The sequence below is a fragment of the Ambystoma mexicanum genome, chromosome 10, assembly GCF_040938575.1.
Source record: "Ambystoma mexicanum isolate Mex_15411 chromosome 10, UKY_AmexF1_1, whole genome shotgun sequence".
NCBI lineage: Eukaryota > Metazoa > Chordata > Amphibia > Caudata > Ambystomatidae > Ambystoma > Ambystoma mexicanum.
The window spans coordinates 1043317667-1043461845 of NC_090932.1; positions in this window are offsets into that span (position 1 = coordinate 1043317667).

Genomic DNA, 144179 nt, shown 5'->3' on the forward strand with positions numbered 1-144179 from the left:
AAGTCGCAATGAAAACAAAGTCTATGGCCACCTATATGGGCCCTGCAGATCTCGGCCCGTGATGGACATGATGGATGCACCAGCTCCTTCTTGTCAGAGCATGGAAAACAAATACAGATGCCCCCCACCCCTATGACTCCAGGGACAGCTGGCAATGTGGGAGTGTAAACGGAAAATTACTGGGAGTGCCAGCAATGAATAATGCAGCTCCAGAATGCAGCTCATGCCTGGGCGAGAGCTGCGCCCACAGTGTCTTGCTAATGTCTCCAGCCTGAAGGAAGAAGTGGACTGGCTGTGTCCCAACAAGTGACACCCTACCACTGGAGTCACCCTGCCTGCCATAACATCCTTGTTCTACCCTGGCACCCTGGGCCATAGACAGTGATCCCTGACACCCGCCATCAAGAAGCGGAGCAACAGGCAAGGTAAGGGTTTCAACTCTGTGCAAGTGTGTGTTCACCCTCCTGTGCCCCAGTAGCAAAGGGACCCTCCTGATTGGGGGAGCATGGCCAAGGAAAAGAGGGTTGAGTGATATGCTGTCACCCCATGCCCTGTCAACATCATGTAGCACAGCCTAGACGCCTGCTACCTGTGTCACACTGCCTGCCCCGACATCAAGGAACGAAGCAGATTTGGCCCCTGGTGCCCGCCAGGTGTGGCACTGCCCGCCTTTGAACTGTACCATGAATAGACCTCGACTTGTGGAAGTGACTATCCCGAATGGACACTGATGGAAAGTAAATTGGTCTCCTGAAGTCCTGCAATTGCTTAAAGAGGACTCAGTAAACACTGTTACGTGAAGTTATGATCCTGCAGTTTGTAGGTGTGCTCTATATGGTGCCAGCAGTACCACACCCCAGGTTAATACAGGGTTTTGTAACATGTGGTCGGACTGCAAACTTTCCACCAGCGGTTCTCCAACCGTGACTGTCACCTGTGGGTTAAGTGTTAATATGTGTTGTATGTCCATAACTATTTGAGCCCCATGTGTGAAGCAGTGGCAAATCCTGTCTGTTGTGGGTCCTACAACTTTGAAGTAGACCAAGTAATGTTGTTCAGTAATGGGGGGAGAGAATTATTTGTGATATAGTAACATTTTTTGTTTGTTATGAAAAAGGAGGAGTGTTGTGCTGTGGCCCTCCCCCATGTATTGCCCCTTTAAGGGAATGTGTCCCTCCCACGTGTTTTGCCCTTTTAAGATGGGCCATGACTGTGTCATGGCCCAAGCTAATAAAAGGAGCCCCTGCAGGCACGTATAGTAGACCAGCTGCAGACTCCAAAATGGAATGACTGGAGTCTGTGTCTCACTTCAGGCCTGCAGGTCATGTTGCCATGGGGCCCGGTTGCCAGCAAGGTGGCCAGGGACTGCATGTGCTGGGCAAGGACCGCCCTGCCCCATCCAAGACTGGTTGTCCCCCGGCAACACCCTGATGCGCTGGGCCTCTGTAGTGCTGGTGTGCTATAGCACCCACAGGGGGCCGGCTTGATGTCCATGGCTGACCCCTATAACACCTATGAAAGGTTATTATCTTTTGCAGTTCTTTACTTGGGCAACTATTTAGTGACTGTTTATAGTATTGGCGCTGGATATCCAATCTATGGGTCTAGAATCTGGAAGCTACAAACCCTATAGTCATGCCAAGTAAAAAGGGAAGAACTTGCAAAATATTTGCTTAAATGCCAAACCACAATTTCTGATACCATATTACTTTGTGGGAAGTTGATGCTCGACAATGTCTGCACAGCTATCACCCATGCAGCAGACATATCCGAACTCATCACCACATACAACCTTGATGCCAACATCATCACACAGACCTGGCTGACACCCACCTCCACCCACATCCTATATGTCCTTGTCCCCGATAGCTACAGCATCCCAAACAGATACAGGCTGAACAAGCCAGATGTGGCCTCACAGTCATCCACAAGAACTTGTGGCCCAGCACCAGAGTTGACAATGACAACATTGGCTCTTTCAAAGTCCTCTCCTGCCACTTCCCGCTCTCCCCAATGGACACAGTAACCTTCCATCTCATCTACAGATCACCCAAACCCAACATTGCCTTCATCTGAGACTTCACTGACCTGGTCACCACCATGTCCCTCACACACACCAACAATATCTTCCAAGGTGACTTCAACCTCCCAGGCCACAAGACCACCAAACCAATGAAGGAAGCTCTCATTGCCATTCTGGAAACCCTTAGACTCACACAGCAAACAAAAGAATCAATGCACAAGAAAGGTAACATCCTCATTCTAATCATCACCACACCCTGTTCCCTACACTACAGCTCTCCTCTCCTTTTTGACTGGTCTGACCACCTGGACATGTCATTCAACATCCACCACATCACCCCAGTCAAGCAGTTCCTGCTGAATCCCATCTGACAAACCTTCAGGGCCTTCAAGAACTTTCAGTAGAATCCCTCATGGAAGACCTTGCCAACCTCCATCTCACATGGACCAAACTCCTGCCAACCAAACTGTGACTCCCTACTGGAAGCACTCAACACCACTCTGACAGCCTCCATCGACCGGCATGCGCCTATGAAATAACAAACATGCATACCGAAACTGTCATCACCCTGGTATATGCAAGAACCCATCCTCAACAAAAGAGTCATCAGGAAACAAGAGAAAACCTGGAGCCGATCCGTACCACATCTGACCTGGTCCTCAACGAACTTCAAGCAGCCCATGGAAAACTGATCAACACAGCCAAGACGCCTACTATCCGAACATCATAGCAGAAGCTGACAACAAAAGCAGAGACCTCTTCAAAGCAGTTAAGCACTGCATCAACCCGGCTATCAGACCCTTTCATACCAAACTCCATCGAAAAATCAATCCAGATCAACATTGTCTTCATCGACATAATCAGCAAGATTTGCCAGCACATCAACACCATCTCTGCATCCACAGACCCACCGCACATACCTCCTCATGAAATCTCCTCACCCTGGAAAACATTCAAGTCACTCTATCTACAGAGAACCAGGTAGAAACCCTTGCTGCCCTCAAAGCCACATTGTTTGCAGATGACATCCTCCCACCATCCATCCTCAAGACTTTCCCTGCAGAAGCTCTCCTTCCCTACCTGGAGATCATCAGCAGCTCCCTAATTCAAGGCACCTTCCCATCGACCCTGAAGACAGAACAAGTCCTCTGTCTACTAAAGAAACCCTCTCTGAATCCTGACAACCTAGGTAACTTTCGCCACATCACCCATCTTCCCTTTCTAGGTAAGAGCATTGAGAAAGCGGTAGCCTCGCAACTGCTGCAAGACATCGACACCAACAAACTAAACCAAACCTACAAATCCAGGTTCAGACCCAGATGCAGCACGGAGATGGCAACTATACATACATCTTTATACAGAAATCATGGCCAAGTCCAAAGTTCCCCTGGCCATGAAACAGAGGGTCCAAGACAACCAATTGAGGGCCTCCTGTGCCATTAAAGTTCCCTTACCCCTGAGAAATAAAGGTTGACCTTACAGTGGCGGCAACACATTTAATTTGCAACTACTAGCCATGCATAATTTTTCTCCATTGCAATGATCTGCATACAGAACACCATTTCATACCAAGGAAAAATTATTACTAGGAAATGACTTGTAGCAACTGCACATTATGAGTACTGCTGTACAGTAATAACAGACCAGACTTGTTATCCACAGATCAGCCTCCTTCTTAGGAATTCCATCTGGTCGAAGTGGATTTGTGGTTGTATAGCCAAAACCGACATATCTACTAGTACTCAAGCATTTATTGATGGTATTTATTTAGTGCCTTTATCCAAGGTGCTGTGCAAAATATTAACACCTTACACAAAAAATTCAATATGACTATTTAAGGCATAAAAGGGTAGTTACAACACAGGATGCAACCAAGATGATGAAAAAAACTTGATGAGGAAAGGCAGACTGTAAAAGATGAGTCTTAATACGTCTTTTTAAATAGAACAAGATTAGAGCAAGAACGACTAACAAGCGGAAGAGATTTTGCTCCTGTGCTCTTCCTTCGATTATTCCGTGGGTATTGATTGAGTGATGAGAATGTGATTATCTGGCTCTTTCTATCCAGAAATCAAGGCAATATGCCTCTTGAAGGTATACAATGGCCAGTGGTTATCATTCTGATGTGGGTACCTGGCTAAAGGCTGACTCACTTTTTCCTTTAAGCTTTTGCAATTTTAGAATTTTTCCAGGAATGGTTGAAGGTTGGGTCGTCTTTGGGCGCTCAGTTGGCAGCCTCTAAATTATCTAGAGACCCTGGGGGGCAATCAAACGTTTTCATATTACATGTAATCCTTCAAATATGGAACTTCTGTTTCTACCACTCCCCCTGTAAACCTATTGTCTATAATTGGGATCTTCCTTTGTTTTTGACAGCTTTGCAGCCTCCCATTTTAGCCCATGTGGGGGTAGATCCAAAATGTTGTATTTTAAAATGTTACTGGTCTCAGTCAGATCGGCATGGCACCTGGGGAGATGAGGGTGCTTTTCTGTACTGGACCATGAGCACGGTGTGGTGTATTTCTCTCCTTCCTTCGTTGTTCTTAAGACCAAAGGAATGGTTGTTTATTTCCACTGTGGATCCTTTGCGATCCCCTGGGTTTGCTGACCTTTTATTGAATATTTGTTGAGATGTCATTATAGATGGTCAGGACAAGCTTTGTTCACAGCTTGTGAGATTATTTGTGTTGCCTTTGGCCCACTGCATAATGCCATGCAGCAGTCTATGGCTATTCTGAGTAGAAGGATGAGGCATAGCATTCTGATTGCATATGAGGAATAGATTGCCATTCTAAATGTGATTTGAAGTCGAACAACTAGGGTTGTTGCTTCCTCCTAAGATAGCATTCAGCACTAAAGGCTTCATGGGGGAGCTTACAGTTTGACACATGTTGGCATGGCTGTGTTGGAATCAGACTCGCATATAATTGTATTACTTAATAGCAGGACTGCCTTGTAGATTTAGCACAGGAGGCTGTGTTTCTCTGTCAGATATTTGGTTGCAAAAGGCTGGAAATGGCTGCTTCCATAAATCGTTTACAAAAAAATATTCTAAATCATTTGCAAACAACTGAGTTCATACTGAGCAAAGAAAGCTAAAATGTATCAATAATTCCCAGGAGAGCCCAGCCGCATCGTGAGATTTGCAGCAAAGAGGAGAATTTAAGATTAGGAAAAAAACACAAATGCCTCCTGCTTGCAGAAACATATTGGGCTGCTGTTCTGGCAGTACAATTTGTGAATGACTGTTGCCAGGATAAACATTTTCTGATGAATTCTTGGCAGCAGAAGCGGTTATATTTCCTTCCAGGGCAAAATGTCTATCATTCCACGCAGGACAATGGGATGCTATCTCTTGCCATGACAGCTGTTTTGAGGTCGCATCCCAGGCCTAAATTAAACTGTGCTGCTTTATTTTTGGCTTGCAAAGAAGCCAGGGTTAAATATGTTGTATTAATACACGACATTGGAGCTAGATACAAAACGTGATTGAATCGTTGTGTTATACTTGCAGTTTTCGATGCAGCTTTTGAATGCCTGAGAAGGCATTCGAAAACTGAAACTGGAATTCAAGTCACCTCTGATGATGCGCTGCAATCTTGGGGGCATTCATGCAACTTTCTGTGGCTTGGTTGAAAAAGATTGTAAAAATTAGTTTTGGATGATGGTACTTCAAACGTGTACCACAATGTTACTCACATATAATGTCAAGTACATCAAACAGTACCCAATTCGAAAGGAACAAACTCACTGCGAGATCAACAGTAATGCAATGTTGTTCAAAAGCAGGGACGAGCTGGGAGGAATCCTCTAACTGGCACACTTTTTACACCCCATACCTCTATACAAACTCGACCTATCAGCCATAGGAAAGGTGCTTCAGATCAGTTCCAAAGCATATGAGGCCAGGCTTTCCAATGTCCTGTACCCAGGTGCATAACATTGTAATGAGTGAGTCGTTTAGCAATATTTCAGGCTAGGAGCACCAGAATCATGGGCCAAATAGAACCCCATGTGCAGTAATGAGTGGACCTGAGGTGTAACATGGTCCTCACACTCAAAATAACATGTGAACCCAGGAGCAGTTGCAGTGGTGTGGTATTCATAACTCCAGGTTGATCTGAACAACTGAAGCTGCCAGGGAGATTCTCTGGAGGCCCTATTGTCCTATAAATGGTCGATCTTACTTTCACTTTCCTATCAGGGGTTTTGAGAAGCTGTGAGAGTGGGATTGTACAAGACAGGGTCACAGCTCGCATTTTAGGGGTGTTGTGATATACATTGGAGGACTTTTGTGGACTTTGTTTGGCAGTGTATTGTTTTTTTGTTTTTCCTGCTCCCTATACACTCCATTTTGTCTATGTGTTTTGTTATTGTGCCCCCCTTGCCGCCTTCTCCTTTGTAACCTTACTTTCGACATCAGAACTGTGCCAGCACACCTCAGAAATAGTTCTTGTTAATTATCAGTTGGTGATAATGCAATTTTCAAACAAACCTGGCAGAAGTCAAAAGATGAAAAGAAAGTTATTCTAACAAAGACACAAATTGAGAAGAGATTAACAATGGACCTAATAACGAGTTGTCCGAGTGGGAAAAAAAAGTGGCGGTAATAACATTATATCAACATTTTTGGGCAGCAACAGAATTACTGCCATTTTTACGGCACTGACAAATCTTAAATTTGGAGGAAAAGTTGAGAATTAACCTTCAGCAAAAAGCTGGAGTTAAATCCTACACTTCACTTCTAAAAATCAGAAGATTAACCATGGCAGAATTACCTCTTACTGTAATCCTGCCAAAATCAACATCCAGTCCTATGTAATCTGGGAATGTGTAGACGGCTCTATTGCTACTCGTAAACCCATTGTAAACCCACAGGATCGAGTGGCAGTAACAGTAGACACATTTTGATGCTATATTGTACATTTACCGCTGAACAACCACCAAACCCATAATGAGGCAGAATATTCTTAGACAAACAGAGGAATAACAAATGATGTTACTGGTTACCTACAAGAGTTATATTCAACAGCATTGAACTGCAGAGCAGCATGACATACATTGAACAAAAAAGAAATTATGTCAGCATTTCACTTCTTTGTCTTGATCTAGGCAGTTCTCCAAGAGAGGAGAGCAAACATTGGTATTAAAAGCTGGAACAAATATTTACGATTAAGCACATCTTTGCAGATCCTTTGTCAACAGCGTGGCTTTCCGTCATTGTGAAATAAGCATAAACAATGTGTCAGCCTGACGATTGTCAAAAAAAAGACAAACAAATCCAGCCTTTTTCGTAGAAGCCGGTCTATAAAATATACTTTGCAAATCGCTTGCATCCATTGTGTGTTGAATAAGCCTTTTTACATTACACATTTCTTTCACAACACTGCTTCATCTTTTCCCCTTGTTTCTAATTTGTGTCACCCTAGAAAGTTTAAAAAAGCAAACAAATCAGCTGTCCATTTTATGTTCTTTATCTCATCTGGATGCCTAGTCCTTAAGGGACTTCTTCAATTTGTTTCTCTTACCATATATTTTACCCGAACAATAATACAAAAATTATTCCCTTTTGGGTCCCCGCTTATTTGTGGGAGACTAAAACCTTCCATTTGGTTGTGACCCAGACAATATTTTACAGTGTTTCAGCCAACTTCCTTTATGTATATGAACCCTTTCAATGGACTTTCTTAGTCTCACGTAAACCCATTAGTTTGCAGTAGTCAGTTTGTTCTTTCTGTCTAGTGTGAGTCCATCCTTAGAAGAAAAATAAAATGATGAAGAAGGTCTTGGTGTCCTGTTTTGAGGATGATATGAAGAGAAAGGAGGCTCTCTTGTAGTGGGATGCGTGTCGAATCATGGGAATTCATCCCTTATCCCCAAGGGTACCCTATATAAAAGTAGAGGCAAGTGGGACCTCACTGGCAGAGACTCCCCTTTGGGAACAAAGACACCCGCTCCCAGGAAGAACTACATAGAGGACCTTCCAAAATAACATATTTTAATCCTTCTGAGGAAGATACATCTGTTAAGAGAAACATATGTGTTATTGCCAACACAAAATAGAAAACCTCCTTCTAAGCTCCCATTCCATTGGGATGATGAAGAGGACATATGGAAGAGAAGAGAACCTATGAGAGAAATAGAACAAGGTCCAAAGATTTATGCAGGAGAAGCCCCATGGATCCATCAGTCCATGAAGGGGAGAAGCCTGGGGAAGTGAAGGAAGAGCCTGTGAATTTCAAAAGGCCACAGACCTTAGAGAGAAGCCGAGGTGAGAAGCACAGCGTCCTGTAGTCGTTAGAAACCAGGAAGTGACCGGCATGCTACAGTATGTAGCTAGGAAGCCGGGGGAAATGAACCATGATGTGGGGTGCCACAAAGCTGAGAAAGAGAAGGTCATGGCCACGGGAGGTTTGTGGTGGGTCAAGGGTCCTCACAACAACGCCAAAATCATTCTGCCATGGCAAACTCAGGAAATGCCGTTACACAAGCTACCTGATAGCCATCCAAGGTGAACCGAGGGAGAGAAGCTGTTGAAGCTGGTGAAAATAAATGAGACACCAGAGTAGAAGGTGAGGCAGCCAATCCTCAATTAATGAAAAACCAGTTGATGTAAACCCAAAGAACGGGTGGTAATAGGGATAACGGGAGACCCCGGGGAGTGAATGAGAACCAATATTGGAATGCTCATACTTGTCACAGTCAAGAGAAACATAACATAAGGAGAGCAAATGAGAATCATTATTGGAATGCTCATACTGATCTCAGTGAAGAGGGAAATATTGTAAAGTCGGTACGAAGAGAGGTGAATGAGAAATATTCTGGGAGTAACCCCATTCATAGCAACTCATACCAAGAAGGTCTAAGTCAAATAGGAGGTCAAATTATAAAACATCGAAATCTGAGAACAAGCTGGACATTTTAGGTATATATCCAGATACAGAACAAAGGGAAATCAAATACTATTAACTATTCATGAAACTAAGAAATAGTCCAGAAGGAAAAGATACTTGTTGGATGTGTTTGCCAGAGTAGGAGAAAAGGATAATTCCTTATAGAGTAAAGAAAGAGAAGAAAAAATAGTCCAAGACAATAATGAATGAACTCTATAAACTGAAAAAAGTGGTCATTAGAGGCTATCTAAAGATCATCTATTCAAAAGTGGTTGGAGACAAGTCAACAAACCTCAGAACAAGAGAGACATTCTCCTGATTTGGAGTTGTTATAATAGTAGTAGGGTCAGATGGGTTAGAGTCAGATGGTTGATGGTTTCATTTATAGAAATTCACTAATGACTGATGAGCACCTTAGCTAGTTTTGTTAGGTAGGATGCCTTAACGAATAGAGAAATATAGGCTTTACTCATATTCCTTAATACAAATCCCAGTAAAATGTCTGACCAGAGTCTATGTCCTTCTTATGACCTACCACCGATTAGGATGTTCATTTACATGGGTGTGAGTGTAGATGAAGTGTGTGATTATTGTGGTTGTGAGGGAATCTGTTAGATATCTATCACCACAGAAGGTGCTGCCTATGGAAACATAAGGAAGAGGAATATTTACAGGGCAGACAAAGGAGGTTTTACCACTGACACAGGAGAATGAAAAGGCAAAGAATGTGGTGGAGGAGGCAGGGTCATCGGAATGGGCCATGTAAGAACATGTTATGCCAGTGGTGGTGGAAGAGGCTTCCAAGATGTCTGTAAATAACGTGGACACACTAGCTACCTTATTTAAGTGGTCATTGTAGCTCTAGGTGTACTTCAGTACATTTTGGACAATTCTTTATTCAGCTTTGGAATTGGAAAGAAGGTAGTAGTGACTAAGCAAGGATAGGCTGTGGCAATGGTTTGTGAAGAGTATGGTTCCCAAGAGAAGGATGAGGCAAAGGTAAAAATGGGTAGTTAAGAATGTGTAAGAGAAAAAGATAGATGAGACAGAGGTGGAGCCCGACAGATGGCCCAGGTTACAAAAGGGATGTATGCCTCTGCGCCTGTGCCCACTTTTGCAGAGGAGATCAAGAAGGAACTGGCATATCTTGAAAAGTTTCAGGCAGGGCAGGGAACTTCCTGGCCCATGACAATGCCCATTTTATCATGGGTCTGGGACTATTTCAGCATGCCACAGAGGATGATTGTGAATGTTAATGAAAGCAATTTACCAGTCAATCAAAATATCCAAAGGGAGAGTGTTTCCTTAGGGATCACAGCAATGCACACACGTTGATAAGATGCATGGTCCGGCTAGTTCTAGAGCACACATTTCAGATTCCAGGGACCCCTTCTTCCCCAACACCATTCAGTGGTGGAGATGTCCTGGGGAGGTGTCTGAAGGGTGCTCTCAAGAAGACACAAATGCACATGGCCTGACACATCAGCACACACAGTCATAACTGCCCCACACTCTGTGCCTGGCAAATTACCTCTGCCCTCACTGCATACTGAATTTGTGGCACTATCCAACAAGAGGGCCTTGCTGTCAGCAGCTTCACCATAGCTTGTATTTGGTGGTGGTTGGAGCTGTGTGTGTGCAGCACTATTTGAGTAGGAACATAGTGAGCACTCAGTAAAGTGTATAAGGGTAATGGAATGGGTAATCCAAGGAATACTATTAACTCTGAGGAAGCCATAGGCCATCCTTTTTAGCTAGACTCCCTCCTTATGTGATCAGAACACACAGACCCCCTTATGAAGGTACCCTTTGGGAATCTACACTATTTGACCAACTTAAAGCATAAACTTCTGAAATTGTGGCTTTGAACCTTTTGGTGAATACCCTACTAATGAAAGCAGAAGTGACTAGGTGCGACCTAAGGACTGCTGCCACAAATACATCTTTGTGCAAATCTGATTATACTTCAATACAGTAACCATTTATATGTCAAATGACTTGTCAGACGGATTACAGTAATGACAGAACTGAAGACAAGATCACACCTGGGAATTGCCTTGTTAAGATTATTCCTGGGTTGGCAGATAATACTTCAAGTTTGTAAAATCCTAATTTTACTACCTTTGCTAAGCTTAGTAGTGAAAGCACCACTTGGACGTGTAGTGATGCTGATAATCAACATATGAATGTGGATTATCGTAGGAATAATAATAATAATAATAATTCTGGGGAAGAGACAATGATTTCTATGACTAATTCCCATCCCAAAACTGCCCAGTGCAGCACAAGAACAAGATGATGCACTTTTACATTGAATTAGAAACATAAAAGGCTGCCACACAATCCTAAGAGATGTCATCCTATTTGCATCCTGGCACGCCAATCCCTGTGGCGAAAAGGTGGACGATTTAAATCTAGAGTTGACTGATTGGTCATTCTAGAAGAATTACTTTCAATTGAGTATAAAACTTTCCACCCCCAAGGTTCTTCTACTCAGCCAAAAGCCATCCTCCCAATGTTACAGAGGCCATCTACTTGACTATCATCAATATCATCTTTAAGCTATAGTAGAGCCTAGAAACCCCAGGAACTGGGTCTTCATAGGGACACATTACTTATTCCCCTACTAGGAGGTCATCATGAAAATGGTAATATAAAAAACAATTTCAGGCTTTAAAGATAGTGTCAGCGACTGATGATAATGTCAACAATCAGACTAACATACAAGACTCTAGCTGGGCAATCCACAACTGTCCATCACACTCCATAATCATTCTCCATCGAAAATAAATTCAAACATTCTGGAACATTACTGGGTTAGAAAACACATTGAATGTATAATCTAGCTACAATGAATTACATAATTTGATATCATATGCTTCCAAAAATAATGGGCTGTAAAACCAGTGATGATCCAGGGCTATATAAACTTTTATTGTCCAACTATTAAATGCCCAGAGGGATACTTGTAGTGTGGATTCACAAGCTAAACCCCTGGTGTTTTAAAGCGAGTACTCTGGTATTTTACTTATGGTTCTGACAGTCTCTACAAAATTCAAATGTATGTTCATTTTTATAATAGATTATGGAGTTACAATGGGACAAACATTTTGTAATTGTTGGAAAGACTTATAGAAACCTGGATATCGATATATAAGGGGAAATAAGATATCAGATTCATGATGCTAGGAGACTGTAATATACAATTCTAACCACTTGATTGCATGGACAATATTCATGCTGTGGTGGACCTAGCCATCAACACCCCAGATATGAAAGCCTCATGTAGGAATATCTGTGTGCTGTGTGCTACAGGGGTCTATTAGTTTGGTATGAAAATGTAGTGTCAGTGGGCTGATGTAGAGACAGGGCAACAGAAATGCAGCAAGCAATGGCAAATGCAGCCGGTGCGCACACCAGATTGAAATGCACACATTTTCGCAGAGAGCACATGTTAAAAATCTTCTATTTCAGGATAATATTTCATTTGACTGGCTTGCACTGCATCTATATACTAATATAAACTAGCAGGCCAACCCCTTCCCAGTAACCTGTAACATGTCATTAACAAATTAGTGCAAATTGGTTCCGATGACATAACTTGAAAACGATTTTGGAAAAATGCTCTTCTGCAACAGGGTTTAATTGTGCAGTTATGAACTGTGTGGTTCCATTTAAACATGCAGCATAGCATGAGCTGTGAAGATAGAATGTGCCCTGCTGAAAAACATGATTGTAAAGTCAGGAAGCCAAAGGAAGAGAAATGTATCTTATTGCTGTCCAACAGTAATACCATGTGGGGTTCGGTGGCATGATCTGGTCAGGGGAAGGATTTCTGTTGACTGACATGGGGAGATTATAAAAGGGATTGTCAGTGGGTGTGCTAGGGAGATGTTCAGGAAATTCCTGCGAGATGGGCAGACATCCACCGGCATCCAGTGAGTGTCAGTACGGAGGTATCCTTGAGAGAGGCAGTCTGAGACACTCTGCTGAGGCAATGCTGGCAGGTTTCCTGGGGTCCTGATAATCCTTATCAGTGGGCGAACCAAGGGAGAGGGATTCCCACGTTCAGCGGTGCAAGGAATCTCGCCAATTTCTATGTAAATATAGGTCGAAGTGATGGTGTGCTGGATTTGCCTGTCTGATAGACAGTCAGGAATAGGTCATTTGATGTTTAATATTTCAATGAAATAAGTGCATGCCGTTCCAAATGTACAAGATTGCTTTACAGTGCGATTTTCATAAAGCTTAATTGTTGCCAAGTAGATAGATTGATGGAGTGGATGGAGTGGATAGATTGATGGAGTGGATGGTGTGGATAGAGCAGACAGAGCAGGCAGAGTGGACAGAATGGACAGAATGGACAGACTGGACAGATTGGATGAAACGGACGAAGCGGATGGAACGGACGTAGCGGATGGAAAGGACGAAGCAGATGGAACGGACGAAGCAGATGCAACGGATGAAGCGGATGAAACGGATGGAATGGATGAAGCGGATGGAACAGATGAAGTGGATGGAACAGATGAAACAGATGGAAGGAAAGAAGCGGATGGAACAGATGAATAGAACACACTGGAGTGTATGGAATGGATGGAAAATATAGAGTGGATGAATGATAGAGTGGATGGAGTGGATGGACTAGATGGAAAAAGGGAAAAGAAGGGACAGGATGGAAAGGATGGTATAGCTATAACAGATGGAGTGAATGGACAGGATGAAACGGATGGAAAAGATAAGGGGAATGAAGTGGACGAAATAGATGGAGTCGATGGAGTGGATAGAGTGGATTCGATAGAATGGACAGAAAAAGTAAATGGAGTGGAAGGAAAGTATATGGTGAACCAAGAAGATGGAAAGGATAGAATGAAATGGAGTGGATCAAAGGCCAGACAGGATCAAGTGGATATACCTCAATATATCCCTGTATCTCATATTTATTCTATATATATGCTACGGACCATATACCCCCATGTTATCCTACCACATGTTTACACTATCCATCCCTTTGTATATGTATACCGCTATGTATGCCCCATGTTCCGCTCTTGTGCCTGATTGCAGACACTTTACTGACAACCACCATAGCACACTACTACGCTTACTCTCTCCTATACACCACCACTCAACTAGAACACAGCTATACTATCACACATTTGGTAAAGCTGTTCTCATACTAACATGACCCCACGAATCGCCTATCACCCTAATATAACACAGCTAGATGAGCACATACTGCTAGTTTAAGCGTATCCTCAGGCCTAACGCAGCCAGAACACCGTCTGGGTGTCCACCCCCCAGACTGAACTCATCCAACTGATTTCCTCAGCACCATACCTACCGTTAAGAAGCAGCTATCATGCAACAACCACACCAGCTGCACACACATCCGGTGCACCCACGCACTATACGTCTCTCCCTCTACTGACTTGAACTACGGTTCCCGAGGGCGTTCAACCTACCAGCACTTTGAAGTCATACAAATGATACATAAGGCACTATATAAATGCCAAGTAACATAACATAACATAACATAACATAACTTCCAAGGTCGGTTTGCCAGGGATGGTTACAACTCATTCTATTTTTTTTTAATGTGCCTTTTGCCTCTTTTTTAACATTGCAATAGCAAATCCGTTCTATGAACAGCTGTTGTCATGTGTAATTGCTGAGTTCATCTGTCACGATAAAGACACATCGTAAAAATTACTTTGTGTTCTGATGCATTTTGTGGTAATTAGTCATTCTGTTTGATTTGCACACACAAACAAGTGTGCGATAATACATGTTTCCTTGTGAATAATCTGATGTGAACTCTATAGTTAGAATGTGAACGAGTGTGCAGTATTTAATTTTGCTTGTTTACGGCTGTGCAGATCAGCGACCAGGACATACATCATCATTGTAGATAAGTTGCTGAAGGGTAGATATACTGCTCCACATTAAGTGCAATAAGTCCAGTATCTAGCAGTGTGAAAAACCCTGGGATAAAAAGGACAGGTGTTAGACTATATTTGAAGGAGAGTTTTACCACTAAAAGGGTGAATCCACCAACACATTACTACAATAATAACATACCACAACAAGATACCACCATTTACCAAAATAATAATATAACACAAGATTAGGTGTAACTCCTCCAGAAAATACATCTAACGTATTTGGTGCATTGGTCATTGGGAAATTTAAAACGGTTACTGGGTGTGGTATATGGCCATACTGTGCACTTAAAAAGTGAATTAGTGCTGTGATGTGATAGTGCAGTGCTGTGTGTTCAATTGAATCACACAAATGTGTCACCAATTCTCATATTGAAGCTGATCGTTCTGATCTGGAAAACTATCTGGAGGCAAAATGCTTTGCCCATTGAGTTTGGTCTTCAAAAAATAAAACCATATGAAAAGACAGGATATGCGGGGAGGTGGAGAAAGAACACCTTGAAAACATATTTGAGGAAGGGAGCATTGTGCAAGTATGCCTTATGTGACTCTTTAGAGCTCCAGATCGAAAGGAGGAGAAGAATTGTGCCATACGGTATTGTGCCAAGTTATGGTTTCTATTGCAGTGGTCTTTGAAAATGCAAGGACATTATATTGAGGTAATTAGTAAGCTGCGGGTTAGTTTGGATGAGGCAGTTGGCCAAATACAGTGCCTAAAAGTGGAATTAGAGCAGTCTAATACAGAATTGCAAGACAGAGATGATGCCATTTCAGAATTACAAAGAATAATCTGGAGAAAGATAAGGAATTTTGTGCTGTAAAACAAGAAATAGTTAAATTGTTGGAAGAGAATGATAAGAAGGACAGAGCATTTGACCAGTGCCGGATGCAAATAAATGAGCTGCAAGCCGTGATCACTAAAATTAGGCATGAGAATTATAATCTTTGTCATGAGGCAGAACGACATAATGGACAATGCAAGAATCTGGAACCGCAAATATTTAGTCTAAAATCTCAGGAACGACGACAAGGCACTACATTCAATGGGGTTGAAGTTAATCCCAGCTCTGTGCAAGGGAACAGTGTACCAATAGCTATTCCTGTGGCCAGACCTGACTGTAGCCCACTGGGGGGTATGAGTCACCGTCTGGTGGTTTCCATCAATACTGCCCACCAGAGAATGGGAATGAGTGTCAGAATAAAGAAAACCAAAATGCACCATGAAGCCCTATTAAAATCATGAAATCAATGAAAACTTTGATTAAACCATTCAAAAAGGGAGGAGATGGTTGCATGAAAGATCATTAGAAAGAGTCCATGATATATTTAAAGTCCTCCAGATACCTAGGGAACAGTATACAGAGTACTTTCACCTAATGCTTGATTCAGCAGCTGCTAGCGTTATATGGGTTTTCAATTAACAGGAAGACCTGTCATGGGCGGACTTTGAAAAAGAGGTTAGACATCAATTTTCACCTTACCAGTCGATACAAGATGCCAAAAAAGCAGCGTATACAATGACTGCAAATCCAGGTAAGTCCCCTCGCCAGTTCCTCAAAAATATAAAAAGTTAATTTTCATGCCTTGATGTGGCCTTTAATCCTAATTCTGTAGAATTTAAGACTGCATACTTTTATGGACTTCAAAAATAAATTGTATCCCAGTTAATTTGTGAATTTGACAGGGTAAAATCACTAGAATGAATAATAGAACAGGCAACCAAACTATATGAAGTAATCTATGGTCAGAGAGAGGAAGGGTCTAAGAATAAAGAGCCAAAATCAAAGTCTAAAGAATCCACACCAGCAATAACGAAGGTAAAATCTGCAAAAATGCCACTTGAATCAGCACAGACTCAGGCAAGGAACAACATGTCACCTAATCAGAGGAGCATGGCACCACAGAGGACACCACCCCAAACTCCTATGTTCCAATCTATTGATCCGAGCAGTAGAGAGTCCTACATTAGCCCTGGATATATGGGAAATGCCCTTAGAGTGAGATTTTTCCCCTATATGTCAGGCATTAATTACAATCAAAGTCAAATGTACAATGGCCCGTACCAGACACTGGGGGTACATATTGATTTGACCCTAATGCAATGGTGTATGGGCACCAAGAAAGACCAAGGTATGTGGATAGGTTCATTGGAAATGGAAATCAGCATAGGGGACAATTCACACCAAATGAAAGACAAAATATGTGCTATGTCCCTAAGCATTGTAACCAGTCACAACCACCAGTCGACCATGGTCAAAGGATGGTCCCTCCGTGTTTTCCACCTCCTATGTCCGATAATTTCAGAGGCAACACAGATAGAAATCAATCTCCTGAGAGGTAACAGAATTGGTCCAATCGGGGTGAATTTAACCAATACCGGCCCAGGGCACAAAAAGAAGAATCCAGACACATGAACATATTTCAATGTCAAAGTCAAATGTTGTCTGTACAAATAGGACATCTCTGTGCAGTTCAAAAACAACAGCCAAATGAAGGTGCAGAATGCCATAGGAGTGATCTTGTGTGTTCTGACAACAAGTGACTATATAAAAGCCCCTGCACTGATAAAAACACAGAAGCCCATGGATCACCTTTGTATAACGGTTCTGAATTTCCTGCTGATCAAAAAATAAGAACACAAATGAAAGTGAGACAGGGAACACACACACAAAGGGAATGTGGTTCAAGTTAGAGTTGAATCAGACTATTGAAGTGTGTGAAGATGAAGAACAAAAAAGTGGAAAATAAACAAGAAAAACCTAAAGGACAGAGAAACTGATTTAAAAATAGCATCCAATGTGAAAAAAAGGTAGCTCAAAAGGATGGGATTATACAGGTCAGTTCCCTCAGGAGTATTTTGAACCACAGATATTCCAAGAGCCAGAAAGGACAGGCACCATGCAAAACTCAGATAAGTGTCATGCGGCAGAGAATGACAGGCAGCCATGTAACACTTGTGAAAATGTTCAGTCAAAAAGTTGCAGTGTGAACACTGGTTTTCCCAGGTAAGAGTGGCAGTAAGTGACTGCACTCCAAATGGGTTCTGAGCACAGAAAAATAGACAAAGAAATCAAAAATGAAGTGAGCTAAAAGGAGGGAAAAGTATCATTTCATATGCCGATGTGTTTAGCAAGGAGTGAAAAGGGGCTAAGAAAGGTGAGTCCTGAAATCAGCAAATGCTCACACTTTTTGTGTGAGCTAGAGGAGGTTGAAGACAGGTTATATGCTCCTATCACTGTGGAAGAAAAATGTAATGAATTTGCGATGATTGATACGGATGCCCAAGCCACGATAAAGTCAAATGAACTGGTAAAAATTATCAATGAAGGGAGATCCCCAAAAATCACATACAGGTGAGAAGAAATGAAGGCCCTGTGCACAACTTCAATGGTGAGGAAATACCTATCGAAGGTGTCACTGAGGTTGACATACAGATAGGGAAGCATAGGATGAGACAGGAAGTATTGATCACATCCATCAGTGAAATACCTTTCCTCATAGAGACAAATTGCCTGAAGAGGTTGTAGCCCCTCATTGATGGGGTAAATGGGATATTTTGGTCCCTAGCCAAAAAAACATTGAGGCCTAAGGAACTAATGACACAACACAACATTACAAAAGAATGCCATACCATTGCTAAGTCAGAATGGGCAGTGGAAGTATATCTTCAGAATGGCTGCGTGCCTAGTGTCACTGTCATTCTCATGTGTCAGGGTGAAATGCGGGGTGAAATGTGAAGCAGTCTCTGGATATTTATTCGGAACCCAAGAAAAAATGGCAAACAGAAATAAACGAAAACACATTGCGCTTTTATCTGAAGGAAGAGAAATTCAAGCCAAATGTCACTCCAGAGATAAATACCGAAAAACACATTTCAACCCTTTCTGAAATACACATGGGAGATGGCCAGCCATGGATCCCTATCCATGTAAATGGGTATTCTGAAATGATAGAAGATACTTTAGCACTCAAACATGAAAGAAGTTTCATTAATGAGAAAGTACTCCAGCAGATAATTGACAGGGAAGAGATCCGGAAATTCAGAATAAAGAACCAACACATCTTTGGTCTGGATGATCCAGAGTCAGGGCAAAGGATTGTAGGAAGATGCATGTTAAAGATTACAATTCTTCCTAAAAGTATCCATCATAATGTGTGGAGTAATGTGCCTACACACCACTGATTGGGGATGGACCCATTACAATTTTGGTGGACAATAACAGGTGCCAGGACATTCATTCAGAAGAGAATTCAGCAAATGGAATGACAATACAAAAATCGTATTATACTGCAGATTTCAGTAATGCATTGATTGGGAACATCCCTGAAAGATATGTGACTGCGCAGGGTGAATTGCCAGAATCCTTGGACTGTCAACCTAAAGGGATCTTCAAAGTTCAGTCTGTGTATCCTTAGGAGTCAAGTGAAAGAGTGTGCTGTCACCAAGATGATTGCATCCTATTCAAATTAAATGAGAATAAAACAGAAATGCAGCATATTGAAATGAAAGGCAAGGTTCCAAAATTGTTAAGTGTGTCGACTCTCCAAAGAGATACAACCACAAGGTTAAAGGAAAGTGCACAGGTTCCTCCCTTGGAGGACTTCCCATAGTTTTCTGAAATGGTTGAACAGCAAATTGAGGCGGCAGACACATGCACAAATGAAGAAGAAAAAGACCAATTGAGAAAAATATTTATGGAATTCAAAGAGGTTTTTACCAAAGATGCATATGATTATCAATTAACAGATTTGCATGTTGCCACGTTTCCGGAAGGACATGGTAGGGAGCCAGTGTGTGTGTGACAATATAGGTTACCCCTGGCATGTTTGGAATCACTAGCTGATATAATTAAACATTTTGAATCTAAAGGAATCATTAGGCTCATTCATAGCACATTAAACACTCCAATATTAGGTGTGTTAAAACCTAATGGCCAATGGCATCTGCGTGCAGATCTACAAGAGTTAAACAAAGGAGTACCTGTTTCAAGTTGGCCCCTTTCATTCATTGCTCAGGGTCTTGAACAGTTTCACGGGTCAAAGGTGTTTACTACATTGGCTGAAGATATCCAAAATGTGTTTGTGTTTTCTTTTGACAAATCCCAATATGTGTGGTCCATGACACCTTTTGGATATGTCAAAAGTGGGAGTGAATTTGGGATATTCTTGAGCAAGGCGCTCCCGGATGCAGCTGAAAGGGGGAAATACGTTTATGTGGATGATGTGATAATTAAAAATGAAAACGTGAAATGCCATTTCATTGAGATTAGACATATACCTAGTAAGCTACAGAAGCCTGGAGGCAAAGTATCCTTACAGAAAGTACAATGGTGTAAAAATGAAGTGAATTTCTTAGTTCATGAGGTGACCGAGAATGGGTTAAACCTGCAAAAAAGAAAGTGGAGGCGATACATAAACTGAAAGATCCTATCAACCTGAAAGGGTTAAAAAGTTGATTAGGGATGACAGATTATAACAGGAAATTTATTGAGAATTATGCAGAGACTACACAACCTTTAATGAGATTATTAAAACAAGGTGTACCATGGAAATGGGAAAAGGAACAAAGTGAAGCAGTGGCCAGGCTAAAATAATGTCTTATGAAGGCGCCATGTCTGGCATATCCCATAAAGAATCAGGATTTCTTTGTAGAGGTGGCTTTCACTGATTATTGTATGTCAGCAGTTTTACATCAAAAGCATGATGTGAATAACAAAACTATTGCATTTGCCAGAAAAGCCTTTTCACAGGTAGAAACTAAGTTCACTAAATATGAAAAAGCACTACTGACCACAGTCTGGGTATTACAATATTTCCATCCTATAATTCAAGTGGAAAAAATATGTATTGAAACAAATCACCTGCCTCTGCAGTTTCTACAAAGTAAGAGAGTCAGATTGGGGAATTTGGTCCAGTCCAGAATTACTTCCTAGACGTTAACTCTTCAGGGATTTCCTATGGAAGTGAGATATGGAGAAAATAAAAAGAGCCCAATTGCCCAGGGGCTAGCAGACTTGCATGATTGTGCATCTGAATGTGCACCCGATGAAACAGAAATAGAATCAAGCTTGAATGAATTTGAACAATCCCCACACAAAGCGTTCAATGAAGAGATACGTATGTATTTACCAATTGTGTGTGTAGATGGTTGTGCATACCATGTGGAAATAACACAGAAAAAGAGCTTGTGGCAGGTATCATAAATATCTGTTTTAAATGTGACAACATTCCAAGAGTAAGCATGAGGATTGGGCCTTGACGTAGTCCGGTGGCAGAATTGGCTGCTATTTACAAAGCAGTTGCTACCGCAGTAGAAAACAAACTCAAAAGAGATAGTGTTAGTAACTGATTCTGATTATGCACAAAATATCTTTACCTGGCTGGAAGATAAAAGGCATGCTCACCTATAACAAAAAAATGCTCAAACATGGCAAGATGACTCAAGGCATAGACAAACATGTGTCAGCAAATGATTTGGTAATATATTGAAGAAAACTACGAGGCCATTTAAAGGCACCAGGTGAGGACAGTGAGGGGAATGACAAGGCAGATCAGTTAGTCCCTATTGAATACCTGCTTGGTAAAATACAGGTAGATTCAATAACACGCTGCAAATCTCCAGAAGTAGTTGAGCAGCCTTTGGTGCAATGGAGTTTTGATACTCCAGATCAGGACCTGATCAAAGCGCAAATGGAAGACATGATTTTAGGCCTATTCTATAATCATCAATTAGATGCAGAGCAAAATCATCTGACTGAAGAAGATTTTAAAGGGAAAAAGGAGTTGAGGATACTGCTAAAAAACAAAAAGAGAATTAAGTTACAAGATGGAATGATGATTAGAGAATATGTGACAGGTCAAATACAAAGGGTAGTGCCCTTGCCATTTCAAGGAATGACTTTACATCATGCCCATGATGCTATAACTGCAGGACACATGGGTTCACAGAAAACTTTGGACATTTTGAAAGATTATGCTTATTGGCCACACATGTCATGTCCCAAGATGTTGAACTGTACACCAGAGGGTGTCTAGTATGTGCACAATTTCAACCTGCCTCACCTACTCATATAGTACCATGTAGTACCATTAATGAAAAGGGGTTTGACCCTCTCATGGTCTGATTTGCAATATATATATATATATATATATATATATATATATATATATATATATATATATATATATATATATATATATATATATATATATATATATATATTAACGGTAGTTTGTGTAAAGTCCAAATGGGTAGAGTGCATTCTAGCACCGGATTTCAGTGCACAAATGGCAGCCATGTTACTTATGAATCACATTTTTTCAGGATTTGTTCTACCTCAACGGAGAGAGTCAGACAGGGGAAGTAATTTCACTAGTGCATTGATGACAACGATATGGCAGATTTTTGTTGCGAAGAGAAGACAACATATTTCTTACCGGCCTTCCTCTTCAGGAGGAGTAGAATGGTCTAACAGGTCAATAATGGATATGTTAAAGAAATTTGTGGCTGAAGCAGGTTCTAGTTGGGACCTCCGGCTTCCATTGGTATTAATGGCCATTAGGTCGACTCCTGCTAAATCAACACATCTCAGCCCTCATGAAATATTAACAGGAAGAAACATGGTGCTGCCACAAAATTTACTTTACTTTACAAGACTAATGAACAAACCCGTGTAAATACCTCCACTATTCAAGAATATGTGGAAGAGTTGAGGAAGCACTTACAACATGCATTTGCATTAGTGCAGCAGAATTTGGAAAATGTTGCTGACGGTGTAAAAACATATATAATAGGAGGAAATCTACAAAAGTGTATGAGGGAGGAGAGCAGGTGTATATGTTTAATTTTGGAAAGAGAAGACATACACATTCTAAGTTTCTTGCAGTGCGACAACGGCCATATAAAATTACAAACAAGATCTCTCCTGCAGTGTATTAGATTGCTGCAAAGGAGGATGAGTTGACAGTGGAGCAGTTTGTCCATGTTAATCAAACCAATCCTTTCCACCCGAAACATGAGGTGAAGAGGCTTGAGCAAGTTGAGGCTAGTTAAATAAATAAATAAATAAATAAATAATGAGTGTGATATGGAAGGTTGCCCTAGCAAGTGGGTAAATGTAAATATTGCAGGTACATGGTAAGTGCCAAGGGATCTTTGATAAAGTGATAAAGGTACAATGTGGGTGTGGGGGTGTTTATGTTGAAATTGTTTTGATTGTATGGCATGTTATGTCTCTGATTTGTATAATTTTAACAATAGATTTAATTTCAGGTGCTTCAGCTGGCATGTTGTATCTATGACTTGCATTAAATATCAATAATAAATACAAATCCAGATGCTCCAGTGAAAAAGGGAATGAAAATGTATTGTGTTTGGTACTTAATATGTCTGTTTCTTTTTACACTAGTGAATTAATTAATTTCTCGTCAGTGCCGGATCCTTGGAACGCTGGACCTCTGGAGGATAACACAGGATCAGAGACCACAGGAAAGCCCCCGGGAATGAAAAAGGGGGTGAAGATAAAGTCACCAAAGACTGTGAAGATGATGACCAGAGATGAGAACGGGCTGTTTTTTTCGCATTGCAAAATGAGAATTGAAGATGTTCAGATGCTCTCCATAATATTAATTATGTGCGTCTCAGGTGCCATGATTGCAAAGGCACAAGTTTTGATAGAGCCATGACCAGCATCTGGGATGGCAGTAGAAGAAGCACTGGGTTTTATCTTAGGGAATAGAAGGTTGCTGTATCAGAACATGTACATTAGCCTAAATCCTTACATCATCATTGACACATTCTTTAATGAATCAGAGGTGAAGTCAGAACATGTAATGGAATGGATGCAACCCTGCAAGGAAGAAGCTCGGCGAACAACCAAAGAAATGATGCTGCAGCTAGAAAAGACTTTTGTGAGTTCATCCGGTACAAAGAAAAGGAGAGGGAAGAGAATGGCTGGGTTTCTCGTGGCGTCTATTGTAATGACTATAATTGGGGCTGCAGTGGGCAATACCCGACAATACCCACAGCCAACGCAGTGTATGTGGATGCTTTACGTGCTAAGGCACAAGAGTTAACGTATGATTTGAAAGAACTGCAACAAACGTTAGATAGAATCTGAGGTGGAAAAAATGAAGCAATTTGCTATGTGAATGAAACTATTTTGGTACTCAATGAACAAGACAAAATTGTGGAGCATAGTACCAATGTCATTGTTAAACATGATAAACTGCTAAATGAAATTTTAAATGTAGTGACCCAATTGAGAGGAAGATGGATTTGCGGGAGATTCAAAATGCAGTTTCTCAATTCATTCAAGGCCGTACACCTCTGTATTTCATGTCATGTGATATCATCCATCAAATGATGACACGGATCACACAAAGGGAGGTGGAAATGATACAAGTGGACATTGCATTTGTAATGGGGATGGCAATGTAATTATACCTAAATATGGAGAGGATGGAAATAGGTTTCCTGTTATGCATCCCATTCATTGCTCCAGAGTTGATTTATCAAACCAAGTTAGCACACAATGTAGGTTTTTGGCAGGGTAATAAGTATATAAAGATTGTGAAATCCGGAAATGATAGTGGTTCAATCCTGGGAAGCTGATGTCTATCTGATTCCGATATTGGATACTTGTGTGAAATTCAAAGAGCAAAATTTTATATGTCCGGGGAAGCCATTTATTCTGATCCTGGAGTGTCTGGAGTGTGAGAGGTGGTCATTAGTAATACTGAGGTTGAGGAACTGGCCCATCCTAAGTTAATTAAGGATAGGTGGTTAGTGAGTACCTCGGTGACAAATTATACGATTACTAACCTAAACCATGTATCTTTTATTGTGAAACAGTTGCTACATAATGTATTTTACATGTCTGTCCCAAAGGATACAGTGGTGTTAGTAGGTGGACAGACTCTGTTTCATGCTGATGGCCATTTGTGGGAGGAGAAGGTAGAAAACATTCACAAGCCGATTCATGGAATAATTAGCGCGGCGCAAGTGGCCAAAAACGTGCGAATCGCAGTGGAATAGCGAAAATCGCAGTGCGAGTGCGAAAATCGCACGAAAAGCAGCACACATCGATTCATGGAAGGCCGTGCGCGAGAAAACCATCGGATGTGCGATAAAAAAGTGCGCGGCGCACGTTGGCGCACAGGCCATCTAACTGCGTGCGCCAGGTCACAGCGAAAATCGCACAGGCCACAGCGAAAATCGCACATAGCGCGGCGCACGCAACAAAAGTAGGCGTAACACGGGGCGTAACACTCGGAATGGGGAACAACTTGCCAAAATGTGGGCGTCACGGGGGAAGTACAGGGTACAAGTGCGCGGAACGCCCACACGCTCGCCTACAACACGTATTCATGGAATAGAATAGGGCAAAAAAGCGCACGCTCAAACCAGCGCACAGGCACAAACACGACCGCCACAAGAAAGCAGGCGGTAGCGTCTCTGCGCCTGTAAGAAATGTGCGCCAAAAGGTGCGCCAACAAATAGCACCTATATACAGCCATGATGAATGTCCTATACTGTGGCCCTCCAGGACAAATGACGTGCAAAGGGGTACCCACAAACACGGACACCCGCTGACAAAAAATACGTGTGCGTGTATACCGGGGTGCGCGGGAAGTCTCACACGCGATTTGTCAAAGTACGTGGATTTCAGGGGTGCGCGGGAAGTTCCATACGCGATTTGGCCGGGTACGTGGATTTCAGGGGTGCTTGGGAAGTTCCACACGCGATTTGTCAGGGTACGTGGATTTCAGGGGTGCGCGGGAAGTTCCACACGCGATTTGTCAGGGTACGTGGATTTCAGGGGTGCGCGGGAAGTTCCACACGCGATTTGTCAGGGTACGTGGATTGCAGGGGTGCGCGGGAAGTTCCACACGCGATTTGTCAGGGTACGTGGATTTCAGGGGTGCGCGGGAAGTTCCACACGCGATTTGGCCGGGTACGTGGATTTCAGGGGTGCGCGGGAAGTACCACACGCGATTTGTCAGGGTACGTGGATTGCAGGGGTGCGCGGGAAGTTCCACACGCGATTTGTCAGGGTACGTGTATTTCAGGGGTGCGCGTGAAGTTCCACACGTGATTTGGCCGGGTACGTGGATTTCAGGGGTGCGCGGGAAGTTCCACACGCGATTTGGCCGGGTACGTGGATTTCAGGGGTGCGCGGGAAGTTCCACACACGATTTGGCCGGGTACGTGGATTTCAGGGGTGCGCGGGAAGTACCACATGTGATTTGTCAGGGTACGTGGATTGCAGGGGTGCGCGGGAAGTTCCACACGCGATTTGTCAGGGTACGTGGATTTCAGGGGTGCGCGGGAAGTTCCACACGCAATTTGGCCGGGTATGTGGATTTCAGGGGTGCGCGGGAAGTTCCACACGCGATTTGGCCGGGTACGTGGATTTCAGGGGTGCGCGGGAAGTTCCACACGCGATTTGGCCGGGTACGTGGATTTCAGGGGTGCGCGGGAAGTTCCAAACGCAATTTGGCCGGGTACGTGGATTTCAGGGGTGCGCGGGAAGTACCACACGCGATTTGTCAGGGTACGTGGATTGCAGGGGTGCGCGGGAAGTTCCACACGCGATTTGTCAGGGTACGTGGATTTCAGGGGTGCGCGTGAAGTTCCACACGCGATTTGTCAGGGTACGTGGATTTCAGTGGTGCGCGGGAAGTTCCACACGCGATTTGGCCGGGTACGTGGATTTCAGGGGTGCGCGGGAAGTTCCACACGCGATTTGTCAGGGTACGTGGATTTCAGGGGTGCGCGGGAAGTTCCACACGCGATTTGGCCGTGTACGTGGATTTCAGGGGTGCGCAGGAAGTTTCACACGCGATTTGGCCGGGTACGTGGATTTCAGGGGTGCGCGGGAAGTTCCACACGCGATTTGTCAGGGTACGTGGATTGCAAGGGTGCGCGGGATGTTCCACACGCGATTTGGCCGTGTACGTGGATTTCAGGGGTGCGCGGGAAGTTCCACACGCGATTTGGCTGGGCACGTGTATGACAGGGGTACGCGGGAAATTCTACACGCGATTTGGCTGTGTGCTCCCAGGTATTCCCTGTACACCCTCCACGGCCCCTGCAGGCAGCACACACCACAGGGGACTACCCTGCACACCTGCTCATGTCACCCAGCACCCCCACCCCCCAGCATCCAGGGCACCCTCCACCAGGCCCCCACTCATGTCTCCCACCACCCCCACCCCCCAGCATCCAGGGGCACCCTCCACCAGGCCCCCACTCATGTCTCCCACCACCCCCACCCCCCAGCCACCAGGGGCAGCCTCCACCAGGCCCCCACTCATGTCTCCCACCACCCCCACCCCCCAGCCACCAGGGGCACCCTCCACCAGGCCCCCACCCATGTCTCCCACCACCCCCACCCCCCAGCCACCAGGGGCAGCCTCCACCAGGCCCCCACTCATGTCTCCCACCCCCCCACATCCCAGCAGTGCAGGGGCACCCTCCACCAGGCCCCCACCCATGTCCCCTATCACCCCCACCCCCCAGCAGTGCAGGGGCACCCTCCACCAGGCCCCCACTCATGTCTCCCACCACCCCCACCCCCCAGCAGTGCAGGGGCACCCTCCACCAGGCCCCCACCCATGTCCCCTATCACCCCCACCCCCCAGCAGTGCAGGGGCACCCTCCAACAGGCCCCCACTCATGTCTCCCACCACCCCCACCCCCCAGCATCCAGGGGCACCCTCCACCAGGCCCCCACTCATGTCTCCCACCACCCCCACCCCCCAGCAGTGCAGGGCACCCTCCACCAGGCCCCCACTCATGTCCAACTCATGTCTCCCACCACCCCCACCCCCCAGCATCCAGGGGCACCCTCCACCAGGCCCCCACTCATGTCTCCCACCACCCCCACCCCCCAGCATCCAGGGGCACCCTCCACCAGGCCCCCACTCATGTCTCCCACCACCCCCACCCCCCAGCAACCAGGGGCAGCCTCCACCAGGCCCCCACTCATGTCTCCCACCACCCCCACCCCCCAGCAGTGCAGGGCACCCTACACCAGGCCCCCACTCATGTCCAACTCATGTCTCCCACCACCCCCACCCCCCAGCATCCAGGGGCACCCTCCACCAGGCCCCCACTCATGTCTCCCACCACCCCCACCCCCCAGCATCCAGGGGCACCCTCCACCAGGCCCCCACTCATGTCTCCCACCACCCCCACCCCCCAGCAACCAGGGGCAGCCTCCACCAGGCCCCCACTCATGTCTCCCACCACCCCCACCCCCCAGCCACCAGGGGCACCCTCCACCAGGCCCCCACCCATGTCTCCCACCACCCCCACCCCCCAGCCACCAGGGGCAGCCTCCACCAGGCCCCCACTCATGTCTCCCACCACCCCCACCCCCCAGCAGTGCAGGGGCACCCTCCACCAGGCCCCCACCCATGTCCCCTATCACCCCCACCCCCCAGCAGTGCAGGGGCACCCTCCACCAGGCCCCCACTCATGTCTCCCACCACCCCCACCCCCCAGCAGTGCAGGGGCACCCTCCACCAGGCCCCCACTCATGTCTCCCACCACCCCCACCCCCCAGCATCCAGGGGCACCCTCCACCAGGCCCCCACTCATGTCTCCCACCACCCCCACCCCCCAGCAGTGCAGGGCAACCGCCACCAGGCCCCCACTCATGTCCAACTCATGTCTCCCTGCACCCCCACCACCCAGCATCCAGGGGCACCCTCCACCAGGCCCCCACTCATGTCTCCCACCACCCCCACCCCCCAGCATCCAGGGGCACCCTCCACCAGGCCCCCACCCATGTCTACCACCACCCACACCCCCCAGCCACCAGGGGCAGCCTCCACCAGGCCCCCACTCATGTCTCCCACCACCCCCACCCCCCAGCCACCAGGGGCACCCTCCACCAGGCCCCCACCCATGTCTCCCACCACCCCCACCCCCCAGCCACCAGGGGCAGCCTCCACCAGGCCTCCACTCATGTCTCCCACCACCCCCACCCCCCAGCAGTGCAGGGGCACCCTCCACCAGGCCCCCACCCATGTCCCCTATCACCCCCACCCCCCAGCAGTGCAGGGGCACCCTCCACCAGGCCCCCACTCATGTCTCCCACCACCCCCACCCCCCAGCAGAGCAGGGGCACCCTCCACCAGGCCCCCACCCATGTCCCCTATCACCCCCACCCACCAGCAGTGCAGGGGCACCCTCCACCAGTCCCCCACTCATGTCTCCCACCACCCCCACCCCCCAGCAGTGCAGGGCACCCTCCACCAGGCCCCCACTCATGTCCAACTCATGTCTCCCTGCACCCCCACCCCCCAGCATCCAGGGGCACCCTCCACCAGGCCCCCACTCATGTCTCCCACCACCCCCACCCCCCCAGCATCCAGGGGCACCCTCCACCAGGCCCCCACTCATGTCTCCCACCACCCCCACCCCCCAGCCACCAGGGGCAGCCTCCACCAGGCCCCCACTCATGTCTCCCACCACCCCCACCCCCCAGCCACCAGGGGCAGCCTCCACCAAGCCCCCACTCATGTCTCCCACCACCCCCACCCCCCAGCAGTGCAGGGGCACCCTCCACCAGGCCCCCACCCATGTCTCCCACCACCCCCACCCCCCAGCCACCAGGGGCAGCCTCCACCAAGCCCCCACTCATGTCTCCCACCACCCCCACCCCCCAGCAGTGCAGGGGCACCCTCCACCAGGCCCCCACCCATGTCCCCTATCACCCCCACCCCCCAGCAGTGCAGGGGCACCCTCCACCAGGCCCCCACTCATGTCTCCCACCACCCCCACCCCCCAGCAGTGCAGGGGCACCCTCCACCAGGCCCCCACCCATGTCCCCTATCACCCCCACCCCCCAGCAGTGCAGGGGCACCCTCCACCAGGCCCCCACTCATGTCTCCCACCACCCCCACCCCCCAGCAGTGCAGGGGCACCCTCCACCAGGCCCCAACTCATGTCTCCCACCACCCCCACCCCCCAGCATCCAGGGGCACCCTCCACCAGGCCCCCACTCATGTCTCCCACCACCCCCACCCCCCAGCAGTGCAGGGCACCCTCCACCAGGCCCCCACTCATGTCCAACTCATGTCTCCCTGCACCCCCACCCCCCAGCATCCAGGGGCACCCTCCACCAGGCCCCCACTCATGTCTCCCACCACCCCCACCCCCCAGCAGTGCAGGGGCACCCTCCACCAGGCCCCCACCCATGTCCCCTATCACCCCCACCCCCCAGCAGTGCAGGGGCACCCTCCACCAGGCCCCCACCCATGTCTCCCACAACCCCCACCCCCCAGCCACCAGGGGCAGCCTACACAAGGCCCCCACTCATGTCTCCCACCACCCCCACCCCCCAGCAGTGCAGGGGCAGCCTCCACCAGGCCCCCACTCATGTCTCCCACCACCCCCACCCCCCAGCCACCAGGGGCAGCCTCCACCAGGCCCCCACCCATGTCTCCCACCACCCCCACCCCCCAGCCACCAGGGGCAGCCTACACCAGGCCCCCACTCATGTCTCCCACCACCCCCACCCCCCAGCAGTGCAGGGGCAGCCTCCACCAGGCCCCCACTCATGTCTCCCACCACCCCCACCCCCCAGCCACCAGGGGCAGCCTCCACCAGGCCCCCACCCATGTCTCCCACCCCCCCCCCACCCCCCAGCAGTGCAGGGGCACCCTCCACCAGGCCCCCACTCATGTCTACCACCACCCCCACCCCCCAGCCACCAGGGGCACCCTCCACCAGGCCCCCACTCATGTCTCCCACCACCCCCACCCCCCAGCATCCAGGGGCACCCTCCACCAGGCCCCCACTCATGTCTCCCACCACCCCCACCCCCCAGCAGTGCAGAGGCAGCCTCCACCAGGCCCCCACTCATGTCTCCCACCACCCCCACCCCCATCCACCAGGGGCACCCTCCACCAGGCCCCCACTCATGTCTCCTACCACCCCCACCCCCCAGCCAGCAGGGGCACCCTCCACCAGGCCCCCACTCATGTCTCCCACCACCCCCACCCCCCAGCCACCAGGGGCAGCCTCCACCAGGCCCCCACTCATGTCTCCCACCCCCCCCCACCCCCCAGCAGTGCAGGGGCACCCTCCACCAGGCCCCCACTCATGTCTACCACCACCCCCACCCCCCAGCCACCAGGGGCACCCTCCACCAGGTCCCCACCCATGTCTCCCACCACCCCCACCCCCCAGCCACCAGGGGCAGCCTCCACCAGGCCCCCACTCATGTCTCCCACCACCCCCACCCCCCAGCAGTGCAGGGGCACCCTCCACCAGGCCCCCACCCATGTCCCCTATCACCCCCACCCGACCAGCAGTGCAGGGGCACCCTCCACCAGGCCCCCACTCATGTCTCCCACCACCCCCACCCCCCAGCAGTGCAGGGGCACCCTCCACCAGGCCCCCACCCATGTCCCCTATCACCCCCACCCCCCAGCAGTGCAGGGGCACCCTCCACCAGGCCCCCACTCATGTCTACCACCACCCCCACCCCCCAGCCACCAGGGGCACCCTCCACCAGGCCCCCACCCATGTCTCCCACCACCCCCACCCCCCAGCCACCAGGGGCAGCCTCCACCAGGCCCCCACTCATGTCTCCCACCACCCCCACCCCCCAGCAGTGCAGGGGCACCCTCCACCAGGCCCCCACCCATGTCCCCTATCACCCCCACCCAACCAGCAGTGCAGGGGCACCCTCCACCAGGCCACCACTCATGTCTCCCACCACCCCCACCCCCCAGCAGTGCAGGGGCACCCTCCACCAGGCCCTCACTCATGTCTCCCACCACCCCCACCCCCCAGCATCCAGGGGCACCCTCCACCAGGCCCCCACTCATGTCTCCCACCACCCCCACCCCCCAGCAGTGCAGGGCACCCTCCACCAGGCCCCCACCCATGTCAACTCATGTCTCCCTGCACCCCCACCCCCCAGCAGTGCAGGGGCACCCTCCACCAGGCCCCCACTCATGTCTCCCACCACCCCCACCCCCCAGCAGTGCAGGGGCACCCTCCACCAGGCCCCCACCCATGTCCCCTATCACCCCCACCCCCCAGCAGTGCAGGGGCACCCTCCACCAGGCCCCCACTCATGTCTCCCACCACCCCCACCCCCCAGCAGTGCAGGGGCACCCTCCACCAGGCCCCCACTCATGTCTCCCACCACCCTCACCCCCCAGAATCAGGGGCACCCTCCACCAGGCCCCCACTCATGTCTCCCACCACCCCCACCCCCCAGCAGTGCAGGGCACCCTCCACCAGGCCCCCACTCATGTCCAACTCATGTCTCCCTGCACCCCCACCCCCCAGCATCCAGGGGCACCCTCCACCAGGCCCCCACTCATGTCTCCCACCACCCCCACCCCCCAGCAGTGCAGGGGCACCCTCCACCAGGCCCCCACCCATGTCCCCTATCACCCCCACCCCCCAGCAGTGCAGGGGCACCCTCCACCAGGCCCCCACTTATGTCTCCCTGCACCCAGGTCCTCACAATCACCAACCATGTGCGTAATGGTCAGCCTCCACAGCCAAAAGGCCCTACCAAGTAACCCATTCACCCACATGGAAATGGAAATTACATGTTACACCCCCAACGTACATAAAGCAAATGAACCCATGTCTGTCACACACAATGGTTGCAAATGAATTGGAAAACACCCAACATGACATGCATGAAACCAATGAGATGATACCACACAGTGAAGTATGAAAACAAAATTGTATTAAAAAAATATGAATGCAAATGAAATGAAACAAACTACAATGCCAATTAAAAAAAGAAAAGGTGCATGTCCGTCCAAAAAAAATAAAAACACCAAATCCAAAAAAAATGTACTTCAAAGTCACATTAAAAATGAAATCAATCCGACAGAAAAAAAATAAATCCAAACACCATTGCTCCATGGAGAAGAAATAAAAAATTAAAAAATAAAACAATCCAATGAAGAACTATGTACAAAATATCCAAGGGTCCATGAGCCCAACTGAACAAAGGAAACCTACAAAAAACCCTAACAAAAATGCAACTATATACAAAAAGTGGAGCTGTGTCCGTCGACTCCAAATCATAAGAATAAACAAATGAAACCTAAAACTAAAGAACTATATACAAAGGCGGCGGGCAAGTCCAGCGGCTCACTCCGTAGTGTTCCGGGCCAGAGCATCATCAAACTCCTCGTCTATGTCCCGGAGGCGGTCCTGTTCCATGGCCCCGAGGGTCCACAGGGACGACGCCATCTGCTCCTCCAACCCCCTGCGGATTGCCTCGAGGCACTCGGCCCGCCTCAGGGCCCTCCGCATGGAGTTCTCCGCCCTGACCATCGTGAGCCGCTCCTCTTCCGCCCGCCGCCGCTCTGCACCTATCTGCTGGCCCAACCGCAGCCACACGGAAGACACTTCCTGTCCTGGGTCCTCCTGCCCTCCGGCCGATGCCTGCCCCTCCGATGTTGATGGCCCCGAGCCATGATGCCTCCCACATTGACTCTGCTGCTGCCTCCGACGCAACTGCCTCTGCCAGCACGACGGCATCCAGGCTGATGGAATCCACCAACGCCTTCGTGCACGTGCCCTGCCTGATGATGCCGGCACATCCTCCATCTGCTGGGGTACAGTTGCTGTGGTGTCCACCCCTGCTTGACCTCCGACTCCCGACTGTGGCAGGGATGGGATCCCCACCGAGCTGGCTGCATAGGTCAGGGCAGGTCCACAGGGGGCCCTGGTGGCATCTGGGCCGGAAGACGGCAAGGAGAACGACCGGCGTATAGCCTCCACAGAGGAGGAGAGGGCCGCCAGATTGGCCGACACATGCAGGAAACCGCCGAACATGGAAGATCCCAATTGGGCCACGTCGGCACGGTGCTCTTCGTGATGATGTGCGTGCTCCTCCCGGGAAGCACGCACGTCATCACGAATTGCACCCGCGCGCATCGCAACCCCAATCAGGACCTTCTCCATACGGACACGGGTCCCCTCGTCCGCAGGTGGAGGGGAGTCAGGTGACATTGATATCCCCTCTACCTGCGGACGGGCCTGGGACGGGGCATCCCTGCTGGTGCATGGTGGTGCACTCACAGGGTCAGGGACAGCGACATGCACAGGCCCCTCCACGGTGACCTGTGCTGCCTCCTGCCCCTGGCCCTGGACTGCACCACTTGCACCAGCAGGGATGCCCCCACCAGGCCCCATGTGTGCCCCTGTGGCGGCCTCCTCCTCCTCTGTGGAAACCACCAACCTGGATGGCTCCTCACCGTCTTCCACCATAGCAGGCCCCTGTGGGGGCTCACCCACCCCTTCCGCTGCAGCCGTGGGGGCATCCCCGCCGCCTTGCTCCACAGCGCCGTCTCCGCCCTCTTCTTCACTAGCCGCTGCATAGAGGGAGACAAAGAACACAAGCATCAGGGTACTGTACAATGGTCCCCTAGACAGGAAGCAATAGCAGATGAGTACCACTGTCAAAGTACACTTCCATCATGTCCCTCCACAACACATGGGTCAGTCCAGGCAAAACACACACAGTAACAGGCATGGTGCATGCCATGGACATTTCCATACATGTCCAATGGACTCTTGAAACATACAATGATATGGAACTCACATGCATCATGGCATCATGGGTCATGCCTATCACATGCACACACTTCACCTCAGTCACATCCATCTGGCCCCATACACCCCAGACACAGCGGATACAAGGGTAACTAGGCTGCATCAGTGAATCTGTGCATTGTCACACACATGTGTCATGCATCCATGGCATGCACAAGTCACAGACACGCAGGTCAGGCACACAGACATGGCTACCATATATGTACCTGGCATCAGCACCCATCCCTCACCCCCACCCATGTCCAGGAACAGAGACTGGCATGCTCTCATGTTTAAAATCTGCATAGGGCTCCCCATGTGGCATTTAAACACATGCAACAACCATGTGGTTCACACATCACTGGTCGCACATGCATTACCATGATGTCCCTGCACACATACATGCATACATGGCCTATGTCACACATACAGGCAAGTATCAGAGAACCAGCACACCGCAACATGCCCTGTCTCACACAGAAATGCTTGGACACTTACCGCTCAACTCCAGACGGGTCTCCCTCTCAAGGATCTGGGCGTGGAGCGCTGGGCGTACGCGTTCCAGGACCCTCATCTGGATGGAACTCATGCGGCCCCGGCCCCCCTCCACGAGGCGCCGGGCCTTCACGAGGGTCCTGGACCTCAAGTCCTCCCAGCGCTTCTTGATCTTCTGGATGTCGCGGGTTGCCACCCCCTCCGCGTTGATGGCAACCACACAGTCGGCCCAGATCCTCTCCCGTCCTTCCTTGCTGGCGCGGGACGATCCAAAGAGGGCATCATACTGCCCCAGGACATGCTCCACCAGGACACCAACTTCGGTGGCAGTGAAGCTGGTGCCCCTCTGCCCCTCTGGCCTGGGGTTGCCACTGGTGCCAGATGTGGAAGTGCCCGACATGGCAACCCCAGAGGCAGGTGTGGGTGGGCAACTGGGTCCTGGGGCTGGGCTGTGGAGCGATGTTATCCCAGTCGGGAGTCTTCAGTTCCAGCAGGGGTGGACACAGCAACTGGACCCCTGCAGATGGCTGATGTGCAGGCACCAAATGGCAGGGCACGGTGGCAGCAGGCAGGCAGGCAGCAGCAGATGGCACGTGGGAGGCTGCTCGGGGCACTGGGGGGCAGTAATTCGGCCTTCTGGGCAGGAGCGTGGTCTTCCGTGTGTTTTCGCGTGGCCAGCTTGATACGGAGTGATTTGGCACGTGAAAATCCTGCACGTCAGCGTGAAATTCGAGGAAAGGCCCTTAGCGCGTAAGCGCGTCAGCACGCATACGCGATTCTATTGGACCAAAGGCCCTCAGCGCGTAAGCGCGTCTGTGACGTGACCCGCACGGGTGTTTCCCACACAGCACGTGATGACGGAGCACACGTGGAAAGACTGCACGTCAGAGTGTCATCGCGTGTAATTGGACAAAAGTGCGCGTACACGCGATTGGCCTATGTACGTGTATTTCAGGGGTGCACGGGCACTTACACACGCAAGTACGTCAGCGCACCTGTATCCTGGGGTGCGCGGGAATTTCCACACGCTATTGGACTGGGTACTGGATTTCAGGGGTGCGCGGGTCACACGCTCGCCTACAACACGCGCAACGCATAAATTTGCGCGCTAACAAAATAAAAAGCTCAGACCCAGGATGAACATACCGTTCCTAGCAGCAGTGGCCGTGGGCTACCAAAGGAGGAGGAGGAGGATAGTCAGGGCCAGAATATTCACACCCAGAACCAGCCTTTTCGGGATGCCTGATGACCAGGTGTATGGGAGGTACAGGTTTCCACCACACATAATACTGGACCTGGTGAGTGAGTGGGAGGATGACCTCACATCACCCACCCTGTGCTCCCAAGCACTCAGCCCCCTGGAGAAGGTCCTCAATGTACTGCACTTCTTAGCCACTGGATCATTTCAGCGGACAAGTGCCATAGTGGGTGGGGTATCACAGGCCACCCAGTCACGCTGCCTACACCAGGTCTTGAACATCTTCACTGCACGCCCATCAGTCCGCAGGCACATGTACCTGCCCAGAACACCTGCAGAAAGGCATGCTGCCGCCCTGGATTTTTACGGTGTGGCACGATTCCCCAAAGTGCTAGGTGCCATCGACTGCACCCATGTGGCTCTACGTCCCCCCAGGGCATCTGAGCACATCTATAGGAACCGCAAGCACTGGCATTCCATCAACGTGCAGGTAGTATGTAATGCCAAGGGAATCATCACCTCAGTATATGCCAACTATCCCGGGTCCACCCACGACAGCTTCATTTACCGAATGTCCACCCTAAGCCGGGACCTAGAAGCTGGGCGGCATGGCGATACATGGCTGCTTGGTGAGTATGAATGCCACTGCACATGCATGCATGTCAGATACTGAGCAAGGTCACAACCCCACCAATGATACCAATCACCACCTCCACAGGGGACAGTGCCTACCCTCTCAGCCCCCACATGATGACGCCAATTCGGAACCCCACCACGCCACCCGAGGTAAGATATAACACAGCCCACATTACAACCCGGGGCATAGTGGAGCGCACATTCGGAGTGCTAAAGTCACGCTTTCGCTCCCTTGACCGTTCTGGCGGGCAGCTGTTATACGCTCCCCCAGTAATGTGCAGGATCATAGTTGCAGCATGTGTCGTGCACAACGTTGCAACACGCCGGGGCCTGGCCGTGGACATGGTGGTGGCCCCACTTCCCCAACCACATGCACAGCCGCTGCGCATGGGAGGGGAAAGGGCACGGGGGGAGGCAGCCCGTACACAGCTAGTGGCTAATTACTTCACATAGAAATCACACCCCTGTGGAGTGCACACTGCCCTGGCACATTCCATCTGACAATCAATGATGACTCAACCTGACAATGATCCTGAATGTCTGGAGAATCAACCGTGAAAACCATATCAGCCTGAGATTGTTCACTTGGAAGTGTTACAATGTGTGCTTCCCTACCCACACAGACACCACCAAGGCAGTTTTGTGAAGAAACACATTCAAGCAGCTAAAATGAATACCCACTTGCAAAATGCAACAAGAGGACAGTGCCATGTCAGCCAACCCATCCCCAGCACCGCCACACGACACACCGTGCCATGTCATGCTATTTACAGGTAAACAAAGTAATCCCCACAACATGACACAAGTGTCACAATGTACAGTGTCCCTAATTGAAACTTGCAACACCTGAAATGCTCACAGTAATGCAGGACCAACAACAAACTTGAGCAGGTACTACCATTAACATGACATCACAAATGTAATAAATTAGTAGTCTCACCACCTGGAAATGCCTGCACTCCCACCACTTCCAACTGTACAGTGTTGGCGCCATGTAGAGTTGTAGGTGCACTGCTGCCAACATGGACCCCATCTCCAAACTAGAGGGCCTTGTGTAGACATGAGGAAGGGACCTGCAAATTGGGAGGTAGACACAGATGATGAGTTACACATCAATGCAACATGCAGTGTACAACACGACAGCAATATGCACTAGGAATGTATACACAGTATTGACTAGACTACCCACACATGTAGTGGGAGTCCAATGTCACCATGTACGTCAATGTCACTTGGGCACACCCTTTGCAAGCCCATGGAAACGGGAAGCAGGAGGGGTGTGTGTGACTCAAACCCAAGCATCTGAACCAAATACATGACAAGCCTGCATGTGCCCAGCCACAATGCAGCGTATGCCCACAGGAACCACGGAAGGCAAAAAATTGTCCCAAAAAAATTGGGAAAAATAAAAATAAAAATAAAAATAAAAATAAAAAAAAATAAAAAATGGCCATTCATGGGCCCGGGGGGGTTGGGGAGGCCACCCAGGAGGTCCGAGGACAGGGTGCACACCAAAACCCACCTGTGTGGATCCTGGGAAAAAAAAACACCTCCATGGGCTCATGGCCCACACGGCTACCCTATTGTGGGAGTATCACTGCTGTCGCTATTATCACCCTGTGCAGCTGCATCCGGAGGTGGTTGCACTATGGGAGGCAGCCCACGCAAGGCCCTAGTCTGCTACTCCATGGCTGCAAGCATGCGGGTGTGGTAGATCTCGTTCTGGAGGATGAGTGTGCGGAGGTCCCCATGCAACAACTCACGGGGTGCCCGGACCTCCGCCCTCGTTGCCTGCATCTCAGCTGAGAGCGTACGGGTGAGACGCTCCAGCTGCTGTTCTGTCCTTTGGTGTGTTGAAGCCTCAAGCTCAACAAGAGTCGTCCTGAGGTGAAAGAGCTCCTGCCTCAGGGCTTCCCTGTGGCCCTGCGACTCTATGGAGATGGCCTCCTGCAGAGTCGCCAGTGCCGCCCGCCTGTCCATGTTGGACGCCAACATGTCATCCCTGTGTGACTGGCAGATGGAGTCGGTTGCCTGCTGTAGTCGCTCCATCAGCCTTTCAGGGGGGACAATGGAAGTGGCCACCCTATCCATGGCCTGAGCCATCATCTCGGATGATGCTGCCTGTTGGGTTGCCATACCGTAAATGGATTGCTCCCATGCGGTATTGCCAGGTGGCGTACGGCCACCACGTAGGCGGGCACCACACCTGTCTGGGGCAAGGCGAACTGCGCCTTGCTGTGCCGGCACTGCCTAAGGCTGCAGGACTGCATTCCCCCTCTGATCTGCTGGCCCAGGAACAGGATCAGATGTCGCGGAGTGTGACCCTGCATCCGTAACCACCAAAGGCGTAGCTGCCAACACTGACATCCCCATTGAGGGTTCTGACCCTGGTGCAGGTGGGTGGGACAGAACAGAATCCCTCCCTGGAACACTCACCTGCGACGGCACGTAGGTCTCATCATCCGAATCAACACCTGAGTACAGCTCGGGGGAGGTGCAGCCAGAGACACCCCTTGAGAGCACGACCTGCAGCACTTGTGGGTTCTCACCCACCACCACACCACGTCCCTCACTGGTGGTTGGTCGGCCCTCGGACCCCTCCTGGGTCTGCACCATCTCCACAACCCCAGCAGTATCAGGTGCGTCTTCCCCTGCAAAGACATAAAAACAAAGAAATGGAAACAGGCATTAGCACCATGGCACACAATGAGGGCTGAGAAGCAAGAGAACCAGTACTTGATTGACACATGTCCCACATGACTAAAACCCTCCCATGCATGCACCCTCACTGCATATGAAGGGCAGGCAAATGGCACACACTGATGACACCAAGATGGAAGATGAACACATTTTCTGCATGTTGCCTGGCAGTGGCATCACACATTGGCCTGTGATTGCCAGGTGAAACACACATGCCATCACACAGATGGCATGTACCATTGCTATTGAGTGAATATGGAGAGGAGGGCAGCACCTATTCATTCAGTCCAGTTCCCGCATGTAATAGCTTTTCTAATTCAAACAGGTCAGATTTTTCACCTGGAGCTGCCAGTCCAAAATGATCCAATTGCACAGGGACATGTGTGAACAAATGATATCCAGGTAACAAAGTCACTCCACTTTACCATAGCCATGTCAGACATGTGACTAGAGGACTGAGAAATGCCTAGTAAAAGTGGTGGAATGCAAATAATCTGCCTGAATGAACAGAGAAAAATAAGCAACAATGTTGTGGCAAGGTGACACTTCAAGGGCAACTGGCGTGCTGTTGGGCTAGATGTCTACTGTTGGCAGAAGGGATACTGCTATGGCCAAATGCAGCTGCGCAGGATGTATTGCATGAAGCACATGGCTGACCCATACGACTCAGGCGCACACACTCTCACCTGGCACACAAACAGAAGCCCTCACACACACACCATGCACATGGATGACACACACATGCATGTGCACTCACCGGACAATGCCTCGTAATCAGGCAGATCTCCCACGCCTTGGATCTGTTCCTCTGTGACGTAGGTTCCAGCGACTGACTCATGTGGAGTGAGTTCCATGTCCACTACTGGAGACCAACCTCCAGTCACTAGAGTTGCGGCATGACTTGAGGCCAGCTTTTTCTTTGCCCTGCGCTTTAGGTCATTCCAGCGCTTATAGCAATCATTGGCTGTGCGCCTCACGATTCCAAGGGCACTTACGATGTCCGCAACGGTCTGCCAGTGTGCCTGGCGTTGTGCAGGTGTGGTCTTGGATCCTGCAACAATGACCATCTCGTTATCATGTCCGGACACATACTCGACAAGTGCATTCAGTTCGTCATCCGTGAAGCTGGGCTTCCTCGACGGGCCGGACTGTGTAGCCGTGTCTGGGGCATCAGCCTGTGCCGGACGAGCACTCTTCCTCTTCCGCTTGGAAGGTGGTGGTGATACTGAGTGTCCTGCGCCGATCTGGACACTAGGGGCAGGAGCCCTGGTGGACTCTGTATCAGGAGTGTGGGATTGCACACTCAGCATGGGAGTTGGTGCAGGCATTGGCTCTAGTGTAATGGTGTCAGGGGGAATGTCAGCAGGATGGACTAGGACCGACACTGTCCTGGCTGGGTGTGTGAGAGCTGGGGTGGATGGAGCCGCAGCTGCCCCTGCAGCCTCTCCGCCCTGCCTACTTGGGGCAGCAGATGACCTTGCTGCCCCAGATCCACGTGGCATGATGACATCAACGTGCACCAGCGCACGTGTCATAGGCCTGCTGATCTGGAAGTCAGCCATGGAGTCAGCCAGGTCTGGTGCCACAATGGGCTGGTCCAACAAGGGCTGAGCATGGATGGTGTCAGCCACATCAGCCTCAACGGGAGGGGGGGGGATTATGGGTGCCCTTGACTGGTCCTCCACACATGGGGGGACAGGCTCACCCTGCAAGTAACAACCACGTCCCCTACCGGATCCACCACGGCCACCACTTGTGGCTCTTCCACCTTTGCCACCCTTACGGAATCCTCGCCTCCCAGCCATGGCACTGATGTTAATGTGCGTATGGGAGTGGCTGTAAACTAATGTCCTGGGCAATTGGGGGTCAAAGGGGTTGGGTACCAGATGGTAATTGTACCCTAGTGCTCTAGCAAGGCTGAATGTAACCCCTGGGGAAAGATGACGGGTCTCGCTACGCACAGGAGGCCCAAAAAAGGGAGATGACGTGCACGCAACCCCTCCTAGACCACGTGTGCAGAAAGAAAAACCTGCACTACGCTGTAGCACCCAGTAACACAAGAATGAACGTATGCGTGTCACACGCAGCCTAGAATGACCTCTGAAGGGGTAGGCTACACACGGGGCAAGCACAGATGTTAGATACGTGCGTGACTCACCGTCTGCCAGGTAAAAGAGCGTGAAAAAGGAGCGTGTTTGGTTGGCAAGATTTGTACGCTGTCTGAGGAGACAGGACAACAGTAGAAGGGAACACTGTTTGAGGGAACAGGCCCAGGTAAACCAGTAAAAGAGAAAAAAGAGAAAAAGCAGTCAGAGGTAACAGGGAGTACGAACTTGAAACGCCGTGAAGTAAATCGTGTGTGAAACGACAAGAAGTACAGAATTCACCCACTCGCTCTCCACGAAAAGCACGTACAAGGAAATGGTGTTCTACACGTACCTTTTATTCAGGCCCACACGTCCAGCGTCACTTACGCGGCGTGTACGCGCTAGGGCCATTTCCAACAATTACACGCTTTGTCACTTCTGCGTGTAGGGCCATTTTCACCAATTACACGCTTTGTCACTTCTGCGTGTAGGGCCATTTCCACCAATTACACGCTTTGTCACTTCTGCGTGTAGGGCCATTTCCACCAATTACACGCTTTGTCACTTCTGCGTGTAGGGCCATTTTCACCAATTACACGCTTTGTTTGTTTGTTTGTTTGTTTATTTATATAGCGCTACGAACCCTCAGGTATCTGAGCGCTGCTTATTTCCCACGGTGTGTGGTGCTCATTTATCGACCTCGGAAGGATGAAAGGCTGAGTTTGGCCCTGCCGGGATTCGAACCTGCATGAGCAGGCTCTGCACGGATGTCAAAGCGAGCGCTCTACTCGCTGTGCTATCTGACCGGCTTGTCACTTCTGCGTGTACGCGCTAGGCCCATTCCCACCAATTACACGCTTTGACACTCGGACGTGTCTTTCATTTTTTTTCACACGCAACATTTTCCAACGTGTGCCCAATTCAACATGCACGTGACTTCATAGACGCGCATACGCTGGCGACGCGTTTACGCGCTAAGGGCCTTTCCTCGAATTACACGCAGACGTGTTGGATTTTCACGTGCCAAATTACTCCATATCAAGCTGGCCACGCGTTCACACACGGAAGACCACGCTCCTGCCCAGAAGGCCAAATTACTGCCCCCCAGAGCCCTGAGCACGCTCCCACCTGCCATCTGCTGCTGCCTGACTGCCTGCTGTCCAGGTGCCTGCCATTTGCTGCCTGCACATCAGCCAGGGGTGCTGTTGCTGTGACCAACCCTGCTGGAACCGAAGACTCCCGACTGATTTTCCATTGCCCCACAGCCCAGCCCCAGGACCCAGTTGCCCACCCACTCCTGCCTCTGGGGTTGCCATGTCGGGCACTGCAACATCTGGCACCAGTGGCAACCCCCGGCCAAGGAGGCAGAGGGGCACCAGCTTCACTGCCACCGAAGTTGGTGTCCTGGTGGAGCATGTCCTGGGGCAGTATGATGCCCTCTTCGGAAGGTTGCGCGCCAACAAGGAAGGACGGACTCGGATCTGGATGGACATCGTGACTGCCATCAACGCGGAGGAGGTGGCAGTCCGCGACTACGAACGTGTCAGGAAACGCTGGGAGGACTTCAGGTCCAGGACCAACAAGGCCCGGCGCCTCCTGAAGGCAGCGGATGCTAAGGGGCGCCGGGGCCACTTGTCGGAAGATCAGATGAGGGTCCTGGAACGCATTTCCCCAGCGCTCCACATCCAGGTCCTTGAGAAGCAGACCCGTCTGGAGTCGAGCGGTAAGTGTACATTCATACTGATTATAAGCTGTGCGTGTGGTGGTGTGCCAGGAGTGTGCAGGTTGAACATGTATTTTTATGTGGCCAAGTAGGGGGGGTGTACAGGGCCGTGAGGGTGACACATGCGAGGGGTCTCATGTGTGACACATGGATGGTGCTTGTGTGTGTGGGCTTGCATGGCACAGGATGTGGAGGAATGATTGTCAGGTGTGACATGGATGTCGATCAAAACACTGCGACAGTTGGCAGAGGTGTACACATGCATGCAAGTTTGGTGTTGTGTGTGCATGTGTAGTGTACTCCCTATGTTGCATGTGATGTGTGGATGACCTTTGGCTGCTCATGCTGTTGTATGTGAATGGATGGTGCTGGCTGTTGCATTATGGCTGTGGTATGGCTCATGTGTGCAAGTTGAAATGACATGTGTGTTGGGGATTGTGATGCCATGTCTGAGGTTTACCAATGCCACTCATGTATAACTGTCATGTGTGTATGAGTCCATTTTACAGTGCCCTGATGCCTGTGTTTTCTTTCTCCCTGTCTGCAGCGTCAACTGATGAAGAGGGCGGAGAAGGTGCTGTGGAGCACAGCGGCAGGGGTCGCACCACCAGCCGGAGACGCAAGGCCCGGATCCCCTCCCAGGTTGTGATCTCATCGGGGAGTGAGGAGTCCGGTGCCGCGTCCCAGGCCGCAGCTGCGGAGGGGAGGTCCAAGAGGCGGAGGTTGGAGATGGACTCCTCGGCAGCAGAAGGGGCAGCTGGGACCCCACAGGGCCCAACGGGGGAAGATGGCACGGAGTCATCCAGGTTGGTGGGGGGTTTGGTGGAGGAGGAGGCCGTGCAAGCAACAGTGGCTGGGTCTGGAGGTGGGGATTCCACTGGTGCTAGTGGTGCAGTGCAGGATCAGGGACAGGAGGCAGCACAGGCCGCCGCGGAGGTGCCTGTGTGCAATCCTGTCCCTGCTCCTGTCACTGCATCATCTTGCACCAGCGGGGATGCCTACCTCCAGACCCGTTCTCAGGGAGAGGATTGGCTTACGACACCTGGCCTTCCACTCCCTGCGGATGTGGCTATCCTGCACCAGGTTGTGCCTGTCCAGGGTGGGGTGGCGTTGCGTCAACAGGCCATGCGAGCTGACCTGCAGTCTTTTCATGATGAGTCTGCACGTCTTCTTCCATGGCTCGTTGACCGCGTTGACCCACTGGGACAGCTCACCAGGGCTGGATTCCTCTGTTTCCTGGACCTTGTTCCGACCCCCTTCTCCACAGAACCCCCTATGCCCCAGTCGTCCTCCATGCCATCTTCCCACCCATGTGTCACCTGGGTGCCCTGTGGAGCTGCCTCCGACCGTGCGGCCAGGCTGGTGGACAACAGATCCCTGCCACAGTCGGGAGTCGGACGTCCAGCAGGGGTGGCCACGTCAACGACTGCACCCCAGCTGGAGGAGGATGTGCAGGCACCATCGGACAGGGCACATGGACAGCAGCAGCTGCAGCAGCAGGAGGCTGTAGGTGGGAGCCACGATAGCTCGGGGCCTTCAACATCGGAGGGGCAGGCATCGGCCGGAGGGCAGGAGGACCCTGGACGGGAAGTGTCTTCCGTGTGGCAGCGGTTGGGCCACGCCATAGATGCGGAGCGGCGGCAGGCAGAAGAGGCGCGGCTCACGATGGTCAGGGCGGAGAACTCCATGCGGAGGGCCCTGAGGCGGGCCGAGTGCCTCGAGGCAATCCGCCGGGAGTTGGAGGTGAACATGTCGGCGTCCCTGCGGACCCTCGGGGCCATGGAACAGGACCGCCTCCGGGACATAGACGAGGAGTTCGATGATGCCCTGGCCCGGAACACCACTAAGTGAGCCGCTGGACTGGCCTGCCGCCATTGTATATAGTTATTTAGTGATAGGTTTCCTTTGCAGTTTATTTTTCTTTGGAGTCGACGGACACTGCTCCACCTTTTGTATATAGTTCCATTTTAGATAGGTTTTTTGGTAGGTTTCATTTCTTCTCTTGGGATGATGGACCCTGAATACTTTGTACATAGTTGGACTTTGGATTTGGATATTTTTTTAACTATGAATATTTTTTGCCATGGAGCAATGGTTTTCTATTTCTTTTTTACCTTCATTTACTTTTCATGGACTTGAACTTTGGAAGATATTTTTTCGTATTGTCATTTATTGATTTCATTTTGAAAAGAGACAGCCTGCTTAATTTTTTAATTATTTTACATGTGTATTTTGGTTGATTTTGATAGCCATTGCTGTTGTTTTTAATACATTATTTTGATTTTTTTATTCTTCAATGTGTGGTTTCATCTCATTGTTTTCATGCATGTCATGATATGGGTTTTCAGGTTCCCTTGCAACCATTGTGTGTGTGTGTGAGACACATGTGTTGATTTACATTGTTTCCATTGGAGTAGTATCATGGGCACATGTAATACTTGGTTGTGTCTTTGGGCTGTGGTGGCTGGCCATGAGGCACATGCTTGAGGATTGTCAGGGCCTGTGGGCAGGGGGACATGAGTGGGGGCCTGGTGGAGGCTGCCCCTGGTGGCGGGGGGTGGGGGTGGTGGTAGACATGAGTGGGGGCCTGGTGGAGGGTGCCCCTGGTGGCTGGGGGGTGGGGGTGGTGGGAGACATGAGTGGGGGCCTGGTGGAGGCTGCCCCTGCACTGCTGGGGGGTGGGGTTGGTGGGAGACATGAGTGGGGGCCTGGTGGAGGCTGCCCCTGGTGGCTGGGGGGTGGGGGTGGTGGTAGACATGAGTGGGGGCCTGGTGGAGGCTGCCCCTGCACTGCTGGGGGGTGGGGGTGGTGGGAGACATGAGTGGGGGCCTGGTGGAGGCTGCCCCTGGTGGCTGGGGGGTGGGGGTGGTGGGAGACATGAGTGGGGGCCTGGTGGAGGGTGCCCCTGGTGGCTGGGGGGTGGGGGTGGTGGGAGACATGAGTGGGGTCCTGGTGGAGGGTGCCACTGGTGGATGGGGGGTGGGGGTGGTGGGAGACATGAGTGGGGGCCTGGTGGAGGCTGCCCCTGCACTGCTGGGGGGTGGGGGTGGTGGGAGACATGAGTGGGGGCCTGGTGGAGGGTGCCCCTGCACTGCTGGGGGGTGGGGGTGGTGGGAGACATGAGTGGGGGCCTGGTGGAGGGTGCCCCTGGTGGCTGGGGGGTGGGGGTGGTGGTAGACATGAGTGGGGGCCTGGTGGAGGCTGCCCCTGCACTGCTGGGGGGTGGGGGTGGTGGGAGACATGTGTGGGGGCCTGGTGGAGGCTGCCCCTGGTGGCTGGGGGGTGGGGGTGGTGGGAGACATGGGTGGGGGCCTGGTGGAGGGTGCCCCTGGTGGCTGGGGATTGGGGGTGGTGGGACACATGAGTGGGGGCCTGGTGGAGGGTGCCCCTGGTGGCTGGGGGGTGGGGGTGGTGGTAGACATGAGTGGGGGCCTGGTGGAGGCTGCCACTGCATTGCTGGGGGGTGGGGGTGGTGGGAGACATGAGTGGGGGCCTGGTGGAGGGTGCCCCTGCACTGCTGGGGGGTGGGGGTGGTGGGAGACATGAGTGGGGGCCTGGTGGAGGGTGCCCCTGGTGGCTGGGGGGTGGGGGTGGTGGTAGACATGAGTGGGGGCCTGGTGGAGGCTGCCCCTGGTGGCTGGGGGGTGGGGGTGGTGGGAGACATGGGTGGGGGCCTGGTGGAGGGTGCCCCTGGTGGCTGGGGGGTGAGGGTGGTGGGAGACATGAGTGGGGGCCTGGTGGAGGCTGCCCCTGGTGGCTGGGGGGTGGGGGTGGTGGGAGACATGAGTGGGGGCCTGGTGGAGGGTGCCCCTGGATGCTGGGGGGTGGGGGTGGTGGGACACATGAGTGGGGGCCTGGTGGAGGCTGCCCCTGCACTGCTGGGGGGTGGGGTGGTGGGAGACATGAGTGGGGGCCTGGTGGAGGCTGCCCCTGATGGCTGGGGGGTGGGGTGGTGGGAGACATGGGTGGGGGCCTGGTGGAGGCTGCCCTTGCACTGCTGGGGGGTGGGGGTGGTGGGAGACATGAGTGGGGGCCTGGTGGAGGCTGCCCCTGCACTGCTGGGGGGTGGGGGTGGTGGGAGACATGGGTGGGGGCCTGGTGGAGGGTGCCCCTGGTGGCTGGGGGGTGGGGGTGGTGGGAGACATGGGTGGGGGCCTGGTGGAGGGTGCCCCTGCACTGCTGGGGGGTGGTGGTGGTGGGAGACATGGGTGGGGGCCTGGTGGAGGGTGCCCCTGGTGGCTGGGGGGTGGGGGTGGTGGGAGACATGGGTGGGGGCCTGGTGGAGGGTGCCCCTGCACTGCTGGGGGGTGGGGGTGGTGGGAGACATGGGTGGGGGCCTGGTGGAGGGTGCCCCTGCACTGCTGGGGGGTGGGGGTGGTGGGAGACATGAGTGGGGGCCTGGTGGAGGGTGCCCCTGGTGGCTGGTGGGTGGGGGTGGTGGTAGACATGAGTGGGGGCCTGGTGGAGGCTGCCCCTGCACTGCTGGGGGGTGGGGGTGGTGGGAGACATGAGTGGGGGCCTGGTGGAGGGTGCCCCTGCACTGCTGGGGGTGCCCCTGCACTGCTGGGGGGTGGGGTGGTGGGAGACATGAGTGGGGGCCTGGTGGAGGGTGCCCCTGGTGGCTGGGGGGTGGGGGTGGTGGGAGACATGAGTGGGGGCCTGGTGGAGGGTGCCCCTGGTGGCTGGGGGTGGTGGGAGACATGAGTGGGGGCCTGGTGGAGGGTGCCCCTGGTGGATGGGGGGTGGGGGTGGTGGGAGAAATGAGTGGGGGCCTGGTGGAGGCTGCCCCTGCACTACTGGGGGGTGGGGGTGGTGGGAGACATGAGTGGGGGCCTGGTGGAGGGTGCCCCTGCACTGCTGGGGGGTGGGGGTGGTGGGAGACATGAGTGGGGGCCTGGTGGAGGGTGCCCCTGGTGGCTGGGGGGTGGGGGTGGGGGTGGTGGTAGACATGAGTGGGGGCCTGGTGGAGGCTGGCCCTGCACTGCTGGGGGGTGGGGGTGGTGGGAGACATGAGTGGGGGCCTGGTGGAGGCTGCCCCTGGTGGCTGGGGGGTGGGGGTGGTGGGAGACATGGGTGGGGGCCTGGTGGAGGGTGCCCCTGGAGGCTGGGGGGTGGGGCTGGTGGGAGACATGAGTGGGGGCCTGGTGGAGGGTGCCCCTGGTGGCTGGGGTGGTGGTAGACATGAGTGGGGGCCTGGTGGAGGCTGCCCCTGCACTGCTGGGGGGTGGGGGTGGTGGGAGACATGAGTGGGGGCCTGGTGGAGGGTGCCCCTGCACTGCTGGGGGGTGGGGGTGGTGGGAGACATGAGTGGGGGCCTGGTGGAGGGTGCCCCTGGTGGCTGGGGGGTGGGGGTGGTGGTAGACATGGTGGGGGCCTGGTGGAGGCTGCCCCTGGTGGCTGGGGGGTGGGGGTGGTGGGAGACATGGGTGGGGGCCTGGTGGAGGGTGCCCCTGGTGGCTGGGGGGTGGGGGTGGTGGGAGACATGAGTGGGGGCCTGGTGGAGGCTGCCCCTGGTGGCTGGGGGGGTGGTGGGAGACATGAGTGGGGGCCTGGTGGAGGGTGCCCCTGGATGCTGGGGGGTGGGGGTGGTGGGAGACATGAGTGGGGGCCTGGTGGAGGCTGCCCCTGCACTGCTGGGGGGTGAGGGTGGTGGGAGACATGAGTGGGGGCCTGGTGGAGGCTGCCCCTGGTGGCTGGGGGGTGGGGGTGGTGGGAGACATGGGTGGGGGCCTGGTGGAGGCTGCCCCTGCACTGGTGGGGGGTGGGGGTGGTGGGAGACATGAGTGGGGGCCTGGTGGAGGCTGCCCCTGCACTGCTGGGGGGTGGGGGTGGTGGGAGACATGGGTGGGGGCCTGGTGGAGGGTGCCCCTGGTGGCTGGGTGGTGGGGGTGGTGGGAGACATGGGTGGGGGCTTGGTGGAGGGTGCCCCTGCACTGCTGGGGGGTGGGGGTGGTGGGAGACATGAGTGGGGGCCTGGTGGAGGGTGCCCCTGGTGGCTGGGGGGTGGGGGTGGTGGGAGACATGGGTGGGGGCCTGGTGGAGGGTGCCCCTGCACTGCTGGGGGTGGGGGTGGTGGGAGACATGAGTGGGGGCCTGGTGGAGGGTGCCCCTGCACTGCTGGGGGGTGGGGGTGGTGGGAGACATGAGTGGGGGCCTGGTGGAGGGTGCCCCTGGTGGCTGGGGGGTGGGGGTGGTGGTAGACATGAGTGGGGGTCTGGTGGAGGCTGCCCCTGCACTGCTGGGGGGTGGGGGTGGTGGGAGACATGAGTGGGGGCCTGGTGGAGGGTGCCCCTGCACTGCTGGGGGGTGGGGGTGGTGGGAGACATGAGTGGGGGCCTGGTGGAGGGTGCCCCTGGTGGCTGGGGGGTGGGGGTGGTGGGAGACATGAGTGGGGGCCTGTTGGAGGGTGCCCCTGGTGGCTGGGGGGTGGGGGTGGTGGGAGACATGAGTGGGGGCCTGGTGGAGGGTGACCCTGGTGGATGGGGGGTGGGGTTGGTGGGAGACATGAGTGGGGGCCTGGTGTAGGCTGCCCCTGCACTGCTGGGGGGTGGGGGTGGTGGGAGACATGAGTGGGGGCCTGGTGGATGCTGCCCCTGGTGGCTGGGGGGTGGGGGTTGTGGGAGACATGGGTGGGGGCCTGGTGGAGGCTGCCCCTGCACTGCTGGGGGGTGGGGGTGGTGGGAGACATGAGTGGGGGCCTGGTGGAGGCTGCCCCTGCACTGCTGGGGGGTGGGGGTGGTGGGAGACATGAGTGGGGGCCTGGTGGAGGCTGCCCCTGGTGGCTGGGGGGTGGGGGTGGTGGTAGACATGAGTGGGGGCCTGGTGGAGGCTGCCCCTGCACTGCTGGGGGGTGGGGGTGCAGGGGGACATGAGCAGGTGTGCAGGGTAGTCCCCTGTTTTGTGGGCTGCCTGCAGGGGCCGTGGAGGGTGTACAGGGAACACCTGTGAGGACCCACCCAGCCTAATCGCGTGTGTAACTTCCCACGCACCCCTGTAATACACGTACCAAGCCAAATCGCGTGTGATAATTCCCGCGCACCCCTGTAATACACGTACCTGGCCGAATCGTGTGTAAAACTTCCCGTGTACCCCTGTAATACACGTACCCAGCCAAATCGCGTGTGATAGATCCCGCGTACCCCTGTGATACACGTGCCCTGGCTAATCGCGTGTAAAACTTTACGCGTACCCCTGTAATACACGTACCCTGGCCAATCGCGTGTTAAACTTCCCGCGTACCCCTGTAATACACGTAACCTGGCTAATCGCGTGTATAACTTCACGTGTACCCCTGATATGCACGTTACCCGCTTTGCGTTCCTTGTTTGGCAGCCCTGTAAACTGGTCCAGGGTTAGCGCAGCCCTTTGCGATGATTTTGCGATTTTGATGGCTTTCCTTGCGCGAGGGCGTTCTTGGGGGCGTTACTGGCGCTGCTGCAGGGTCGCTGCGATACTCTGCGCCACGGCTGGTTTGGGAGCCTAGAATCCATGAATACGCTGTGCGCGGAAATCGGTTTTAGCGCACGTGCCTGGCGCAGACAATCGCACGCGGACACTCTGCGCCAGCCGCTTGCAACACTTTTCTGCGAAATTCTATGAATTACCCTGACAGTTTTTTCAGAAAAACACGTTTCTCATTGATCCAGATGTGGAGTTCTTGCTTAAGTATAAAAATCTACATACAATTAGAATGAATCTGAATAAGGATAATATTATTGTGAGCAGTCTAGGCTTGATAGAGGCATATAGGTTCAATTGGGGGACATGGGTTGAACGAGGTTTAGGGATTTTGGCTTTTCCAATGACATTTATTTTGAAATGGTTAATTGTTCTCATCGTTAAGATGAAAATGTTGATTCTGGTTTTGGTGGCAATGGGGTGGGAGACAGTTAATTTGGGAGCAACACATACATTTTAAAGCATTTGATGTTGTTTTATCCTGCAGTGATGTCCAGTGGATCCCAGCAGTAGAAAAAAGAGGAAGCATGTAGGAATAACTGGGAGCTGTGTGTACAGGGGTCTATTAGCTTAGTATGCATATGTAGTGTTAGTGGGCTGATGTAGAGACAGGGCAACAGAAACACAGTATGTAATGTCAAATGCAGCCGGCCCGCACACCAGATGGAAATGCACACATTTTCACAGAGAGCACATGTTAAAAATATTTTATTTCAGGATCATATCATTAACAAATTAGTGCAAATTGGTTCAGATGAAATTACTTAAAAACGATTTTGCAATGGGATTTAAGTGGGATTTAAGTGTGCAGTTATGAGCTCTGTGGTTTCATTTAAATGTGTACCATAGCATGAGCTGCGAAGATGCAATGTGCCCTGCTGAAACACACTATTGTTAAGTCAGGAAGCCAAAGGAAGAGAATTGTATCTTATTGCTGTCCAACAGTAATACCACGTGAGGTTCTGTGGCATGATCTGGTCGAGGGGAAGGATTTCTGTTGACTGACAGGAGGAGATTATAAAAGGAATTGTCAGTGGATGTGCTAGAGAGATGTTCAGGAAACTCCTGGGAGACGGGCAGACATCCACCGGCATCCAGGGAGTGACAGCCTGGAGGGATCCTTGAGCCAGGCAGTCTGAGACGCTTTGCTGAGGCAGTGCTGGCAGGTTTCCTGGGGTCCTGATAATCCTCATCGGTGGGCAAACCAAGGGAAAGGGGTTTCCTTATTCAGCGGTGCAAGGAATCTCGCCAGTTTCTAGGTAAATATAGGTCAAAGTGAGAGTGTGTGATTTGCCTGTTCGAAAGACAGTCAGGAATAGGTCATTTCATGTGTAATATTTCAATGACATATGTGCATGCCGTTCCGATTTTACAAGATTTCCTGACAGTGTGATTTCCATAAAGCTTAATTCTTGCCAAGTTCTGCACTTCCAAGGTTGGTTTCCTAGGGAGTTACAGCTCATTCTATTTTTTTGTAAATGTGCCTTTTGCCTGTTTTTTAACTTTGCAATAGCAAATCTGTTCTATGAACAGCTGTTGTCATGTGTAATTGCTAAGTTTATCTGTCATGATAAAGACACCTCATAAAAGTTACTTTGTGTTCTGATGCATTTTGTGGTAGTTAGTCATTCTGTTTGATTTGCACGCACAGAAAAGTGTGCAATAATAAATGTTTCCATGTGAATAATCTGATGTGAACTCTATAGTTAGAAATTGAACGAGTTTGGAGTATTTCATTTTGCCTGTTTACAGGTGTGCAGATCAGCCACCAGAGCATACATCAGCATCGTAGATAGGGTGCTGAAGTGTAGAGATACCGCCCCACTTTAAGTGTAATAAGTTCAGTATCTGGTATTGTGGAAAACCCTGGGATAAAAAGGACAGGTGTTAGACTATATTTTGAGGAGAGTTTTACCACTATAAAGGGAATCCACCAACGCATTACTACAATAATGACATACCACAATAAGATACCATCATTTACCACAATAATAATATAACACAAGATTAAGTGTAACCCCTCCAGAAAATAAATCAAACAATCAAAACCACCAAGAAGGAGCATGATTTTGATTTGGAAGTAGCGACACTGTGGTTGAGAGCAGGTTTAAGAGGACTTTAAGTGGTTACAAGGAAGGCAGTCCTGCAAAAATCCCCTATACACGATTAGAATATGGACTATTACTTAGTTACTATTATTTCATGGCATCTTGTCAGTGCATTTAAAGTTGTGAGACAACTGAAGAGCAACCATGATCGACTTAAAAACACTTTAAAGAGGATTATCTATTATGATCTTACTTGTAACTACCTCTGAGGGTAGTTTCAATAACCATTGATATTAATTGCATGAGGATTATGTGGGACAAGTTAGATTTGAATATATTATCCCAAATGTTCGTTGTAGATTAACTTTTGATCCAGAATTTAATAATATGACTTGATTCATGTGAACCTATTATGGTCATTGTTTCACTACCCATGGTGACATTATTTTTTCCTTACTTCCAAGACTCCAATTCAGATCACACAGAATGACTAATAAGGGATCCTAGTATAATCATGAGTGAAGGCAGTTCTGCTGCCGCTACGACCCATCCAATCCTTATGAGGAATATGTTCCTCAGGCTACTCACACGGCTCACTCCATGCATCCCACACCATGATACTCAGCCATCCCGCCCATCACAGATACAAACCTTAAACCTGCAGTTCTGCTATCGCTATGCCACATCCGCTCCTTGTGAGGAATAGGTTCCTCAGACTATGCACATGGTTCACAGCGTGTGTCCCACATGATGCTCATCAGTCAATGCACCCATTGCAGATACGCAGAGCATGCCCCACGCAATCTGAAACTACTGGTTCTGCTATCGCTACGCTCGCTCCGATCCTTATGAGGAATACAAGTTCCTCAGGCTATGCACACGGTCCATCCCTCGCTTCCCTCTTTACGCTCCCCACCCTTTGCACCCTATACATACGTGCATGACCGCCAGACCAATCAACTGTGTGCTAATCAATGCAAGATCAGTCCCGGCCCATGCAGCGGAAGTCCATTACCTCATAACTCCCAACAACCTCAACTTACTTGCTATAACTGAAACCTGGCTGCACCCTGCTGCAGGCTCTGCCTTTTCCATTAACATCTCTCTGGATTACGCCATCCTAAGATGTGACAGATCCTCCAAAACAGGAGGCGGCATCAACCTCATTTTCATAAACGCTCTCACCATCAGAGCCACGCATACCACAACATCATCCCTAACTGTGAATCCATACTCGCCAAGCTATCCATGTCACCTACCAATTCCATGATCATTCTCCTTAGCTACCGCCCTCCTGGCCCCAGCAGTGCCTTCAAGGAAAACTTACTGCAAAGCATCTTCTCCTCCATTAAGTCTAACTCAAACATTGTAATCCTTGGAGACCTCAACCTAGGCCTCAGTGATCCAGCAGATTCACTCGCCACCAGCAGAGCCACCACACTCAACCAAACAGGCTTCACGCAACAATCCCTCAAGCCCACCCACGACCAAGGCCACATCCTTGCCTGGATCAGTGACCTCAATTGCAACATCTCTAATCCCATCACCTCCCCTTGCCCATGGTCTGACCACCACACCATTACCTTCAATATCCCCCCTTCTGAATGCTCCAGTCTGGGTCACCTTGCTAAACCTGAAGATATGGCCCATTGCACTAAAACCCTCAACAAAACCAACCTTGCCCTGCAACCTGTTACCCTTTGCAACCTGTTACCCGTGCCCAAAGCACACTCTCAGTGACAGATCCAGCAGCTCTTGTTGACATCTACAAGCAAACCATTACTCAGGCAGCTGACACGCTTGCCCCACTCAAACTCCAGAAAGGCAAACCTTCACAAAAAACCCACTTTGTTCACACCTAAGCTCCTCGGAGCCTGTGGCAAAAAGTGTGCCTCTGAGCTTGCCTGGTGAAAAAAAAACTCTGCTGCCTCCAAAGACTACAGAAGGGAAATGCATGCTGACAAAGACAGCAGCTACAATTCCAGAATCAGAAACATCACTATTCACAATCCTCAGAGAGCTAGAGCCCCCCGCCATAGTCAGACCTGACAGTGGACACTGCTTGGTGCAACAAAATCAAAGATGCCCTCACTGGAAAAGTCAACTCCCTCAAAGAAAAAATCCTCTCCAAAAAACATGCCATGTTAGCCAAACCACAACCATCCGCAGCACCCAGCCCCTTACCGACCCACACCTGTGCCTCATTCAACTTCCACCCTGTCTCAGTCTCAGACAATCATCAATTGTCTCAAACCCTTGTGTTGCAAAGGTGACACCCTCCCAGGTCAAATTATCAAAGACTGTGCCGAGATACTTACTCCTATCATCACAGCTATGATTAATGCTTCCTTCTCCACCAACTTGGTGCCAACCTCTCTAAAGGAAGTGTGGGCCCTACCACTGCTTAAGAAAACCTACCCTGACCCCTCCATAACAACATCCTATCACTCCATTACTACGGTACCTTAACTCCTGAAGATCCTGGATCACGCAGCTACATCCAGGTTCAACAGTATCCCGAGGAGAATAATATCTTGGGTGTTTGCCAATCAGGATTCTGCCCCAAGCACAGAACCGAAACTGCCCTACTTGACCTGAAAATTCAGCTCAATGCCATCAAAGATACTGGAAAACCTGCCCTCGTGATGATGCTGGAATTCTCCGCTCCATTCGACTGGGTAGACCACCAAACCCTCTGCTCACAACTTGCCCCGACAGCTAACTTATCTTCATTAGCCACTGATTGGATTAGGTATTTCCTAGCAGACAGATCTTCACAAGTCTGTATCAATGATTTTTCCGCCGCAACTACTCCTGTCACCTGCGTAGCATCTCAAGGTTCCTGCCTCTCCCCTATGCTCTACAACATTTATACAAAACCTCACATTCACCACTTTGGCGTAAGCGGCATATCTTACATGAACTACGCTGACGACATGCCGCTCCTTATCCCCCTTTCTGGTTCATACACTCAGGACTCAGCCACCGCCAACTCTGTGTATGAAGTCATACAAACGTTTACCAGGAACTCGATGTTTGCACGCGGGATTCCACTGATTATAGGTGAGTATTGATCCTGTATGGTGGATCTCACCTAGTCCCTAAACAAGGTTCTCCACCCCTCACTCCCCCTCTTTCTGTTACATTTCTTTACGTGGGGTTTCTGCTCTTGGTCATTTAGATTTGGGATCCATGTCGGTTTTTAGTAGGGGCCTGTAAACCATGATTTTATTTCCCCCGGGGATTTTTTCTGTATACAGTTAGATTATCCCCGCAATTGGGACTCAATACATGGCTTGGAGTTTCGTTGTAAGCATGATCATGCTAAATGGGTTACAACTATTTAATTATGTTATTCTACATTCCATATATATTGACCCCGACACCTTGGTATATACAATCTCCCTCTCTACCCTGCTGTCTTTCTTTTAGCATTTCTCATTTACTTTTTCTTTCCTCTTCTTGAATCACAGGGTCCTGTCACCTACTGCCCTGATGAAGACGGACCACTTTCTTCTTTTTTGAATGAAAGACTTCATCTGTTAATAACCGCCGAAACGCACTGCTATAAGAGGGAAGGAAGGTCCGTCACAGGCTACATCATTCAGTTTGGACCTTGGACCACTGAAAGTCCACCTTTTGAAGGAACATCTCTTGAGGTTCCTTTCAAGTTTCCCCCTTTTACCTTGGCAGACCCAACCTGAGATTAGAACAATCCCAATTCTGGGTTTTCGTTGTAAACTTGAAATGAGGATTTATTTCCCGCTGATATCCCAAACAAAATGTTCTCTTTTTCTTCCTTTTTTGTTTTGAGGTAACAACATAGTCAGAAATTTTAATTTGGTTTCAAATAACAAGCCTTGTTTCTGATTGAATGGATAAACTGACCATGAAATTGATATATGCCTCTCTCCATGCTCGGTCTTTCCTTTATCTTTTTTCAGAATATATGTACTTTATTTTATGTACTTTATGTCTATGTCTAAGAATGCGTATTTGTTGATGCTAATGTTTCTTTAATGCACCGCTTTATGTTGGGCTTCACTGTATATATTGTTTCTCTATTTTTTTGCAATTATAACATGTAAAATTATATTTATTTATTGTTATGTTTTTGATATGATTATATTAACAATAAAATCACTTCGATTCTTGAAAGACTAGGGGCTGACAAGGTGTCCTTTGTTCTGTATGATTGAATGTAGTAAGAATAACCTTTGTGGTTAAATAGGATTGGACCAGGTAATTGCATTTAAATAATTTAAACCTAATAGGGTCAATCCACGACACATGAGTACCTTTTGTTGCTTTGAGATTACATACAAAACTGGATGGCATCTCACCTACTTTGCCTCAATGATGATAAAACTGAATCCTCATCATCGGCTCCCACTCCACGCTATGCAACATAGACCCAGCCTACAAGGAGTTTACCATGACAAAAACTGTATCCCCACCTCTTCTTCAACCAAAACTCTTGGTGTCTACCTGGATTCCAAACTTGACCTATTGCTGCATGTAACCTCCATCACCTCATCAGCAGCCCACACAACCAAACTGCTACATGCCAGAAAGTCTTTCCTCCCCACCACCTCTCCATTGCAAGAGACATCACAGGAGCCAAGCTTGTCTATTGCAAAGCCTTTTTTTTCGGCACTTTCGAGCGCAACCTGAACAAACTTCAAACAAATCTGAACAATGCTGAGTGGCCATACGTCTCTCCAAATCCGACCACATTTCAGAAGCCAGGAGAAACGCACACTGGCTACCCATCCGAGAAAGGATCAAAATCAAAACACTATCCTTATTCCACTGGTGTCTCTCCAACACAGCCCAAACCTACCTCTCATGCTGTGTGGAGAAATACTCTCCCGCCCGGCCTCTAGGACATTTAAGCAGCATAACTTTAAAGTATTGACTGAAAGCTTTTGGGGTGATTAGTAAACACAGGGCATAGCAGACATTTTGCACTCCAGGAAGTGCATACACAAGTCCACTTAATATCAGAACTCTATGAAATAATTCTGTGACGATAGAGATATTCTTTTGCTGGGAACTGATAATTTATTAACCTTAAAAACATAGTAATTAGTGTTCACATTAGAACAGGCTTGAATGGCAAACCAGGCACAAAAGTATGGGAGAGCCTCTAGCCCTGAAGGAATACCAAGTATCAGTTTTAAAAGTGAAGAAATACCCTTGGTTCCATATTTAACTAAATTGTTCAATGCCATTGTTTATTTTTTTTTTTAAATGTGCTCCTTTTAGCAGAATGCAGAGATTATCCCAATATACAAAAAGGCTGGAGAGAAAATCCTTCATATCACAGCTATTCTCCTTTCTGGATACAGGGGGGACATATTTGAAAGATTTCTCAATCAATATAGAGAACTGGACTTGTTCAAATGGCATGTTTTTCAACTTACCAGATGCCAGTAAGTTGTTGGTACCAAATACCACATGTTTAGTATCCCCATGCTAATTAGGAAGTTTGTTTGTTTGTTTGTTTATTTTATTTAAATCGCGCACCTGACCCGGAGGTTATTGGGCGCTTGAAGGTGAAGTAGTTACATGGTATAGTATAAGCAGTTGAAGGCATTAATACAGTTTGTAAAATTACAGTTGTACAAATATACATAAGCATTATACATATTATACATATTATACATTGGATCATAGCAGTAGTATAGGATATACATAAACATTATATATATTATACATATTATGCATTGGGTCATAGCAGTAGTATAGGACACGTATACTAGTTGAGCAGATCATCTAGCTATTAATGGTATCAAGAGCTACTATTTTGTGTTTTGTTAAGAATCCAAGTGATAACATGGCTTCTGAAATTGTTGAAGGTTTGAATTGTTTGGATGTTCTGTGGGAGAGAGTTCCAAATCTGGGAGGCTAATACCGGGAAGCTAGAACCTCCGGCTCTTTTTAGATTGTATCTAGGCACCACCAGGGATGGCGTGTTAGATGATCTGGTGAATCTATTGGATACCATCCAAGTGAACTTGTCTGTGAGATAGGGGGGGCTTGGAAGTTAATTGCTTTGTGTGTGAGGAAGATAGTTTTTAGGGCAATTTTGTCATGTATAGAGAGCTCTCTTTTAGGAATATTCAACGCTGCTCTAAGCGCGTTGTTTTGCATAATCTGTAGTTTATTTAGAATGGACTTGTTTGCTCCTAGATAAAGGCTGTTGCAATAATCCAGTTTGGATTGTATGAGCGCTCTCGCCAGATTAAGGCAACTGGTGGGGGATAGTACAGGTCTACAGGCTCTGATCATCTTGCCAGTGTAGGCTGTGGCCGAAGAGGTCATGTTGATCTGCTTGGTTAGGTTAGCCTGGGCATCGAGGTAGAAACCTAAAGTTTTTACATGTTTGGCTATGGGTATACCGTTCCCATCGATAACGATATTAGTGTAGTGAGGACTTAGTTTGAGAAGGTTATTAGATGATCCGAATAGGAGTAGTTCTGTCTTATCATCATTCAAGCAGAGGCCATGTGTGGCCATCCATGCCTGAATGATGATGTAGACTTCGTTAATCCGTGCAATGTCTGTAACATAGGTTCCTGAGAGGGGTAGGAGTATCTGGGTGTCGTCTGCATAATTTGTGTAGGTGACACCCAGACTGTCCAGTTTGTCGAATAGTGGCTTTGTAAAAATGTTGTACAAAGTGGGCGAGATGCAGGATCCTTGGGGGACTCCGCAGGTGATGGGGATGGGGTCAGCAGCTGCTGACGGTGAGAACACGCGCATAGTTCTGTTAGCGAGGAAGGATTGTATCCAGGCAACTGCAGAGCTAGAGAAGTGGGCCGCAGAGGATAGGTGGTTGCAAAGTATGGAGTGATCCACCAAATCAAAAGCCGCAGAGAGGTCGAGTAGAAGTATGATGGCCATCTTTCCCTTGTCTTTCAATTCATCAATCTGGCTTTTGAGGTCGACAAGTGCAGTTTCCGTTCCATGCCGAAGCCAGATTGACGGGTACCAAGTAATTTGTGAGCTTCAAGATAGTCTTGTATTTGCAAGTAGGCTATTCTGTCCAGAATTTTCAGTAGAAAGGGGACTGTAATTGGCCTGTAGTTGGTGGGTAAAGCCGGGTCTAGGGCCTTTTTTTCAGTAGTGGTAGAACCCAGGACTGTTTGAGGTTACTTGGGACGGAATTATTCGAGAAGGAAGAGTTTACAAGTTTAGTAATAAATGGGGCAAGGTCTTTAGCTGCATCTTTTATAATCTGAGCTGGGCAACTATCGCCCTTACAGTTAGATGGTTTAAGAGACGCAATGATTTTGTGGACTTAGGAATGGTGACTTTTTTTAACGTGAAACCTGAGTTTGTGTGAGGGGTGGTAGTGGGTGCTGGTGTAGTGACTGATAGTTGGGATCTTCTGTCAGCTATTTTGGTCTGTAGACCTTTAATTTTGTTAGAGAGGGCATTTTGGATGCTGGTGCACCAGGCTTTGTCCTTAGTGCATGTGTCTGGTGGTGGGTTGGGGTTCTCTAGTTCTCTTAGGATGTTGAATAATTCTTTAGTACTGGAGCTGGCTTGAGCTATTCTGTCATTGTAGGTTTCCTTTTTGGCCTGTATTGTCTTATTTTTGTGGGTAGCAGTAATGGTGGCAAGGTTAGTTTTATTTTCCAGTGTTGGGGATGATTTCCAACTTGTTTCCCATTTCCTTTTTTCAGTGCGGAGTATTTTTAGCTCTGGAGTGAACCACGAGTTAAGGTGGGCTATGGGTTTACTTTTGCGTAGCTTTAGTGGAGCAATAGTATCAATGGCTTTAGTCATGGTCTCATTATAGATGTTAATTAGCTTGTTAGGAACATTGGTGTCCTGTAGGGCATTGAGGAGGGGGGCTACCAAAGGAACTAGAGCGTCTGCTGTGATGTTACATTTATTCCTTGTGAGGCAAGGGGGAGCCATAATGGGCTCTTTCTTTTCCAGGTTGTTGATATGCAATTCAAAGGTGATAAGGTGGTGGTCTGACCACACTGAAGGAGTCGGATCAGGTAGGGTGATGGTGCAATTTATATCCGCAACCCAGTCAAGTATCCTTCATTTTTCGTGTGTGGGTTTGGTGCTCACTTCAGTATAACCTTGTTCTAGTAATGCCGGGGATAGAGAGATTGCGTGAGGGTCGCTCGTGTCCTTGTAGCCAAGGTTGAAATCTACTAGGATGATATTTTGCACCGACGGTTTGGTGGTGTCGGCTGCTAGGGCTGTGATATCTTCTTCAAAGTACCCAGGGCGTCCTGGAGGCCTGTAAATGATGTGTATTGTGATGGTGCTGTTCGGTGAGGTTTGGAATTTAATTGAGAGAAGTTTGCATGATGTCAGTGACGTAGGGGTGACTGGTCTATTGAGAGTGTCTTTAAAGATAATGGCTATTCCTCCTCCACGAGCATTTGGGTTGTCTACACGGAGAATGGAATACTTATCTGGGACGGCTAGGGCAATAGAGGGGCCTGCTGCTTCATGCAGCCAGGTTTCTGTCAATACAAGGAAGTCAAGGTTATTGTTCTCGATAATGTCGGCAATCTCAGTTGCATGTGCTACCAATGACCTGACGTTCAGTAGTGCTCCCTTAGTGGGTTGTGTTTGTGGGACCTTTGTTGGTAGACTCGGGCTGTTGTCCCCTAGGTTGTTCAGTGGGGCTGTACACATTTTCTTATTGAGCCTGCGGTCATTGTCCGTGCATCCAGGACGATTTACGCATATGAGCTTGTGTGTAAATTCCACTACTTAGTGCCTGTTGGACAGTAGCCTGCTGGTTAGTATCTCATTACGCTTAGAGATGTCAGGAGGGTAGGTGGTTGAGGTTATAGGCACAGGGGGCAACTTGTCGTGTGATGTGCAAGCTGGATGTAAGTTAGTTGAGGTTGGTGTAGGAAGTGAGTCATCTTTAGGGAAATGAAAGCCTACATATGTTTTGTAGACCTTAAGACCGCTGTGATTCAGTCCAAAGACAAGCCCCCTGGTAAACCTTGGAAAAACAAGGTGTATGCTCCGATCTCCTAAGGTCAGATGTGAGCCTATATGCAAACATATGCTGAGAGTCCTTTCGATAAAAAAAAAAAAAACGAGCAAGACAGAGGTGTAGCCTGGCCCCGTTCTTGTTTAATTTATCATTGACTTTGTAGAATGGATTGTCACTTCAATAGCCGCTGAGCGATTTTTTTTTTTATAAATGAGATTCTCACTTGGATTTCATTATTTGCAGATGATGCAGTTTTAGTGTCATAAATGGCATCAGGCCTTAAAAAGCAGGTGTCGCTATTTGCTGACACTTGTAAAACAAAAGGCCTCAAAATCAATAATTCACATAGAAAACCATGCTATTTTGCAGGAAAATGGAAGGTTAAAAGCTTGAATGTATATATTAATGCATTTCTGATTGAAAAAGTGACATTTTCTGATTCACATTCACTGAACCAGATACATGTCAGAACCAAAGCATAACATCTAATGTAAACCTGCCTAAGCATTTTGAATCAGTTTGAAGGTTTGCAGGGGTGTAGGTTCATCAAACCAGCTATAAATGTGTTTAAGGCCAAAGTCAGAAAAGCATGTATTTATGGAATAGAAATCTGGGCTATTATGATTGTAATTTAACACAGAGGGAAAGCAACTACCTACAACAAAATATCCAAGACTACAGTTGTCCTCCACAAATATGGCAATGCTCCTTGCTCTAAGGTGGTTTCCTACAGAACCACTTATTTTACTGAGACCAGTCTTGTACTGGATTAAATTACACATTTCACCAAAACTGACATTGCATAAAAGTTCTTTGATTGATGTTCCTAATTAAAGATCAGCTTTACAAGTACCATGATTTATGCATATAAAAAATACTTTGTACAAAGCCGTTGACCCTTCGCTATTGGAAAATCCAAATTCGGTAAATAAAATTTTAAAAAAAACATATTAGTAAAAGAGAAATATTTATTGTGACATCAGGAAAAAATCAGGAACAATCACCATCATTTTACCATTGTTCAGATATCATTCTATTGTTTTAGTTATTAATCTATTAAGTGCCCACCTAATTGTCAGGAGTATTTAGATTGTTTACTAGATTTTAATAGATTTCTTTTACTAAAATTGTGTCTAAATATATGACCAGTGGCAAGCGTTATGAACAAATGGAATCTGTCATTCTCAGTCTAATGCATATATGTTAAGTTGTGAATCTTTCCAACACTTCTTGTCCAGACTGACATGACTTGAGCAAAAGCTATTTAAAACAATGGCTGAGAAACAAAGGAATTATAAACGTGTCATCTGTGATGTTTCAGCATGTTACTGATTTCAGTAGACAGCATCTTTGCCCTCACAATATATATTTTAGATGCTTGACACAGGAGGGAGATATGTTTTTTAAAAGGATGTCTGATATATTTCCTTAATGAATTATGCAATGTATGAATGTTTTCTCTTTATTTTTTATTTTTATTTTTTTTTATTTTTTTTATTGTTTAATCAAAAAATAAGATTTTACAATACAGACTGTAAGTTCTATCATCATCGTTATCATCAGAATCTTTGCCAGGGTTTTTCTCTCTTTTGCTGTTAAGCTCGCGCGGCGTTAGTCTATATTATTACATCATCCATTTCATCTGGTTCGGTTGTCTGTTACTTATCGTTTTCATTTAATAGATTAATTTCGATGTGTCGAACCATTTGTGCCATTGCAATTTGCCATGTGGTTTTTTCCCCTCCTATTAATCGACACCACCATGTCTCTTCTTCTGCCAAGATATCAAAACCTGCCATAGGTGCAAGATATTGTGATCTGATGCTAGCTGTGGCTGGGCAACTCATGATCAAGTGCCTTAGTGTTTCTTTTGGAGGGTCAGAATTGTTTTCGCAGAAGCGGCATCCATTTGTTGTTGCTTGTCCACGAATATATAGGATCTCCCTTGTTTTGCATAAGTTTAGCCGTGCACGCAGGATTGCATTTCGTATGTGTTTGCTTGGGCATTGATTCTCTTTATTATTATTCAAATTATTCTGATGTATATTCCTCAATGAATTATGCAATTTATGGATTTATTCTCTTGATTAATATACTTGTCTTTGTGTAATTTATTTTGACTTTTATGACTTTGATGAAAATAAATCTAAATGAAACGTCACAAAGAACTTGCACACGAATCACTCATGCCCATCACTGCAGCACTAACAAAGATCTCTATGGCTTCTCCTTAACCTAGGCCATCACAATTCTGTGCTCCAGAAGCACACCCTGTCCACCTGTGAAAACCCTGACCATTTGGCATAGCTGTTTCTTGGACTTGACCAACAATGGCACATCCCTCTTGACAGCATCCACCATGAAAACTTCTCCCATACCACCACTCGCTGACCAGACATGAGCACACCAGTAAGCCTGAGTTCTTCTTACCCACAATTAGTTGACTGCTCCATTGAAGAAGCACACAGTTGCCCTTTTGTTGAACTGTCCAATGAGAGCAATTGCTACAGAGGATGATCAGGTGATAGCATTGACAAACACTTTGACAGTGAGATTGTCAACATTGTGAACATTTGTTTCAAACATTTGGTCAGTTTTATATTGTATCCACAATATTTTAAAGAAACGTTGACTTCATTGGGTTGGACAACTAGGCACACCTGTCTTAAAACCAGCGGACCATAATTCTGTCCTTGTCCACTGAGATTCATATGTGATTACACCCAACATAGCAAGAATAAGATGCATGGATAATAGAGGATGGAATGGCACAATCTATGTCCTTCAGTCATTATCTTGACAATGCTCTGCCTCATCTATAACTTCTCTTGCTCTACTCTCCCACACTCTAAAACAACGTTCCCACTAATATCAGACTGGAACCCCCCCCATGCTATTCAGCTAAGATTTAAAGACCCTGTGCATCAAGGAATGCTTCACTGACAAATAATGACCATAGACCATCCAGCCAATCCTCCCCCTTGCTAAGTCATACTCCATTATTATTCAGTGCACCTATGTTTCCTAGTTAGGTCTGCACTACATAAATCACCTACATACATACAGCTAGTTTTCCAATGAACAGACCACCAACCTTCAATGCATTTGCTGCTACAATAGAAACACTATTCTCCCAACTACAAACCACTCTAATCTGTTATGCATCAGTGCAAATGTGATGCATGTCAAGCAAATAAAAGTATAACAATTCAACATAAGGAATTTGGTTGCCAGTAAATGTTAACAAAACATTAATAATTATGTAATAGTGTATATCAAAGTTGGCCAGAGCTCTGTTACCCTGCACCATTACTGCTGCATTCAGTAATTCAGTAAATAAGTAAATAAGTACTTGTCTGTAGAATGATCTGTTCCCAAACCCAGGCTGATTTGAGGATGAGCTCGCAGATCTCCACTGAAATTCATATCCTCCTCCCCTTTCCTAAAGCCAACAGATAATGCACACTACAGACTTAACTTAACAGTAATCTGCATCAAATGTTCTCCAAGGTCAGCCAACAAAACATGTTCAATAACCTAAATATTCAAAGTCTAATTCCTATTCTAACAAATAAACAAAGGATGCTTCTCCTGGCCATTCCCAGACTGGGGATACTCACGATTCTGTGTTTTGCAGGATCCTTCATCAGTAGAAGATCTTTAGATATCTTCACATCTTCCTGTTTCTCATAACACATGAATCATCTTGGGTCTCTCCATGACTTCCTATTCCTTTGTGATCCTTCTAAGTCTCTCTTCGAAGAGTGGTTCTCTCATGATTCTCTTAGGTGCCTCTTAGTTGTGTCCCTGTCCTCTGGTTCTCTCATAATTCGCTTAATGGAACAAAGCATTTCTTCTCTCTTTGTTCAGGCAGAAAATATTCTCTCCCTCCTGCCAGGGGTAGTTCTTCAGATAATACTTTCTGAGCTCAGGTCTGACTGGTCGAATGTGTATCCAGGGTATCTTCTCACTGTACCACTACGTCTGGTGGCAAGATCTCTGGCATACCTCTACCAGAAGAACTGCAGCACAACTGCAGCACAACTGACAGCAGGTGTACTACCGTTTGCTGGGTTACAGTCTTGTCATGTAACTGGGAAGAGGAGAGAAGATAATCTGCTTACTTTCCATCTTAAACCAATATTACATTTCCAAACATCTTTTATGGTCATTTCGTGATGACTCTCTTTTTAAGCCAGCCCGAGAGAGGTCTTTCCAATAAGCAGCTAGTTCTAAGTTCTTTCATTTGTTTCACATTGGCCACAAACTGTTATTGCATATGTGGAGATAGAATACAATGAATATGGTGAGAGGTAGAAATGTAGAGCGGTTCAGAGGAAGTACCAGAGGGACATAAACAGCATATGAGTTTTGAATTGATTGAGTGGAAGACAAATACAGACCTTTCAGGTTTGTATACAGGCAACTCCTTGTGGTACGTGATTGGGTTTGGAAGAAGAGTATATGAATGAACAGCTGAGTGGCTTCTACCTATGAATGGTATTAGATATCAAAAAAATTCAGAAGAGTGAATCAAGGGCATACAAACAGTTTCAGAAGTAGATATATAAGTGATGAACTCTGAGGCACACCAATGGACAAGATGACAATGGGATGGAAAAACAACCAGTGAATCTGGTGGTCTCTGTCAGTGATAAAGAATCTGAACCAGCAGAAAGTGATAGGGAAGAGGTAGGATACTGAAAAGAGGCAGCCCTGTAAGAAACTGTGCTCCACCATCTCACAATCAACACAGCAGTCAATATACCATATTAACGAGATCTATCCCTCATGGGCTGCCATAAGCTCATCATCCTATAAAGAAAGTAGGGCCATCTCCATGTCATGACACAGATGAAAGTCTGAATAATATTTGTCAATTTGGTTTGCTTGGTTACAATAGGTGTAACAATACTATATGGCGAAGGATTCAAGTGCTTTAAAGACCTAGACAGGACAGTCATCATCTGGAAGTGATAGGGGAAGGAATGGTTGAGAGAGGATTATTTTTATTTTTATTTTTTTAATCTGGGCCATGTTACGACATACTCTTTGCAATAATGAAAAATACCTTTACTGATGGAGGCATTGGAAATTGTATGCAGTACATAGCCAAAGGAACCGGGAAATGCTTGGACAACCATTAAGGGGAGGTGGTGAGCTATGGAGGATTTAGAATGAATCACAAGGAAGGCACGAGCAACACAATTCAATTAAAGAGGTGGAAACTGATGTATAGGAAACTTTCCATGGCAAAGTATGAGGACATAGTGACAATTTTGGGCTCACATTCCTTTATATTTGTTGCAGGCAAGGAGGTCCCTATGTTGAGAAGGTTATTCTCAAAAAGGTGGACATATCTCATTGACCACTGAGGGCTGGACACTGACCCCCTAAACTCCATTGAATGCATGCATTGTCGAGGAAAACAATTCTTGCTTTGAGTAATAAAAACAGCTTTATAGTTAGTCCTCTTAATGGGGGTCATGTGTTTTTGCACGATCTGGCTTCTAGCATTCTGGACTGAATTAGATTTTTTCTAAAATTGTTTGAGGGCAAGGATTCCATGTTCTCATTTTGAATAGCTTTACACTGGTGAATGAATCATAAATAATGGCGACTAATGCGTTTTTCTCAAAGGAAAGTAGGTTGGTGGTGTGAGAGGGAAAATAGAATATCTCCATGGTGATTTTCTCAATGGACCAGAAAGACCAGAAGGCAACGATTTAACTTATTCCCGGGAAGGAGGCATGAGCTGTTCTCAGTGATGTGGAGAAGGAAAGAAGGAAATGACCAGACCTTGGGAGAGCAGCAACATTTCCTGTCCTGATAACTAAGCCTATTGTTAAAATGAAACCCAGTGCATGTCTGTTATTAGTTCTGCGGCCCAAAAACGCAGAAAGAGCCCCATTCTGCCAGAGAAAACAAATAAGGATCTTCTGAAGTAGTAATCAGGATTGTCAAAGTGAATATTGAACTACTCCCAAACTAGGAGGGAGCTGAGTTAAGAAAGTGGCAAGAGGGAAGGAAGTTGAATGTGTCAATGTGATTACACAGCACATAGGCAGGACATTAATTAAATTGGTGATGTGGGACTGGCCATTTGTGTGTACCTTGATTACCAGGATACCACAATGAGGCATATGAATTGAGAAGGGGATTCCACAGACATGAAAAGCATTGTAAAAAACAAGGACAACTCTAATAAACATTAATAAACACTTGTGTACAGGTCTGTTATAAATGGCATATCATATCATGCTATATCTATTGATATCTGAAAAGCCCTAATTTGCTGCATTAACCAACAAAAGCATTATGGACAGAGATCTGGCTATCCATGAGCAAGATTGACGTATCCTCTAAAACTACGCCAAGAAAATGAAGATTACATGCCACTAAGATCTGCTGATGCTTTATCACTGTGTGTCACAAACATTTCTCTAGAGATCTTGCCAGGCTAGCAGTTTGCGGTCCAAGCCCGCTGCTTCTTGCTTTACAGCTCCATCTTACATGTATTCCTACCTCTTGCATGGCTCCCTGAATATATGTTCCTTTGCAGTTCCTGTTGGCGTAATACACTTCAATACTAATATATGTTTTGCAATCGTTTCCCTCACCCTTGTATAGCATTGCCCATGCAAAGCAATCCGATTGTCCAACATAATGGTAACATTAAGAAATACATTTGGTATTTCAATACGGTATATGTTGATGTGACAGAACTGGGAAAAGAAGAGCAACTTATGCAGCATGCAGTCTTTTAACACCATTTTTCATACTTATCGTTTTTTTTTTTTTTTTGTCCAGTCCTTTGCAGGTGGAGAGGGAAACTAAACGAAAAAAAAACAATTACACTCCATTAATCGGACAGAAGATATTTTTTACAGAGGACAGAATATCATTGTTACATAATCTTTCACACAGAGCACTATGGAGAGCCTCAATGCTTGATCTATCTTTAGAGGAGAGAAAGTCATAATCTCCGTAGATGTACACATTGATCCCTAGAACGAGTTTATTTCCCCCTCTTCTTTTTCTACAAAGAAACAAAGAACAACATGTCCTCTTGCTGGAACAAAAAAGAATTAGATTCAAAGCAATGTATTCACTTTTTTTCAGAGGCATGTTCAGAGGAGAAAGGAGGGAAGTTAACGCATACTAAAATCAGCAAAGACACATTTAATAAGGATTTGCAATGTCAAAAGCGTTTGCTTAACTTTAAAAAAAAGTATGGTTCACTGATACAATGAAACATCTTACTTGCTTTCTCATACGCTGAATATGCCCACGTTGCCACTCTAGAGAGATATGAAACAATACAGCATGAAAAAAGTACCAGATAATGTGGCTCCTTAAGTTTCGCGGTATTTCAGCGTAAAATGGTCAATTAAAACAAAGATATGCTCACATTATTGCTGTCAGGATTTGGTGAGTTGATTCTATACAAACCAATGTAAACCCCTCACACGTAAAGGGATACACACTCAAAGAAAAGTCTGTGATTTCTATGAGCAATTACCCTCTAGCCATGATTAAGAAATTCAGTTAAAGCCATTATAGACCATCTCCCTTTCATCAATCGTTGCATATGGGGGTCCACTTATCCTTTGAAGGGAAGTGAAAGGGACTGCAGAGATGCTTAAATGTGCTTTGGCCAAACTTTCCACACACCGTAGTCCAGTGACTTTCCACGTAGAAGTGAATACTTAACACAATACATCACGTCCCCTACTTGCTCACCAACACCACGGATAGAAAAAATGTGTTCTTTTAAAAGGCTTTATATAGCCCCAAGTATAGAAGGAAGCAAACATTAACATACGGTAAAAATGGTAATGCATCAATTTCTAGGTGCAGAAAGCAGTTGTGAATGTAACTATGACATCAGAGACTTGATGCGTAGGCAGCGTAATACACGTTTAAAGAATAAAGTAGTAGAACTTGAGTTAAAGGTCCTTATGGGGAGATGTGCAAACCTATCCTCCCTAAAATCGTATAGCCCTAGACTAACTCAAATGGGCAGTACACCGGAAATCACTCAAATACATGCCGAGATAATGTCTTACGTGCCAGGCTAAATGTGCTACCAATGAGAACAAGGACACCACGGCTTGACTTAGATTTATTTATTTATTGTTTGCTTGTTAGGCGCTTATACAGCAAGTAAAATATGAAGCCCCCCACAGTGAGAAGGGGGGGAACAATGGAGTGAAATGCATTACAAAACACAATATTTAAGAGCAGTGGGAGGAAAAAAGGAAAAAGGATGAACCTACTAAGCCTTGTGAGTATTCAGAACTTGCAAGTGCAGGATGAACTCTCCACTTCTTACTGGATTATACATTTCTAATGCAGCTTAGAAGGCAATAGATCAAACCATATTTAATTGTGAATTGTGTACGAATACGCATGGGCAGTTTGACTTACGTCATGTTTAGTGATGATGTGGAATTTTCATAGAATCTAGTTAACTATATCAAAGCAGCCTTGGAAGTGGTTAATAGATGCAAACCGTAGATGATGAGGTTTGAAAAACATCTAGTATTTTATGGCTGTAAATTAATTTTAGAGGAATGCTTTTAAAGTTGTTATTGTTTTGTGTTTTTCAATGGATTTTGTATCTGAATAAAGTATATCTATTACTACTCTCTTTCCATTCAAGTGCTGACATCCTGATTAGTTAACGCAGACCTGTGCTCTTGTTAGGCTTGATTTATTATATTATTGTATCTGTTCATGGAGAGACTGGTCCTTGGGGCAGCAAATCATGCAAGGACTACAAGCCCCATGATACTTGGTGGCACATGCTGTGCGTGCATGTTGTCGGAGGTTCTAATAAGCCACACCTGCCTGTGTTGAGTTGACGATTGTTGATGAACTTGGCGACATGGGCAGGATGCAGTGTTGCAGTAGGGCGTGTGGCGAATTAGGACCAGGCACCCAGGTGCAGCGGTGAACGGGGGAAGAATGAGCCCTGGGGTGTAGTAAGACCAGGATCCAGGAAAACGGCAGCGCACCAGTGACACATTACTCTGCCTCGTCTATGCTCGGGGATGCCACAGTCGGCTCCCCAAGCTTAAATTAAGTACACAGTTATGACATGTTTGATGACTGACATTTTGTGTTACAAGTATGTTGATGTATTTTCATGAAGGATTACATTGCGACCTTCTCAGGACGCTTTTAGGTGAGCAGGGTGTTGGAGCAGTTCAACACACTCATTGATAAGAACTAGGGTGTTGGGAACATTACAGACTGCCCAGTCAAGAACGTAATGCATATTGGAGTGCCAGAGTGTCTGAAAACAATTTAGTAGGGCATGCCCAGTATTGGTACCATCACTGTCTCTGTGTTTCATTGTCACAAGATTGATCAATGCCATTTTTATGTGTTTCCATGCCCTGATTTTTGGCTCCCTCGACAGCCCTATTTTGGTGTTGATTTGTGTGTGTGTGTGTGTGTGTGCTTCTATAACAAATAACTTGTCTACATGTTCAAAATGCATACAAAATCAAATGCAATATGTTTTTCATTGATGACCTCCATGTGAAAACCAGGCCAATATGTAAATTGCACTGGCACATCTTGTTGTGATTCAGTGAACATTCACTTGTAAACCAAGGACCAAATAAATACAATGAACATTCTGGGCACATTATGACCATGCCGGTCCGGTAACAACGGTGCCGGCATAGTACAACTCTGCAGATGGGTGCAGTCCCGCCCACCAGGGTCAGACCTACGGGCGGAACAACACCCGCCCGCATATTTTTATGGAAGCATCGGCACCATTATTAATGGTGCCGGTGCTTCTGTGGTCCCCATTCTCATTGAATCCTATAGGAGTCAAATTGGAATGGGGATTAACATTTACTGGTGTCTGACTTCCCAGAATGCCTGGGTTGTAATCCCCCAGTGATTCCAGCAAGCCAGGCACCAGTAAATATTGCAAGTCCAGCGCCAACCCGCCAGTAGCACCGGCAGGGTTACCGCTGGAGTTGTAATGAGGCTCTCTGAGTGTTTTATATGCACATTCTACATATCACTATTATTTTGCAGGTCTAAATGCATTTTGGACTAAAAAGGCTTTTTAATATCAATACACATATGTCGCTGTGTTTATTGATGTACCTTGTTAAACCCAATAGTAAGTAGTTTCAGACCTTGCTTTAGCTTGTAAGCTGTTCAAACTGTGTTCATATACAATATGTGAAATCAATACATATGGAAAAACTTCATTTCTTTTTCATGTTTGTTACCAGATGCAGCCATATGTGTGAAGGAGTCATACGGTTGAAAGGAATGTGAATTCCTAGATGTGGTTCAAGGGGTTCTCCCAACAGCTAACATGGGTGCTTTCAACACTAATCCTTTGTCTATGATTCATGCTTTAAATTAATACACAATCAACTACAGATGAGCCTATTAATGTGTAGTGCTTTGCCATGAATTGATTTATTTTTCTAAATATTTCAATATCTCAAAGTCTGAAAGTTGGACATATAGCCACAACCCTAACTCACCCACTTTTTATTTTGCAATATTTTGTTTTTCCTCTTAAATACTTTATAGTGAAAGCGATGTAATGTGATGTATGAATATTTGTTTATTTTTAATACAATTGGTAAACAGTTGTTTAAGTAATGATATGGAATGCACCCAGCATAAACCATAACTGTACACCTCACATTTTCAGTTCAGTACAACTCTTCATACAAACTGAGATACACTCGAGGCTCATTGCAAAACAAGCTCTCACCAAATAGTAAGTACATTGTATTTATTTAAATTATCACTGTCCTACTTGTACCTGTCACCCTTTCCCCCAGCAATCAACCCAATCAAATTCACAAAATACAAATGAAAGACGGTTTGATGAAACTTCTCTCCCTCCCTCCACTGATGATGACTTTATAAAAATTCCAAATCCTCCCATGTATGTTTCCCATTCCAATACCACATTCCTTTCATAAATATATTTATTTTTAATACTATAAATATTTTTTCTATTATTATGCAATAAATAACTTTTTTTTTAAAAATCTCAATTAGTAGTTCGGGGGGTCCGCTAACAAACTAGGGCATATACAGACATCATGCAGTGTTCAGACTTGTCTGGTCTCTCAGGATGCACTTTTAATTGGTCCGCGGACAGCATGCCAGTTTGCAGAAATCCCTGTGCATGCACACGCCATCTCTTGCTCCACGGGGACCGCAGACATCCGCCGCCACCTCGGACTACCCTGGACATCAGAATGTGACTGCACCGTGTTGAGTAATGACATGCCCCACAGACAGTTTTAAACTGAATTTTCAGCCAATCTAGGATATTTCAACTTATATGATTACCCTGCCAGAGCTCCTAGCCCCATTCTTAGTTGATCTGTCAACTTTTTCAAACTTTCTGAGGCCTCATTTTGACTCAGTAGTCCGAGGATTGTCACATGGTCTGCGGACGGTTACACTGAATGAACTCTCCAATTACTTTTAGTCATTCTCAATCTGGCCATGCAGGAGAGAGCATCAGGAGTGAAACCTGCTTTGCAAACCACCTTTGTTTGCACAAATGATATCTGTCATGGCCATTTCTCCTTCCCAGGGGCCACCACAAAAAGCTTGAGGGCCTGTACAGTGTAACAGGCGTGGTGATGAAGAGGAGGCTGATGAGGAACAGGAATATGAGGTAGAGGAAGTATTTACCTCCAGCACCAAGAGAGCCATCGGTGTGGAGGTTTGTACCACCATTGGGGGGGTATCAAAGGCTCCGGCTGCCCCGGTAAAATGCTTTGAGTGAGGTTTCGTATTGATATCTGGACAACCTGGGCAGTACCCTTTTGGTAGCACCTCTATGCGCCATTACACTCACTACAACCTCCTGGGTGCTCTGAGTAATGTTGTTCCTTTCTCAGGTAGAAGTAGGGTATTTTCCTCTACACCATTTTCCTCAATGGCTCCTGCCACCACTCAGGCTACTCATGTGGGCAGAGAATCTCATCGGCTCTCTCGTATGCCATACAGGAGGTCTGTATCTGCTCAGCAAGTGGGAGCAGTTTTGGAGTGCTTTCGAGGCTTCAGTCAAGTAGCACAAGAAATACTCACCCCCATCCAGTGGATCCAGTGCTGTGCTACAATGCCCAAGCCTAACATCCCCCATTCTACCATGGTTAGAAATGATAGACTTAGCTCTTGCACTAAACCTAGGTACTCCCTCTCGTTTAAGACTCCATCTACCAAACATATGTCAATGAACTCTAACCTCCCCAATATGAACCATACAGATCCCCCTCATGTGACTAAACCATCCACTCTTCCACTCACCTCACCATCAGAGACCCCTCACAGCAAAGGATCTCTCATCAATGCTAGATCCTTGATCGCTCATGCGCTAGATATAGCAGAGATCATCTCCTCTAACAAACTTGACTTTCTCGCAATCATAGACATGTGACTTCACCCAGCAGCAGGACCCTCCATCATGCTAGCTGTACTGGAAAACTGCTCAATCATCAGAGCCAACAGAACATCTAGTAAAGGGGGCAGAGTCACTATTATTGCCAATAATACATTTGGCATCAGGTAATGCGATAGTCACCCTATCTCTTCTGGAGAACACCTCTCCATAAAACTCCCCCTTTCTGCTGCACGCACAATTCTTATCCACATTTTGTATAGACCACCTGGTCCCATTTCCTCCTTCGAGGAAGATATCACTCACCTCCTCTTCCAGAACACGAAACCTAGCTCCCAAATCATGCTTTTGGGCAATCAGAATCTAGGCCTTAATGACAAACTAAACCCAAATGCCACAGCCTTAGTAAATGTCCTCACAGAACTAAGCTTCTCTCTGCGCATCTCTGATCCAACGCACTCCAAAGGCAGAACCTGGGATTGGGTAGCATACCTAAACTGAAATACAAAAATCCTCTCAAACTCTCTGTGTGCTTGGTCAGACCATAACGCCAGCGCCTTTGAGATCCAAGGCACTAGGCAACCATTACTTAATGATCAAAGAGTTTCCCCAGCCCTAACCATAAACAACCGTCAGATCGGTCTGGAGAGTATACTCCCCTTACTTCATCCCATTACCAAACAACAGAAGAACTTAGACCCAGATCCTACCATGCTGGTGGACATACATAATCAGAAACTACTCAAAACCCTCGACCGACCAAATAGCTCCGCTTAAACTGAGGAAAGCTAAACCTCAAGCACATCTAAACAAATGGTTCACAGCTGATTTGAAAGCATTACGCAAAACTAAAAGATGCTCTGAAGCTTCCTGAAAAAAACAAAAACATCTGTCCAGAGTGAGGACATTTTCACGAGTGCCTATAATGCCTATAAAGCTGATATCTTGAAAACTAAAAGTGAGACGTTCAATAATAGAATTCATAATGCCAAATCAAGTACCAAAGAGCTCTTCGCCATCCTCAAAGAGCTGGAGGGACCTATTTCCCGTGAGACTCGTGCAATAAAGATGCCCTTTGGTGTGCAAACATCCAAAAGGCCCCATTGAACAAAATCTCGCTATTACGTGTGAAAATTGAAGCAAAAAAAAACAGCCTTGAATTCATGGCCAAACCTAGTAAACTAAACATGTCACCTCCCAATCATAGAACCCACCTTCCTCTAACCTCTGTACTGGGCAATCTCTTTGAATTCACCCCAGTTACACCTAAAGAGGTTGAATCTATCATCACTAGGCTTAAGCCATCCAGATGCCAAGGCAACATCTGCCAAGCCACACTCATAAAGGAGGGGGCTAAGGAACTGGCACCCTATTATCACCTCCTTCTTAACTACTCATTTGCCTCATGCTCTGTCCCCAAAGATCTCAAGGATGCCTGGGTCATGCCACTCATCAAAAAGCCTAATCTCGACCCCAGCATTCCTACTAATTATCACCTTATTACAACTGTGTGCTTTCTTTTGAAAATATTAGATAAAGCACCCTACATTCAGGTGCAAAACCATCTTGAAGCCAATAATCTTCTGGGCCTCCAGCAATCTGGGGTCAGACCTAGACATGGGACTGAGAAAGCCCTCCTGGACTTAAAAATCCAGATGGTTGAGGGCAGGGATAATGGAAAGCCAGCCATACTCCTCTTACTCAACCTATCAGCAGCATTCAATTTAGTCGATCACAATATATTAACTACTCACCTTACCACAGCAGCCTCCTTTCCCACCAAATGTGCAGCTTGCGTCCATTCCTTTCTCTCTGACAGATCTATGAGGGTGTTTTCTTCTGCTGCATCTGCAGAACCCTCTCCAATCACTTGTGGAGTCCCACATGGTTTGTGTGTCTCCCCAACCTGTCACAACATCTTCACAAAGCTCTTGTTAGACCACTTAGATGACCTTTGGTGCTTTTTACACCAACTATGTGGACGGCACGCAAATCCTCATCACACTTTCAGGCATATATATCTTAGACTCAACACTGTTAAACGAAATATGTAGCAAAGTACAAGCTTGGATGGCCAAGAATGGTCAAGAATGGTCTTTATCTCAATGATGACAAGACCGAGCTAGGTCCCCAATATTCCTACTTTAGCATAGATTGGAATTAGATCAAAGTAGACAAGGATGCAAAAATACTAGGTCTATCTAGACCCTACCCTATCTCTCTCTCAAGTAAATGCAACAGTATCAGCAGCTGCATACACCTCCAAACACATAAATGCATGCAGATCCTTCCGGTCCACCATCAGCTGCATCACTTTGGCAAGAGCTCTTGTACTCACTAAATTGGACTATTGCAATACTCTATACTTAGGCATCAATCAGCAAAAACTTAACAAGTTACAAGTATTGCCAAATACTGCCCTCAGAGTGGCCCTAACCATTCCTTGCTCCAACCACATCTCACAAACCAGACAGAACACCAACTGGCTCCCAATAAAAGACAGGATCACATTCAGAACCTTAATGATCACCCACAAATACCTGCTCAACAAATTCTTTAGAGAAGAATCTTCTAGACCTACAAGAGCTAATTGTGCTCATTATCTCAACATCAAACTGACTAAAGCCGGGGATCTAGCTTCCCAGTGCTAGCAGCCAACACTTGGAATGCTCTGCCCCCTGCTTTAAGTGCAAAGCATTATTTCCCGTCCTTTTAGAACAAAGTAAAATCATGGCTCTTCTCCCAATCCAATTAAGGACACACATCGCCCTCGTCACTGCTGCTTAAACCTTGTGAACACACTTACTACAATCTAGATTTGTAACACTTGGCAACCATCCTGAAGGTCTATCTTCAGAATTGATAGGCAATAGATAAGAACACTGTATATACCTGCTTTCTAAATCCTATGTTTACTGTAAATATGCAACATGATCTGTAACACAAGTCACGTACCTATATATAGGTTTTAACACTACACTTGTTCTGCCATTTTCACCTGCTAATATCATTGCCAGTTTCCTTGTAACAACTGCTGTATATTCAAGTAAAAGCGCCCACTACCTCTGTGTTCAGCGTGCTATATAAGCAAATAAACTAAACTGAACTAAACCAAACTATCTTAGATTTAAAGCACACCCAATATTGTCCCCTGTTCCCCTGGCCTTCCATATCTGTAGTTGGTGCCCCTTCCCTCCCTCCCCTCCTTTCCCTGTCTCCTCGCCTATCCTACAAAAAAACAAAATCCAAAACAAGTATAATAGCCAGAAATACCAAAAAAGGTTCCTTTTTGAGCCACCTTCACAGTAAAAAAAATGTAAAAAATAAATCAGAGGTACTTTTGCAGCCTGCATAGTCCACAGACAGTATAATAGTCCATAGAGCCCTAGAAAATTCCAGCAAAGGGGAGGGGGGAGATAAAATCAATTAACTTGTGTTTGGTTAAAAAATGGTGGATCTTAAACCTTTTTTTTAAAGTGTGAGTGGGAAGGGTGGAGTGTGCACTGAGCGATTCAACTTGCTTTCATTTATGGACAAGCTTCTGTACTCTCTATGCTTTACAATGCAATGCAAATGTAAGTGTGTTTTTGTTCATGATCACTTTAATAAAATGTTAAATTGAAAAAAGAGTGTGTGGGTTTTATATACTGAACTAATCAAATTTCTACTGAACTTAATTATTTTTTCTAACTCACAAAAACAACAGTTTTTTCTATTTTGACTTTTTATTTACTACACGTACTAAAAAATACTACACTACATATTTCACGTGTTCACATAAAGAGTTTCAATATGTTTTGAATATTCAAAATATGATTTCCAACATCAGTCAAATGCATTCTATCTCTTTGAAAAATATCAAACGTGATATGTTCATTATGAAAAAATGTCATTCCAACATCCCGTAAATAACACGTACAGCTTTGTTCACACCGTGCTGTGCTTTCTCAATTTGTGGACAAAATAAATTAGAATGTTTACACACATGTCTTTGAGCTCTCTGAGTAGAAACAATCTTCGAATGTGGAAACAGTTCCATTAACTTTGCAAATGTATCCTTCATGGCAAACTATAAGGAAATTCCGTTGATATAGCCCAAACGTTGTCCGGATGCTTCAAAGTAACCATACTCTTGCAAAATGGGAGAAATTCCACCCACTTCATTCCTCAAACTCCTTACCTGGAAACTTCAAATTCTTAAAATCCAAGATTCACAGGTAATCCACACTGTTCACAGTACACCTTTAGCCAGTGGATCCAAACATCCAAAAATCACCCACAGAACAGATGATCTGCTGCCTCAAAAGCCATAGCTATAGCCATTTTCACTGCACACAACAAAGATAATTCTTGTTACCCTGCATACCACACCCACAAAACCTGATTGGCTGATCCCCAATGTTCCCAGACCTTGTGACTGTCCGCGGTCCCTAGAATCCCATTTCCATGCCTGGCATCCTTAAAAGACCCTGATAGCACATGCGGCTGTCCGCAGACTACCGGAGTGTCTGCGGCCCGTCTAGCACCGGGCAACCTTTCTACCCATTTTACATTTATGTTTGTAACACTCCCTTATTGGCTGCTTTCCAACAATCACACATCCATCCACCAATCACATCCAAAAACTCCACATGTAACCCTGTCATCTCAGATCAACACTTCAGATGTACTCTTGAACTCTCTTAGTACATGTCACCTTTCACAGCCACCTGCATCAAAAACTACTGTGAAACATTCCAAGATTTCTATTTGCAGATTCAACAACATCTGCATCGAACAAGGCATAGTACAGGTATGCTTATATTTTTAAAGTACTTTTTTAACACTTGTTCAAATATATATATATTTACTGGGTTGCTGCCACTTACCCTATAATCCACTTGTCAATAAGGAGAGAGATAGATACTCTATTTCAAAAAAACAAATCACTCATAGGAGATGATGGTGCCCTCGCTCTCTCAATACTGATTGTCCTGACAAAATGGACACAGGAGTCCCTAAAACTATGTAAATGTATCAAAGCAATTCAATGTATTAATTCATGTATTACAAAACATAACTAAAATATCCTTAAACTCACAAAGCAAGACACATCTCAGTACAATACCATGTCAACAAGATAAAACACATATCGACATTAAACAATACAAAAGACACCAAGGACAAAAATTTAAAATCTAACACTCACAAGTGTCTCTACAATTGAATCCCTACATGTTTATGTTCCTGTAACCACGTTGGTCGAACATTCATCAGGGGATGTTCATCAGATTATCATTTTTTCAACACTTTGTATTTTGGGTAATACACATCACAAATGCAATGCAGATTGAAACCTAAAAGAGAGATAACACAGAACACCTCATTCACCCACTTGAGATCGATGCAAAAGATGCATTTCTTACCCTACCACCTGTATATGTATAGTGTGGAGGATTCACAGAATATGTCATAGCATACCCTCTTATATTCCACAAGAAGTACCTGCAATTCACACTTCTTTCACGCCATCGAACAGTTCTATTTCTTCACCCAGTACCACATTACTTGGGACTGTATACTCTATAAATTGCTCTAGCGTAGTACGCAAACTGTTTTGTCTTTGCAAACAACATCAGAAAAACATGTAATCCCCATAAATAACTCATAGTAGGGTCCAAAATAGCACACACCATCACCAAGTGATCCAATGACACTACCAAGTGTGTTAAAAGAACTCTTATCTCCCGTGGCTAACTCAGCGGGCCTGAAATTAAAGTATTTCAAAAGCAAGGTAGTACTAGCCGGGAAAAAGTCTTACTGAATGTTGAAGGAAACACAATGAGAGTGGAAGCTCAGCATCTATATCAATATCCATCGCTAAAAATGTGTAAACCACTTCTCTTACCTTCAGAAATCTAAATAGTCCACTTTCTGGTAGTTCAATAGTATATGTGCATAAATCGCATTCCTCCGATTTCCCTGTCCTCTGGAAAGAGCCTCAACCATAAAGGTGAAAGGCTAACATTAGAACACACACCAGTTCACAATTGGGTAACGACTTAACACCATAAGGTAAGTAATGTTCTTCAATCATCCCCAACACTGAGTTTAACGTAAAACGTGGGGCATTGGACCCAAAACCTTTCTAAACTATTACTCTAGGCAACCGTCGGCCCTCGTTTGGAAGTCCCTTAGGCACTGTCATGATTAAATACACCATGTCTCTAGTAAGGAAAATGAAATCCAACTCATGTTCCTCAGCACACTCGCCTTTCCTTACGTTAGCAATCTTGCTAATGCGGCACACAGACCACCAATTTGCATCACGTACAACTATCCTAATCAACAAAGTAAACAGACTATCACTGTACCATAAAAAAGGCAGAGCCATGTTGGAAAGCCTTGAATTTACATATAAACCACTTTCTCGGGCAAGCACATATCCCTCGAATCATAACACAATGGGCACACATAATGTGCCCCAAACGTTCTTAAATACGTTCCTCACAGTGCCCTCACACATAACTGAAACTTGCAGTTACAAACCTACAAATACAAATACTTGAAATTGTCACCTCTAAATGATTGCGCAGCCCTGAGCAAATGGTAAATGTCCTATTCAAATTGAGTGTGTAACTAAAGCAAGTAGATTCTTCAGTCAAAATACGCTGTTGAAACAGATTTTATGAAATGATGCAAAAACAAGACTGCCGACACGTGTTTCGACCCAGAACAACGGGTCCTTTTCAAGGCAAGACGTATGTTATTCAAACTGCGTTGGAAAACCCAAAGCCCTCCTGGGGGGGGCAGAGATAAAGTAGTTGATTCTCCTCAAGAAAATAAGCGGCAAATAACTGAAGCAGTCTCTGAAGAATCTACTTGCTTTAGTTACACACTCAATTTGAATAGGACATTTACCATTTGCTCAGGGCTGCACAATCATTTAGAGGTGACAATTTCAAGTGTTTGTATCTATTAGCAGTTTATGAGGTGACTGCTGGTCCCTCTTTCGTGCAGCAACCCAATCTTATTTGGTTTGTAAGGGTCTCATTGACTTTAGGTTGTCTTCTCAAATTTAGTTCTAACCCAGCGCCTCACCACACCGGCACACCTCAATTTTGTTTTTCAACAAACCTACAAATGCTTGAGTCCTGAGAATGTGAGCTGTGTTATGAACATCAAAGATGGACAACAGACTGACATTCAATCCAGGTTGTAATATATCAGAACTGAAAGTAAAGAGGAGATCACGAATGGAAAAAACTACTTTCATATATATTTTTATTCAGTAAAAAAAACTTAGTTAAAGGGACGTTATGGTTAAGTTGCACTACTAAAAACCTATGAAATTCAATGAAAAAACTTTGTTAAAGGGACGTTATGGTTCCAAGTAAAACCGAAAAACCCTTGAAATTCACCAGTTATGGTAAACTAAGCAACCATAACTCGCGCCACCACCATGCACTGCTAAGCCTAACACCCAGGACATGAAAGATGACATCACAAATGTAATTGTGATTATCTTTTTTTTTCTCACAGAAATGTCTAGTACTCTGGAATGGCTAGAGGAGCATTTCCCAATATAAACCATTTAATTATTATTATTTTATATACATTTAACATATATATATATATATATATTTGTACAGAGCATACCAAAATAGAAAATACCTCTGAAGAAACTGTTATGGATAACAAGCTTGACAGCATAAAAGAAAAAATTGATTTATTGTTGACCAATTTTAATAATTTGAAAACTTTTGTTGAAGATCATTTTAAAACAAAAACCTCATACCATTGCCCCACATGTACTTGTCCCCCCTCACCATATCCCAGCCAATTATCCCCAAACCCTCTCCATAACCCAAAACGTTTTGATGAGACTTCCATCCCTTCTTCACCTGATACCAATCATGTTGAAACCCCTAATTCTCCTGTTTTTGTTTCTGTTTCTGCCTCACCTTCTTAGTCATAAATTATTAATATATGTTAAATAAAGTTACATTTTAATATTGTGTTGTAATTAGTTTTCATTTAAAAAAAAAACAATGTAGGTGTCCGCAGACAGCGCGGGTGTTCTGACATGTTCGTAAATAAATTAAAATGGAGGTGTCCTGAAGAACACTATACCTGTGCGTACTGTTCGCTAGCAAGTTGAAACTGTTCTAAGAACACATGCGGTGTCCTGAAATGTTCGTAAAGAAACGAAAATTAAAGTGTCCTGAAGAACACTATACCTGTCCATAGTGTTCGCTAGCAAGTTGAAACTGTTCCAAGAACACAATTGCTGTACTGAAATGTTTGTAATTAAACGAAAATGTAGGTGTCCTGAAGTACACTATACCTGTCCGTACTGTTCGCTAGCAAGTTGAATCTGTTCTAAGAACGCACGCAGTGTCCTGAAATGTTCGTAATGAAACAAAAATTAAAGTGTCCAGAAGAACACTATACCTGTCCGTGATGTTCGCTAGCAAGTTGAAACTGTTCTAAGAACACAATTGGTGTCCTGAAATGTTCGTAATTAAACGAAAATTGAGGTGTCCGAAAGAACACTATAACTGTCCGTACTTGCCGCCAGCAACTTGAAACTGTTCTAAGGACAAAATTGATGTCCTGAAATGTTCGTAATTAAATGAAAATGGAGGTGTCCTAAAGAACACTATACCTGTCCGAACTGTTCGCTAGCAAGTTGAAACTGTTCTAAGAACACAATTGGTGTCCTGAAATGTTCGTACATAAACGAAAATGGAGGTGTCCTGAAGAACAATATATCTGTCCGTACTGTTCGCTAGCAAGTTTAAACTGTTCTAGAACACATGTAGTGTCCAGAAATGTTCGTTTGACGTGTGACGCTCTTTTAATTACTTCAGGACCCGAACAGTGTCCGTACAACATCAACGTGCATGCACAAACCAATGTCCATGCATTTGGTGTCCTGCGGACAGGTGCTTCCTTCACGGACATGTTCGCAAAGGGATCATGTGACCGCGCCCACGCTAATCGTGTGTTCTGAATGCAGACACTGTTTGTGTCCCTGAACAATTTAAAAGTACATTTTCGAGTAATCTACAATCTTTCAATAAAAACTCATCATGGCACAAGTCCCACATAGTAATCCTGAGTTTCTACATACCTTTTGAAACTTTTTGAACCCTTTTTGCGTTTGATCGGTCCGCGGACAACACGCATATCCAAGGACCGTGTACAAGCACACCTATAAAAGACCACGCCCTAGAGCTTATTCTCATTGTGTTTCTGACTATTCTTCAGAGCACTGCGATTTTTGCTGCCATTTGCAGACATCCATCATCAACCTGATGGCAACCATGGATCCACTGCTGCCAGCTGGTGCTTTATCTGACTCAGCACCAGTCCCACCCCCTCCACCACCACCACCTTCCCAAGGGCCTGAAGAGGGGAACAGGAGTGAGGATGCAGAGGAGGAAGAAGAGGATGACGAGAATGAGGTAGAGGAAATCCCTACTACCAGCACTAGGCATGAGTCTTGGGTGTGGCGGTTGTTTACCATTCATGGGAATGGTCCTAAGGCTCGTGTGAACCGTGTCACCTGCAATGAGTGCAAAATGATACTCAGTCGCGGGAGGCACGGTTAGTACAGCTTTGGGACCACGACCATGAAGCGACACCTGAGGTCATTTCAGTCTGGGGCTATTCGCAAGGTTGTACCTTGCGAAGAACGTGGTAGGTTGATTTCCTCTACTTCATCCTCTGTTTCTGATCCTGTCACCACAAGGACCACATCTGTGGGACAGTGTCTTCCTCAAGCTGCCTCACAGGCCATACAGAATTCTGATGACCCTTACCTTTCGAGGGTCACAGTTGTATGTATGTACTGTGACACAGTACTCTGCAGGGGGGAGCGACTTTGGAGTGCTTTTGAGACTATCGTCTCAGAGCACGAGAAGACCTGCTCACTACCCAAATAAAACCCACTCTACATCTTCCTCTCTCAGCTCGCCCTTTCTTATCCCTGTGGTTGGTGTCCCCCCCTTTACCCTCCTTTACCCTCCTCTCCTAGTGTGTCGTGTCTGAAAAACCAAAAAAATACAAAATTACAAAAATCAAAACAAAATAAGGCTCTTTTCAGAGCCGCCTTTCCCAGTTAAAAAATAGAAGTGAAAATAAATGAAGCAGGGCTCTTTGTATTTTTTAGAAGTCCGCGGACAGTTCACGAACATTAAAAAAATTGGGTTGCTACTCCATCACAAACATTGTAATTTTCTCTGGAAAGAAGTGGTGGCTCTGAAAAGAGCCTTTGGGTGGTGTTTGTAAGTAAAAAATTGTAAATGCTTAACATCTACTTCAAAATCGTTGTTGTAATTCCAAAAAAGGTCGCAATGCATTTTGTACATTTCTCAGAAAAATCTGATTGCCAGCATAAGTAAGATGGACTCCATCTCTGCGAAAAATGTATGTAGTACGAAACGTAATATTTTCATTGTGAAATGAGGACATGCCAAAATTTCTTAGAAAGGCACAAACAGCCTTATTAACATTGCGCCTTGCTTTTTCCATTTGTGGACCAGATGAAGAAGAACGAAGTCACATTTGTCTCCGCGCAATCCGTGAAAATATTCCTTGAGAATTAGGAAACATGTCCATGACCTTCCCAAGTCCTTCTTTCATAGCAAATTGCAAAGAAATTCCAGACACATGTCCTAAACTGTTCCCTCCACAATGAATTACAATTATGTCTGGATGTTGCTCTGTCTCCAAAGTAGCACAGAGAGGTTGCAAGTCCAACCACTTCATTCCACGTACTCCATGCCAGTGTACTTCCACATGTGGAAATCCAAGATCTACAGCTACTCCACAGCTTTCTGCATGCACCTTCAACCAATGTATCCACAAATCTTCCAAAATCCAAACAATCTGTTTTCTGAAACACACAGCTATAGCTATCTGCTGTTCTCTCAGCAAAATGAGTATCTGAGAAACTCTCTCCTGCCACAACACACCCACTAAACTTTCCTGACCAATCCCTTTCAGTGCTCATTCTCATATGCATGACTTCTGAACCCAAAAATCCCCGGATGTAACACCTGATGTCCGCAAACTACCGCCATGTCCGCGGACATATAGTAACATGAACAGCCCTTCTACCATTTCCACTTCACTCTCTGTGCCATTCCCTCATTGGATGTAGCTAAGAAGTCATATGACCATCCACCAATCACATTCAAGACCTCTACATCTAACTGCATCATCATAGATCAGCACTGCAAATGTACTGTGAATCTCTCTGAATACAAGTGTCATATCATTGGCAAGCACCATCTACAAGAAATACTGTACAAGTCTCCAAGATGTCTATTTGCAGCTCCATGCATAGCCATATGCTCGAACAAAAACTACAGGTATGCATATTTTCTGTACAGTACATGAACACATTTTCAAACTGACTTTTAGCTTGTGTAATCTGTAAAATGAATCTACTGTCTTTTTTTCAATCTCCTAAAATCAACTGTCACTTATAAACCTTTATACTATTTACTTTCTTTATACAAACACACTCTATGTTCAAATCTCAAAAAATAATACTTTTACAATTACATATTTTTTTATTTCTTTATTTATTTAATTACTTTAATTTAAGCATGACATTGAGGCACTATTACCTGGAAGAGCTTAGTTACAGAAATAGTGGTATTCAGTGGTACATTATGAATTTCACAAGACATAGTAAAGGTATTTTGTTTGCTACAGTTAGTCATTGCAATACAATTTGTTCATTAAGAACATATCATATGTATTGAACTGGTGCGACGTACCTTATGTAAATAAGATAGCTTTAATGCTTTTGAGGAAGGCTCTGAGGATTTCAATAAAAAAATCAATGTCTAAATTAAAAACAGTGCTATATACAACCAAAATTACTAATTTGTTTCTTTTACAATTGCAGTGAAGACATTTCTCCTGAAAAGAAGCAGCCGCATTTGAAGAACAAAGAAGAACTAAGAAGTAACCTGTTCATTTTAGAAGAAAAGTAAGTAGAATATCACCATAATATTTGTATTATTACTCAAACACACTGTAAAGTTAATTCATGCTATTTCTGTGCCTAAAGATAGAGATTGTGCAACATTCTGTCCAAAAATCCCCATGTTTTAAACAGCGATTTACAGCCAGAATGGCCCACAAATTCCTATTTTTGGACACACAAATTACCCAACTCAACCGCTAGAATTTTGATATTATAGAACAAACAACTATTTTAATTGTATACATTAGATTTACTATTTGTACTTTTCTACACCACTAGCTTACTTTTTTCTTTCATCTGAACCTCAGCTTAGTAGCACATAAATTCAAGAATACCTATCCCTACTAGTTGTAGTTCCCGATGCACAATCACACACAATTACATACATCTTTATCATCTTACTCAAACACTCATGCACACAGCACACATACATTGCAGAACACCCCAACCCATAGCAAAATGTGAAAAAAAAGTTGAAACAAAACATCTAATACAGTCATTTAGTGAAACACAAGAAGTTTCAAGTACAAAAACGTTGCCTCCTCTATCAAAATGTAAAACAAACCAAAAAACAATTAACAGAAAATCAGCTATCACTACAGATAAAACTGCTTCTTTAAATGTTGATATAATGCAAAGTAAGTATCCAAGAAAAGTATTTCAGCCAAAATGTACCGTCACAAAGTCCTTCAAAATCTTATAAAAACAGGAGAGAAATCAAGTTCAATGCTTAAAACCTATCGTAGAATCTTAGAAGCGTTGATAGACAGTGCAATTCTTCTCAAAAGAAAGTTATTTATTTTAGTGTTAAACAAAATGAAACCACTAACAAAACTAATAACTAAATTACAAAAAAGACTTCTCAATAAACAAAATGTCAACAAAAAGAACTTCTTAAGTATCTGCGGAGGTGAATGGAATCACACTACGAGCACAGAACCATACTTTAATGAAGAACCGTACAAACAAAAGCAAACAAATACAATTGCCATACATAGCAGTGGTCGAGGTTATGAAAAAGTGAATAATACCATAATGGAACAAGAAGTACTCCTTACAAAAATATGCCCTGAAAACTTACAATTACCCCTGCATTCAACTGAATTAGAACGTCTAGTGTAAAAAATGGCCATGCACGTCAATGTGTAACATTCCCAAACAATTTTTCAAGTCTTTACGTCAATTCCTCAATCAATATGTAAAAAGCAAAGACAAAATGAAAATTAAACTACTGCAAAATATGGATACCTGTCCAGTGCGCAAATACACAGGACTACAATTACATTCATTGGCCTGCATTACAGGACCTACTTGTAAAACCACCTTCCATGACATCAAAAGGATATCAACACATCATTCAACTATAAGAAATCTAGTCTATAAACTGTACCATGCTAAAAGTCCTGCTTTAGTACTAGCAAATTTAAATAACATTCTTCTACATGGTACAGCAAAAGACCTACTTGAAGAAATTGACTATATCCAGAAAAAATATTTTGGAAGTGGAAGTATTTACAAAACCAAATTAGCAACACTTCTACACATGGCAACCTTTTGCTAAACATATACAAAAAAGAAATACTAAAATTTAAAAGCACATCAGCTGAAGTACCAAACCATGTATGTGTATGTTGCCGCAGAACTTTTTATAAACGTAATAGGAAAACGGTAGACCTATCATACAAAATAGAAGACAATGAAGATTCTAAATGGTTTGCATTAGCTCTCTACCTTGTAGCAGAAAACAAATATGAAATAACTGACCCCTTAATACTTTGCAGTTACTGCACTACAAAACTTGACAACAACCAAACTCCTTCACGTGCTATCACAAATAATTTGGAATTATACCCACTACGAAAACCCCTACAACAACCTAATTTATGTGAGGGCATCATAATTCAAACAGTGCACTCATTTCAAGCAATAATACGCCTTCAACCAAAAACAGCAAAATTACCTCCCTCTGAATTGGTAAAAGGCATTTGTGGAAAAGTAATTTATTTACCATTAGATCTAAAAGAAAATGTGCACAAGCTAGGAGTGCAATGTCCAAAGCAGCAATCTTTAATTATCTTAATAAATGGAGTACCTACAAAAGACAAAAAAATATGGCAACAGCTGGTAGATTTATATAAAGTTAGACAAGCCTTTTAATATCTTAAAGAGAATAATGAATATTACAAAGAAATTAATATTGAAGAAAACTTGAAGGATACAACTGAAATAATTCAAGAAACACAAGAAGCTGGTCAATTTGAGCTCCTAGATCGTGCTACAATATCAAATACCTTAGACCATTTTACAATTCATCCTTTGCACTCTAATGACACCATAGAAGATGCACTGGAAACATACCAAATGCGTCAAACAAAAGGATCACCAATCAGCATATGGGAAAAAAGTATAGAAGCACATGCTTTTCCTCTACTCTTTCCTACTGGCAAAGGAGGAAGGTACAATGATAGACCTACTCAAATATCAGCTTCAGAATACCGCTCATTGCGGATGTATTCTGAAGATCCCAGATTTAGACAAAATGTGGAATACATATTCCACCTACTCTTAGAAAGTGAACTAGCAACTTTATGTTATGGAGTTTCACACATATTAAAATCAGGATCACACTTTCAAAATATGACAGCTACACAATTATCACAAAAAGTGCAACAAAAGGATGAGGTTTTACAATCAAATATTACAAATCTATTAGCAAATATGCGTGGTACTAATGAGAACTGGTTTCGACGTCATGGAGATGTACGTTGTATGATCACAAACTTTGGCCCACCCACTTGGTTTGTTAAATTAAGTTGTGCAGAATATGTATGGGAGGATTTACATGATTTCCAACGCATATCAAACAAAAACAAAACAAACATAGATATAGTAACACCAGGAGAACTTTGTTCTTTGGATCCTGTTAATGTTTCAAGATATTTTCACCATCGCTTCATTGCTATGCTACATTTTATTTGTAATAAAACTGTTCCTCCCATTGGAGAAATGCAACACTTCTTTTGGAGAAAAGAATACCAAGCCAGAGGAGCACCACATATCCACATGCTTTTATGGATTAAAAATGCTTCTAAATTTGGTCAAGACAGTGATGCCACTGTTTTACAGTTTATTGAAAAATATGTCACTTGTGAAATTCCATTAGAAGCCACAAATAGTGATCTTCATGCACACATTTTACAATTTCAAAGACACAAGTGTGGAAAATATTGTTGTCGCAAATATAAAAACAAAGGGAAATACTACACCAAATGGCGATTTGGTTTCCATAGACCAGTTACAAATACAGGTCAAGTGAACAACCTCATGTCTTCAGTTAGACATAGTGTTAAAGATAAGTCACCTAAATTACATATTACATAAAAAGAAAAGAAGAAGAAAAATATATCAATGATTATAATGCAATCATTGCCCACTTATGGAATGCAAACATAGATGTGCAGTACATTGCAGACAATTCTACTGCAGTTGCACATTATGTCACAGAATACTTAACCAAAGCAGAAAAGATAGAGCTCCAAGACCTCTGGAATGACCTGTCATCGGATAAAACAGTGTCTCAGAAATTATACAGCTTGGGCATAAAAATGCTCTCCCATAGAGAATGTGGATCATATGAAGCAGCTGATTGTGTAACTGGTACTGCATTGTATCTTAAATCTGAAAATATAGTATGGCTAAGTCTTGGTCCAGCTGAATCTAGAAAAAGCGTTCTAAAATCATACAAAGATATTGAAACAATAGCCAAACGTGATCCCAACAGCCAAGACATTTTAAAAAACAATTTATTGGACACATACTACCCAAACAGAAGTAATACTCTGGAAACCATGTGTCTATACCACATAGCCCAAGACTACACATAGAAAAATAACATAAAACCTGATGAAAAAAAGGTAAATACAGAGTGACAAACTGTGAAGGCAGCTTAGTTAAACTAACTAAACCAAATTGAATTAATCATATCAAATTGTCATTAAAGACTCCTCAACATAAAGAAGTATATTACATGTCCCTGCTACAACTCTTTAAACCATGGAGAAAAGAAGAAGAAATACTAGATAACTATGACTCCTATGAAGATGCTTTTAAAACAAATGAAAGCACTATAACTGATGTAAACTTTACACAATACAAAACAATGTTGCACAATGAACAGCAACACGAAGAAGAACTCCAGGCAAACTAGATAAGGACACTCCTGACAGTAGTCAACCTTCTGTAACAGGAAGCCAAGAACCACTGGGAGAACCACTAATAATAAATGAGGCAAAATTAGCTGATAGAAGTAGAAAACACCATGTGTCAGTATGAAGATAAAGAACACTTAACTACATTACAATCAAAACTAAACAACAAACAACGTAGCATTTTTAAAGAAGTAACAAAACAAATTGCACATGGTATACAACATGAAAACAAAGAATGTTCCTGCTATAATTATAAACCTATACTACGATATGTCAGTGATGAAGCTGGTTCTGGCAAAACATTCCTAATCAAAATCATCAGTAAGTTCTTTCAACAATTGACAAACAACAAACTGTCAGCTGTTGTCACTGCCCCCACAGGTTTAACTGCCTACAACATAGGTGGTGTCACTTTACACCAATTACTACTATTGCCAGTAGAACACCAGAACAAATTAGACTATTACAAACTTTCTGCAGAAGCTGCAATGGAACTATGCAGAGTATTGAAACAAATGGAAATGCTACTAATAGATGAAGTGAGCATGGTCTCCAACCTAATGTTGGCTTTGATTCACCTCAGATTACAAGAAGTACTCAAAACAAACTATGAAGAGCTCTTTGCAGGAAAACACATTATTGTTTTCGGAGATCTTCTTCAATTGACACCAGTAAAAGGTGAACCTATTTTTAAAACATTCGGACACAAACTCTGCAGTAAAACTGTTGGCAGCATTGGAAATGTCAACCTTTGGCAACATTTCCAATACAGAGAATTAACAGAAAACATGTGGCAATCTGCAGATCTCACTTATGCCAACATCTTAAAAAGTATCAGAGCTGGTATACTTTGTAAAGAAGCAGAAGCAATATTGAAAACCCGGCAAATTAATGCACTTTATGGCGATAATGCATGTGCTACAGATGGTATGGAACAATTAGCCCACAAAAATGGCAATTGTATGGCCTTAATGCCATTTCTTGCAAGCTGATTCAAATTCAATGAAATAATGTTAAGTAAAGAAATGCAACTAATAATGGAAATTAGCGCCACAGACAAACTAGATGTGCATGGTATGACACTACCAATGTGTGAACAGGCCAGAACAATACTTAATAGTTTATAAAAATCAATCTCAAACACAGCAGGCTTAGAAAAGATATTAAAATTATCCTTAAATTGCAGAGTAATGCTTAAACGTAACCTCGACGTGGACCAAGGACTAGTTAATGGAGCACTGGGTACAGTTGTTGGCTTTCAAACATACCCACGTGACAACAAAATTCAGTTTGTCAATATACTCTTTGACAAACTTTCAGAAGTAAAACGGATAGGAAGCTCAACAGCTCGATTCCTTCTCTTCAAAGACATGTACGTACGCAGAGAACAATTTTCTCTAACTCTTGCATATGCAGTCACAATTCTTAAATCATAAGGTCTTACCCTAGACAAAGCAATGATAGATATTGGTAACACAGTCTTTAAAGAAGTATTGAGCTACATAGCACTATCACGCTTATGTACACTTGACGGTCTATTCCTAATCAACTTTGATCCAAGTAAAATAAACACTGATATTCCTTGCATTTTAGAATACAATAGACTTCGCTCACTATACACCCCCCATCTAAACACATATTCTGTTCCACAAAAAGAAAAACGTTATAAAAGAAAAATAAATCAAACAGAAATGCAACAGGATGTCACTGCAAATTCTCCAAAGAGAGTAAAACAAAGTAATACTTCATCAAGTACCAGAAGCAAAAAAGAATCATTTAGGGAAAGTAAACCAGGTACTTCTTTAAAGGAAGACAAACTCCAAAAAAAGCAGTCAGATACAGAACTACCTGGTCCATTTAAACTCTAAAATATAGTTGGTGTAAGTTGCTACGCAAATGTAGCAATGAATATTCTATTTCAATTACCACCAATTGTTGACAACATTTACTTACACAGTACAGACAATTTTGATTGCAAATGTTAGTACTTGACAGAAATGCAGCAAACAATCCGGATAACACATACGACAAACATTGGACTACTGTGCTGGAATGGGGAAATTCACTATAAACTCACAGGAAGATCCACAAGAATTTCTAATGTACTTACTACAAGTACTGGAAAACAAAAATATACCTATAAATGAAATCTTCCAGATTTCATACATGTGGAAACATACATGCACTCTCTGCAACAATGTGACACAAGAAGAAATCCCCAATGAACGCTTCATATATATATCAATACCTAATTGTGAATCCATTCCATTTCAGCAACTAGTACAAAATGCAAACCATGGTAGATTATGTTCTACCTGCAATTCAGATAATCGCTCCACATGAGTAATACAGACACATAGTAAATACGTAATACTAATGCTTCTACGTTACAATGCAGATGGTACCAAAAACAACTGCAAGCTGACTGGATTCACACATGGTCAAATATCACTTTGCAAGAAAACCTTCACAACAATAGGTATAATCTACCATGCAGGAGCCACAACCAATTCAGGGCACTACACTGCATATATAAAAAAGAAATGTGGATGGTTTGAATGTAATGATAGTACCATTACTCTAAAGCAGAGATTACCAGCAAATCTTACAAACGCTGATTTAATGTTCTTAAAACCAAAATTTGATACCTTAACTAAACTTGTAGTAAAAAAATATAAACTGTTAGAATATTCCAAAAGCTATCTAACTGCCCAAAGATTCTACAACAACTAATCAGATAAATAATTAGCACTAAATTAGAGCATAAAATATACAGTTAGACTACGCCAATTGGTATCTAACTGTCCCAAAAAGTAACGATATCCAAACAGATAAATCAATACCACTAAAATATATCAAAACATAGACAGTTAGAATACGCCAATTGGTATCTAACTGTCCCAAAATGTAACAATATCCAAACAGATAAATCAATACCACTAAAATATATAAAAACATAGACAGTTAGAATATGCCTACTGGTATCTAACTGCTCCAAAATCTTATAATATCCAAATAAATAAATAATATGTTACTGCTCCAAAAAAATGCAACAACCCAATGTATAAAGCATTAGCCAGAAATAACAAGTGAACACTGAAAACAAACAAACAAATAAAATGTAGCATAACAGAAAAAGGTTTTTTTTTCAATCCAACATGGATTTTTTTTCTCCCACAGACCCAATGATTTTAGCAACGAACACAGAAACTGAGCAAATTGCACAGTACTCTGGTTTGTAATCTACTAAATATGAGGGTCCAATAAAAAAATATGTTGATTATAAAATGTAATAAGTCATTACAAAATACTAATACTAACATGCTATTTTCTTTTATCACAGATAAGTATACAATAAGTATATTATACACTCTATGCCCTGGCCACAACCATCGCAGCATATCACACCCATAGTATCTTATAACTGTGTTCCTTATAAATGTGTTTTTGACCCAAAGTTATAAGCAACTATAACTGTGATATGCTGCGGTGGTTGTGACCAGGGCATAGAGTGTTGGATGCATGGCCATTTGGCCATTCCAGCACACTAGTCCAAGTTTGGCCATGCACCCAACACTCTATGCCCTGGCCACAACCAGCGCAGCATATCACACCCATAGAGTCAAACATTTCAACTATAACCTATGGAAACTTTTAATGTCCGCGGACATTATGAGTGTTCTTAGAACACATTCAACTTGCCAGTGAACAATACGGACAGCGTCTTCAGGACACCCCCTACAAACATTTCAGGACAACGTGAGTGTTCTTAGAACACTTTCAACTTGACAACGAACAATACGAACAGCGTCCACAGAACACCTCCATTTTATTTATTTACAAACATTTCAGGACACCGCGAGTGTTCTTAGAACACATTCAACATGCCATTGAACAATACGGACAGCGTCTTCAGGACACCCCCTACGAACATTTCTGGACAACGCGAGAGTTCTTAGAGCACTTTCAACTTGACAACGAACAATACGAACAGCCTCCTCAGAACACCTCCATTTTGTTTATTTACAAACATTTCAGGACACCCCGAGAGTTAAAAAGACATTTTAAAAAACAATTTATTGGACACATACTACCCAAACAGAAGGAATACTTTGGAAACCAGGTGTCTATACCACATAACCCAAAACTATACATACAAAAATAATATAAAACCTGATGAAAAAAAAGGCAAATACAGAGTGACAAACTGGGAAGGCAGCTTAGTTAAACTCACTAAACCAAATTTAATTAATCATATCAAATTGTCATTAAAGACTCCTCAACATAAAGAAGTATATTACATGTCCCTGCTACAACTCTTTAAACCATGGAGAAAAGACGAAGAAATATTAGATACCTATGACGCATATTAAGATGCTTTCAAAGCAAATGAAAGCACTATAACTCATGTAAACTTTACACAATACAAAACAATGTTGCACAATGAACAGCAACACGAAGAAGAACTCCAGGCCCAACTGGATAAGGACACTCCTGACAGTAGTCAACCTTCTGTAACAGGAAGCCAAGAACCACTAGGAGAACCACTAATAATAAATGAGGCAGAATTAGCTATGATCGAAGTAGAAAACACCATGTGTCAGTATGAAGATAAAGAAGACTTAACTATATTACAATCAAAACTAAACACTGAACAACATAGCATTTTTGAAGAAGTAACAAAACAAATTGCACATGGTATACAACATGAAAATAAAGAATGTTCCTGCTATAATTATACACCTATGCTACTATACGTCAGTGGTGAAGCTGGTTCTGGCAAAACATTCCTAATCAAAATCATCAGTAAGTTCCTTCAACAATTGACAAACAACAAACTGTCAGCTGTTGTCACTGCCCCCACAGGTTTAGCTGCCTACAACATAGGTGGTGTCACTTTACACCGATTACTATTATTGCCAGTAGAACACCAGAACAAATTAGACTATAACAAACTTTCTGCAGAAGCTGCAATGGAACTACGCAGAGTACTAATAGATGAAGTGAGCATGGTCTCCAACCTAATGTTGGCTTTGATTCACCTCAGATTACAAGAAGTACTCAAAACAAACTATGAAGAGCTCTTTGCAGGAAAACACATTATTGTTTTCGGAGATATTCTTCAATTGACAACAGTAAAAGATGAGCCTATTTTTAAAACATTAGGACACAAACTCTGCCGTATAACTGTTGGCAGCATTGGAAATGTCAACCTTTGGCAACATTTCCAATACAGAGAATTAACAGAAAACATGCGGCAATCTGCAGATCTCACTTATGCCAACATCTTAAAAAGTATCAGAGTTGGTATACTTTCTAAAGAAGCAGAAGCAATATTGAAAATCCGGCAAATTAATGCACTTTATGGTGATAATGCATGTGCTACAGATGTTATGGAACAATTAGCCCACAAATATGGCAATTGTATGGCCTTAATGCAAACTCTTGCAAGCTGTTTCAAATTCAATGAAATAATGTTAAGTAAAGAAATGCAACTAATAATGGAAATTAGCGCCACAGACAAACTAGATGTACATGGTATGACACTACCAATGTGTGACCAAGCCACAACAAGACGAAATAGTTTAGAAAAATCAATCTCAAACACAGCAGGCTTAGAAAAGATATTAAAATTATCCTTAAATTGCAGAGTAATGCTTAAACGAAACTTTGACGTGGACCAAGGACTAGTTAATGGAGCACTGGGTACAGTTGTTGGCTTTCAAACATACCCACGTGACAACAAAATTCAGTTTGTCAATATACTCTTTGACAAACTTTCAGAAATAAAACGGATAGGACGCTCAACAGCTCGATTAATTCTCTTCAAAGACATGTATGTACGCAGAGAACAATTTTCTCTAACTCTTGCATAAACAGTCACAATTCATAAATCACAAGGTCTTACCCTAGACAAAGCAATGATAGATATTGGTAACACAGTCTTTAAAGAAGGCATGAGCTACATAGCACTATCACGCTTATGTACACTTGACCGTCTATTTCTAATCAACTTTGATCCAAGTAAAATAAACACTGATATTCCTTGAATTTTAGAATACAATAGACTTCACTCACTATACACCCCCATCTAAACACATATTCTGTTCCACAAAAAGTAAAACGTTATAAAAGAAAAATAAATCAAACAGAAATGCAACAGGATATCACTGCAAATCCTCCAAAGAGAGTAAAACAAAGTAATACTTCATCAAGTACCACAAGCAAAAAAGAATCAATTAGGGAAAGTAAACCAGGTACCTCTTCAAAGAAGGAAGACAAACTCCAAAAAAAGCAGTCAGATACAGAACTACCTGGTCCATTTAAACTGTCAAATATAGTTGGTGTCAGTTGCTACGCAAATGTAGCAATGAATATTCTATTTCAATTACCACCAATTGTTGACAACATTTACTTACACAGTACAGACCCATTGTGTTTGCAAATGTTAGTACTTCACAGAAATGCAGCAAACAATCCTGATAACACATATAGTTTTTATGGAATACGACAACAATTGGACTACTGTGCTGGAACAAAAACATACCTATAAATGAAATCTTTCAGATTTCATACATGGGGAAACATACATGCACTCTCTGCAACAATGTGACACAAGAAGAAATCCCCAATGAACGCTTCATATATATATATATCAATACCTAATTGTGAATCCATTCCATTTCAGCAACTAGTACAAAATGCAAACCATGGTAATTATGCTCTACCTGCAGTTCAGATAATCGCTCCAGGTATAAACACAGAGTAAATACGTAATACTAATGCTTCTACGTTACAATGCAGATGGTACCAAAAACAACTGCAAGCTGACTGGATTCACACATGGTCAAGTATCACTTGGCAAGAAAACCTTCACAACAATAGGTATAATCTACCACGCAGGAGCCACAACCAATTCAGGGCACTACACAGCATATATAAAAAAGAAATGTGGATGGTTTGAATGTAATGATTGTACCATTACTCTAAAGCATAGATTACCAGCAAATCTTACAAATGCTTATTTAATGTTCTTAAAACCAAAATTTGATAACTAAACTGTACTTAAAACTTAACTAAACTTGTAGTAAAATAATATAAACTGTTAGAATATTCCAAAAGCTATCTAACTGCCCAAAGATTCTACAACAACTAATCAGATAAATAAATACCACTATATTAGAGCAAAAAATAGAGTTAGAATACACCAATTGGTATCTAACTGTCCCAAAATGTAACAATATCCAAACAGATAAATCAATACCACTAAAATATATAAAAAAATAACAGCTAGAATACACCTACTGGTATCTAACTCCTCCAAAATGTTATAATATCCAAACAAATAAATAATATGTTGCTGCTCCAAAAAAATGCAACAACCCAATGTATAAAGCATTAGCCAGAAACAACAAATGAACACTGAAAACAAACAAACAAACAAATAAAATGTAGCATAACAGAAAAAGGGTTTTTTTTAATCCACCATGGATTTTCTTTCTCCCACAGACCCAATGATTTTAGCAACAAACACAGAAACTGAGCAAATTGCACAGTACTCTGGTTTGTAATCTACTAAATATGAGGGTCCAAAAAAAAAAAAAAAAGTTGATTATACTAATACTAACATGCTATTTTCTTTTTCACAGAAATGAAAAAGAAATGCATGTACTCAAGTTACTAAACCAAACAGTAAGTATATTATACACTCTATGCCCTGGCCACAACCATCGCAGCATATCACACCCATAGTATCTTATAACTTTGTTCCTTATAAATTTGTTTTTGACCCAAAGTTATAAGCAACTATAACTGTGATATGCTGCGGTGGTTGTGGCCAGGACATAGAGTGTTGGGTGCATGGCCAAATGTCCATGCAACCAACACTCTATGCCCTGGCCACAACCACCGCAGCATATCACACCCATAGAGTCAAACATTTCAACTATGACCTATGGAAACTTTTAATGTCCGCGGACATTATGAGTGTTCTTAGAACACATTCAACTTGCCAGCGAACAATACGGACAGCGTCTTCAGGACACCCCCTACGAACATTTTAGGACAACGTGAGTGTTCTTAGAACACTTTCAACTTGATAACAAAAAATATGAACAGCGTCCACAGAACACCTCCATTTTGTTTATTTACAAACATTTCAGGACACCGCAAGTGTTCTTAGAACAGTTTCAGCTTGCTTCTGAACAAAACGGACACATATTGAGTCCTCAGAACACCCCCATTCAGTTTATTTAGAACATTTCAGAACACCTGTGATGTCCACAGACAAATCAAACACAACAAGAACTTCTACCACATGAAAAAACACAACTTTCAACCTATCTCATACTCTCCCACCCTCCCCAAAGACTCCCACACACCAACACACTCTACTAAATACAAATTTTGAACCAAGTTTCACCTCGCTGTCCGCGGACGTCCGCGAATCCAAGATGGCGGGCGCCACCAAAAATCTGACGCGCTTCACGCCCCACAACGTCCAATCAGTGAACACGTTGCATGTCCGCGGACATGCCGTAAGCCGCTTGGCCAATCAAGACACTGTCCGCGGAGCGAACCGGGAAGTGTGTCCGTCGACCGAACACAGATATCACTAAATTTTTATGACCCACTTTTTGGTCATTTTTTAAAAAAAACTACTGGACGGATTTTCACCAAATCTACAAAAGCACGCTTCTGGGACCAAGCCGCTGCTCCTGGTCCAAATTTGGTGAAAATCCGTCCAGTGGTTTGGGCTGTAGGCGCAAGCGAAGTTTTTTCCCATTCAGTCTATGGGGAAAAAATAAATTTTGGGACCCCCCTATAACTTTCCCCCCCCGGACGAATCTTGACCAAACTTTGCAAGAGAATTCAGAGTGGGCCATATACTTTTTTTGCAAGGTTTGGTGAGGATTCGTCCAGGGGCAGCAAAGTTATAAGCTGCCCAAAAGTGCTCTTCCTATGGAAACAGCAACTTAACCATAACTACACGCCACTACCCTAATAATTGTCATATTACCTATACACAGCACTTGAACCACTACTATAAGACTGCTCCAACTGCAATCTGCCATTAAAGTACCACTCAGCCACATTTTCCATATGCTTTTAAAAACACTGCAACACATTACAAATACATAGCACCACGAACACAGCACTTCTCTAATCAAAATCACCACCACACATATAACCTAGAAATGCAACTTTTTTGCTCACCCATTCTGTCCTGTTCCGTATAAAGTGATAAACATCACTAGTCATAGTCCAATTGTTCTAATAACATAGTTAACATACTTTACATCACCACCCATAACACAACCTTATTAACACTTTTTCCAACAACTCCACTTACCTGAATGAATGACAACCTATCTTTTTACAAGTACTTCACTATTGCCATATATATATACCAATGACATTTCTTTTACAATTACAGGAAAAAAGAATACTGGCAAAGACAGCTACCGAAGAAAGAACTCTCTTCACATCCTACAAAGTAAGTACATTAACATAGCATGTGTATCTCTCTAATTGTAACAATGTACTTTAATTATATATTAGTCTACAGTACTCTGGTCTACTCAACAAGATTGTATTTTACACTTACTCATTATATTGCAACATTCACACTCTTTCTATTCCCATCTAAACACAGCTCTTTATTCAATACATCACCCATTCCTTACTGCCTAACAACACATCCATCTCTCAACAAATTCTATACCAATTGTACACCACAATTACACTTCCTTATTATTCCATAACCCTAAGCACAAAGTCCTAATTCCAACCCAAAAACTTTCAAACGCATTGCATTCCAAATAACGAAACACATTTGCATATACATACAACCTCTTCCATTACACCCACACAACCCTCACACAAAAAAACACCATTACAGCAACCACTGTTTTCCTCAAAACATAATAATGTGCCTACCTATTCAATCACACCACCACTACCTTATTTACTTATCCAAGCCCATCACAGTTTTACAGCCTCTCAGTTTTACAACCTTCCCAACCACACATATCAACCCACTGCAAAATCACACAAAACTATTTTCATCTGTACGATTAGACACACACCCATGCATAATACATGAATAACCATTCCAGTTTCAAACACAAACTTTCTTTTTTGTCCCAACAGACAGAAAATAACCCCTGCTAAAAACCAACTCCATAGAAAACAAAGAAAAAATAGATCAGATACAAATAAAAAAAAGTAAGGCCCTTCTTGCAAAAACTAAAAGTAAAAATAAGATGTACAAACAAAAGCACCCCTACTAGTGAACGTGCGGCTATATCTACCAATGTTAACATAGCCTCAGTAAAGCAACCCAAAAGATGTATTCTGCCAAAGAAATGTCACTATAGAGTTTTTAACAATCTTATAAAGATAGCTAAAAAGTCACAATATACCCTTATAATCTGCTGCAGAAAACAAAGCCTTCAAGTTCTAATTAACAGAAAGTTCTAAATGACAGTGCATTTCTGCTAAAGAGAACATTGTTTATATTAATTTTAAACAGAATGAAACCACTAACTAAATTATGATACGATATGATATGATATGATAGTTTATTTCTACATCACCTATAACCATGTGTTTCAAAGTGCTTCAAGGCATGGGGGAGCAAGGGAAAATACAATAACATTCTTACAATGCCTTGAGACATTAAGAATGGGAAATTAACTATCGTACTAGGCCTGACAACATTTCAGATAGTGCAAGAGCTTTGACAATGAGAATAGGAGGGGCAGGAGGGAGGAGGAGGAAGGAGATGAGACAGACAGGGGGCTATCTTACTAGGCCTGACGATATTTCTGATAATGCAAGGGAAGTGACAATAGGTAAGGGAAAGGGAGGGGAGGTGTGGGGAGGAAGGAGAGGAACATAACAAGTGGCTATCGTACTAGGGCTGATGACATTTCTGGTAATGCAGGGAATGACAATAGGTAAAGGAAAGTGAAGGCACACACCAAAAAAAGCACGTAATATCCAATAGATCAAATTATGAGGACGCTCCCCATCAGGGGAATGAAGCTCTGAGATACATTGCAAGTATAACAAACTTTATATAAGATGGCAATGCAAGCAATGAACTCTGCTGCCCGAAAGTGCTCTGCCAAACAATATACAGGCAGCACATTTTAAGGAGAAAATACGTCATTTAAGATGAGGGGCTACAGACACACAGATCTGGATAATAATTGGAGAAACAGAATGATACAGTCAATTCCATACGGGCTGGCCAAATAGAATTACTTGCTGCTCTCATGTGGCTCCCATAGCACGTGGGTCAGCCAGGCTCATCATTGCAGTGAAGGTCAGGTCATAACAAGACACACATCTATCTAACTAAAATAAACAACAGGATATGATAATGTGAGAACAAAGGAACACATACATTCTTGTAGGAATAGGGGTGCCTATGTTGAATGGGCTAATTCAGAGACATTCCAACACTTGCTCTCCACTATGCTTTTGATGTTTACATGCCCTGCACAGAGGTGCCCACCCCAAGGTATGATTTACCATCTGTCATACTGGTATCGGTGGGTGATTGTTTGATTTTAGACAATATATTGTGTTGCAGGATTAGTACGTTGATGGAGGTTCTGGTGTGGCTGGGGTGAGGCAGGGTCAGATAGGTGTCTCATTGAAATGAGTTGAGGGGTCATAGCTAGTGGGTTGTGGTCCAGCTGGGTGGGGGTCTAGGGCGCACATGCAGTTTAATGGTGATGGATGGGCTCGGGCGCAGAGGCCTGCTATGATCTCAAGCTCTGTAGAATCGACACTGTGAGGATGTGATGTTGAACTGTTTGCAACAAATGAATTGCCGGGCTTCTGTGGGACCAAGGCTCATTCAGGGCTGGCAGGGTAGGAGGGGTGGCGGTGCTCTGGGCTGTCTGTGCAGGCACTGGGGATGGGAGAGCCGCTTTCTGCAGAGGGATGATTTCTGGGCGTAGTAAAAGTCTACCAGTTGTGTTATACATGCATATATCTATTTTATTTTGCATTGCAGGTCACCCCTACAAGGTATATTAACTGGGGAATGGTGAGGGGTGCAGGATTGGACCACCTCCTCCCCAACATTCACAATGAAATTCAATGCACACTGGAAGCTATATGAAGGCATTATACTATTTCTATTCCTACTGCTGACTGACTCATTATCTGCATCTGCTGTATGTTCCATCTTCCTGGCACCTAAGTGATGAATAAAAAAGTGCAATGCGGGTTAATATACACGCAGATGGGACAAGTCCGAAGTATAGTAAACTTGTGAGTGAGGTAAAGTCAGTGCTAGAGATGTGAAAGAGATAATGGAAGAGAGAGAGAGAGAGTGAGAGATGATAGGACAGTGTGGCAGAAAGACAGTATTCAATGCGAGAAAACAACATTATTTATATGAAAACTCTTTCATCAATTATTTCATGCTGTCTATTTTTTTGTTTTATTTACACTCAGTTATTTCTTTGCTATTTAATTTAGGGTACTGCAACATTTCCTTGTTCTTCACTCATTGTCTCAGGCACTACACTGTTGTGTGCCTTTCTTATATCTGATATTTGTTTTGCTATGCTCCTGGCAGCTCGTGTTAATTGGGTAAGGTATTCTTTGAACTCCTCTCCTAATACTGTTTCTGTTTTGTGTGTATCTGATATTCTCCCCATTGGTGACAAAGACGTTTGCATGCGTCAACCAGTTACTATCTCGTGGGGGACAGATGGTGGTCCTTACTTGGTTTTGTTTAGAGTTGAAAAAGGGCCAAAGGTAAGCAGTGAACCCAATTTTTCTTTAGTGAGTGACATTGTTTAGATAATCTACTCTTAAGTAAATTGTTGATTTGTTCGACCACCCTGTTCGCTTGTAGGTGGTAAATGGAACACATTTTGTGTTTTATTCCCAATAGTAAAGTCACTTAATTGTTCAAATCGTTTACAAAGTGCATTCCATTGTCGGAACATATTACGTCACATATTCCCCATTGGGGAAACACTTCCCTCACAAGAAATTTGGCCACACACTTTGCATCTGGGTGGGCATAGGGTCCTGCTTCTACCCATTGTGAAAAGGGACACACAAGCACTATTAGATATCTTGCTCCATTACATCTCTCTCCCATGTCTGCATAATCTAAGTGCTGCCCACGGAAAGAAACTATAGGGCTAGGCAGTGTTCCTCAGAGTGTTCTCAGAGTCGTTCCTGAATTGTGCATTTGACATGTTGTGCATTCTATGACCATTTTGTTAAGATGTTCCTGCAGGTTTGGAATAGACCAATCTTCCCGGAGATCAGCAGCAATGTGTTGTTTGATAGTATGTGCTGGGAAATGCAAGTGTTTGAAAGTGACAATCAGAATTTCAAAAGGCATTACCACTTTTCCTGTGTTGTTTTGTCTTCAGATTACATCTGTCCGGGATTGTGTGCAACCTCGTTTAGTCCATAATTCTTGCTCTGCAGGTGGTGCTTTCTTTTGTATCTCTATAATTTGGGCTATGGGTAATGTACTGTAACCTTACTCTTTGGTGGTTCTTGTTTGTTTATTAGTAAGAATTCTGTGATGGTTGGAAGCTCGAGATAAGCTGCTGCATTGGTGGCTGTGGCGGCTGCTAGGTTTCCAATGATATTTCATCAGTGTTAGGAGTGTGTGCATGGCATTTTACCAGGGCTACTATGGAGGGTTCTGCAAGGGATTTGATACATTTGTTTAATAAACTAGCATGTTGTACCAGAGACCCATCAGCTCTCCTAAACCCCTTTCTTCTCCATCTGGATAGCCCAACATGTACCGTGGTGGTTATGTAATTTTGAGTCTGAATAAAGTGTTGCTGTACATCCTTTTGCTGCATGGAGTGCTTCAATCAGTGCCACTAATTCTGCAGCTTGGGCAGAGAAATGCATTGATAGTCATTTCTTCACTAGCACCTCATATTCCCCTTCCTCCAATCTCACTTATGCTGCCTGTCATGCTTTTCTCCTGTTTCTGGACAGATAGAAGCCGATCCGTCTACAAAGTACACTTCTCCTTCCTCTAATGCATGTTGCCTTGTCTGTGGAATGTCATCTCCTTCCCCCTCGTATGTGGCACAGAACATGATCTTGCATATCTTGCACAGTGCATGGTTCAGTAATGTAGGTCGCTGAATTTACAGTTTTGCAATGCACCACATGGACATTGTGGCTGGATGTGATGATTTCATATGCTGACACTCATTGGGTGGTTAGTGTGGATTTTTATCTTTCAAGAATAGCAAATAGGGAGTGCTCATCATATAGAGTGACAGATGAACCCATGACAATTGTGGAGCTTTTTAAATAGCAAAGGCGGTGGCTGCAAGAGCATGTTCGCATGCGAAATGAACCTGCATTACTGAATCAAGGGTGCTGCTGTAATATGCAAGTGGTTTGTGGCCCAAGGGTGTTTTTTTGTGTTAGCACTGCTGTCATTAGTGTTCCATTGGCGCGTGAGAACAAGTAGAATTCACAGTCATAGTCGGTTGTGGCTAAAACTGGTGCAGTGCTGATTAATCCTTTGAGATTTTCAAAAGCTGTTTGCATTTCTGTTGTACATTCTATGTGTGTTTTGTCCTTTTGTGCTACCTTGATCCCTTCTAAGAGTGTATTTGTTTAGGCTGCATAATCAAGTATCCACAGTCTACAGTAATTGCAGATTCCGAGGAATTTCTGCATGTCCTTCACAGTATGGGGTCTGGCTGCCGAATGCACTGCGGCTGCCCTGTCAGGTATTATTCTCTTGCCATCTTTGGAAATCAACTGGCTGAAATACAGGACCTCAGTCAGACAATACTGTAGCTTTTTCTTATCCACCTTGTACCCGTTCTGGGCAAGTAGCTGTAGCAAAACTATTGAGTCCCTTCGACAGCTCTCTTCACTGTCACTGCAAACCAGTAGGTCATCTACGTATTGAATGATGATACTCAGGACCTGTCTTCATGGAAAATCCTCTTGAATATGCTGGCACTCTCGCAGTGCCCCTGGGGCAGCCTGTGATGTTTGTACCTTCTCCCCAATAGTTGGAAGGCAGTGAGGTATTGTGAATCTGGATGAAGTGGCACTGAGAAAAAGGCATTATTGAGATCCACTATTGTGAAATGGGTGGCCTGTTTAGGGATGCTACACAAAATGGATGCAGGATTTGGGACAAGCGGGAACGCTTTCTGCACCATGTTGATAAGAGGGCGGAGGTCCTGGACCATATTCCATGACCCCCCTGTTGCTTCCGTAATCGCATACACTGCCGTATTGCATGGAGAGTTTGAGGGGACAATGATGCCTTGTTGTAAGAGGGCCTGTACTATTTCCTGAATCCCTTCCTTTGCTTCTCGGGACAATGGGTATTGCTACACTCTGGGGAGTACTGCCCCCGCTTTTGGGGTAATTTTTACAGGGGTCACTTCTCTCAAATGTCCTACATCATGTAGGTTAGTGGTGCATAAGTGAGGGGCACTTGTTGCATATCTGTATCATTGTAGGAACATGGCAAACTGACGACCACCATGAGGGGGCTGGGTACTTTTCTGTATTGCACCATTACTTCACATGGTATGCCTATCAAAACCTTATGCAACTCCCATCAAGCACTGCATAAAACTGGACCTCAATATCTTTAAGACAAACTAAAACCTTATCATCCCACTCGCACCCTAAGATCAAGGTCAGCCGGCCTCCTAGTAATTCCTAAGACAAACTCAGTCAGGTTACGCGGATCATTATTCTCAGGCCTGTCCCCAACCCTGTGGAACTCGCTCCCAGCCCACATCCGCCAAACTGAGGATTTAGCGTGTTTCCGCAAACTACTGAAAACCTGGCTCTTCCCCTAAAACCAACTGGTTTCCAAACTAACAGCATCGAAATTACACTGACCCAACAAACTACCTGATGTGAGAAATCGACAGCTAATAAACTCGAATGTAAACTAAAAAGACAAACAGAACTAAACGAGTAAAGTAGATCAAAACAGTGAAGTGGATAATATGAATAAATCATATGGAAAAGTAAGGAGATCTAAACTGCTGAAATGGACAAAATGCATGAGGAGGGAACAAAGTGAATGGCGTGTATGAAATAGTTAGAACGGATGAAGCGTGTTGAACAGATGAATGCACTGAGTGGAAGAGTACATGAGTGGAAGAACAGATGACTAGATCAAATGAGTATGTAGATCGGATGAGTGTATCGTATACATGAACATGCTAAGCGGATGAGTGTGTAGAGTGGTTGGGTGTGGACGAGCGTGTAGAGCTCATGAATACCTAAATGCAGAGAGGCGAATAGAACACAGGAGTGCATAGAACTGAGGACTATACAGAACAGACGAACGTATAGACTGGATGAACGTATAGACCGGATGAGCGTGTAGAGTGGATGAGCATGTAGAGCGGATGAGTGTGGGGAGCGGATGAGTGTGGGGAGCAGAAGAGTGTGGGTAGCAGAAGAGTGTGGGGAGCAGAGGAGTGTGGGGAGCGGAAGAGTGTGGGGAGTAGAAGAGTGGGGAGTGGAAGAGTGTGGGGAGCGGAAGAGTGTGGGGATCGGAAGAGTGTGGGGGCGGATGAGTGCAGGGGGCGGATGAGTGCGGGGGCGGATGAGTGTGGCGAGCGTATGAGTGCGGCGAGCGGATGAGTGCGGCGAGCGGATGAGTGCGGCGAGCAGATGAGTGTGGCGAGCGAATGAGTGAGGCGCGCAGATGAGTTGAATGTATGAGTACATAGCCGGGAGTGCGGGGAACGGATGAGTGCGGAGGTGGATGAATGCAGGGAACGGGCGAACATAGAGAGCGGATGAGTGTGGCGAGCGGATGAGTGTGGCAAACAGATGAGTGTGGCGAGTGGACAAGTGTGGCGAGTGGATACGTGCAGGGGACAGGTGAGTGCGGAGAGCGATTTAGTGCGAGGAGATGGTAACGGCGCAGGGTAGATGAATACATACGTGTTCAAAGGCGGACTGGAGTGCGTCAGTGTATGGAGCAGACCGGAGTGTGTAGGGCAATCTGGGAGGCATGAAATGAATAAAAGTGCATAGAACGGACTTGATCGCATAAAATTGTGTGACGTACATAGTAAGGTTTGGAATGCAGGGAACATTTGAAAAAACATATATCCCATCATACCACACCTCATGCTTGCTCTCTTCTTTACACCACCACTCAATTAGAACACAGAGATACTATGACACCATTCGGTATAACTGTTCTCATATCAACATCTCTCGCTCACTCCCCATCACTCTAAGTAATCACTGCTGGTTAAACCCCCCCCCCCAGGCCAGGTGTTCTCCTCAGGCCTAACGCAGCCACACTCAGTCTGGATAAATCCTGCGAGAACGAACACATACTCCTGATCTCTCAACCATCACACGTACCGCTAAGAAGCAGCTACTACACGAATTCCGCACCAGCTGCACACATACCTGGTGCGCACACGCACCTTTTGACTCTCTCTACTCTCTCTACTGACCCGAACTTCGGTTCCCAAGGGCGTTCAACCTACCAGTGCCTTCAGACCATACCAATGGTATATAAGGCGCTATATAAATGCGAAATAACATAACATAACATTTCTAGAATTATTTCCTGTCCTGGTTGTCGCCAGTGAATAGTTCATCATCTGTTAACTCTCTTAATGGTACATTGGGGTTAATGCAATACACTGTATGCCACTCAGATCCTTGCATGTCTGTTCCTTTTGCCACTATTCTTCTCGCAGACACCTGTACTAGTGTCAGTATGGTGCCGGCCACTATTTCAGGCGCTGCTACATAGCAGAACACAAAATCTGATGGTACTCTCCATTTCATTCTGGTGTGTTCAGGTACTGCCTCCGCTAACACTCAAATCCCATAAATAAACATATCAGGATTCAAAGGCACTCCCCTCACCTTTATTTCATTTGCAATTGCGTTAATGAGAAGCATTGCTCCAATAGGACACATGCCTGGGATAGAACAGCCAATCCCTTGGTCAGTACATGTTATGGTCATGTTCAACCTGCTGAGCAAATCTTGTACTAACAGATTGACAGGAGAGCGTTCATAATAGAGTAAGGGTGTCCAAATCGTTCTCCCCCTATCTCGACATCCAGCTCTTCTGTGAAAGGAACCGTGACTACAGCCCCAGAGAATCCTTGCGTTTTGAGATTTTTATTTGACAATGAAAAATCACCTTTACAAATACATTATTTTTCCACTCCTGAGTCCACCATAAAGATGAACTGTTTGTTTCCTAGCTCTGCCTCACCAGTGGTTCCTCTTCTGAATTTAAGGTAGTGGATAGGACCGGACATGCAAGGGCTCTATGTGGGCTGTGCTAGTTGGGGTGAGTGTCTGTTCCTTGGCAAGAGAAAATATTGTCACTGAGTACACAGGCCCCTTGGTAGTGGGCTGGTGGTCCGTTTGGGGAGGTGGCAAAAGGGTTATTATGCCCATGAGACATTTGGTTAGGGCGGGTTGGCTGTGATTGCGTGGCATGTTGGGGGTGTCGGAGGGTGTTATAGCCTGGTATTGGTATACTATTTGGCTGTTCGTCTTGTTTATATCTTCCTTGGGGTTGTCCATATGGGCAACATGGGTGCGGGTGCCCACAATATAATTGATTACTGTATTGATAATTCCCCCATTGCCTGTTGTGGCATTCCCTCATGAAATGGCCCCACCTCCCGCACAACCAACACTGTCCAGGCCCTCCCCCCCTTGGTCCTTGCCCTCCATACCCCTCTCCTCTCTGACCCTGAAACCCACCTCGTCCTCTTGCTGGTCTACCTTGCCATTGGGGTCCCATGTATTGTTGTTCTCCTCTCCACTGCTCCTGCCCATAATCTGCCCACATTGCGGCCATTCTAGCTTCTGTAGCCGCAGAGACACCTCCCTCCTCCCCTGTTGGCTCTTCGGACAGTGCAGTGGTTACTGCAGCAACCTTTGCCAGTATACTGTGCACTAGTTTTGCTTCTTTAGATAATCTCCTCTGTGTGATTTCGTTCTCCCTCTTTTTGATCCTCCTGCAATGGTGTATTATAATGCTCTGTATTTCAGGCCTGTCCATTGCTTCTATCCCAGCTTTTTTATCAAGTGTCTTCTGTACTTCCTTCGGGAGGCTTTGTTTAATTATGAAGTAAAATAGGGATGTGCTTTGATCCCACACTGTGCCCGTTTCTGACCTCCACATCTACTGCACCCAAGGAATGTACTGCACAGCCTCTTCTTCGTCCCCCATACTGCACTGCCTTATAGAATGTACATCGGGGAAGTCGGGGAAGGTCCTTCGTAGAGCCTCCCATACTCGTGTGATGACATTGTTAAACGATGCTCCAGCTAATTGAGTTGGGTGACATTTAATGCTAGTTCTAGATCCTGTGTGCTCACTCCTGTGTTAGCTGGAGTGGCTGCAGTAGACGGATCATAGGGAGGGGGTGGGACTGTGCCTGGAGCACGTGGGGTGCTGCTTTATGGTTGATATATTGGTTGTGTGTATCCTTCTGCCGCTCTTGTGAGCAGTGGATATATCTTTTTGAGTTCTTCTACTTTCTCCTGTCCTTTTGCCCACTCTTTTTCCTCCCCTACTACTCCTGTCTCTGTTACCCCCTTTACCTTCCTTTTTACTTACTATGGGCGTTTACTCAAACATCTTCCACAAGACCAATATCTCCCTTCTGTTTTGGAGTTGCTTTCCCTTATATTTTGCAGTCAGATAAGTGGATAGGTGTTCTAGGGTACCCTTATCAAAAGACCCCTCTTCTAGCCAGGTGTGAGAAAGTCCCTCTCCCTTGGTTTCATTCACCCATTGTTCTTGATATTTTGTTAATTAGTTCACTGTACAAGGGGAGCTGCTTACAAATGTGGGACAAGGGAGTGTCCGTCCCTATCCGTCTAGATCTATCTCCATGCTTATAACTATTTATCTTCACTCCTCGCGAACGATCTGGCTACTCCTCGCCCTTTTTGCTGTATTTGCACCTTTCTTCTAAAGATAGTCAATAAAACGTCAGATTTTCCCTCTTACATGTTGCAACACAAATACATTGTATGATAGCAAACATATAACACAATATGCATTGACATATTCATGAGAACAATACTATGGACAGAGAAGCTTGAAGCATATATTCGCACCTTCTTCTGTCAGAGCCTATTCATGTTCACACTCTTCCCAACACTCACGTCACCTTGCCCCTCAAGGGTGTCCCTCCACAATGGTAAGAAAAGATGCTAAGATAACATACTAAAATAACAACCAGTAGTTGTTCCCGAGCCGTCTACTTATAAGGCCATGAAAAAGAGAAAACCCTGTGTTCGATGAAAAATAGTCACTCATTCATAATCCGTCAGTACGTGTCCGTCTCAGTCACACTGCTCTATATTCCCCTCAGTTTGTTTTATATTGCAATTTATACTGATGTGCCAATGTTTGTCTAGAGCACTGGGCCTCCCCCTTCTTGCCGCACCCGGCTAAGGTGAGCAGCGGGGTAGTCACAAAGCCGGAACCCGCGAAAAACCTTCTCTCTTTAATGTACGCATTTTTTTGGGGACTGGTCAGCTATAGGTGGGGGCGGCGTTACAGGAGAGGCTCTGGATTTCGACAGAGGTATGGGGACTCGAGGACTATCACGTTATAGGGGTCACCAAGTGAAGGCACACACCCAACAATTCACATAATATCCAATAGACCAAATAATGAGGATGCTCCCCATCTGGGGAATGAAGCTCTAAGATAAATTGCAAGTATAACAAACTTTATATAAGATTGCAAATCAAGCAAAGAACTCTGCTGCCAACAATACACAGGTAGCACATTTTAACGCGGAAATACGTCATTTGTGATGAGGGGCTATAGGTACACAAATCTAGATAATATCTGGAGAAACAGAACAATACTGTTGACTCCAAAACGGAATGGCCAAATTGGATTGGCTGCTGCTCTGGCGTCACTCCCATGGTACGTGGGTCAGCCGGGCTCATCATCGTGGTGAAGGTCAGGTCATAACAAGAAACACATCTATCTAACTAAACTAAAGAACAGGAACTGATAATGTGAGAATAATGGTGCACATAAAATCTTGTATGAATAGAGGTGCTTAGGTCGAATGGGCTAATTTAGTGGCATTCCAACCCTTACACTCTGCAATGCTTTTGATGTTTCCATGCCCCACACCCACATGCCCACCTCAAGGTATGATTTACCATCAATCGTACTGGTATTGGTGGGAGAGTGTTTGATTCTAGACAATATATTGTGGTGCAGGATTAGTACGTTGATGGAGGTTCTGGTGTGGCTGGGGTGAGGCAGGGTCAGATAGGTGTCTTCATGAAAGGAGTTGAGGGGTCAGAGCTAGTGGGCTGTGGTCCAGCTGGGTGGGTGATCTAAGGGGCAAAGGCAGTTTAGTGCTGATGGATGGGCTCGGGCACAGAGGCCTGCTCTGATCTCATGCTCTGTGGATTGGACACTGTGAGGATGTAATGTTAAACTGTTAGCAACAAATGAATCGCCAGGCTTCCGTGGGAACAAGACCTGTGCAGTGCTGGCAGGGTATGAGTGGGTGGTGGTGCTCTGGGCTGTCTGTGTAGGCATTGGGGATGGAAGAGCTGCTTTTAACAGAGGGATGGTTTCTGGGCCTGGTAAAAGATGGTGTCTACCGCCATACAAAATGGGATCCTAAAACAAGTCTATGCGTTCTGGTATACACGCATATATCTATGTTATATCACAATGCAGGGCACCCCTTCATAGTATATTAATTGGGGAATGGTGAGGGGGTGAGATTGGACCACCTCCTCCCCAACAAAAGGGAGGGAGGGTGGGGGGAGGAAGGAGAGGAGCATAACAAGCGACTATCGTACTAGGCCTGACAACATTTCTGGTAGTGCAGGGGAGTGACAATAAGCAAGGGAAAGGGAGGAGGTTAGACGGGGAGGAAGGAGAGGAACATGACAAGCGACTATCGTACTAGCCCTGATGTCATTTCTCGTAGTGAAGGTGTTTGACAATAGGTGAGGGAAGGTGTGGCGAGGAACAGAACACACAACTATCGTACTAGGCCTGTCAACATGTCTGGTAGTGCAGGGGATTGGCAGGAGGTAGGGGAGGGGTCAGGAAGAAGGTGAGGAACATAAAAAGTAACTATCATACTAGGCCTGACAACATTTCTGGTAGTGCAGGGGATTGACAATAGGTGAGGGCAGTGGGGGGGTAGGAGAGGAACAATGACTATTGTGCTAGGCCTGATGACATTTCTGATAGAGCAAGTGCACAGAATATAGTGAAGTGAGGGCGGAGAGGAGAGAGGGTACAGACAGGAAGAGGAAGAAAAGACTGAGAAACAGTGAGTGTGGTGAAAGCGAAGAAGAAGCAACACCGGTGTAATACAGTGTTATAGAGTACACAGATCAAGAGAGCACATACAGGATGCAGAGGTCAATCCTGAACACCTTATGTTGCAAGAGACCAGGAAGTGCAAGACAGGATTCAAAGTCGTAGATGGGCACAACATGATTCAGGGCCACCATGATTACTTAATGGTTCAAGGAAGTCCAGCGTGAGAACGACGTGATCCAGGATGGGTGAAACAACATGAGTCACATAAGTCAAAAAGTCAATTCAAAGCATCAGCAACAAGGCAGTGATGGTATCACCATAATGTGTCAATCAACTCCGACTTTGGGCAGGGCCGGATTGTTGATGCAGAGGTGAGATTTCAGATGAGGGATGCCTTGAGAGGGGGGACAGCAAAATACAGTGTTCCGGCAGAACAGGCAAATGAATACAACAGGGTTTATCTAAATACAAGAGTCATGCATACAGAAACATGCATACAGCTGGGAGGAATCTAAATGCATGAGCCCGGCATACAGGCACTTGCATACAGCATGGGGGAGGGGCATCTAAATACAAGAGTCAGATATACAGGCACATGCATACAACAGGGGGGCATATAAATACAAAGGTCGGGCATACAGGCACATGCATACAGCGGGGGGCATCTAAATACATGAGTAAGGGATACAGGAAAATGCACACAGCAGGGGGGCATTTAGAACATGAGTCGGGCATACGGGCACATGCATACATCAGGGGTGTATCTAAATACAAGAGTAAGGCATACAGGCATATGCATACAACAGGTGGGGCATCTAAGTACATGAGTAAGGGATTCAGGCACATGCATACAGCAGGGGGGCATTTAAAACATGAGTCAGGCATACAGGCACATGCATACAGTGGGGGGAATCTAGATACAAGTGTCAGCATACAGGCACATGCATACAGCAGGGGGAGGGCATCTAAACACAAGAGTCAGACATACAGGCACATGCATAAAGAAGTGGGGGCATCTCAATACAAGAGTTGGACATACAGGCACATGCATACAGCGGGGGGCATTTAAATACATGAGTAAGGGATACAGGCACATGGATACAGCAGGGGGGCATTTAAAACATGAGTCAGGCATACAGGCACATGCATACAGCGGAGGGGCATCTAAATACAAGAGTCAGGCATACGGGCACATGCATACAGCAGGGGGAGGGCATCTAAACACAAGAGTCAGACATACAGGCACATGCATAATGCAGGGGGGGCATCTAAATACAAGAACCATGCATACAGGCACATGCATACAGTGGGGGGCATCTAAATACATGAGTCAGGGATAAAGGAACATGCATACAGCAGGGGAGCATCTAAATATATGACTCAGCATACAGGCATATGCATACAGTAGGGGGGGCATCTAAATACAAGAATCAGGCATACATGCACATGCATGCAGTGGGGGGGCATCTAAATACAAGATTCAGGCATACAGGCATATGCATACAGTGGGGAGGCATCTAAATACAAGAGTCAGGCATACAGGCACATGCATACAGTGGGGGGAATCTAGATACAAGTGTCAGCATACAGGCAGATGCATACAGTGGGGGAGCATCTAAACACATGAGTCAGGGATACAGGCACATGCATACAGCAGGGGAGGCATCTAATACATGTGTCAGGCATATTGGTACATGCATACAGCAGGTGGGGCATCTAAATACAAGAGTGAGGAATACAGGCACATGCATACAGCAGGGGGAGGGCATCTAAATACAAGAGTCAGACATACAGGCACATGCATACAGCAGGGGGGCATCTAAATACAAGGGTCAGGCATACAGGCACAGGCATACAGCAGGGGGAGCATCTAAATACTAGAGTCAGACATACAGGTACATGCATACAGCTGGGGTGCATCTAAATATATGAGTCAGGCATAAAGGCATTTGAATACAGCAGGAGGTATCTAAATACAAGAGGCAGGCATACAGGCACATTCATACAGCAGGGGGAGGTCATCTAAATACAAGAGTCAGACATACAGGCACATGCATACAGCAGGGGGGCATCTAAATACAAGAGTCAGGCATACAGGCACAGGCATACAACAGGGGGGACATCTAAATACCAGAGTCAGACATACAAGCACATGCATACAGCTAGGGTAAATCTAAATATATGTGTCAGGCATAAAGGCATTTGCATACAGCAGGGGGCATCTAAATACATGAGTCAGGCATACAGGCACATGCATACAGCGTAGGGTGCATCTAAATGCAAGAGCCAGGCATACAGCCACATGCATACAGCAGGGAGACATCTAAATACAAGAGTCAGGCATACAGGCAAATGCATACAATGGGGGAATCTAGATACAAGTGTCAGGCATACACGCATATGCATACAGTGGGGAGCATCTAAACACATGAGTCATCGATACAGGCACATGCATACAGCAGGGGAGGCATCTAATACATGAGTCAGGCATATTGGTACATGCATACATAGTCAGGAAGCAGGAAAGAAAGATTGCAGGCCTCGTCATGGGCCTTGGTAGTACGGGCCTGCTCTGACCTCCCGGTCACTGTGATTGGATTATCTTGACCAAGGCAGCTAATGGGAGGGGGGTGAGCGCTGGTCAGGCAGCACAGTCAAGGAATGTACTGCGGCCATCTTGGAAGGGCCGAGCACTTGAGACAAAACAATGGAAATTATGAAAAAGTCTGGAAACCAAGATAGTGGAATGAGAAAAAGAAGGGTGGATTGCTGTTCCATGCAATCCTCAATCTGTGGGTAATAAACAGCACATTTTGATGATAAAAGATTCCAATTCAGCGAGCTGTGCACTTTTCACGCTGACACCCAAACACAGCGCTGGCTCAGGCCAATCAGTGCAGGCAGGATGAAGGCTGCAGGCACGATGAAGGCTCCATCCAGGGTAAGTAGTTAGGAAGCAGGAAAGAAAGATTGCGCACCTCGTCATGGGCTTTGGTAGTATGTTAATCATTATATTACAAAAATGACTTCTAAACATGAGTCATTTCAATATAGACACCTTTTAAAACTTCTGTGAAGGTGAATGGATTAACACAAGCAGCCCAGAACCATATTTAAATGAAGACGCTTATAAACAAGAACAAAAAAAACAATTGACCTAGACAACAATGGCAGAAGGTATGCAATTGCAGGAAACACCATTACGGCAAAATAAACGTATAGAAAAAATGTCCCCTACAAACTTTCATTTGAAAGTTAATTTCACCCAGTCAAATGGTCCAGTATACACATGGATGTGCAACTCAATATGTATTATATGCCAACAATCCTTGAAATCTTTACAACAATTCTAACAGCAGAAAATAAATACAAAACAACTGACCCCTCAGTATTTGTGTTTTATTTTATTGAATTTATATTGCGTTTTGCACATACTGCAATACAAATCTTGACAATAACCAAATGCCATTACAGGCTATCATTAATAACTTAGAAATCTACCCACTTCCCAAAGCTCTCCAACAATTGAACTTGTATGAGAGCATTATAATCCAAACTGTACTCCCATTTCAATCCAGAATACGCCTTCAACTGAAAACAGCCAAATTGGCTCCATCGAAATCATTTGTGGTAAAATAGTATATTTGCCATTAGACCTTAAAGAAAATATAGAAACTGTAGGAGTGCAGCAGTTAGTAGATCAATCATTGATTGTACTAGTTAATGGTGTACCAACAAAAGACACAAAAATGTGGCAACAACTAGTTGACAATTAGACAAGCCCTACAATATCTCAAAGAAAACAATTAATACTACAAAGATATAGACATGTAGGAAAACTGAAAAGAAACCACCAAAATAATTCAAGATTGATTCAGCACAAACAGGCCAATTTGAACATGTGGATCCTCTTACTGCTGCCAACATTTTAGATCAGTATACAATTCACCCTCTACACTCCCAAGACACAGTCGAAGATGGATTAAAAACATATCAAATGAATCAAGTAAGAGACTCCCCAATGAGCATATTGGAGAAAAGTGTAGAAGCACGTTCCTTTCCTCTTCTCTTTCCTACAGGAAAAGGTGGAATATATGATGAAAGATTCAAACAAATTAGTTCATCAGAATACACTCTTATGAAGGTATTCTGAAACCCCACATTCAGACAAATTGTAGAATACATTTTCCGCCTCCTGTTCGATAGTCAACTAGCAACTCTATGTTTTGGAGTTGCACACACATTAAAAACAGGCTCTGATTTTTTTAAACATATCTGCTACCCAACTGCTTGAAAAAATAAAAGACAAAGATTTGCAGTCAAGTATCAAAAATCTCTTGGTAAACGTGTCGTACAAACGAATGCTGGTTCCGACATCCCACTGATATACGTTGTATGCCAAGGAACCTATGCCCACCCACATGGTGTGTTACTTTAAGTTGTGCAGAGTATGCATGGGATGACTTGCAAGACGTATTACGCAGTGCAAATCAAAATAAAGATAGAATAGATACAAAAACACCATGATAACTCTGTTCTCTTAACCCAGTCAATGTATCAAGGTATATTCACCATTGCTTCATTGTAATGCACTTCATCTGCAATCAAACAGCCTCTCTGCTCGGAGAAGTGAAACACTTATTTTGGAGACTAGAATATCAATCCAGAGGAGCACCACACATACACATGCTTTTGTAGATAGAAGATGCTCCCAAATTTGGCCATGACAGTGATGCCACTGTTTTACAGTTTATTAAAACATACATTACCTGCAACATCCCTTCAGAAACCACATATATTGACCTACATACACAAATATTATGCTTCCAAAAACCTAAGTGTTGCAAATATTGCTGACATAGATATAAAAACAAAGGTAAATACTATACCAAATGTCGCTTTTGCAACCTTAGACCAGTTTGCAAAAAAGGACAAGTAAATAGCTTGACGTCTTCTGTTAGAGGCAAATCCCCTAAAAAGACATATGACATTAAATGGGACAAAGCATCCAAGTACATCAATGATTACAATGCAATAATTATCCTCTTGTGGGATGTAAACATAGAAATACAATACATTACAGACAATTCCACTGCAGTTGCAATATATGTCACAGCCTATCTCACCAAAGCTGAGAAAACAGATCTAAAAGACCTCTGGGATGACATATCCTCTGACAAAACACTGTCACAAAAATTGTACAGGTTCAGTATAAACAGGTTCTCCCATAAGGAATGGGGGTGTTATGAAGCTGTAGACCGTTTAACAGGTACACCGTTAGATGGGAAATCTGAACACACTGTCTGGCTAAATATTGGCCAAGCATCATCACAGAAAATAGTACTAAAATCCAACCAAGAGATAGAAACAATAGCCACAAATGATCCCAACAACCAGGACATTTTAAAAACAATGTAATTGACACATACTACCCAAACAGACATACTGCTTTGTTAAACATGTGCCTGTACAACGTAGCCCAAAACTACTCGTCCAAAAACAATGTCACACCAGATGAGACAACTGGCACATTTTCAATCTCAACTTGTGAAGGAAGCCTAGAATAACTTAGCAAGCCTAGTCTAATTAATCATGTCACAATATTGTTTATACCTCTGCAAAATAGAGAACATTATTACATGGCACTATTACAAATGTTCAAACCTTGGATAAAAGAAGAAGAATTATTAGGTGACAATGACTCATTTGAAGCTGCATTCAAAGCAAATGAAAGCAGTATAACAAATGTCAATTACAAACAATACAAACAAATGTTGGACAATGCGTGCCAACAAGAGGAAGACATTGAAGCTCGACTAGACACTAGACAAAGACAATCTTGATGGCAGTCAACCTTATTTTACAGGAAGCCAAGAACCACTTGGAGGACCACTCATTCAATATTAAGCAGAAAAAGCCATGACTGAGCTAGAAAATATCATGTATCAATCTAAACATTCTTAGGAAGACTTGTCAGTGCTCATCTTATCTAGATGTCACTGGATAAATTGAACATGGTTTTAAACATGATACTAAATCATTTAGCTGAAAAAATTATAAACCTCTGCTCCTGTATCTAAGTAATGAAGATGCTTCTTGAAAAACATTCTTAACTAAAATAATCAGCAAATGTCTACAAAACGTAACCACTATTCTCAAACGGCATTTACCATGCTATTGGGATTGCACACTTCTTACCACATGGAAAAGCTATATTTTCTACAAAAAGAAGATATATTACAAGGTGTCTGAACCCAAGGTTAAATAACAAATGGTGTATATCATAACCAAATTCCATACATACAAAATTACACATTGTATTACACTATTAGAATTTAGGCACTCATAAAATGATCACATTACATAAAAATAGATAAAAGATACAACATATGTACCACGAAACACAAGGAATACAGAAATGTGGGTTGATTTTGCTAATTGTTTATGTCAAAAAACTGTGTGATACTTCTCACTGGAATTATACTTCTTATTTCACCAAAACCCAACAAGTTTCTGCCCCTAAAACACAGACAAATGTGGGACATTCATCAGCTGTGTGGTGTTTCTTGTGTTTAAACTGGTGATAAATCTTTTAGAATTCACCTATTGACACTTTGGTCTATTAAATAGACCTTGACAAAAATCCCTGATCTTCCTAGGGGACTAGATATGTTGTATTCTTACATACCTTATGGAATGGGAGAAAAATATCCACAGTCTAATATGCACCACAAATATTTATAAAGGAGATTTCTTTTTCATAGGGAATATCATCCAAAGCGCTCTTCTATTCTACAAAAAAACAGCGAGAAACACACTATATTGAATCCATTATATTTCAACCCATCACATTTTCTCTATCCTATTTAGGAAACCTCTTACCTGTAAAAATTATTGGGGATATTTATCCACACTTTTAATATACCATCATGTTGTTGGCAGAAAAAATGTATCAGAACAGCTCTCTATGGAGACACTGGGAGACAAAAGAGAAGAAAGGGGTCACACTAGGTATGCAGGTTCAAAAGCCACTGTCCCTCGTATCATAGTTGCCATGTTGAATATTTTTCCTCAGAGAAAGGAAAAGAAAAGGGCATAGCATCCCTCAAGCCACTTACTTCAAGAGTGTTCACTGAGCAAGTATTCAATTCTCAAAGTGAGGGCCAATACATAGGGCCTCATTACATGTTGTGCGGTAAAAACCCCAAATTAGCGGCATGGCGCTATTAACGTGTCCGCTAGTGCACGATCACGAGTACGCGGACACGAGCATAACGCCATGCCGTTAATGACCCTACCGCCATGCCGGTAAAGTCCCCTAAAAGTCCCTTACCAGCTTCTACGATAGTGCAGATAGCACCTCCACCCTCACGCTACATGCAAATAGCTGTCACCGCTATTAGCGCTGACCGTTAAATTGCAGAACCGGAAATAGCATCATCGCACAGGAACGGGAAAGAGCACGGTGGCCATCTTTAAAAACACAATCCATTGCCATCCTCTGCCCCAGGACCTGTTCCGAGTTGTGAGCAGTGCAAAATCATCTTGGACACCTGCATCATGCCCAAGGCACTAAAAAAAACCTCCGACAGGCAGCGCAAAGAGAAATATACGCCAGAGGAACTAAACATGTTAACACAGACCCTGGCTGAGAATGCCGACGTAGTGTTTGCTAATCACATGCGCCGGCCAACCTTATTGAAAAAAAAGCCATCTGGGAGGAGGTAGCTGTCAAAGTCAGTGCTGTGGGCACCAGCACGCGCACTGTGCGCAAATGCAGGAAGAGGTGGGACGACCTCAGACTGCGGGTGAGGGGCATCCTGTCTGAAAACCATCGCATTGCCAGTGCCGGTGGAGATGGTTCACCTATCCGAATGAAGGAATGGGAGGAGACATATTCCAACCTGATTGCCATCGAATCCATTGAAGGAGTGGGCAGCATGGAGTTCGGCGTGGGTACCACTTCTGATGGAGGTGAATGTACACATGACAGGATGCGATGTGAATGTACTGTCCCCCCCATATGTGAGCACAGACCCCTCTCATGCATGGACACACATCCACACATGCATCCATCCCTCACCAAGTCAGTGTCAGACCCAAACACACACACATGCACACATCACCAGAGACAAGTTCCAAACACAACCATGCATGGATGAGGCACTGAACTGGCACATCACCAGCATCCACAACTACTAAGTCCTAATGGCCACAACTGCATCATTTACGTAATCTGCATTAAGTATATTGAAACGCAACCAATGCCATCCCCCTTCTCATCCCTGACAGGCTCACATACAGATGGTGAGGATGCCACTGATGCATCCCAGGCACCAGCTACATGCAAGAGGCCAAGGGCACTGGAGCCGGAGGACACCCCAACAACATCCAGGGGCAAGGGTGGAAGGCCACACCTGACGAGCAGAAAAAATCGCCACAGTGCAACTACCGGGGCAGTAGTAGCTGCACCAGAAACTGCAGCCCCACCACCGGTGGAGAACCCACTTGCACCAATGCCTGCCACCGAGGGCCCACCATCAGCTGCGGCTAGCTCCACTGGTGAGGCAGCCACCACTGCCCTCCTATCCGATCCGGAGGACACCCTAGTGGAGCCTATGGTGATGCACACCCCAAGCCTCCCTAGAACCTCAGAGCCAGCCCCAACCCAGACTCCTGGGTCTGATGTTACTGTTGAGGACAACTACCCAGCAATTATGTCCCCCATGTTACCTTCACCTGCTGCAGTGGGTGCATCAGAGGGCAAAGCATCCAGTGCACGGTCACCCAGCACTGCACCACAACTGACCACCATCCTGGAGCGACAACATGAGCTGACTGTGCTAGTTGGCCAGCATGTCGAGGAGGCTGCCCGACTCAGGGAGAACATTGTGGAGACGGTGAGGCACTCCACTGAGAGAATGGATGCTAACACCGACAGGCTATGCAATGAGATAGCGATGCTCAGGGAGGTCCTTGTTCGCATGGCCGACACCATAGACCGCCACTTTTCACAGCCAGCCCAGTCTGCCCCATCATCATCTTCGGGGTCGAGACAGACAAGCCCCCTCAGGCGTTCTACACGCACCACCAGGCGCACGACTGACCGTCCCCAAGATGCTGCCAAAGACAATGGAAAATAGGGTGCCAATGGAGATACATCTGTGTGCATTGGCCAGGGCAAACATGCCAGACACATGAGGGACTGTTGGTGGGGGGTGGGGGGTAGGGTGTTATGTGTCTGTTGTGGGGGTTGGGGGGTACGGTGTTATGGGTCTGTTGTGGGGGTTGGGGGGTAGGGTGTTATGGGTCTGTTGTGGGGGGTGGGGGGTAGGGTGGTGGGATGTTTTGTTTTCTGTTTCTCAATACACTGTTTTATGATCAAAACACAGGCTTGGACATCTTCATTGTGTATGTGTACTTTATTGGCGACAGGGTCCATTGCGTGCTCCCAAACATACACCAGTGCATTGATACCCATATCCATGTGACAGTACGTAAACATGTTCCTCAGAATATTTGGTTGGTCAGATGCTGTCTCACAGCATGTCCTTCCTGCCCATCCCCCCTTGCAAGACCTGCATCCCCTTCACCTCCGTCCGCATCACCATCATCATCCTCATCAGGTGCTTCCATATCAACCTCAGGGAGCAGTGGCACTTTCTGTCTGATACACATATTGTGCAGCATGACACATACCGTGGTGATCTTGCCCACCTTCTCATGTCCATAAAGGAGGGCACCGCCAGACCTGCTAATGCACCTAAACTGTGACTTCAAAAGGCCAGAAGTCTGCTCGATCACGATGCGGGTACGGGTATATGCACGATTGTATTCCTCCTCGTGCTTGTTCTGTGGGTTCCGTACAGGTGTGAGGAGCCAGGTCTTCAGGGGATAGCCCGCATCACCTGTATGGGGGAAGGAACAGGGTCCTGTTACTGTTCACCTCAAGAGCGGCCTGTTCATATCACACAAATTGATATTGCATTGTGATTCAAGTACACAATTGACAGCATACATGCAGATGGTCTGTGTGACAGCAACATGCAAGGGGGAGGTTGACTCTGCAAGTAGACATGCCACATTGATCCCTCAAACAGTAATTGACATGTCCTGGGTGATGCGAGGTCTTCGGTGTCCCTGGCCCAGGCAGATATGTTTCCACACTGCTGGTGTACTGCCATGCCAACATTGATGTTGCAATGCAGAGAGGCATCTCTTCAGTGGTGGAATAGGTGCTATGGCTAGTGGTGATCCCTTTGCATGCATTATAGGGCACATTGCATTATTGATGTTGTGCTGGACTAATTCATGATGCAATCTTGATGGCATGTGTGGAATTTTTGTATTTTGTGGCGTGGAATGTTGTGCAATATGTATGTGGATGGATGTTTAATGTTACTAGACCTGGAATGTCATCTGTGTTGTGTAGCCTATACTTGCATGTTGGTTCATCTCAAGTACGTTGCCTCCTTCCCAAATGGACATTGCCGTACATCTGTATGTGCATTTTGCCCACATACGACAGGCTACACCCAGTTGGAGTACGTATCTCTCTCCCCCCCTTCACACCCAGTTGGAGTACGTATCTCTCTCCCCCCTTCACACCCAGTTGGAATACGTATCTCCCCCCCTTCACACCCAGTTGGAGTGCGTATCTCTCTCCCCCCTTCACACCGAGTTGGAGTACGTATCTCTCTCCCCCTTCATACCCAGTTGGAGTACGTATCTCTCTCCCCCCCTTCACACCCAGTTGGAGTACGTATCTCTCCCCCTCTTCACACCCAGTTGGAGTACGTATCTCGCTCCCCCCAGTTGGAGTACGCATCTTTCCCCCCCAGTCACATTGCCATGTACTTGCCCTGCTACTCACCAAGTAGCCACAAACGTTGTCCGGTGTGTTGCTCCATGTAGCGTGGGATAGTTGAGTTCCGCAGGACCATGGAATCATGTGTTGATCTGGGAAATCATGCACAGCAATGTGTGATTATCTTGTTGGTGTCACATACCATTTGGACATTGAGAGAGTGGAATTGCTTTCTGTTTCGGTAGACTACATCATTGTGATGTGGGACCACCAGTTCCACATGGGTACAGTCGATGGCCCCGATGCAACTTGGGATGCCTGCCAGTGAATAGAAGCCAACTTTTGTGTTTGCAATCTCCTGGGCAGTCCGTGGCATGGATATGTGTTCAGCTGCATGCTTTAGGAGGGCATCGAGTACCTGGTTCAGCGTGCGGGAGAATACTGGTTGTGAGATGCCATGCATCTGTCCCACTGTATGCTGGTAGGTGCCTGTGGCCAGGAAGTGCAGCACACTCAGCACCTTCAATAGCGCGGGGTTGGCAATTCTAATGTCTATGAGGCTCACAATGTCGTCGTGGATCATGTCCACGATGCTGGTGATGGTAGCCCTGTCCAGACGGTACAGGGTGTCTATCTGCTCAGGGGTTAGGTTAAATGGACTGCCTCTGGTCCTGGGGATTGGTGGGTGCCTCTGTGGTATGATTGGGTGCCGTGGTGGTGCTTGCTGTGCCTGTCTTGCCCTCCTCCTCCTTCTCCTCCTCCTGCGTCTCCTTTGTGCTGCCTGTTGTTGCTGCAGCTGCACTGCAATGAGGTCCTCCAGGCCATGTAATGCTGCCAATATTGGAACCATCTTGGTGTGGGAAGGGGTGTGGAAAGGGGTGTGGTGTGCTCCTTTTGAGCTGCCACAATCTCCATTGCCTCCACCTGTGCTGATTTTCTCCACCTGTGGCAGGTGGGAACACTGCTCAGTTCTCTTAACGGGTGGTTCGCGATGGCGGTATTAGCGCCATGGCGATAAGGGGTTTTAGGTGCTTTACCATGCCGCTATTAGCATGGCCGCTTGACTCATGATAGTGTGCTATTGGCGGCATGGCGCTATTTACGGATGGTGGGTCGCGCGCACGTGGACTGCCCGCTATTAGTGGCAGCCTACTTAGCGGTGCCGCTAATAGTGGTGAGCCGGGTCGTGATCCGCATGGGGATTTAACATTACCGGTATTCCATTACCGGTAACGTTAAATCCCTACCGCCTACCGTGTAATGAGGCCCATAGTCCTCAAATGCACAAAATGTTCTCAAAGGAAGTAAAATCTCCTTACGGGCATCAGAGAAAAAATCTGTTCCAAAACCAATCCAAAATAATTGCAAAAAAAATTGTTAAATGAGCACACCCTAAACACGCATTCTCAGGATGCAGAATGGTCAATCAGTTGTTTGTGCAATCCGTTTTGCACAAAATGGGTGCTCTAAATATGGACGTGTGCGTTCAGCGTGATGACGTCATCGTGTAATCATGCGATGATGTCATTGCGTATATTGCCACAAATTTTAGGCTATTCATTCCTCAAAGGCAGTTGGGAAATGTAGTTCCCATATGGATCCCAATTTGTTTTTATTTTTTATTAGGCATGTTTAATACTGGCTTTAGGAGGTCAAGGGTTAAAATGATACTAATAGATATCCTAAATTGCAAATGTAGACATCCACCCGAGGATATTGCTGGGAAAAAGAGTTTTTTCTTATATATGTATTTATCCCAGATTCCACACGGTCACCATAGGGCAGTCTGAAAAATCCTTCATGTAAAAAATATACAAAACTTAACCAACAACAACCTTTCGGCTGTTCTAACAGTTCCGACATGTTTATCTGCCTTCAACATAGGAGGTGTAACTTTACACCGACTACTGCTCCTTCCAGTAGAACACACAAAATGAAATTAGAAAACTACAAATTATCAGCCGAAGCTGCTACTAAAGTACGCAGAATTCTGAAACAAATGAAAGTACTCCTAATAGATGAAGCAAGCATGGTTTCCAAACTCATGTTAGCTTTTATTCACCTCAGAAAGTGAGAAGTCATAAAACCCAACTATGAAAAACTGTAAGAAAACACATTATTGTTTTCTGAGACCTCCTACAGTTATGACCAGTAAAAGGTCAACCTATTTTCAAAACAGTATGACGCAAACGATGGTGCAACACACTCAGCAGCATTGGAAATATAAATCTCTGGCAACATTCTTGCTACAGAGAACTAACTCAAAACATGCATCAGTCTGCAGACCTCACCTATACTAACATTTTGAAGAACCATATGGGTGAAACACATCTGTCCCTGATGCAATGCAACAATGAATTCAACAAAATATAAAATGCATATCCTTAATGCCAACCCTTGCAAGCTGTAGTCAATTCAATGAGACAATGTGAAAAGCAGAAATTCAATGCATACAGCTTATCAGCTCCACAGACAAACGAGAAGTACACAGGATTTCACGCCCTCTGTGTCAACAAGCAACAACATGACTCAATAGCTTAGAAAAATGTATCTTGAACACATCTGGATTGGAGAAAATGTTAACTTTGGGTCTAAATTGCAGAGTAATTCTAAAATATAGCCCTGACATAGAACAAGGTTTAGTTAATGGATCAACTGGAATATTTGTTGGCTTCCAAACATATCCACATGACAACATTCAGTTTGTCAACAACGACTTTGACAAACTTGCAGAATTACAAAATTGGCCCCTCAATGGCATGTTACCTTCTTTTCAAAGGTATATATGTATGTAGAGAACAATTCTCTCTGTCCCTTGGCATATGCTGTCACTATTCACAAATTGGAAGGTCTAACCCTAGATCACAAATTGATTGACATTGGCAGCACAGCCTTTTAAGAAGGTTTGAGTTATGTAGCACTTTCATGTTTCAGTATACTCAATGTTCTTTTCTGAGTTAACTTTGATGCAAAGTCAATGCTGACATTCCTTGCATCCTAGAATGCAATAGGCTACATGCACTGTGCAACCCCATCTAGATATGTACCCTGTACCTCAAGAAATAACATTCATGCTTCTCCATCAACTAATACAACCACAAAACTGTCCAGTATAAACTCAACTGCACGTCTATAAGAAAACAAACAAACAAATATCTCTTTTCAAAAAATAAGTGCAGGCCCATCAAAGGATGCAGAGGCACAACTTTCTGGTACATTTAAATTCAGCAAGACAACTGGAGTAAATTGCTATGCAAATGTAACAATCAATCTTCTCTTCCAATTGACACCAATTGTTCACAACATTTACTTAAATGGCTCAGACCAGTGTGTTTGCAAATGCCTGTCCTTCATAGAAATACCACAAATAATCCTGACAGCACTTACAGTGTCTCAGGCATAAGGCAAGAATTGCATTACAGTGCAGGAATGGTACAATGTACCATAAACACACAGGAAGATCATCAAGAATTCCCAATGTACTTACTACAAGTACTGCAAAACAAAAACAACCCTATAAATGAAATCTTCCAGATTTCATACAGGTGGAAACATACTCAAACTCTCTGCAATCATGTTTCACAAGAGCATATACATAATTAACTATTTGTCGATGTACCAATACCAAATTGTGAATTCATTCCATTTCACCAGCTTCTGCAGAATGCAAATCATGGCATATTATGCACTTTTTGCAATTCAGACGATCGTTCAGGCTTACAGATAAACTCACATAGTCAATATGGCATACTAATGTTTCTAATGTACAATGCAGATGGTACTAATAATAACTGTACAGTCACTAACTTTACACACGGCCAAGTACCTCTTGGCAAGAAAAAATAAAAACGGTAGGCTTAATATACTACACTGGTGCCACAACCACTTCAGGGCACTATACTGCATATGTTAAAAAAAGGAAATGGTTGGTGTGAATGTTATGCCACCTATGTTACTCCAAAACATGGGTTACCAGCAAAGCTAATAAATGTCTACTTAATATTCCTTCAACCCAATTGTACATATTAAACTGTAGCACAATGAACAGATAGGGTACGCCCACAGGTAGCAAACCTCATCTGTAAAACTACAATAGTACTTTTAAAAGTAAATCTAGTTATAATATGCCAACAGGTATTTAACTACTTCAAAAATACCCTTCATTGCAATACACTTCAAAAACGCCATCACAATTCTTGTTACAACAAAACCTCTTCTAAAGGCCAATGTGGTTAGAATATGCCAACATGTATCTAACTATTTTCAAAATTCCCTTAATGACTGCACACTTCAAACAAACACACTATCACACGTACATACACATGATTGTAATGTTTTCTTTATCCTCTATCGATTTGTTTTCCCCATTGCCCCAACAATTATTTAATGTTCATACAAATACAGTGTATCATACACTAATGTTCTACCAAACATCGTACATAGAAGGTACTGTTTATGAGGGTCAAAAAATGTAAATGCATATGTAAAATTGTATACAATTAAAGCTCTTAAATTATCCTGCTTAACAAATTATACTGTTTTTCCCCCTCAGAAAAAGAACCATTGAATCCAGCTTCATTACTGAATGCAAATAAGTAACTATACCATGTTTAAATTAATACATATCCAATAAGCACTATCCGCAATTGTACTACAATTCAATTATATAATTTCACCATATAGCAAATACTTTATACTCCCACTTCATTACCTAAAAGTACTATACACATATTACTACTGTGGTGGTTGTGGCCAGTGGGCACATTCTTGGCATGATGCCCCCCCCCAAGAACACATGCGTACAATATACCTTCAAATACCAAAACTCACCCTGGACCATCTGCAATTGACTTGCAGACTTTGCAACATTTGTGACATATGCAACATTTGAAAACCCTTATTTCCCCTATAAAAACAACTCCCCTACCATTTCCATAGCCATCAAATAACCTCAAATGTGTTTTCAAAGGTGTTTGTTCATAGCTTTGTCCGCGGAATACTGTGTTGTCTGTGGAATACTGCACTGTCCGCAGAGCGAGCGGCACCCGTGCCCACTATTTCACATAGAACAACAGCTCCATATCATCTTTATTCCACTACCTGAGCCTTCCCAAACCCTCTTTTGACCACCAAATAACCCCAAATGTGTTTTCCAGACATTTCCCCCAGTGCGGTATCCGCAGACACCAACATGGCCACTGTGCCGAAAAAAATATGATGCACCTAATGCTTTTCACCATCCAATCAGTGGGCGCGTCCATAGTCTGAGGACAGCATGCCGGGCCCTTATTGTTCCAGAACGGTGTCTGCAGACCGAATAGGGAAGTGAGTCCACGGACTGGACGCACATATCATTCATTTGTTTTTACCTACATTTTGGGTATTTTAAAAATAAAATACTGAACAGATGTACACCAACTTTACAAAAGAACGCTTTTGAGACCAAGCCACCGCTCCTGCACACATCCTTAAAATCTGTCCAGGAGTTTGGGCTGTAAGCGTGAGCAACATTTTATTTCCATTGTGTCAATGAGGAATTCCACACATTTTGGAACCCCCTATGACTTTGCCACTCCCTGAATGAAACCGCACCAGACTTCAGAGAATCATTCTGAGGGGGCAATATAATTTTTATGCAATGTTTTGTAAGGATTCATGGGGCGAAGTTATAAGCCACCCAAAAAGTGATCTTTCCATGAGTTGAGCAACTTAACCATGATTACACGGCAGCTACTGCAGGCAGTGTTATATATTACAGGTCCTGTGGCAGTGGCCATGTAGTTATGGTATATGCCCCCATCAGAATGATTTTGTGAAGTTTGGTGATGTTTTGTCCAGGGGGCTAAAGTTATTGGGGGGGTCCACAAATGTGTGGAAATCCTCATAGACACAATGGTAAAGAAATGTTGCCCGAGCCTACAACCCAAACTGCCGGATGTATTTTTACCAAATGTGCGCTAGACGCAGCGGCTTGGTCCCAAAAGCGTTCTTTTGTGAATTTGGTTTAATTCCGTCCAGTAGGTTATTTTAAATTGCCAAAAAGTAGATAAAAGAAATTAGTGATATCTGGGTCCAGTCTGTGTACTCATTTCCTGATTTGGAATCCACAGACACCACTGGGCCAATGAGGGTCTGGGGTGATGTCCACTGACATCGTATGCACCAGCTGATTGGTCAATTAAAAATGTGATGTGCGTCAAAACTTTTTAAACAGAAGCCATGTTGGATTTGTGTAGTCTGAAGACATTGCAAAAAAAACATTAAAAACACAACATTGTACTTGTCAAACAAATAAAAAATCTCTGGAGAGCTGAGGGGTGGTGAGGATGGGATGGGATATGGCCACAAAAAGGCATAAATTGGGTGTTTTTCTTCTACAAAGTGCGCAAACAAGTCAATGTTGAGGGACATTCACGTGATGAGCACGAACATTCCAGATGATATGGGACATCATGCATATTTCTGCATTACAGGGTTAGTGAAAATAGTTTTTGGACGGCTTATAACTTTTGTGCCACTCAATGAAACTGCAGCACATCAAAGATGACATCACAAATGTCACTGATGACATCACATATACAATTATTTAATACGAAAAGTCCCTGCTAGGGGTTGTGTTTATAATATTGGTAACAAGATGTCAGGGGTGATTGGGAGTCCAATCATGGACTATTTAATGTATTAAAGAATGTAAACATCTAAACAAAACATTATATTGGAGTGCTGCTGTTAATACAGAACCTAATCACACATCCATATAGGCAATTGCTGCAGCATGAACCATAGAGGAACTGTATTTTTAATCAGGTAATTGAGTTTTGAGTAATGTGAAACATGGAATAAATAGCTAACAATTCAATACTTTCTACACAATTGTGTTAGTACGGTAAGAAAGGCATGGTATCAGCAGTAAGACAGACACAAGTGACCACAGTTCAGGGGTGTTTATTGAACTTCTTAAATCTACAGATGGAAGCAAGCTACGACCATCAAATGATAATAATGCGGCCCTAGTAGTGTCTTGTCAAACTAAAAGGGCATATACTAATAAACCTATTGCCAATCCTTACCTCTAAATACAAATATCATGGGAAACAATGTTACAAAAAAGAAAGAAGTGTTCACAAAATGATATGTCAGGATGTTCAGGCCGTTGGCCTCCCTTCCCCATGTTTTCAGCATGGGACAAGGCGGTACACTTGAGCTTAGCACAGTGTCTGGCTTTTCTAGGATGTGGATACAGTTCAATTATTAGCATCAGGGCCTTCTATGCCAAAGTCTCTTCTTTCAGAGGGCCTGATGGAACAAACAAGTTATTTTTCTTTCTTCAGATTATCACTGGTACGCAAGTTCTTTATTGATTCACTATTCACCTCAGTTCCCCCTCAGCCGAGCTCAGATCCTTTCACTACAATGCCCGTACATTATTTATGCATCTTATTCCTCATAGGGCATTCTTTCCCGGGTGACTCACGTTTCATCCCGGATCCCCCTCAGTCAGGCTCAGATTTCAGATCCTCCTCGGTCAGGCTCAGATCTTGGATCCCACTCAGTCATGCTCAGATTCCTTTTAACACAATATTCATAACTTTACACGAACTTGCTTTAACCACAAACCTTTAGCTGATCACCATCCACCGGGCTTGGACAAACTTTCCAATATGATTTCATCAACTATTGAAGACTTTCAAATGTGCAGACGGTTTTTGATTGACCCATTTGTTGACCACTTTGTTTTCACAATTCTTTGTCACTCTTCACATTTGCCACCTTTTCACCTGGATACCTAATAGAGACTTTCGAATGAGCGCCCACATCGTGACGGAACCACTCTGTTTACGGTATTGTATCTTGGCTTCAAAGTTCCATCATGCATCCGCTGATTAACTTTGTTCACATTGCTTGCCACACATGCTTCACACACTGTTATCTTCAGTTCTCAATATACAATGTTGCTGCTTGCAACCTTGACTTCAACACAGACCAGTCTGGTATCAGTCTCCCCAACTCACCGGCTGTGCTGACTTCACTGGTGCTGCTTTATTGTACGAGCCAAAGACAGTATCACAGCAGCAAATGATTCTCCCCGCCTTGACTATCGACGTGGGAGAGCCCCGGGTACCTGCAACACACAATGCAGTCTTCTTCAACCTTGATTCCTGGTCTTACATTTCCTTTTTCCAAGGTTCTTGAAAGTAAAAGTCGTTTGTTGAAAAGGTGAGGGGCACTTCCCTCCTTGCAATCCTCTATGGTTTTGCCGTCTTTTGACTTGTATTAAACTGCCAACTTAGAACAACTGCTTCCTCGTGTGCTTTGGCTTGCTTCAAGTGTGATTTAGTACTACACCTTTTATCCTTGTGGGGAAGTGTGATGGAAGTCAGGTGTGTGTAATGGTCATTGATTGTCTGACCCTGCCTGACCATTGGGACATGCCAGGTATACGGCTCAGGTGTTAGTCCATTTTCTCTCACAGTGAGCTGTCCACGAGAAAGTGTTTGTGTTGGGAAAGGGTTAGGGGTTTAGTTCCTAAGTTTCTTACCTGGTAGGATGGGGTAACCGTGCTACATGGAAGGGGATACCACGTCTCACCATCCAGTGTCCCACTTCCACTCCCCGAGGACCCCTTACCCAGGTGCTCCTCCCACACTGGACCACCCACAGGAACTGGTGTCCTGGCCACCTGGATGACAGATCCCCGGGGACTAGTGGGTGAGTCACCTTCAGGTTTCTCACAGTACAAACAATATATATGAAGACCCATTGCATGCAAATCAGAGGCACATACAGGGAAAATAAAGCAAGGAAGAAAGAAACAACATCACTGCCAATAAAATTAAAGTTCATCATCATGTATAAAAATGAATTGTGTGTTTGAGGCCTGCTTATTTCCCCATGTATGTGCACCATGAGCTGAGACCACACCCTAAGGAAAATACTTTAAGAACATACAAAAAGGTTAACGTCTCGACATATAACACCCTTTCAATGTTCATATTCTAACTGTTTGTGAACAAAAACACCTGGCCTAAATATGTCAGTGAGCATTAACCTTTGACCTAGATATGTGATGTTATTTTTGATGCCCTAGGTGTTAGTCTGAGCAGTGCACTGTGGTGGGGTGATTTATTGTTGCTTTGCTTACCATAACTGTTGAATTTATGAGGTTTTCCATTCCAGTATTTTAACAATTTTTTTTTTCGTTGAATATTATATATTCTCAGTGAAAACGCTTTGTTAAAGGGATGTTATGGTTAAGCTGAACTAATAAAAACCTATGAAATTAAGAGAAAAGAAAAATCGAAGAAAAAAAAAGAAATATGCCAGTTATGGTAAGCAATGCAACCATAACTCACAGCACCACCATGCATTGTTAAGAATAACACCCAAGACATCAAAGATGACATCGCAAATGGCATCATTGATGACATCACTGATGACATCAAATGTATGGGCTGGTTGTTTTTCTTTAGTTACAGTGAGAATTTAAATATTTTAAAGGTGCTACATATATAGACATTAACCTTGTCATATGTTCTTAAGGTACTTTCCTTAGGGTTTGGCCTTAGATCATGGCTCACATGCATGGGACAATAAGCAGGCCCCAAACAGACAATTCATTTTTATACACAACTAGCTTATATACCTGACATTGTCTGGGATTTAATTTTCTAATTGATATTCAGCGCCACGATGCCCCAGGGCAGATGTGCACTTTAAAAATATAAATAAATAAATAAATACATTATTTGTTTGAAATTCCTTAAGGTAGCTGTATGCTTTTCGAAAGGCTTTATAAGAAATGTGAAAAGAAAAATTCACTACATTTTTCAGTTGTTTAATAATTTCACTGCACATTTGGTCTTCATATGTATTGTTTGTACCAACACAAGTATGTAGTAAGTCTTGAATTATTAGCTATGTATTCCATTTTTAATGTTACTCAAAACTCTGATTAGGTAGCATACATTATTTTACTAGCCAAAATTAGCAGATTCAACATATTTTATTTCTATGGTGCAAGCTGCAGCCATTGCTTATGTGTATGTACGATTAGGTTACTTTATTAACAGCAACACTCCAGTATAATGTTGTGTTTGGATGAGCACCTTATTTAATATATTAAGTAGTTTATGATAGATCTCCCAATCACCCCTGACATCTTGTTACCAACATTGTAAACAGAGTCCCTTGTAGGGACTTTTAATCAAAATTATTTTCATATGTTATGTCATCAGTGATGTCATCAATGACATGTGTGATGTCATCTTTGATGTTCTGGGTGTTAGTCTTAGAAGTGTACAGTGGTGGCATGAGTTATGGGCGCTTATCTTACCATAACTGGTGAATTTCTGGGGTTTTTCACTTTTACTTGTAACCATAACGTCCCTTTAACAACATTTTTTCACTGAATTGCATAGGTTTTTATCAGTGCAACTTAACCATAATGTCCCTTTAAAAAAGGATTTTTAATGAATTTCATAGGTTTTTATGAGTGAAAATGTGTCCTGTTTTTACATCACTGTATATAAGTTATTAATAATTCCTCTTTTAACATATATGAAAGAACTGTAAACCTCCTTTAACAAATATATTTTTTGCAAGGCATACTAATGTGTGTCGTTATCAGTGGCTTATGCTGGGGATGCAATTCATGGTTGAATTGCCTAGGGCATAAGGCTCGAACATGACCACAGCCCCACTGAACCGTGCCTGTTGTCCACCTACCCTTGCATCCTAATTCAGTATCCACTATACCCTCATAATGTGACCAATGGTCAGTGCTCATGGCTTGCAACCATGGCCAGTCTCCACAATCCATGGGGCATGGCCTTCGGCAATGCCACATTCCCCAATGGGCAAATCAGAGTAGACATGTGTCCTTGCCGAGGGCCAAGCCCACTGCCAAGGCAGCAAAGTTATGTCACTATTTTTTGTACTTACTTTTTGGCACTTTCAAAAAAGTTAAACACAGGACAGATTTGCAAAAGCACACTTTCAAGTCCTTGCTGATGCTCCTCTTGCAAGTCTGCTGCAATGCTGTCCAGCACTTAGGGCTTCTGCAGCAAGCAGACTTTGTTTTTTTACATTTTAAGCTATTGCTTCGGCCATACCACATGCTGCAATAAGTAAATCAAAGAAGGCATACTTCCTTGCCGACGACCAGGCCCACTGTCAATGCACCAAAGTGATATCACAATTTGTTTACTTACATTTTGGCACTTTTGAAAAATAAAACACAAAACAGATTTGCAAAAGCATGCTTTCAGGTCTTTGCTCATGGTCCTCACACATGTTTGTTCTAATCCAGTCTGGCACTTCATGCTGTAGCCGTAAGTAGAATATGTTTTCCGATTCAAACCTAGGGCTTCGGCAATGCCGCACACCCCAATAAGCAAATCAGAGTATACATTTGTCCTTGCTCAGGACCAGGCCCATTGCACAGGCACCAAAGTTATATCACAATTGTTTGTACTTACATTTGAACAATTTAGAAAAAATAAAACACAGGACAGATTTGCAAAACCATGCATTGAGGTCCTTGCTGATGCTCCTTGCAAATATTTGCTGCAATCCTGTCCAGCACTTCTGGCTGTAGCCACAAGCAGAATTTCTTTTACCATTCAATCCTATCCCGATTTTGAAAGACTTTACCACATAGCTGATGGCCATGCCCAATTTAACCCCATTGCCAGACCCTCAGGGTCATGGCCAGTAGCCAGATTGTCCGGGTCATAGCCTTGGATCCACGCACAAGTTTGTTGAAAATCCGTCCAGCGGTTTGGGATGTAGGCACAAGCACATTTCTTTTTCCATTGAGTCTATGAGGATTTCAAAAATGTTGGGACCTTCCCATATAACTTTGCCCTCCCGGACAAAACTACATCAAACTTCACAAAATCATTCTGATGCGGCCATGCACTTTTTTGCAAAGTTTGGTGATTCTGTGTGTACTGTCATGGAGGCAATTTCCATCTAGCTCTGTGTCTTGGCTTTGACTGGTTCAGAAATTATTTGTCTGACAGGCCTCTTGCTCCAAATTAACTATTGCCTATTGTTTCAATGAAAGCAGAGCAAGGGTGAAAGCACGAACACTGTGGCTTTAAACTTATGCAATTCTAGCTCTTTCTGTGGGTGAACCTGGAGCCAGACACCTTGTGTACAGGCACTTTGTTGTAATGTGCTGGTCCTGTGGAATCTAGAGTTGGTTTGAAGTGTTGGCCTTTGAGTGTGGAGATTCTAAGGGAACAGTTAGAGTGGCGAGTGAGCTGAGCTGGTGTGGATGGGCCAGTGTTTCCTACTTACATACTCAAGAACTTACCTGTACATCTAGGCCCAATAAACGTACATGTAATTTACCTGGTTCCTGTTTGGTGTATGGTGAAAGGACCCCACCCCGGTTACTTCACTTGCGATGAAGATTCCTTTGCCAGGACCTGGTGCTGCTGCGGAGGAGCAGTGGGTCAGAGACACTGCCCCTGAAGAGACCCATCCACATTGCCACCAGCGAAGATTGCAGGCCGGGCGGTGCAGCAGGAGCAAGTGCAGGGAGTAGGTGAGGACAGGGATTCCTTAGGCCCTCCAGTGCTCTGTTGTCGGGTGGCGCAGAGTGTTCTGTGCCATTAGTCCTGGGAGTCATGACTGGTGGTGCAGAAGGTTTCCTGACCTGTTGTCCAGGCAGAGCAGGCAGTTTTGTTTTGTCTGTGTTGGCCTGGTGACAGTCACTGTGGTAGCAACAGGGCATTCTGGCCCCAGATTCCTGTGGCCAGGCAGCGCAGACTAGCATTCCAAGTGGCCAGGTGTCGGGGTAGAAGCACCCGATGTATGGAGGTCTCCCGAGGTATGAAGGCCTCCATTCTCCTGCTAGCCAGGTGGTGCAGGAGGATGCCTGGCTGGAAGCAACACCAAGGAGTGCCATACTCTGCTGGTGTAGAGGCGGGTGCCCCATGCAGTGAGCAGTGTGCAGTATGCTGTCCGGCGGCATTAAGGCATGTGCAGGTGTGGACTATGAGGAGTGCAGAGTGTTACGCAGGATCTGAGAGTAGTGTGGTGGAGAGCAGATGTGGTAGCATCCTGTTTGCCCGTAATCAGGTGGCCATTGGAGGGAAACCCTTCACAAACAGAGAAGTTTTCCCATCCGCTGTTTCTAGTAGAATAGTGATGTCAGTGGCACATCAGCTGGAATTCTGCCTTTCAAGGGCATTCAGCGTGACTTCCACCATTGACATGGAACACAGTGTGTGTTCCAAGGAGAAATCGCTTTCTGCAGCTGGCAAAGTGAGCTGTTGGGAGCCATTTTTGGAGCACGGTTCAGGTGGAAAGGGGACAAATAGACATCAAAGGACTGTAATGGAGTCTCCAGTTGGCGAGTGTGGGGCAGCACCAGAACAAAAGAGGAGTTTTATGTCCGGTGGACCTCTAAACATGGGGAGATGTCCCATCTGTATGGCGGGTAAAACTTCCTGCAAGGAGTTCTGTGGAAGGTGCATCGGTTTTGTGGAGAATTTGAGGGAGCTGAATCCGGATCTATGGGGGTTTTATGTCCAGCTGAAGGTCCTCAACTTGTCTGAAGATTAAGTATCCTAGTTGTCTGAGTGAGACCTGTGATTTTCTTGCTGTGGTGTTGGAGGTGTGGCCTCTGGGTTAGTGTTTCTTTGTGGGTGAACATGGGTTGATGTTGTTTAGGGCCGGTAGGTGTTGGGGTGAGTGTTCATGGTGTGGCCCCTGTTACCCCACTAGTGCTCTATATATTGCCAAGATGTATTATGTTTTGCTTTTGTGTTGTGTTTTACAGAGTTTCCATGCCTTAATGTGTACTTCCTTTCTAGGGGGAATTTAGACTTGTGGGTGAGGGGTGTTTATCTTATGGAACACGCTGTGCTTGTTTTTTTAATGCAGGGAATGTACCTGTCCTTATGGGTTTCATTGGTTGTGTTTTACAGAGTTGCCATGCCTTAATGAGTACTTCCTCTCTAGGGGGAAAACTTTGGACATGTGGGTGTGGGGTATGTCCTCCTTTTTATGGTGAACATTTCCTTGTTGGACGCCCATTGGAACCAACATACAGATTTACATTAAAATGTTTCTGTACTCATGCTGTTGTGTTAGTATGGTCTCAGTTTGTTGTTTTGAGTAGTGTGCAGAGTTTCGTTGAACAGTGTGTTGTTAGCTGTTGGTTACAGACAGTGTTTCACTGTTGGTTACAGTTGGGTAGGTTGTGTACGCTGTGCTAGTTGTTTGTTACAGCCGGAGTATGTGTGTGCCGCGTTAGCTGTTGCTTACAGCCAGTGGTTTGACTGTTGGTTACAGATATGTCATGTGTGGTATTAAAGCTGTTGGTTACAGCTCAGGTTTACTGGTGGTTACAGTCATGGAAGTCATGTGTGCAGTGTGTGCGGTGTTAAGCTGTTGGTTACAGCAGGTATTTTTAGCTGTTAGTTACAGCTAGTGTTGACTGTTGGTTACAGTCACAGAAGTTATGTGTGTGGTGTTTAGCTGTTGGTTACAGCAGGTATTGTTAGCTGTTAGTTACAGCCAGATTTTTGACTGCTGGTTACAGTTGGGAGATTGTGGGTGTAGTGGTTGAGGTTAAGCTGTTGGTTACAGCTGGTGTTGACTGTTGGTTACGGTCAGGGAGGTCTAATGTGGTAGTATAGACATTGTCTTTGATTTAGGGTGATGTGTCATGCTGGCGTATTCCCACTTCTAGGCATGGTTCAACTCCTGTTCCCAGTGTACTGGTTGGATTGTCTATATTTGCAGTGTTTGCAAAGGTGTTATGTTCTGTGGAGGTGGGCAACATTTTCTCACAATTGGTGTTTGCTATCTTCATGTTTATCCATCGTAGAAGTGGTTTACATTGGGTGTTGGTGTATATCACTCATCCTTCCCCTAACGTGTTCTGGTTTTATATTCTGCCAGTTTGGATTTGTGGTTACAGTTGCAAGTTGTTTTTGGGCCGGTTGCAATTTGTCTACAAGTTTAGTTCAAGGTGCCTCTGTAGCTGCAGTGCATTTTTCTTCTACAGGTGTTTGTCTACACGGTTACTTCAGGGGGCCTCCGTAGCCGCAGTGCATTTTGCTGTTGCCACATATTTTGTGTTATGTGGGTGCCAAGTTTGACCTGGTTTTGGTCCAGTTCATGGTCTGCAGCATCGTGTTGTTGTTTTTGGCCCACAGGTTCTGTTCAGCATATATGCCCTTGTGATTTGTGTAAACTAATGGGGGGAGAAGGGTTACAATGTGCTGATGCTGTGGAATCTTGAGTTGGTGAAATGTTGGTGTGGAGTGTTATGCTTTGAGTGTTAAGATTCTAAGGGGACAGTCAGAGTGAGCTGAGCTGGTGTGGATGGGCCAGCGGTTCTTCTCTGTATACCCCAAAACTTTCCTGTACACCTGGGCCCAATAAACTCACATGTAACTTTCCTGTTTCCTGTTTGGTGTATGGTGGAAGGACCCCACCTTGGTTACTTCACACTTCTTAAGAACATTCTTGTCTTTGATAAGTTGCATAATTTACCTTGGTTGTTCGAAGTCAAGCTGGTCATAAATAAATCAATGGTGCTTGGAAATTTGTATTTCCCTATTCCTTGATTAAATGTCACATAAGGATATACTAACAAAACCTACTGGGCGTTCCCGGGGAGCATTAAGAAGCTATAATGAAGCATGTATAGTGAATTCTTGAGGTGTCCATTACATTCACATAAAGGATTAATGGGATGCTGAAAAATTTCTGGATCGGATGACCTCTCAAAATATGACATATTTACATTTCAAATTGAGGCTGGGGATGCTCACTAGTGTAAGCTCAACGTGAGGCAAAGCCTTTTGTAAATGCCTCGTGCATTTGTCATTGGACAGCCCTGGACACAATATCCCCTTTTTCTATTTCTACCCCTGTTACAAAACTATTAGGGCCACATGGATAGAGAAAGTCCTCCATATTTGCTGTCCCATTGCGTAACAAAGGAGCACACAAACATAGTATGCACAATTACGAATTATCTTTCGAGGTCTTTGACCTGTTGGTGGAAGGTGCTTCAGAGAAAGTCATCTTAAACAGGGGCGCCTCCAAGGGGTGGCCAGGGGGGGCCATGTCCACCCTTATAAAAATGCTGCCCCCACGATCGGCCACCCCATGAAAAAGCAAAAAAATACACTTTTTTTCTTCCCCTCTGAACTGTGCAAGGACAATAATCACATGTGCAGTTCAGTGTGAACACATTTTTTTGTTTGTTGCCGCAGCTCAACACCCGCGATGGACTGGATCAAGCCACGTATGATGGTGGCCCTACCCCCATTGATCGCACAATAAACACAGCCTGAGTGCACGCATTTCTGTTTTGGCTTGCACTCGCAGGCTTTGTTCACTTCCAGGCACTGAAAAGGAGACCTGGGCTGCGGCGCTGAGGGATCGAGTGGTTGTCCTAGGCAAGCACTTCAGAGTTGAGGTATGTGGCACCAGGGGTGGTGCCAGGCATGGGCGTGGGAGGGCTAAAGTCCCCCCCCTTCTGCAGCTGCCTATTTGCCATGCACAGGCCAGCTCGCTTGACCTCAAGCCGGCGCTCTCCACACCGCTTTATTTTCTCCTCACAAAACTGATTGTGGGGGAGGGAGGAGGTGTTAAAATGTAACAAGCCCATTATTATTAAATAGAACAATTGTGGAGGTGAGACGCCCCTGGAAGAAGAGAGTACCTGCTGGCTGCGAGATGCATGCTGGCCACCTTAGCAGGATAATCGGTGTCTCTTTCAGTGAGGCCATTCTCCTTGTACCCATCGTGAAGAGTACACCCTTTGTCAAAAACGTGTTGCTGCGGTGCCTGCCAATTGAAAGAGCAGCTCTTTAAATTGTATCTGGCCTACGTGGCCAGACCATGTCGTATGCGAACCCTGCCACGTCGTCATTTGCCAATCGGCAAAGAGCAGTGCTGCCATCATTGCTGCCTATCCAAAAACAGGGCCCCTCCTGTCACAGCCGTCCCCTGGACTAGAGGCCCATGTTCGGTGACCTTTACTTTCTACCCCCAAATACCTTTGCCCTTCTACCTGCCCATTCGACAGGTGGGAGGCATTTCACTGCCCTACTCTCCACATAAGACACATGATTGCTGCCCACCTTCACCCCACCCTTGACCGAGGCCAGCACTGCACTGTCCTGATCTCCCTACACAATTCTGCTCTCCTCACACACGCAATTTCTTTATACTTACACCTCCTTACGCAATCCCGACCATTCTGTCACCACCCAGAACAAATGAGCTCCTAGGCCTGTTGTGCACAGCTAGATTTGGTCCCTCTATATAGGACTTCTAGAAACATTTAAATTAAATAACTATCAACTTTCCCACTAACAGATGTGACTCCCCTCATTCTTGTGTGCACTTCAGAATGCTGCATTAAAATAGAAACGAGCACCCCTCTCTAATGCTTCAGAGGATGACAGTGTCCATATTACTTGCCAATATGCTTCAATACACCAAGTCCTTCCCTTCCTTGACATAGTCCTTACAACTTGCGGCACTTTCACCTCTCGAGTCACCTTATGTAAGCAAATAGCTTTCAAATAATACTTTAGTTTAATTCAAATGCGGACTCCAAATAGCACTCCTCCCACTCCCAGAATGCTCTCTTTGGCTAGAAAGCTCCTAAGCATGTGCACAAGCTGGCAGCATTACTTGGCAGGGTAGCAGGAGGATTGAGAGTGACAAGAAAGAGTAGGATTTGGAGTAACGCGAATCCCCTGTGGACACTATAGCACCTTCCTCGCCCCAGTTGTAGATATATGAGGCTATAGCAAGCACCATTAAACACACACACTGGAAATGCTGCAACACATTTGCTGAAGACCAGATCCTTAATGAGCAATGCTTTCTGAGCTAAAATGAAGTCCAACAAAGTCTACAACATGAAATGTGTAATGCTTAATGAATGTTAAGGGACACATGCTTACATTGTGGTCCTGCAGATTTTGGGCACTGATACACACCTCCTTTCTGCCCATAAAGCTGCAATGCCACCCGAGTAATGAAATTGGATCACATTAAGTAGTAGAACTTTCTGGTGTCCTTAGTCCAACACAATCATTTGCTTTGCCCATCTGCCTTTGATAGTAGTTGCATGTTTCCAGCTCCATTTCCCTGGAACAAAAGCTACTAACAGTGTGCCAACAGAGCGAAAAGGAGCAACCCTGTGTAAATAGATGGCCCTCCCTAGGTACAACATATGAGGCAGCCCATCAGGGCAGTTTTACAGAATGAAAGTAGGGAGAATATGCTTCAGTGATATATGAAAGGGCATTTACTTACGAACAAACCCAGAGTAGAAGTCATTTCAGATGAGGCTCAGAGGAAAGAAGTGCCCCCCAATTTCCCTAAGCAGTGAGTTGAAGTAATAGCCACTAAATAAATAGTGCCATAAATGACAAAAGCTGCAGGTGCACCTTTTGCAGAAGGGTCTAGTCGGGAGACTCACACTCTAAGTGCATGGCATGTTTTACTGCCATTTTTGGGCAATGGAAAGCCTACTTGAGTGTTTGTATGTGATGGTGGGGTTGGAGTGGGGATGGGTGGGGGAGAATACTACAGTGGGGATGGCCTGGCAGGGTCTTACTGTGGCATGGAATGTTGTACTCGCATTAAGGTCAAAGGCAACATGAGTGTTCTTACATTGGGAGCACATGCTTCCTTATCTTGACTTGGGTCTTTATTATTTTACTGGTGTTTAAGGTCAAAGGCAACATACATATTGTTACATGGGGGAATATAACATGATGTGTGCAACATAAATGTTCTTATATGGGGGGATTTGTGTGATGATATGCTATTTATATAGCGCTTTCACCAAAGCGATTTTCAGAGAACATATTTACATCAAATGTATCACCCAGCCGAAGTTTTCACTCATTTAATGAGCTTTATTTATTTATTGCATTTATTGACATTGCGCAAACCCATACGTATCACGGCGGTGGTACAACTTGGTGAGCAGGGAAAACAGTACAGTACAGAGTGAGAGAGGTAACAAGTTGCAAAAGCAACATAATAGTACGAGGTCCATATAGGAGGGTAGAGATCACAGAGATCATATTGAAGTATGAAAGACAGAGTTGGCCTTGCCTGGATTTGAACCTGCGAATCACACTCGGATTACAAAAGCATGCGCTCAGCCCGGTGAGCTATTTTACCGGCTTGCCAGCAAGAGCATGTTTTCTTTCTGTGGCATTGCAGTGTATTACTGGTGTTAAGGCCAAAGGCAACATATGTATTCTAACATTGGGGTGGGGGCATTCGTGCTGCCTGAAAAGGCTATATGTTTTTTTACTGTGGCATGACATTTTTTATTGCCGTTAGGGAGCAAATACAACATGATGAGTGTTATTATATGTGGAGTGGGGGATTTTTGTAGCCAGCAAGGATATATTTTCTTAATGTGGCATGGCTCTTTTTTCACTGGCATTAAGGCAAAGCCAACAGGAGTATGTTCTTACATGGGGATTCTGGTGTGTATTGGGAGAGCTAGCATAAACATGCTTTGTTATAGTATCGTTACTGGCATTATAGACAAAGCAAACATGATTATTGTCATATATGGAAATATTGGCATATATAGGTGCACCAGAAAGGACATGTGTGAGCACAATCAATATGAAAATGCTTTTTTACACTTGCAGAGTACTGGCATATAGCGGACAAAGGCATTATGAAAATGTGTTTGAAAATGCTCCGGTGCATTGTTGGTGGCTTGGAATCTAACATACTTTTCATGTCTTACCCTACAAAATCGATTGTAAACTGGGTGGTTTTTACCTAATTTATCACAAAGTGTACTGTAAAATGCACTATATTTTAACACATTATTTAAAACCTTTTCTCAAGGGGACAAACCCCCTTTGATTGGTTCGCCCTCCCTCAATACTCTGTCACTCCTATGTATTGGCTGGGGGCAGAACAAGTGCCCTTCCTTCTGCAGGCTCTTCTTAATGTGGGCCCTACTACATTAGCTCCAGGCCCCACTTGTTACAGAATAACGGCTACGCCTCTGGTGAGTTGGGGTGAAAGATGGATCTAATGGGCCAAAGGAAGGCGTGATATCTACTCAGCCTACTGGGCTTGCAAAGCGGATGTTAGGACGAGGGTGGTTCAGTAGCCCAATAGGTTTAATGCCCGGGCTCACTAACAGTTTTCAAAACTGCCATCCAGCCCCGCCAAAATGTTGAGGCTGGATCCGCCCCTGTTTGGCACCCTGTGTGCCACCCCAAGATTTCCTGTGGCCTCATCAGGCCACCCCTATGAAAAATTTCTGGAGGCGCCACTGATCTTAAAAAGCTGGTGAACCAAATAGAATGTGTATCCTTCCTGATGAGGTACGGACACTAGCACTTTCTATCGTTAGTTCATATTTTGTATTAATTAACTGTCTCTAAGTTTCTTTAACAAGTGTTTTTCTATAGTTTGTAATTTGCTGTTTCTTTTTATTATGGCCATTCATTTTTCTTCCTAGAGGCAAAGTATTGATTTAGTTAATTATTTCACACATTCATGGTATAATTTGTGTATTCAAATGGAGTTTCTCTGTTTGTAAAAGCCAGGCCAAACACAATTATATTGAAAAATGATGAAAAGTTAACATGAACATTAGCCAATCCCTATTCATTTT